This window comes from Lutjanus erythropterus, chromosome 3 (genome assembly GCF_056507025.1).
Source record: "Lutjanus erythropterus isolate fLutEry1 chromosome 3, fLutEry1.hap2, whole genome shotgun sequence".
Lineage (NCBI taxonomy): Eukaryota > Metazoa > Chordata > Actinopteri > Lutjaniformes > Lutjanidae > Lutjanus > Lutjanus erythropterus.
The window spans coordinates 38,011,594-38,144,766 of NC_139319.1; the positions used below are offsets into that span (position 1 = coordinate 38,011,594).

The window sequence follows — 133,173 nt, forward strand, 5'->3', positions numbered from 1 at the left end:
ACATTAGAAAAGTATGTTGTGAATAATGCAGTCACCTCACAACATTTAAATGAACAAATTCATAAATTTACCTCTGTCCAATTACATGGTCAAAATCAAATCATTTATTTTTCTGAATCAAATTACAAAACATATATAAATGCTTCTCTCTATGTTTACCTTATAGTCTGAAGTTCAACAAAATATTTCCACTCGTTCCAAGATTTTTGGTAGATATGACATCTGATGAAGAAGCATATTATCTGCATATAGTGAAATCCCGTGTTCTTTAAGACAGATATTATTCCCTGGACATGCAAATAGCTACAGATTATTGTGACTAGTGGCTCCATCATACTGGAGAATAATAATGAGAAGCGAGCAAAACCCTTTTCTAGTTCCACGCTTAAAATAACTGTCAAGCTTCAGTATATTACGTACATGTACAGCACACAAGAGAGATGCATGTGGAAGATTTTATTTGTAGAGTTTAAAAGAAAGCTAAAAATCTACCTGTTTTTTTTCTTCATTTTTTCATGTATGATTGTGATATGTAGTATGTATCATGAACAGGTGGTGACAGAGGTATCCAGATTCTCACACCATTGTACGCCATTGTGTTCAAGAAAATGCCCAAATACCTTAAATCTATGGTTCAGATGTCTCAGAGATATGGGGCCCTATCTTACGCTGATCTAAAGTGCTAGTGGAAAGCGCGAGGCACAATGGATTTAATTTATTCAAAGTGTTTCCAAATCCACCTTTGCTGTCCTGTGCCAGGGGCAGGAGTGGTATTTTGCCCTGCCCCACCCAGTGTGCTACTAGCACAAAGTGGGATACACCTATCAGATGTGTGAAGTGCCCTCATTAATTCACAGGCGAGTTTAAGCCGAACATGCAATAAACAAATCAGAAAGTCAGCTTTCATCACCCTTAACAGGCAGGTGTGCCACCAGCACAATCAGTGGCAGTAACGGCGGATTTACCAGGAGGAAACAAAGAGAAAAGATTTTCAAACCGAGAAGACAGATCTCCTGGTTTGAGGAGTGAAAGCATGGAAGTGTGCAGCAGGACGTCTCCAAAGCAGCTTCATGTGTAAATATTTTATTTTACATTAACATCTCCAAAAAACAATACAGTAAATGAACTGCAAATGTCATGCAGATATGTAACTGGTTATGTTTTACTGGTTATGCTGGCCGACCTGAGCTGGGTGGAGGAGCAGTTACGTGGTTGTCTGTGCTCCTCCTTCTTCTCCTCTCCCACCTAATCCTCATCTCCTCCTCCCATCCTCATTCCTCTGACCCGCTATGAAACAATCAGAAGGAGTTTCTGAAGTTTGAAGTGCGCAAAATTACACACAGATATATCCAACCAGCTCTGATAGAAGCACACATAACTTTTTCTCTCCAGGTTGGGCCGGACTCATGTGGTCAAATATAGTGTCTTGTATATTTTGTATGTTATAGATCATAATTGATTAATCCTTGTTTTTCTGGATCACAATAAACACAGACACAAACACTCCAGCTGTCATGCTGACTCATCTGATAAACACAACCTGACAGCTGTGATCCTGTCCCTTGCGCACTTTGCAGGTGTGTTTAGATTTATTAAGCTTTATCATTAAAAAATTATTTCTTCTTCCTTAGTGAGTTTATCTTTAAAGACACACACGCACGCATGGCTATTTAACATTAATGAAAAGTGTTCTGTGATTGTGGAGACATGTGTGCGCCTCACGTGTGTGTGCCACACGTCTGTGCGTGAAATGCCACAAAAATTAGTTCTGTGTGAGGTGTGATTATTTCTATAAGTTCCTTCACCTCAAAAAAAACTTTTTTCATGCACATGATGGAATGACATGAAAAAACACATAGATGTTGCCACAAAAGTTTTCATTTATCTAATGAATATTTTTTTTCCTGAGCTTACTATGCCATGAATGTAATAACTGTGTCATGTCAGAGCAACTTACATCTTTGTTATCAGACAATATTCATCATGATGAATATTCCTGTCTCCATCAGAGACAGGCAAGTGTGTCTCAAAACTTGCAGGTGTATTTATATCCTCTTGTTTATTTAAGTGACCCTCCACATAGTGACTCTGTGTGGAGTCACAGAGAGGAAGTGTGTATGGACGGATTGGAATTGTGTCTGTATGTGTGTTTAATCACAGGTGGAGGTCGGGTAACGGGGCCTATATTCATGGTTAATTTGGTTAGAGATAGTTCTAGATGTCTGTGAATATTTGTGACTTGTTGGAGTCACATGATTTCAGGTGGGTATCCAACTGCCTGGGAAGTGATCTTAAGACTGCATTGTAAGTAGCAGATAAATTGTGTCTTAGACCTCCTCCTCTGTTGAGAGACGGCCGTTCCAGGTTAACAAAAATGGCCTCTTTCACTCCTCTCTCAAACCATCTGTCTTCACTGGCCAAAATACAGACATTGTCATCCTCAAAGGAGTGTCCTGTAGCTGTCAGATGTAGATGGACTGCTGAGTCCTGACCTGAGGAACTGGCTCTCCTGTGTTGTGCCATGCGCTTATACAGTGGTTGTTTTGTCTCCCCAATGTACAGGTCCGTGCACTCCTTACTACACTGGACGGCATACACTACATCCTCCAGCTTGTGTTTGGGTGCTTTGTCCTTGGGGTGAACAAGTTTTTGCCTCAGGGTGTTGCTGGGCTTTGAGTTTTTCAGAAACGCCTGCAATGTAAGGAATAACCACAACCTGTGGACACCCAAACTGGGGTTTCCACTGGTTGTGGATATCCAAACTGGGCCTTTATCATGACATATGTGGCTTATATGGATCAAAAAATTCACTTAAAGTAATCAAGTAGCCAGAATACAGCCTTCCAGCTATAACGGCTAACCTCATACTAGACAAACACAGACCCTGCAGCCTCCAGTAAGACCCACGGTGGAGGGCTGTGTGTCTACATCAACAATGACTGGTGTGTGAACGCTATGGTAGTTGCAATGCACTGCTCTTCTCGTGCAGGCCATTTTATTTGCCAGGGGAAATTCACCACCATCATCATGACAGCAGTGTTTATTCCCTCAGTGCCAATGCTAACGACGTGCTGCGTGAGCTCCACGGTGCCATCAGTGCCATCAGTATGTGATGACGCAGGCAGAAGAGACAACAGTTGTGTTGAAGTGACACAAGCAGAGGAGGGAGAAACTGATGGTCGAGTCTTGAAGGGAACCTGAGACTCGCGAATGATCTCATGAGAGCTATCTTTCAATGTCCCAATGAAGGAACAACATGCAACAGTCTCGCAAGAGTCTTGCAAATTAAGGGTTCCCTTACAGGCACGACCAAAGAAAAGTATTTCAGGGTTTCCCAAACTTTAAAACACAACATTAAAAAACAGACTACAATCTCACCAGTAAAAGTAATGTCTGGCAAAATGTGAATAGTCAGATCAGGCTATAAGATTTGTGAATCATATAGTTTATGAACTTAGCTACATCCAGAGCTAAAGGTAGCTCAGCCATTTGTATACCAGGCAGACAGGACATAGCAGTTGTGGCGCTGTGCTTTGCCTTTCTGTGCCCTACCTCGCGGTGATGCCGGGACACATTTCTTATCATGTGAAGGTCCCTTAACTATTTGGGGCACCTGAGAGAGAGAGGGGGGGGTGACTGACAGCCTCCATACATGGGGTGGACGCATCCAGCCGTCCCCTCTTTATTAATACTGCACGTCCTGCAAGACTGTTTTTGCTGACACCAACTGGACTCTGCTCAGGGTGCAGCTATCTGTCTAGAAGAGAAAACAGAATCTGTGACTGGATGTCAGCGATGTGAAGCCCATCACATGCCAACCAGAAGCCATGGCTCACAGCTGAGGTCCATGCCCTGTTGAAAGCATAGGAGCAGGTTCTCTGGCTGACGTGACCCACGTAAGACATACTTTGGTGAATACCGGGGGACTGTGCAAATCAGCTGGCAGATGTCCCAATGGACATCAGGCTGTCATCGCTGCAGACTTCAAAAAGATCAGGGACAGTCCCTGTGTCAAAGGACATGGCTGTGATGTGTCTCACTGACCTCTGCTTCTTGGCATTGACTCCCATCATGATGAAGTGCTTTGAGTGGCTGGTCGTCGACCCTCTCCAACCGCTTCCCTGACGATGCCATTTCCTACACCCTGCACTCAGCCCTGTGTTACCTGGACATCAGAGACACTTCATCAGAATGCTGTTCATGGACTTCAGTTTAGCATTCAACACAGTCATCTTAGAAACTGGTGCACAAACTGTCCCTGCTGGGCCTTGACACCTCTCTCTGCAACTGGATTCTGGACTTTCTGTTGGTGAGAACGCAGACAGTACGCATCAGCAGAGCAGCATTATTCATCAGCTCTGCTACCAGTCACGATATTTACACACTAGTGTACACACTGCACTTTAAAGCAAAGGACTCATAGTTCAGAGATCTGTTTCTGTTTGAAATTGTAATTTTTCTTGTGTGTGAGATGTCTTGTTATCTTTTATATTTTTAAATGTTTTTTATATATATATTCTAGATTTCTATATGTCTGTGTTTGCAACTTGGGCTGTGAAAAACACAATTTTAATCCTATATACTCTATGTGTGGAAATGACAAATGAACTACCTGAGCCTGAACTTGAACTTGAGTTCTGGTAAATAATGGGCTATACCCCATGAGAAGAGAAGAGCTAACACTGCCCACTGGTGGCTAGAGTTTTATTCTCACCAGCTCCAAACAGAATTTGCCAATGTTGATGTCTTTGCATATTGGAAACACAAAACTTTTTAAACAATATACACAGAAGAAGAGTAGAATAGTAATAATAAATATTAATAAGTAGTAATTATAAATTTTGTTTGTATAGCACTTTTCAAAACATGTTTACAAACTGCTTGAGAACAGCAGAATAAAAACAGAATCCAAAAAAATACAAAAATAAGAAAGAACAAGAGATAATAAAGTATACAGAAAGATGAAATTAAGGGAACAACAAAAGTTGATGTTTGCCTGATTTCCTCTGACAGGTCATTCCAGACTGACAGGGCCATGATAGCAAAGGCCCGGTTGCCCTGGGTTTTTAATCCAGATCTTCTGGATCAGAATCTCTAAAAGAACTCAGAGCTCAGAGGGACTGAAGCAGCTGCTGATATACTCAGGGGCCTGTCCCATCTGTGCCTTACAAGTGACATTTTAAAAGTCCAAAACAAACAGGCAGCCAGTGTAATGATGCTAAAAATCAGGGTTATGTGTTCTCTTCGATGGGTATTTGTGAGGAGTCTGGCAGCAAAATTTTGAATGAACTGAGATCTGGAAAGATTGTGTTTACTTAGGCACAAATAGAGTGAGTTACAGTAATCTAAGCAGGACATAAAGAATGGCAGTTTTCAGGTTTTTGGGACACAGACAGGACCGTACCTTGGAGATTTTGTGCAACTACACAGAGCAAAACTGGACAACTGTTTTAATATACTGACTGAAATTCAAGTCACTATCCAAACACCAAGATCAGTTGGAGGAAAGAATTTTATCATCAGTTTTTAACTTATTGTAACAAAAGAACCTGTGGTGGAAAATCTGGAAATGAAAACAGGCACGAAGACCAAGATTGTCTTTGTGGTGTTTTAATAGGGCTTTCAGTACACAGTCACACAGAGTGTAAAAGGAACTGATAAAGAATCACAAGTGTATCTCTGTCTTATGGAATAAGGAAAACAAGGAAGGGTTGAGAGAGGATGATCAAGAAGTGCTTATCAAAAGGGTCAGGATGTGCTTGTGATATCAGATGTTGTTCTTCCGAAGAAGCAGCTGCATGTTCAAGGACAAGTAACCAATTAGTGTCTGACAAATCATGAGAACTGAGAACTGACTATAAGGAATAAAATATAGTTCAGCATATATTTTACCTCTACAAACCATTAACGTACCACAACCCTCTATTAACAGCGCAGGGCCATTTTTACCCCCTGATGGGCAACAGCATCTGCATTCGCAAAAAAAAGGGGTAATTTATAGAAGTTGCTCATTTTGAATAATAGGTATGATTTGGCAAAACAACTTCAGAATGCAGTTTCTGAAGTTTATCATTTACAATTGCGCTTTATTTAGTTGCATAAAGTAGAAGTCAAAACTAAAGGGAACCGGAGCTTCAGCTGGAAAAAATTATGGGGATTTGTGTTTTGTCCCCAAAAGAAAGGCATGTCGCTGCTGTGACCCAGAGGTGACGATGTGTAAACCAGCAGCATTCAAATGAATGCTGAGGTCTGTTCTGTGCGCCCCACCAAACTCATGTACTGAACATCAAGGTGCAATGTACACCGTGATCATTTTGTTCATTTTAGAGCATTTTAATAAAGTTAGGTTTGCTAATTGTTCCCAGTACTAACATGCTTTAGCTAACAGGTACTAAGATGCTGTAGCTTCTATGTATTGCACGTGCTTGTCTAACAATGTAACAACTACAGTTTATTAATTAGAGTTTATTAATTAGAGAACTAATTATAGCTTAAATACAGATGAATTGTTGTCAAACTTTATTTGTGGATTTAAGATGTATTCAGACTGTACAATAAGACTTTGGGCTTAGTTTTAATGCAATGTGTATCTTTAAACAGTGCAGGGAACCTACAGCTTTAAACAATCAACTATTTGTTCTAGTTTTTATCCTTAGTTTTTCTTTTAAATATGACCATCTTCACTCTACAGGCTACCAGAATCCAGTCCATTGCTGCTTGTTTTAGGAGTTTAGTATTTCCAAATACTTGCTAAAATTTTAGTTTTTTTTCCTCCTACAGACCAAGAAGACAACATTCCTACATTGAGAATGTCCACAGCTAGAAAAACTGGACTTGGACATTTCCAGTGTTCATTTTGTCACGAGACAGAGGGGCATGCAGGGCCGTCAGAGATCTGTCGTAAAATATGGAGGTAAGTACATCTATGTGATTGCCATATTTTCGTAAGAATTTTGAACGGTTTCCAAACTTACTGTTACATCTTGAAGTGAGTTTACAACTGAAATGTCTAAACTGACATATTTAAGCAGAATATAAACAACGAAAGAGAAGCAGTTTAGGTTTATGTAGCAACTCTACATTGACATATAGGATCCTGCCAAACTATTTTTGCAGGCAGTCATTACAGGAAAAGTTGTGTCTCCTTGGACAAAGGAGGAGGACAGGGACCAAGTGGATCAAGTGTGGACCTCTTCAGGAGTAGTGGGAAAAACACAGACAGACTGGAAGCTTGCTGATCAGCTGGCATTCGTTATTGATGTGCTTCTGCCAGAGGTGAGATTTCACTAACTTTTATTCATCACATATGTCACACTTTAACTCATAGACTAGTAGAATCATTTAATGCCATTTGCTCATATCAAATCTCGTCTAGCATCACCTGCAATATGACACAATTGTAGCTGTCTACTTTTTTAATATAACTGTTTAAGTCTGGCTTTTATCACATCATGATACAGGCAACAGTCCATGCCCTCGCCTGTTTCCCCTGACATGGCCAAGGAATTGTATAAACATGTAGCAGAGTCTGTCCACCTACAGATCAGCCAGTTCACTCCTGTCGTGTCCCCCTGATGGATTTTTTTTATTTTTTTTTAACAAATCCTGTTGACTTTTCTGTTTTTATTTTAAGATTAATAATACAGTTTGTGTATTGTTGTAGTTGTATTGTTTTTACAACACAAGATTTATTCAATTTCACATTGTATTCTATACCATGTTCAATATGTACTGTTAAAATGGTTAAGTAGCTGTTTATCCATCTAAATAGTTTTGTAGTGAGTTGCAGAGTTTTGGAGATATCTCTTCAGCTGCTATCTCAAAAATGTGTTTTTGATTTTGGAGTCTCAAATGTTATCTTCTCCATGGTGAAGGGTGTTTGGAACAAAAACATAACTACCTCGGCTGGCAAGGAATTTAATTTATTGAGTTGTTTTTAATATTTGAGTTTCATTGCTCAATTACTGTCTAGTAAAATTTCACTTGTTTTATTTGTTTTATTCATAGGGTTGTTTTGTCATTGTGCGATAATTAATTCTGTTTAAAGTTTACTTTATTCTGTGTGTAATATGTGGTTGTAATTCTAATAAATTAGATAATTATCTTTTGAAAGCTTTAAATCTTAAAATGTAAAGGTTGTTTGAAATAAAAAATACAGCTGGCTAAGAGTTTCTTTTGTTTGTTGTTTAACTGCAAAAGCATATTTGTTCTCATGGTTGTTTCTCTATTTACTGAAGATGGTTATGTTTCACTTCCAGATCAGGTTTATGAGATCTATGAAATATGAGATGTACTTGATCCCAGAATGCCCTCAAAACTGGAGAGTGCTGTGCACATTATTCATATGAAATTTATATCCAGTTTCACCAACAACTGCTTGGAATAGTTTAAAGATATTTATTCTGTACAGTGGGTGTAAATAAAATATCTTGGATTTTCCAAGCCTCTCATGCTATTTAATACATTGTAATTAATACATTTAATAAAAGCTTTTGGTAAATTTTCAGTAGAACAATAAAAGCAGTGCACTGGGAGAGCAATTCACAATGTGAAGAGAGAGGTAAGGTCACTGGCAGAGAGCTTTAGGTCTGAAATGCTTTTTTGAACACTTTATAGTTGTTTCGTCTGAGAGACTAAATTTGGATGTTTAATTCACAAGTAAGTCTGAATTATCTTGAGCAAGAGCAGGATCATGAGCCATGATGCCTGTGTGGAATAGCCAAACTACATGTGAGATTCAGGGCGCTATCTTACACTGATCTAAAGCACAAGTGGAAAGCGCGAGGCGCAATGGATTAAATTTATTCAAGGTGTGTCCAAATCCATCTTTGCCGTCCTGTACCAGGGGCGGGAGTGATATTTTGCCCTGCCCCGCCCTTTCTGTTTCTTTGGTGATAGCAGAGTTACATCAGTGAAAAAAGTTATGGTCTGGATTTCACTCAAGGTGATGTGACGGCTTTTAAATCAGTCGCTCTTCACAGAGATGAGCTGCACACAGCAGCATCTGTCCTGTCTGTTCACTGCAACTCTGCATTGAGATGTTGCGTATTATAACTTATAAAAAAGTAACAGTGACAGTAAAACTATGATGCTCACATGTGGTCCACAGATCACATGCATGCCGAACCGTAGAGGGCGATCCGTACAGGACACGGGTCAACTGCAACCCGTTGCACCCCTAATATATGTTCATCAATGCCTGCCTGTACAGATAGATGTATGTATATATATTCAGATATATGTATGTATATATGTTCATCAGTCACTAAATATCAAAATCAGTTAAATGTAAACATCTCTTTATTCAGAAAACACACCTGTCACATCTACGTTTCAGGACAAACACAGATGTTTAATATTAATATTTCAATATTTATTATCACAATAACAGTGTTACGTACATTGATAGCTGTAAAAACTCATGAAAACATTAGAAAAATACATATGTTGGTTTGGTGCTTACCTATGTCCTAAACATATAAGGAATAAACATTTATAATCATCACATTAAAAGTTACATACGTTGTTTTTGATGCCTATTTGTTTCGCAAATATATTAGTGTGTGTGTGAATAGGTGAATAAAGGGCATTAATTTAAATCACTTCATAGAAAGGTGCTTTATGAAGTTCGGTCCATTTCCTTGCATTATTTTATGGGGCAGATCTGCCACATCCAATATGGCGGACACACTGACGTATCGCAGCAATGGGCCAACCCGCTCAATGTGGCGTCTAAGTATATACGTCTATGGGTGGAACATGCAATAAACCAATCAGAAAGTCAGCTCTCATCACCTTTAAGAGGCAGGTGAGCCAGCAGCACAAGCAGTGTCAGTATGACGGCAGATTTTCCAGGAGGAAACAAAGAGAAAAGAGTTTTAAAGTGAGGAGACAGATCTCCTGGTTCGAGGAGTGAAAACGTGACATATGGAGACAGCAGGACGTCTCCAAAACAGCTTCATGTGTAAATAATTTATTTTACATTAACGCCTGCAAAAACCAATACTAAACCAATAATAAATGAACTAAATAAATGTCATGCACATATGTAACTGCTTATATTTTAACCTGAAGCACCTTGAAAGTATGTTGCATTTTATAGTTAATTATTATCATCATTGTATTTTACAGCTGCAGACAAAAGTACTGCAAGCTGAAAGAATTTTCTCAAAGGCAGGACAGTTAGTAAGTCAGAGAAGTGCAATAAAAGGGAAAACTGTAAACATGTTATTATTTCTGAACAAAAACCTATAAATCTGTAGTTCTCAACATGGGGACAGGGCCCAAAAGGGGACCTCAGGGAATAATTCCTTGGACACAGGAGGGCTTTGGGGGTTTGGAGGTCATGAATGAGAACCTATAGTAGTTTTTGCTTTTCTTTAGTTATTTGCACTTTTTTAAATTTGCACTGTTGACTTTATTTTTCACAAACAATTGTGTGCAATGAAAGGGATTTTTTTGTTATATTGTTTATGAACAAAAACTGAACAAAACTCTTAACTGAAAAAGTAAAATTTAAATTTAAAACATTTCTCAGTGCTCAGTTCTCCAGTAATAATTTCGTGCAGATTTCATGTTTGCAAATTGAGTTTTTTGATAAACTTGCAAATATTGAGGTAGTTAATACAAAGTATTTTTTATTTGCCAAAAATCTTTGTCCTGTGTTTTGTTATGATCATAATCATGATCAACTAATTAGAGGAAAAATCACAAATTCATTCAATGATCATGAAAATTAAAATTTTCAATTTTCATTCAAATTTGCACATTGATGATGCATTCACTTCATAAACTATGACTCATTGCTCTCCCCTACACAAAAGTAGATAAGCTGCTAAGTAAAAAGTATCAGTATCGGCAATACTGGCCCTGTATTTACTTGGTATCGGATCAATACCAAATTTTGCAGTATTGCACGCCCCTGGTTTTTACCCCAAATGCGCTGAGCACAAGATAGCAAATGTGCTGACCATGTCTTTGTTTTGCCTTCATGTTTAGACCTCCTGCCCACAGCGGCACAGACCCAGCACAAGTGTATTTGCTATCTTACACACATGGCAAAAATGCCACTTGCACTGGTGTAAGATAGCAAAACCACTTGCGCTGGCGGTGCAATGGCTTTGCGCCAGGTGTAAGATGGGGCCTGTAGTCTCAAGAAAAGATTAAATTGAATGCAACTGGACTTGTTTATATGTCTTTGAAGCGTTTTGCCTCTCATCCAAGAAGCTTCATCAGTTCATGTGTGTCAGACTAGTCTGAGTTAGTCTGACTAAATGGCCAGAAACACGTGGACATCGTAAAACATTTTTAACAGCACATTTTAGTGCAGATTATACATTTTACTCACTAACCACATAATATTGACATTGCTCATTTAAAGAACTATAGTATATACTTTAAAGTAATTAAGTCTTCTTCACTTAAGTTTTAGGATGTGGGGAGAGGTGGGGTGGCGCCTGAGTGCCCTCTATTGACCAAACAACACTGCTCCTACCACTGCCTGCTGCTGCCAGGACAATTAGACCATAAAGAGTGGCCTTTTGTACATACCTCCTTAAAAACTCAAAGTTTATGTTACGACCCCAAGTTAGGCTAGGAGATGAGGGGTGCAACATTAATTAATTTTACCCGGGAGAAAAAGGAAGGAAGGAGAACTGAGACAAAGATGTAAACAAAGGTACTTTTATTAATAAAGTGTGTCAAATTAAGTCAACTAATTAAACTAACAAAAGGGGTAACTCAACCTACTAAATTAAACACACACATGACAACAAGTGTCCATGCTAGCCAGGAAGGCTAACAAGAGCACAGCACAAAACACGAGTGCCTTTGGTAGCTGGCGGGACTAGCAAAGCACATGAGGCGCGCCCAAACCAGTGCCCTTCCCAACCATGAGGTAAACAAGGCACACGAAACACAAAGACAAGTGACTTCACTAGCAGAGCACATTAGCAAAGCACTTGACAACCGCCACAAGTAGTCTAACCTGCTGCTGCAGAATTAGTCTACAGACTAGCAGACTGAAGTCTGCCGAATGGCCAACTGGCCCTGAATGGCTGCCCACTTTTAAGCACCAGGTCCTGATTGCAGAGCAGCTGCACCTGATGTCAATCACTGCAATCTGCAAGGAGGGGGAGGGGCACAATCTGGGCATAAAGGAGCACAACACCACACAGACACTGTGGCACGTAACAGTTTAATAAATTTAAATCCATAGGATAAACTTTATTCATGTTTGTGTGTTTACTGTATAACATTAATAGAGAAAAGAAAATACTTTTAGTACCAAAGTGATCAAATGTAATGTTGCTTTTCACTGATTTTGCAGTGAAAGGATTAAATGTATTGTTAAAGAACAATCAGTCAGTCCACAAATAGTATTTGAGTATTACTGGGACACCCTGTTAATGTACAGATGAAGGCAGGGACTATTAACTGCATCTGGCCCAAGGAAAAAAAAATCTCATCACACAATGGGATCTATCTTTTACTAAATCCAGTCAGCCTCCAGGCAAAACATTAAAATATATAATGTCCATTCAAATCACAAATACTTTCAAAATATCATTCAAGAAATAAAAAGAAGAAGAAAAAGAAGAGTAAGAAGGACACAGTCATTGTAAAAAACAAACAAACAAAAAAAAAACCCTGCTGTTGAAACTCCAGAAAGCCCTGCCAGATATTTTACCAGAAGTTACTCAACACCCACTTGTTGTCTGTGTGTTTTTGCATGTTCAATATGTTTGATTATGTGTAAGTATTCTGATTCATCAGGCTCAGGGTACGGATTATGAAATTTCCCAAACAAGAAAAAGACAGAAAGAAAACAAAGGCATCATATTAGAAAACGTCATCAATGCAGAAGAGTCATTTTGCAGTAAACTGTATGCTTACAAGTTATTCAGACATGTAAGCTCTCATTGATTTTCTACTGTTTATCTTTTTCTGCACAGCAGAGATAACAGTTTCTCAACCGCTGCTGGGAAATCATGTGTTGGTGTTTGTGCTTCCACTGAGTGTACAGAAACACTTTGGGAGGAGGACGGGTGGGTCATGAGGTGAAGGAGGTGCAGGAGGAGGGAGGAGAGTGGATAAAAGGAGGGTGCTGGAGAGCAACAGTCATCATTGACAGCAGATCAGGATCAGGTAGGAGGATGAGTCGGACTCTGCTGTGGCTGGTGGCCTCTCTGGCCTTTGCCTCACTCACTTCTCTGGCTGATGGAGCTCCACTGTGAGTAGACCGGCGATACCTTTATAGATTACGATCGAGCTTGAATGCATTCACAATAGAGCTAAAATATAGTTTGTTTGTTTGATCAGCTACCTGATATTCAACGTGTCATTGGTTAAACTATGATGAGAGCAACTGTAATTTCAGGGGCTCTCTGTATTCACTATAAGATGAAAGAGTGTATGGCTACAAATATCAGTTTGATTCACCCTTTTGACCTGTGTCTTACACAACGAGGAGCTGTGGCCCAGATTTCAGTTTGTGTTACATGAGTCAAGGTAATGTGGTCTTTCTAATGATGCCAGCAAGCAAACAGAATCTAGAACCATGGTGAAATATTGTATTGATCCAGGGCTGGATCTTAATCAAGATAATCAGTTGATCACCCATTGTGTGCAAAGTCCATGGTCGAGCTGGGGCTCGGGACGCCTCAAACGGTCACAAGATAACTGAAGGCACAATTGTGGTGGTAAAACATTTCACTTATTTTTCAGGGGTTTTCTTTTTAGAACCATTGCCCTTTTTTTTTTTTTCAAAATACTGAAAATGTTTCCTCTCATTCAAAATTTGAAAAAGCACACACGTTCAGCAAGGCCAAGACCATCAAGTTTTTTTCATTTTAAGGGGTCACATGCAAAAAAAAAGGAAACACTTCTCTAAATGATCCAGTCCTAAAACTTTTCACTGTAAAAGGTCATACTGGAAGTATGTCTCATTTATTCAAGTTACTTCAACTTGATTTGACTTGACAAGATTTCTAGTATTTATTTTCAGAATAAACGTGATTTCTTGAAGTTGTGAAGTCGAAGCCTTTTAACTTGAAATGATGAGTTGAATGAATGTACTGTTCAGAGTTCAATCAGCTCATTAAATTAAGTTTCTAAAGTAACATGATCAGGATGTTAGCAGACTTGCCAGCAAACATGGTTTTGAGAGCTTAAACTCTCCTACAACCCATCTTACACTTTGATAAAAACTTTCTGTGTGTGTCTGTAAAACACTTAAAGTCATGGTTACTTATTTTCACAAAAATGGAAAAACTGTGAACCATGATGAAGGTTAGTACTGAATTCAGTCCCTACCCCTTTACCCTTAATATTCAATAAATTCACTTATATTATGTTTGTGCCAAAGCTGGAACAAAGTAGCAGCTGCAGCTGTAAGTTGTGTGTGAAATGAAGAGGTGACTCTTCAAGTTTAGAATGTAAATGTAAAAGGATATCAAATTTGTTTGTAATGTCATTGTGACTGAAGAGTTTTTGGTTCTGCTTTATCTTAATTTTAAGGTTACTGAACATGTTTTATTAAGTACAACCTAATTAATATCAAGTTTATTTGGCTAGAAAAGTTAATTTGTTTTGAATGACAAAATTTTTTTAGACAGCCTAGACACTAGAGTGGAAGAACATATTTGTCAATACATCATTTGTCAATACTTTGTCTCTCTCTCAGACATGTGATGTCTGCTCCCAACTTGTTGCGGGTTGGAACAGCAGAAAACGTCTTTGTGGAGTGTCAAGACTGCACAGGAGGAGACATCAGGGTTGAAATCATGGTGATGAACCATCCAACCAAAACAAAAAAGCTGGCATCCACGGTTTTGACCCTCACCAGTGCAAAAAACTTCCAAGAGCTTGGACAAATAACGGTAATGAAATAGTTTTACTGTTTATGCATATTGTTAGTTGTCTTCATTTTCTTTCATGACCATAAATTAGAGATTAGCCTCATCCTGCTCCTCATGCACTGCCTTTTTCTCCACATACTGGTTTTAGATCCCTGCTGGTGACTTCAGTAGGGATCCCAACATGAAGCAGTATGTGTACCTGCAAGCTCAGTTCCCTGACCGACTGCTGGAGAAAGTCGTCTTAGTGTCCTTCCAGTCTGGGTACATCTTCATCCAGACTGACAAGACCATCTACACCCCCAACAGCAAAGGTGAGTTTCAGTACTCCGTCAGTGCTGAAAAACACACCAGCCTCTGTGAGAACATTTCTATATGAACAAGATAAGATAATACCATAGAAAACATACCACACTCTTTAATTCACAGTTTGACTGAACAGTAATATACAGCACACACAAACTTCAAGGCACTCTCTGTTAAAACAATTATAATGCCTTTACTGTCATAGCATGATCATGTTAGACCATAGAACAAGCACACTCGGCCCATGGATCAAATCTGGCCGGTGATAGGGTGCCCTCTGACAATTTCCTAATTCATAAAGTAAATAAATCCCTTCAGTAACAGAGAAGGCTGATCTTTGTTTGATGTCCTTTCCGGCTGTGCAAGGTGCATTAGAATCAGATCTGCAGGGGAAGACAACTAGCTGAAGAGGAGAAAACAGAAAAACAGAAATAAGGATATATAAAGATATTTCTGATCCAATAATAAATATGTATTTCATTACTGAAAAAACTTAAAGGGACAGTTCACCCCAAAATCAAAACTACATATTTCTCTCCAGTATAATGGGGCTAGATGGTGCAAATCCTGGTGTGCTCAAAGGGCCAAAAGAAAGAAAAATGGAAAAACTGAAAAATTCAACCCCAGTGTCTGTTTCCAAAAATCATGACTCAGTTACTCAAGATAATCCACAGACCGTGTTGTGAGCAGTTTCATGCAGGAACTACTTTCTTTCTGTAGTGAAATCTACAGGAACTATTTTAGGATCTACCGAAACTGAGCACCACATGCTGAATACCATTTAGCCCCATTATATTGGAGACAAGGCAGACATCTCTGCAGCTAGTATCTCCAAAACTCTGCATTTGCTGTGTGTCATCCCCTCTCTCTCCCCCCTTTCCTGTCATATCAAAACCCCCAAAATAATCTTTAAAAACAAGAAAACAAAGAATTTCAAAGAAAGACAAGGCCTTGAAATGTTCATTTATTTTATCTGACAAATAATATTGATAGAAAATTAAATAAATTGCAAAATTGCCACCCAGGTAAAGCAAGTTGAGTGTTCTTGCATTAGAACAAATTAGACGTGTTTTGGCATCAAGGCTTCGCCAGAGGCTCAAACAGATCTCATGTAACAAAGGCCATTTCATAGTAATGTTTCACCAGTAGGAATCTTCCATTTGGATTGAAGTTGAGTAAATGTGTATATGTCAGTTCATTACAGGATGTTTGCAGTGACGCCCCGCATGGAGCCAGTAGAAAGGAATGACGAAACCCAGAGTGACGCTTCTATTGCCATTGAGATTGTGGTATTGTATTTTACTGTTGATAAGCACCGCATCAATATTATGCAATCATCTATAACTGGGAGCATGAAGCCTCTCAATGAAGTTATATCACAGATATTAAACTGCAGATTCATTTCTTTAGAAATTATCAAAATAACAAATAAACCTCCCCTTGTTTCATTGCTAGTTTTCTTTTCTATCTCCAGTAGCACCTGTCCTATGCCTTGCTGTAAAAATAAGTGCATGCCTTCCTCCAGTTCAGGGTTTTCAAACAGATGGCCTGCAGGCCAAACACAACCCATCAAAGAGTCCAATACGGCCCAGTGGGTGACTTCACAAAGAAGTCATTAATTCCAATTTTTCAATAAAACGCACTGGTATTCCTGATATGTCCTCTGTGCTGATAACAAGCAGACTCCAAGCTGGATGTAGATCCCACATGCTTACATACAGGGTACATGACACAACACTGTCTATTACAGCCAATTGTTCATGCAGTCGACATTAATGAAAAATGTCTTTGTCAAAAAGACAAAAAAGTGTACATGTTGACCCCATTTACACCTGTCCTTAACATGTGCTCTGTATCTGGATGTGTTAGCTAGATTGTTGTACACAATGCAAGCCAGACTACCTCCATCGCCAAGCACTTACACCTTGCTTCAACATGCATTTTTCCTTATCTGGACGACTTATTGAGATACAGATCAGATTTTAATAACAGGTGTAAATGGGGCGAGAATGGCAGGACTACCAAGAAAAGTGGATGAGTCCCTATTTCTTCATGTGTAATGATAGTAGACTGACTGAAATTATTCATTAACCGCAAACATTTTCAGAATGTACTTGTGCTTATTTACACTAAAAGAAAGGGAAATTTTCAAAGGTTTGTTACATGTAGTTTATGCAGTTTGACTGATACCGCCCTCTTGAAATCAATTTGAGTTGTACGTGGCCCATTAATTAAAATTTGTTTGAGATCCCTGCTCTAGTTGTTGACTTGCACATGAAGCACAGCTGAAGTGAAGATTATAGCACTGATTTACTAAATTAATTTGTAAGCTGGCACAGCTCACTGTTAATATTTGCTCTTTTTTTTTTTTTTTTTTTTTTTTTTTTTTTATTAAGACCCCTGATGGCATCATTTTACCACTTGATCCAGTCTCTCTGAAATCAGGAATCCACTCCGGAGATTACCCACTTGCTGAAATTGTCAGGTGAGTATGAACTGGTTTAAAGTTTTCCTGAAGTCAGAGTCGATATTATTTATTTATTTAATAAAGGGACCTATCTTCCGCTTATCTAAAGCACAAGTTCAAAGTGCAAGGCAGAAAGGTTTTAATTTGTTCCAGGCGTTTCCAAATCCACTTTTCCTCCAGGGGTGCAGAAGTATCCTGCCCTGTCCCACCCTGAACATACCTATCAGTGTGTGTTTTAGGTCTAACATGCAATAAACCAATCAGAGGGTCAGCTCTCACCACCTTTAGGAAGTAGGTGTTTGACTCAGACAGTGTCTCTGAAGTTTGAGGAAAGAATTACAGGCGACGTATTCAACATATGTGTTGGACAAACAGCATCAGGCTCTGAAAGAAGCACAAGTACCTTTTTCTCCCAGGGTTGGGCCAGTCCCGTTCTCAGATATAACATCTTGTTCACTTTGTATGTTATAGATCATGGTTGTTTGATCCTTGTTTTTCTGGATCCCAATAAACAAGCAGACACAAACACTGCAGTTGCTCCAGTGCGTTTTGACCAGGTTTTAGTTGGTCCAAGGCACAAGTGGTTTTGACTGTGCGCCAAGCACAAGATAGCAAACGCACCTGGCCCCGCCTTCATTTTTTAGACCTCCCGTGCTTGGTCACACAGACCAGGCACAAGTGAATTTGTTATCTTGCAGACATGGCAAAAATGAGTGGTGTACGATAACAGAGCCACCTGCGCCATCCATTTTGCTCCAGGTATAAGATAGTGCTCTAAGTGTTTTTATCACACACATATGGATCTATGTCACTTATACACCAGTATCTGGCCCGATCACAAAAAGTCAGTTTCTAAATTCAATGCTTTTGAGTACATTTAAACAGAAATTTAATCCCAATGACTTATATCATATAACAATATTATATCATATATAATTGAAACAATCAGCCTTAAAAGGCACAAAATAAAGGTAGTACAATCATTCTGCAGTAGCCTATTGCACATTTTGCCAGCCAAACTTTAAAGCTTTTTTCCTAAACTTCAGTGTTTCTGCTCTCTTCAGAATATAATAAACATCATGTGTTTTGCAGCAGCTCATTTAATTTGTGTAAGATATAAAAGACGTCACACAGTATGAAGTCTGATTCCTGTGTTACCTCCAGTCTCTAAATGTTATGAATATTTAAAATCTTTGCATGATTGTGTGTGGAGTGAAAAAATATTGTTTAAAAAAAAATCTTTGCGTGATTACTGAAATATGTGTTCTTGTGTTTGTCTGTGTGAAGTCCCGGGCTGTGGAAGGTGGTGGCAAAGTTCCACAGCAACCCACAGCAGAGCTACTCTGCAGAGTTCGAGGTCAAAGAATACGGTGAGTCTCATTACTTGCACTTACTTTACCATTACTTGTTATTTAAAATGTGTACAACTTTCAGAAACTTTTTAGCTGATTTCAACATCTTTAACTGAACATATTAAAATGCTTTCAATCTTTCAGTGCTGCCCAGTTTTGAGGTGAAACTGTTACCTGTGAGCCCCTTCTTCTATGTGGACAGTCCAGAGCTCACCGTCAACATCAGAGCTACGTATGTGAAGGTTTTTGTTTTGAAGATTAAGAGACCAGGTTTGATTGTTAAACTGATTGAAGGACAAAATAAAGGGCGCTGTTGCAGTTTTGAGACATTTGTTGTTGTTACATTTTGACCGTCCTGTTTGTAATTGTCCTGTTTTATGTCATTGTGGGCTTAAACATGTCCTTCTCTTGTGCTTTTAGATATCTGTTTGGTCAGGAGGTGGACGGGGCGGCCTACGTGGTATTTGGGGTTATACAAAATGGTCAGAAAAAGAGCTTTCCAAGGTCTCTTCAGAGAGTGCCGGTGAGCAGTTACTTACTCTTTTGCTGTATTTGTCTGGTCAGTCTGACAGTTGTCATAGTCATTGTGTCTGATACAGTAGGTGTATGTGTTAAGCTTGGCCTTAAGCAGGGCTGGCATAAACACTACGCCGCCGTTCAGTGAGACTTTCTGTGTTGCTCGCTCAGCGGCCACAGTGGGGAAAAAGAAACTCCTGTAAGTTAGATAATAAGTCATAATTTTGAGATGCTAACTCATTATTTTAATATCATATATAAAACAGCATATATAATATTTAAAAATCATCCTTAATTCTTAAAGGAAGAATTGGTAGGATTTGTCCAGGCTGTTAATAAACACACCAGAAAGATACCAGGATGTCAGATACCAACATTTTGTCTTGGTAAGCACAGCAAATAATGAGAAAAATTAAGAAATACAGGCAGAGGACAGGGTCTCTGCAGATATAGCCACCACTACACACTTTTAATTGGTCATAAGTGATGACTGAGAGGGATGTTTCTATGAGTCTATACATTGCTTTTTAGGAAAATGTTGGATATTATACCTTTAAGTTAAATTCATTGTTTCTGTGGATTTAAAATAATTTTTAGTTGATGACCTTCTTGCGCTGGCATTTGATCTTTGTGCCCTCAAAAAACTGACCATACCCCTAAAAAGATGAAATTACAGTCCTGCTCCACACACTCTGTGGGGTGTTAAGTTAACTTGTTTGCTTTTATTAGCTAGCAAGCAAATAGTAAGAAATCAAGCTTGTTGTAATGAAAAAAATGTTTTACCTAAAATGAAAAATTCATTACTTTCTAGTCAACATGCAAAGCTAAAACTATTGTGGCTATGCCCAGTTTGATTCAAAACGTGATGAAGTACCCACAACTGATCACTGTATTTCAAAGTGCATTTATCTGTATCATGTGACATTAGATTCAGGGAGGAAATGGAGTGGTCACACTGAAGAGACAGCAGATCACTGAGACCTTCCAGAACATCCACAGCCTGGTGGGGAAGTCCATATTTGTATCTGTCAGTGTGCTGACGGAGAGCGGTAAGAAAGACACACTGTGTGTTTGTGCCTGTTCAGTATTTTAAATCATGTGATTCATACTAACTCCACAGCTGTGAGGGTGAAAGTAACTGTCAGTGTTATTTGTCCCAAAAATTTGAAAACAAAAAAGAGAGGGAAAAAGAAAATAAAGATATCAGGATATTTTATCTGCATCAGTTAATCACGTGAGACATGTACAAAAGTTTCTCTTGTGTTCAGTGTGTGTGTGTGTGTGTGTGTGTGTGTGTGTGTGTGTGTGTGTGAGTTAATTTGTTTGTGTTTCTGCATCACCTCGCAGGTAGTGAAATAGTGGAGGCGGAGTTGAGAAATATCCAGATTGTCACATCACCGTACACCATCCTCTTCAAGAAAACACCCAAATTTTACAAACCAGGAATGTCCTTCGATGTTGCGGTAAAATACTTCTTTACATTTACATACAGTACAAGTATAGCTTTATTTCTGTTTAAATTACAAGATCTCTTATACATTTCACTCCCAAAATATAGTAACTTTTTCAAAAGCAGTTGACAGTATCAACTCAAAACTTTGAAAGTCTCCATGCCTCTGAAGTAACTATTATTGAGCAATGTTTTGGTGGATTTTCATTATGATGCACGGGCTGTTAGATGTTTTCTGTTTAGCTGATTGTTTAGCTATTTTTGTCTCTGATGGCAGGTTGAAGTTGTGAATCCTGACGAGAGTCCTGCACAAGGCGTTGCAGTGGTGGTTAATCCAGGCCAGGTGATGGGCTTCACTGCAGCCAATGGCTTGGCAAGGCTTACCATCAACACGGAGGCAAGGTCTACCAGACTGGACATCACTGTAAGTCTCTGAAGTATTTCAACATTTTTAATATTTACTTGATGAAATCTGCAGCTCTCTTCCTTAGCCCAGTGTCATAGTTCTCCTGCTCACACATTTATTGTACAGTGTGTGAGCGCTTTCCAGTTAAAGACCAAGATTACTCTCAACAGCTGTTGGATACCAAAACACAGTTAAAAGGAGAGTGACTTAAATCTGTCAGGTGGCCATAACATGATTCTAAATGAGTGTGAATGTTGTTCTGTGTTTGCTGGATATGAAAGTAGATGTTATTTTGCTAACTTATCAGTGATACAGACTTCAGTTACATAATGTTTGGAGGATGTGGATGTTCATGTTTTTAAGTATGAGTAAAACTGAATATTGCAGCTTCAAGCAACATAAACACAATCAGGTGAGGCGGATGAAAATAGTCAAGTCAGTAATATTCCTAGCCCTAGATGAGCCATAGTTTGATGTGTAGTGTTTTATGTTAAAATCCTTGTCAATTCCTCATGCGCTTTGTTATTCTATTAATAAATTTTACTTTGTTAGATTGAAGTATACGAGGAAAAGCCTCAATAGGATACTTGAGGAAACTTGAGACTTTTTTTGTAACTACTTGTTTGTGTATGTGTGTGTGTGTGTCTTTAATTGCAGGCAAAGACCAATGAACGTGCTCTTACAGATGCAAGGCAAGCAAGAGCCACCATGGTAGCTCTCCCATATACCACCAAAAACAACAACTACATTCACATAGGTGAGTGACATCCTGAAATAACAGCAGATGGTGAAACACACACACAAAAAAAAAACAAGGTGGTGAAGGTGGTGGCAGGGGCAAAGAACGCACCATGCACTAGATCTCTTTTTAGTACCAAGAACTCATTGCAACATTTCATTTTCTCAGGTGTGGATACAGCAGAGCTGCAGTTAGGAGACAACCTGAAAATCAACCTCAACCTTAACAGGCAGGGAAATCAAGACAATGACATCACATACCTGGTGAGAAACGCTTTACACCTGTGCTTTTGTGCACGTACCTAACTATTTTCGTTGTGTCCCATGACCTTTGCACTATGTACACTCATGGTGGATAATTTCCTGATGTGTAAATCTGTGTCCCTAGATCCTGAGCAGAGGTCAGCTGGTGAAATATGGCCGTTACAGGACAAGAGGCCAAGTACTGATTTCCCTCATAGTTCCCATTACCAAAGAAATGCTGCCATCATTCCGCATCGTAGCCTACTACCATACAAATGACAACGAAGTGGTATCAGACTCTGTTTGGGTGGATGTCAAGGACTCCTGCATGGGCTCGGTGAGACACACAAAGCAAAGTTTAAGTGGGCAAACAAGACACCCACACACTAAAGTTATTTGTACATTACTTGGACATAATTTTTTATGTATGAAACTGCTTAAACATGTCCCATTCATTGACTTCCCGTTCACATTTAGTTGAAGCTGGAATCAACAAGACCCGCTCCGTCATATGAACCTCGCAGGATGTTTGGTCTGAAGGTCACTGGAGATCCAGAGGCCACAGTGGGACTGGTGGCAGTTGACAAAGGCGTCTACGTCCTGAACAACAAGCACCGCCTCACCCAGAAAAAGGCAATTCTTTATTTCATATTTATCACTGAAAATATTAATATAAGTTTTAATTAATATTAGTATAAGTTACAAGTGTTTAATTTAAAAGGTTATGTATAAATAATGGCACATATTAACCTGTACCTCAAATAATAACAATCCGGTATAAATTTGTCCTGCAGCAAATACATTGCATTAGTAAATGTTTCTAATGACCTCTCAGAACTGCCATGTGAGTTTAGCTTACGCAGCGTAACCCTATGTCTTGTCTGTTTTTCTGTGTGTGAATGACAGGTGTGGGACACCGTAGAGAAGCATGACACAGGCTGCACAGCAGGTGGAGGGGCGAACAGCATGGGTGTGTTCTACGATGCTGGGCTGTTGTTTGAGTCCAACACAGCTTCTGGGACTCCCTACAGACAAGGTGACGCTTCCATAGTCCCCCTTTCCTGGGACATACCCCTCTTTTACTGAGAGAGGCCACACCATATCATGTATGGAGGGATGGTAGGATCCAGGGGTAGAGGTGGGGGGATTTGTACTAATTTTCTAATTAAGTATTTTTATAATATTTTAAAATTTCAGCAAAAGCAAATGAGGATAAGAATTGTAGGTGTGGCAAACCTGATAAAATACCTTACTTTGACACTCTGAAAATGCAAAATCCAAGTCTGGAACCTTTTGGCATTCTGTTAATGATCTTGTACATGTTGCATTTCCAGAATTGAAATGCCCGGCCCCCAGCAGGAGGAGACGAGCCACTACTATAATGAACATCACTACCACCTTAGGTAAGAACCATAGCTCCATACTACCCAGTAACAAGATATTCAGTCATCTTCTGCCACACAGTTCAGACTCGCCACAATGTTTGTAGTTTGACATCTTGTGTTGCTGATTTTCACTCGTCTTTGTATTAGTAGAATGATCAAACTGAGCTGAAACTCTTTTTACATACAGCCTTAATTTATTCAAATCAAGGGTCTAAGGACAGAATGCATGTAAGGCAAAACTGACTTAACTAGAAGAAAAGTTCTGTTTCTATACTTTCTTGTATTTCTCTTTTAATTTTTACAAATTTCCAGTTCACCCTTGTTTTTCTACTCCATACCGCCTCACCTCTGTCTCTCCCCCACAACGCTCTTTTTTTCCAGCAAGTCAATATACAGACCCACTGCTACATGACTGCTGTAGGGATGGCATGACCCAGACCCTGCTCTCATATACCTGTGAGAGGCGCAGCGAGTACATCAATGATGGTCAAGCTTGTGTCGATGCCTTCCTGCACTGCTGCAAAGAAATGGAAGGCCTGCGAGCTGAGAGGCAGGAGGAAAATCTCCAACTGGCTCGCAGTAAGAGACGGGGACAAGGGATGGAGGGAGGCCCTGGGTGGTTATTATTAATGATCATTCTTGTAGTTAGAAAACAATCACTGATTCCCAATGAAAAATAATAACCTTTTTAATGACACTTTAGGTGAAGATGATGACAACAGTTACATAGACGCCAATGAAATTGTTTCTCGCACGAAGTTCCCTGAAAGCTGGCTGTGGTCAGACATCAAACTAGATCCTTGTCCTCGACAAACACCAAACTGGTGAGTCAACTGAAACCTACACACACAAAAAAAAACACTGATAACTTCAGTAATGACACCACTAAGATTTAAGCTACTTTTTACTTCTCAAGGTGCTAACATTTTTTGTTTCAGTGACACTACATCAAAAGTGAAAAATGTTCCTTTGCAAGACTCAATCACAACCTGGCAGTTCACTGGCATAAGTCTGTCAAGAACTCACGGTGAGGATTTAGTAACTAAAATCTGCCCTGAGTTTTAATCATACCTCCTAGTAAGACCTCTCCCATCCCCTATACCTTTTTTTTCTTTCTGTTCCCTCATTTGTTTTTGGTATCTCTCTCTTTCTTAAGGAATCTGTGTTGGAGAGCCGTTAGAGGTCATTGTCCGGAAGGAATTCTTCATCGATCTCCGACTTCCCTACTCTGCTGTCCGTGGAGAACAGATAGAAATTAAAGCAATCCTTCACAACTACAGCCCTGATCCTGCCACTGTAAGTCTGCGCCACTCTGCTCTGGTGTTTCAGACCAGAGCCTTTGAGACTGGATTGACATACAATATATGACAAAAAAAGAGATTGAATTAAATCTTTACTCTGCTCCCTGACAAATGTAATACTGTAAGTGATCAACTGGTGGTCAGTCCCAGAACTGGGACAGCCTCACCACAATATTTACAATGTGCTTTTCCAACCAAATTGATCCTCTAGGAAAAAATGGGTTACATTTCTCCAAATTAGATATGCCTCATTGTTAGGTGACATAAAAAGAAACTGATGATTATCTACTTAATGGCATCTACTTAATGCAGGTCCTTCATTTTTGATCAATTGCACATATCTCAGTCCTTTCCTCTGTGTATTCTCATCTGTTTTTCAAGGTGCGTGTGGATCTAATCGAGGAGGAAAACTTGTGCAGTGCAGCCTCTAAACATGGAAGGTTTCGTCAGGAAGTCAACGTTGGGCCTCAAACTACACGATCTGTACCCTTCATCATTATCCCCATGAGGGAAGGACAACACCGCGTTGAGGTCAAAGCGGCTGTTAAAGACTCATCGCTCAATGATGGAATCTTGAAGATGCTGCGGGTGGTGGTAAGATAAACTGCATGTCGTGAGTTAAGAGTTTTTTATGCCATATCAGAACTTTTCCCTTATTGCAGTGAAATGCTCAATATGAAATATGTTTTTGTTTTTAAGTTTACATTTCTTCCCCGTCCTGAAACATTATGATGGAAATATACAACCTCATTTCCAAAAAAAAAGTTACGACATTGTGTAAAACATAAATTAAACAGAATGCAATGATTTGCAAATCATTTTCAATCAACTTGTATTCAATTAAATCCAGCACAAAGACAAAATATTCAATGTTCAAACTGAAAAACTATAATTTTTTCTAAATATACACTTATCCTGAATTTGATACCTCCAGCATGTTTCAAAAAAGTTGGGACAGGGGCAACATAAAACTGTGACAGTTATAGAATGCTCAAAAACACCTGTTTGGAGCATTGAACAGGTAAACAGGTTAATTGGTAATAGATGACAGCATCATGGTTCGGTGTTAAAAAGCCCCAAAAAGATAATCTTGTTGTGACCTCATGGCTAAAAGGGAAAAGGACCATCCAGATTATTACCAACACTAACTTCAAAAGTCAGAATCAGTGATTGTATAGGGGTGTGTTCGTGCCATGGCATCATGGGTAACTGTCACATCTGTGAAGTCCCCATTGATTCTGAAAGGTACAAACAGGTTTTGGAGAAACATATGCTGCCATCCTGGCAATGTCTTTTCCAGAGATAGCCTACTTATTTCAGCAAGACCATGAAGACGCTTTCTGCATGTGTTACAACAATTTCATAGTAAAAAAGCTTGGACTGTTGAGCACCTGAAGTCATATATCAAGCAAGAGTGAAAAATAATTTCACTTTCAAAACTTCAACAATCAGTGTCCTCAGCTTCCAAACACTTACTGAGTGTTCTTAAAAGAAAAGGTGATGTGTCACAGCGGTCAACATGCCCCGTCCCAACTTTTTTGGACCAGCTTACAGGCACCAAATTCAGAATGAGTGTATTTAAAAAAAAGAAAAACAGAATACATTTTCTTTTTACTATATTCAATTGAATATAGGTAAAACAGTTTTTGCAAATCATTGCTTTCTGTTTTTATTTATGTTTTTCACAATATCCCAACTTCTTGTGGAATTAGGGTTATACGTGTCAGCTGCAGCCAATTTGGACAGATGTTTAGCTGGGAGGTTGTATGTAGCTATAATAACTATATCTATCCATCTATCTATCTATCTATCTATCTATCTATCTATCTATCTATCTATCTATATATATATATATATATATATATATATATATATATATATATATATATATATATATGTATATATATGTATATGTATATATGAGCTTTATATATAACGCTCAGGTAGACTTTCAAAATAAAGGCACAAAAACTACTTGGGTAGGTTTAGGGGGAAAAAAAACATAGTTTGGGTTAAATTACCGTTTGTACATATGTTACATAACACAACCTGTATATCAATATAGGTATTCAGTTGTCTTTTAGGGTTTATCTTTATATTTATGCAATGTGATCTGTAATAAAGAAAAAACTACCAAGAGAGGATATTTTACCAAGCAAGCCATACTGTGTTTTGTTACACATCAGCATATAAAAAATATTCAAATAGTTGTGATATCTAATGTTTTTCCTGTCATTTTTCCAGCCTGAAGGTGTACTGATTAAATCTCCTAAGATTGTAAATCTAAACCCAGTTAAGCTCGGTGTAGGTGAGTTAACCCTTTAAATAGCTGAATTATATAGTAATTTAGTCATATTATGTGATTATCACTTATTAACTCATGCCCACACTTTCTCCCTTTAGGTGGTACACAAGAAGAAATTCTTAACAGTGGAATTCCTAAGAAAGAAGTGGCTCCAAACACACCTACTAGCACACAGATCTCTGTGACAGGTGAGATATAATGTTATATTGATACAGGGCCTGTAGAATCAAACTGATTTGTGTAACTTTGTATTGTTCTTCTTGGGAAACAGCCACCTTACTGGTTGTGGGGGGACCTTTGTGTTTATATTTAGTTGTGTCTCCCCACTGGTCTATAAAGCTTTGGATTTTCTGTTTGTGTGTGTGTGTGTATTCAGGGAGAGAACAAGTTGCTGCACTGGTGGAGAAGGCCATTAGCGGGCAATCAATGGGTAGTCTGATCTACCAGCCCTCAGGATGTGGAGAGCAGAACATGATCCACATGACCCTGCCTGTCATTGCAACCACATATTTGGACACAACCAATCAGTGGGAAGCTGTGGGCTTTCAAAAACGGAAAGAAGCCCTCCAACACATCAACAATGGTAGGCTCACAGAGAGGTATTTATTAGCGCAGATACCTAAAATTATTCTCATTAATATGGGATAATGAATTATTATTATTATAAAGCCAATAAATGTCAATAGACCTGCAAAGTGTGCACAGGAGGGGACCACAACTGTCAGATTGTCTTTAACAGATCAGTTTATGGGGATCAAGTAAAACAAGGATTAAACAATTATGATCTATAACACACAAAATGAACAAGATGTTACATCTGACCACGAGATCAGCCTGATTTGGGGAGAAAAAGGTCTGTGTGCTTCTATAAGAGCCTGATGCTGATTTGATATACCCGTTGGGTAACCTGTGCGGAATCGTGCTCATGGGTTATCAAACTTCAGAAACTCTTTCTGGTTCTGGTTCCTCCATCCACAGCAGTGTTAGTGGAGGAGAGGGAGATGGAGAATGGGCGGCCGTGAAGCTGTAAGGCTCAGGTGGGTTTTCAGCCAGCTTCAGATGCAGCTGGATCAGCTCGCCTCTCCTCTCGACCACACCATCTCTCCCTCACTCCTCAGCCAGTAATGTTGATGATAATAATGAATTATAAAAAAACAATGTAATTTCAAGTTATTTAAGTGTAACATAACCAGCTACATCTCGGCATGACATTTACATTTACAGTTCATTTATTGTATTACTTTTTTCAGGTGTTAATGTTAAATAAAAGCTGCTTCGGAGATATCCTGTTGTCTCCATATATCACACGGTCTCTCACTTTAACTTCTCAGACCAGGAGATCTGTCTCCTCGCTTGAAAATCTTCTTCTTACTATTCTTCTTCTCTTTGTTTTCACCTGGTAAATCCACCGTCATGCTGCCATCACTTGCACGTCTGGTGCGCCTGCTTCTTACAGGTGATGATAGCTGATTTTCTGGTTGGTTTATTGTATGTTTGGCCCCTGTGAATTAATTAAGGCGTAGCTGATAGGTGTATTGTGCTGTGCACTGCTGGCGCAAGGGGCGGGACAGGGCAGGATACCCCTGTGCCCCCCAGTGCAAGACAGCAAAGGTGGATTTGGACACACCTTCAATAAATTATATCCATTGCACCTTCAACTTGAGCTTCTGATCAGCGTAAGATTGGGCCCATAGCCTGCTGAAATTTTTACCAGGATTGTCCTAAAGAAACAAAAACCTATACCAGCAGAATAACTATAGAAACGCTATGATCCCAGAAAAAAAAATCTAACAAACTCCTCAAACTGGCATCTAATGGATAAACCTGCAGTTGGTTAATAAGTTGTGTGTTTTGTTTGTTTCCAGGCTACCAGAGACAGCTTACCTACCGTAAAAAAGATGGGTCTTTTGCTGTGTGGGCAAAACACCAAAGTAGCACCTGGTGAGGCATCCAAACATTCATGTACTCATATGTGATTATTTGCATATCTTCCATCCTCCAGCAATTTAGATTCTACCTACGTGGGGGAATTTAGTGTGCAAAAGAAATTATACGATTATACACTCTCCTCTCCTCTCCTCTCCTCTCCTCTCCTCTCCTCTCCTCTCCTCTCCTCTCTATAAGGCTGACAGCTTATGTTGCCAAGGTGTTTGCCATGGCACAAAAACTGGTGGCAGTGCAAACCAGTGTCATCTGTGACGCCATCAAGTTCCTGATTATCCACGCCCAGCAGCCCGACGGTGTATTTAGAGAAGTTGGAAAGGTTTACCATGGAGAGATGATTGTGCGTGTCCTGATTTCAATAACATCAATTCTTAATCTTAATGCTAAAAAAGTAGACAATCAAAGTGAAAACTGTAACATGTCATTGAAAAACGCCTTATATGAATAAAAACGTGTGTGTGTGCTTGTGTAGGGTGATGTGCGCGGCGGAGACTCAGAAGCCTCAATGACAGCCTTCTGCCTCATTGCTATGCAGGAGTCACGCACATTGTGTACTGCCACCGTTAATGTGAGTACCTCATCTGCATACATTGTTTTCTCTCAAAGCTTTCTGAAGCACTCAACCAATGAAGCATCTGACAATTTCCTCAGTCAATCCCCCCGTCACTTACTGTTGCTACTCCTGTCAAGCTTTCTGTTCTTGTACAGCACATTATGTCGTTTACAATAGAGAAGCAATGTCTCTCCCCTTCTGTGAACCCCCATGTGACCTTATTTTGGCAAGAGACAGCAAGGGACTAATATTTTTTGATCCCTTTTGAATTCAGCCATGATTTATGACACCTGTCAGTTTAAAAAAAAAACAGATTTCTAAATCAAGAATGTCACAGATTGTCATAAAACTGTTGAAAGACTGTGAAGATAGCTAAAAAGACTACACACCCACTCCACTCCACAACCTGAAGCTACGATGCCAGTTTGTTTTCATACCAGGATGTAGTCAAACAAGCAATAGGTCTTGCTCAGTCTTTCACATCTAGGAGTCACTGGATAAAACAGATCAAGTAATGTTACAAGGCACGGCCATGTTGGTGTTGGTCACGTATGTTGTGCAAAGTGAGAGACGTAGCTCAGTGAGTGGTTCTGAGGTGAGAGTTGGGCAAGTTACTCAGGAAAAGCAATACGTTACTTTTTGCTAAATACTTATTTTAAGTCATTACTTCACTTCTTACTTGATGTGAAAAGTAATTAGTTAGATTACCAGTTATATTACTAGATTACTTTCCTACCATGTTGGTGGCTTTGTTGTGCCCCACAGTTGCTGATCCAGTGAACCATTATCACCCAGAAAACCATTGTTATTAGCCATTCAGATGTTGGCTGTGGTAACAAGGTTGAGCCCTCTGAATGTGTCCTGAAAATTAGATTCCATCACCGCAGATTCTCTCTCAATTTAACCAAACAAAGGTCATTGGTCAATTGGTCAATGGTCATTTGTTCTGAAATTACCGTTTTGAATCATTTGACACAGTCAAAATGGCAACATTTGCTGGGATCTCTTGGTATTGCTTATGTAAGCGTTAGATTAAATCCCATGATGACACAGTGAGCTGAACAGAAATGGTCTACAACTGGGGGGCTCAAGAGAGGTGATTGCCTGGTGCCCCCATGTTTGAAAAAACAACACAGAAGTGACCTCTGAGGAGCATTTTAACTGGACAAAACTTGGTTAAGTGCGTTCTAGGGTGCCTTTCCAGTGGCGAAAATACAATGTCGGCTGTCCTACGTACTAGAAAATGATTTGGCTTCTGCATGCCTTTAAATAGATTGAAAAAGACACCCTATTTTCACACTACAGACACCTCTTTGACAGCATGTGTTGTAATATGGCCTGTTTGTTGTGGTCATGTGATAGCTAGCATGTTGCAGTGAGGCAGTGAGGTTGCTGTTATACAATCTAGTCAACTTTTATGACATTCCTAAACATTTATGTGACCCAGCCTCTTATGTTCCCACTGAAATCCCTGCTATATATCTGCTCTCCCTTACTCTCCTTTCTTCCTTCTTTCTTGTGTCCAGAGTCTGCCAGGCAGTATAGACAAAGCTGTGGCCTACCTGGAGAGGCGTCTGCCCAGCCTCACCAACCCATATGCTGTTGCCATGACATCATACGCCCTGGCTAATGAAGCAAAACTGAACCGAGAGATCCTCTTCAAGTTTATTTCCCCAGGTGTCAACACACAGCAACATTCTTCAACTAATATTCAAAAACATAGTTCAGAGGTGTATAGATTCAAAAACATTACATTTTTTCTTAAGCTTGTCCACCTTAACTGACAAGGTTTCAGTCCTAAGGTCCTGTTCAGTATATACTGTTCACAATCTAATCAATCTAATCTCTCAAATATAACTTTATGAGTATTATACTGTATGTATTGGCCTAAAAAAAATCTTTCATCACTCAGGCTCTCGTGTTTGCATGTGAATCTTTGCTCTTAAGGACCAAGAATCTTAAAATCACATTTGACTGGAATAAATATTTTAAGATTAGGGCTTGGGGAATTAGTTTATTATTATCTTTTTCCAGGTACAGAATACTAATAAAAAGGTATTTCTTCCTTTAGCGTTGTCCCACTGGCCAGTACCTAAAGGACGTGTTTACACACTGGAGGCCACAGCTTATGCTCTTCTTGCTCTGGTCAAGGTCGAGGTGAGCATGTTCTACTTATGTTCTACTTGTGTCACGCTGCAAAAGTCATCATCCATGATGACATCAGTAAAAGTGTAGAGGATTAGGAAACAAAAGCCAGTGAAATGTGTCTCTCAGTAATGTCACAGCCTCAAATGTTGGTGAAGTCTTACACTTTTTAAGATAACCATATTTGGTAACAGTCTATTTGAAAGGGTATGCATAAGACTGTCATGACATTTTCATAACCATGTCGTAACACCTTATACAGTCTTTGCAAATGTTTATGACCATTGTCATTAAGAGTCTCTTGGTTAATATGGCATTTTTAATGCAAAGTTGGCATTGTTTGAGATGTCTTCGTTATGACGACATTAATCAAGCTAACAGTGTCTTTGTTGTGACAACTTGACATTAACTAAAACAACATAACCTGTCACTGTTTTAATTATGACAACTTGACATTACCAAACTCAAAGAAACTGTAGGCTCTATCTTTTATCATTGCATTAAACTGTCATATGTGGCCTGTATTGTATATTCATAAAGACTTTTTCCATGTTCATGATACATGTCATGATAGGCTTATGACAGTGTAATGAACTGAATATCCTGCAGCTTATGATCACACAATAATGAAACAAATTTGACAAAAACATCTATATATTTTATTTATTTTACCTTTTTCTTGCCAAAAGTACAACATACACAGGAATTTGCCTGATCCGACGCCTGTGTTTTTTTGTCCTTTTTTGTGTATGTGTGCATGTATTGTTCCATTTTTCACATTTTGTTACAGCCTTTACATCTTATTACATCTTTTACATCTTGTGCGTCTTTTTTGTCTTTTTATATTTTGTTACATTTTTTTGGTATTTTTACATTTTTCACATTTTGTTACATTTTTTTTGGTCTTGTTATGTCTTTTGTATCTTATTACATCTTTTACATTGATTATCATCTTCTTACATCTTTTTTGTTTTGTTACATCTGTTGTGTGTTATATGCACAGATGGATACACCTAGGAATTGTCTTTTATATGTGTTATATTCCCATCCATTTAGGTTAAAAACTGTCTTGATATTGTGAAGGTGGTGTGTAATGATGCAAAACAAAGACAATCAATAATTCCCCTCAAATGCATTAAAACCTAAGTAACAGTTCTGGTTTGAAAATGTAATGAGTACAAAGTACATATATTTGTTAAAATATAGGGAGTAAAAGTAAAACAGTGCCCAGAAAAATAAATATTCAAGTAAAGTACAGATACCTGAAAACTATACTTAGCTACAGTAACTTAGTATTTGTACTTCGTTTCTTCCCCCCTCTGTTAGAGAGTACAGGTTACAGTGAGTGGCAGTATGGTAGATAATTTCATTGAGAAGATACCTGGAGGCATTAAGCATGATGTGATTGTATCAAGGCAACTTTCAAGTCTTGACGTTTGATTGTGCTGAAATGGAAAACTGATTAAGAAGCACCACAGCGGACTTAGTAAACTGACAGGTTGTAAGTATAATAGAAACAACCACTTTCAGCTGTGTATTTGCCTTCTGTTAATAAAGGCCTTTGAAGATGCCAGAGCTGTTGTCAGATGGTTCAACCAACAGCAGAAGGTGGGCGGAGGCTACGGATCAACTCAGGTAACACAGACTCCTCTGTACCTCTAGCAATTTTTAGTGCAGTTGCACATCTTTTTAGTTCATCTCAACTTCTAACTTCTATTTTTTCTCATTTTCGTCCAATCATTCTGCAGGCTACCATTATGGTGTACCAGGCTGTAGCTGAGTACTGGGCCAGGGCTAGAGAACCAGAGTATGATCTGAATGTGGACATCTTGTTGCCAGGGAGGTCAAAACCTGACAAATTCAACTTCAACAAGAACAACCAGTACACCACAAGAACATCTAAAGTGAGAACGCAGAGACACAAACAAACAAATAAATGCACCATGGCTCATTAAAGGGACAGTTCACCACAAAATCAAAAATACAGCATTTGAGAATCTCCCAAACAACTGACGTGAATGATAACCAGTTTTCAAATGTAAAATAACAACAGAAAAAATCGTAAAACACCTCCATACTGCTCGTCTGGCATAATCCAAGTCTCCTAAAGACCTTACACGCCGCTCGCTTGTGTGTGCACAGCATCACACCACACACACCGAGTTCAGACAGCGTGCACACACACGTGAATGTGCCTCCAGGCAAAGGATCTATAGTGAAGATTTAAGCTAAAAACATGGTGTAAATGATGTCTTTCAAGTGGCTCCCAAACAATAGAACATTCAGTGCCATTGTTAGGGAGTTTCTGCACCAATGTTTTCCTGTGAAATTAATAAACCAAATCTGACCTTCATTCAAGCATGAAGCTAAGTAGATAATGACTGAATTTTTAGTTTTTGGTGAACTATCCCTTTAAAGGTATCGAGTACCGGTGCCCTAGTGGCCATGGATGGAACAGACAGCATTTCATGAACTGCTGTAAGACTGTGTCGGCTGATCCCTGCATGTGTGTTTGTGTGCATATTTAAATTCCCACAGATCAATGACATAAACCAGAATGTGAAAGTGACTGCCTCAGGCCCAGGAGAAGCCACAGTGACAGTGAGTAAAATATATTTTTGTTCTGAAAGTTTGTCACCTGTTTATTGATGTGTCCTTTTTGAATCTCAGATGAGGTCAAATCCTTCTTTAAACTTGTGTGGGCTATATTATTAAGCTAAATGCCTATAAGTTTATCATATTTAAGAAAAAAATATGCAATATATTTACTGTACTGCATTATAAAATGATCATGACTGGCTACAACCAGTATGTCATCCTTTGAAATTTCCATTGCAGTGTGAAACGCCTGTTTATATTTTGACCTGTGTGATTCTGCACACTGTCCGTTCACGTTCATTCACTTGCTAACATTAACACCAAAAGTTTGCTGTTATTGTTCATATCTGTTTATGAGTTGTAAGAAATCATTAATTAATATGTGTTCTGTATAAAATACATTTTTAAATTGGTGCATATTGGTAAATATTTATGCAGATAACGATATATCCTTAATAGGCCCATATCAGGCCAATATGTCCAATTTGTCTCTATGCAGTACCCATTTCTGAACACTAGGGTGTTACATATTTCACCTTTAACATGAACTTCTATATGTGTGACAGATGGTGTCGCTGTATTACGCTCTGCCTAAAGAAAAGGAGAGTGACTGTCAGAAGTTTAACTTGTCAGTGCAGCTCATCCCAGGTAATTTGTCTTTCTTTGTTGTCATTTTGTCTGTTTGTCAGCTTTTCCTGCTGTCTATCCATCTTCCTGCCAAGTATTTTTGTCATATGAGAAAAGGGAACTAATTAAATGCTCATCTACTGTTTTGCTCCTCCAGAGAAATTAGATGAGGATGAGAAGATATACAAGCTGAAAATAGACGTTTTGTAAGTACAAATGAGAAGTTTTCTCACCAGCTATGGCCCCCATGTTACCTCTCTTCTTCCCTCTGTTTGTTTTTCTCATAATTTGTAATTATCCTACTCTGGTATCCACCTCAATTTCACACTTTCCTTTCATCAAAAAATATGGGGGTGTAAAATTCTTTTCAAACATTATTTTGAATGAGCTTTCACATCAATTTGAGCTCATTTGAGCTGCCCATTATTTATTTTGATTATCAAGTCTATTTTTTGTACAGGTATATGAACAGGGACCATGATGCAACTATGTCAGTCTTGGATATTGGCTTGTTAACTGGCTACACCGTTAACACAAAGGACTTGGACTTGGTAAGAACTTTTACAGACGCACACATACCCTCATACAGTCAGAAGTTAATGTCTATGGTTAGGAGCAACATGTGTTTTATGGTCGGGTTATTTGATATGTGTGTTCATGTGTGTAGTTGGCCAAAGGACGTGCTCGCACAATTTCAAAATATGAGATGAACACAGCCCTGTCAGAGAGAGGCTCGCTCATCATCTACCTGGACAAGGTAAGAAATCACTCTTTATTCCTATCTATGTATCTCTCTGCCTTGTTATTTATTTCTTTATCTCTTTCTCACCTTTGCTTCACATCTCTTCACAGGTTTCACACACAAAACCGGACGAAATCACATTTAGGATCCATCAAAAGCTGAAAGTGGGCGTCTTACAACCAGCTGCTGTGTCTGTCTATGAGTACTATGAACGTGAGTTTCAGAGACACTTGTGCTGTCTCTGCGAGTATTTGATGTACATTTTCTGATGTACTGCAATTAGCAAATAACTGTCAAATATCCTTCTTTCCCAATGCAGAAACACCGTGTGTGAAATTTTACCATCCACAGAGAAGAGCTGGACAACTACTGCGACTCTGCAGAAATGAAGAATGCACATGTGCTGAAGGTAAACAGAATGAGGTCTTGGATAATATGGGATGTACTGGTTTTGACCTGTCTGTAGGAAGAACAGTACTGGGAGTAACGTGCTATAAAACAATGTGGCTTATTAATATAGCTGCACTAAAATATTCTAACTACACCAAAAAATATGACAACACCAAATATAACTACACTAGAATAACATAGCTGCTCTATAGTAATGTAACTACACAAAATAATGTATCGACACCAATATAATATAACTACACCAAATTAATGTGGCTGCACTAAATTAATATAATTGCACTAAATTGTATAACTGCACTAAATTAATATATAAACAGAGTATTGTTTGAAGTTAACTTTAAGAGATGGCCATATTTTACATGCTGCTTCTTCAGCCTCAGGGGTTTATAAAGTATAGCAATGTCAACATGCAGAAACCTACATCACATCACATGGAAATGGCTTGTAAAAAGAGTATTTCGATCTGAAAAGCCTCTGTATTTCGACCAGAATTTAAATGTTTGGATTTGTATACATGAGGAACACTACTGGGAAGCTACAGAATGATATGAAAATCTCAAAAACTGAATCATGACTGCTGTCACCCTTTAAACAAGAATCTTCAATTAATCCATTAATCTTTATCAAAGAAAAATACAAATTTTGCTCATACCAAACAATACCAGATGTGTTTTTGTCTTCCTCCTATGCTGTTCTCTGGCTGCATTACATACCCTATGAAACATATAAATACACAGAGGTCTACACATCAAAGACATATTTAAATATTGGATAACGTGGAGCGTGCTCATAAAAATAACCTCTGTCATATTTCAGATCTTTATTTGATAATAGATGCATTCAATCATTTTTGTACAAAAATAGAGAAAAAAAACTTGTGCTTGTACGGTTTCAACACAAGCGTTCTTCGATTTAATGTGATATGTGGTTGTTCCACTGCCACAGCAGCTACAACCCATGCAGTCTGTGATGCGGTGAAGTTGAGCACATGCATTTGAGAAAGCTGGCAGTCCAAGACAGCTAAAGAATAAGTCGCTAATACTTAAATTGTGATACAGCTGTTCCCACCCATCAAGTCATCCACAATCATGCTGTACATATATCATTGTGTGCATCATGTCATCAGTTGTATTTACTTTGTGCCCATTGTTTACTTTCAGAGAACTGCAGCATGCAGCAGAAGGGCAAGATCAGCAATGACCTGCGCACAGCTAAGTCTTGTGAGACCACTCCAACCAGCAAAATAGATTTTGGTAAGAGAGCACAACTGGGCCGCATTTATATATTTCTCTTATCTGAAATGGGTGGGTATGTTTGTGTGAGTAAGACATGCAAAGGAACGAGTGAGCTAATCTGCGACTTGTTTGTTTTCAGTGTACAAAGTGAGACTGGATCAATTTACAGAGGAATTGTCCACTGACATTTACTCAATGCGTGTACTGGAAGTCATCAAGGAAGGTGAGTATTTATCTTTGAACTGCCAAATGTGTTTCACCCCCTGATATGTTCTCCCTAAGTGTGTCACAGGGTATTTTCACACCTGCACTGAGATTGGCACGGGCATAGAGTAGGTTACAAGCACAGCAGTTTTAACAGCTCTTGACCTGTTAATGAGGGAGAATACCTGCGCTGAATTAGTGACCTGTCACTGACTGAATTTCATAAATACAGGCTATACATGTCTGATCAATTGTACGATCACCTCCTGAACAGATTTAATGATCAGCAGAATGATTAATTATCAGTTAAGCTTTTGAAGTTGTGCTAAAATCACTTCTATCATAAAATCCTGTGTTTGGTTCATTGACTTTCACACCACAAACAAACCGCACCACATTCTGTTTGGAACCGCACCCACCTTTTCAGGAGGACTCAGTCCAGTTCTTTAGACTAAAACAAACAGAAATTAGAGGTGCTAGTAAGTGTTGGCTACCTTTGGACAGAGCCATGCTAATTGTTTCCAATGTTGATGCTAAGCTATGTTAGCTGGCTGCAGCCTCATATTGACTAAATGTTGAACTATTCCTTTAAGTGTGATTCCTTTGGGAAAATGTGATAATACAATGGCAAAGTTTTGTACTTTGACTTTAGGTATGCATTTAATCCTTACATGCCCTCTCTCTCCTCTGCTTCATTTTATTTACAGGAAGTTATGATGTGGGTCCTCAGGGTAAAGCGCGTGCGTTCCTCAGTTATCAACACTGCAGGGAGTCTTTGGATCTGAGAATAGGTAAAACCTACCTCATCATGGGCGCATCGAAAGATATTCACAGAGATGACCAAAGTGAAACGTAAGTTTGTTCTGTGAGTGAATAAGTGTGTGTGAGGTGTGTGCACCCTGATCATAACACTGTCTGCATCTAAACAGTTTGACAGTTTTACTGCTTTCTAAATCACGTTTGCCTTTCTTGTACTTTAGTTTAAGTGTTACTGTTACTAGTGAGAGAGTAATTAAATGTACAGTTTTTGTCATGTTCCAGCATGTGAAAGACCCAATGCATTTTACACTTTGTTCTCCTCAGGTATCAGTATGTACTTGGTGAGAGAACGTGGATTGAGTACTGGCCCACAGAGGCTGAGTGCCAAACTGATAAACACAGACATACCTGTTTGGGCCTGGATGAGATGGTCCAGCAGTATGCACTCTTTGGATGTCAGCAGTAATGAAACTCAAGGAAACAAAATGTTCTTTTCAAATGAGTTTTATTTTGCATTACTCTTATTATGTAAGACTTTTCCTGCTATGAGATATCACGGCTCTAAAAGTTACAATGTTACACTGCATTGATTAAAATATAATGGTCTTAATCTCATTGTCTTTGTCCTATATACATTACTTTTGGTTTATGTGGGAAGCCAAATAGTGATCACTGTTATGTCGATGACTCTTTAATGATGATTTTCAGTTCAACTAGAAGTTGTAGTTTAATAAAGTTTGATAATATTGAGATCAGTGGAGTGATAGATGGAAGCTCAACGCCTGAAATCTGTTCCAAATTAGAATATATGACGGCTCATATAGATCAATTAATGCAACCGCAGCAGTAATAAAGGGAGCATTTTTAGCTGCTATAAAACTACTGCAGTATAGAAAATTAAGTATGCAGGTGAATTGCTGTGAATTTTCTGACTAAATCTGTTTAGACAGAAAATCATATCAAAAAATTATATTGACAAAATCACATCAAAAAGTCCTTGTCCTTGCTATAAAGACACGTTTTCTATACGTCTACCTTAAAGTCTAAAATGTATCAAAAACTTTTGTCAGTTATTATTTATCTTTAGAAAATATGACATAGGTTTTAATCTATGAAGAAGCATATTGTCTGCATTGACTGAAACCTCATATACTTTTACAAAATAATTCCTTGGATATGCAAATGACTTCATATTGCTGTGGCTTTATTACACCAAAGAAATGAGAGTGAGCACAATAGCATCAGCAAACTCTAGTTTGTTTCTTTCCCTACAGAAATCATATTTATTTAACTTCGTTTCACTCCATATTCCTCCCCTTCTCACCCACACCCCCACTGCAGTGGGTCTGAGTGAAGAAACTAACCTTCAATATGATGCAAATCATACAGCTTCTTAAACTGTTGTTGTTAATATAGTGTTTATACTTTCAAGACAAAAAATGTTGTAATATCTTGGAGTTTGTGTTTCATGTGTGTATAAATTCTATTCACTGCATTTCCATGGTAACGGTGAGCTCCGCCAATCACAGACCTCACTTTTTCGCTTTAGAATTGTGGGTAGTGTAGTGTTTCTCCATAACATCGCAAATGCCTTTTTCAAAGCTGCAGTAGGTAGAAATCCTAAACACGGAAACATCTGAGTTAGATTTTCTCTGTCCTGAGCTCCTCCTTCCAGATGAGCAGCATGTGCTTCATCCACACACGCAACAGTTTACAGAGGCAATAGTGAGCAAACACGGACCAACAGACATCAACTGTGTGTAAAAAACGCTGATACCTGACAGTACAAAACAGCAACAGAGGAGGGAAGCTACATTTCAAAACAACAATTCAGTGTGAAGATACAGAATCACTGAGAGCTGAACATGAAGAGATTTTTAAAAACATCTTTCTCTCTGCTCTCCTGCACACATGAGCTCAGTATCACAGCACACGCTTGTTGGAGGGGGAGAAAGTGAGGCTCGCCACGGTTTGGCCGCGGTCTGTGAGACGTGACCACAGCCTGCTTGGAGGCAAGATGGGCTCGCTTTGTTCCACTCCAGAATCGCTCAATCTTGGGTGCGGCTTGCTACGATTTAAGTAGTAATAGAAATGCAAATCAGCTGTGACACAGTTTAACGCAGCACGGCCAAAAATGCCAGTACAAAAGCACCGTGTGTCTCAGTGATCACCAGAAAAAGTCGATTCATTCCTTTACATCACTTTTACTCTTACTTTGCAACTTTCAAATTAATTTCTTCTTTGGTCAGCAGTCAACATGGACACACAGACTAATTATCTTACTGTAAACAGCCTGATCGCTGCTGCACACAGGTTTACAAGCAAACGTGAAGATAAATCCACTTTTTAATCCCAAAAGTTTAAAAAACAAAATGCTGAGCTCTCGTCTGGCCGGTCCGCGGGTCCATTGTTCTTTAATTGTTGCTGCAGAGAGTTGAAACACAGGAGTGAAAATAAATCTTCTTTTTATTTCCAAAAGTCCAAAACATAGACTCTGAGCTTCCCTCCTGTCAGTAAAGCAGCTGGCATCAGAGTGACTCTAGTGTCATTTTTCCTCCAGAAGCTCCAGTCTGCCACCAACCCTCTCCTGCAGAGCTCCTCGGCTCTGAGCATCTGTCTGTTGGGTCTGTGTCTCAGCTCCGCCTGGTCCTCTCGGCACTTGGTGAAGCCTCGCAATAGACGTGAACTGAGCATGGTGCCCATTAGACTCTTTTTAAGATTCTCTTTATTGTAATTCCACATTATATATATTCAGTTTTACAGCGACTTTACCTGCAGTAGTTTCCGTCATTGATTCAGGGTCTCACCAAAAGAACATGAACATGCAGCTGCACAAGTAGAACAGCCAATAGGATCTCCTGGTCTGAGAAGACCTGTGATTGGTTTTACTGTCACAGGCCAGATTCTCTAAATGCTGAAAACAACAAATAGGAGGTGCAGGAATCTAGTTCTCTCTCAGACCACTTGATTTACAGTACAATATGCTGAAAGGTTATTTATTTCTCAATGATAGCAAATCAACGTTGCTTACCCTAGCTTTAAAATAAGGTTTCAAACGTACGGACTTGTGGCTTCCACAGAAGGCGGAGTTCATTCTTTATATATTCATTGCTTGCCAATCAGTACTCTTCAAAATATAATGCATGGGTTCTCAAAAGAAATTTTTCTGTGCTCAAAATCTAACGTTGCTCGTTCAGGAATGTGGCACAAATATAACGCCACACTGTAAATACACTGTAAAATCTAATAAGTTGGGTGTACTCAAAAAAATTATGCAAACTCACTGCCTCAAAAAATTAAATAAACTTGATATTTTAAAGTAAAAATAACTTGTTTATTTTGAGTCCACAATACTTAGACTAACTTATTTATTGTGAGTCTACAATAGTTGAACTAATTTAATTGTGAGTGCACAAAAGTTAGACTAACTTGTTTACTTCACTGAACGTGACAATCACTATTTTGACTTAAGACTTACACTGGTTACAAGTTATTTCATCACTGGAAAAGGCGAAACCCCAGACTGTCTACAGCGCGCACATGCTAGAGTTATCAACAGTCAACAGGGAGATGAACTTGATCTTCCCAAAAGGCAGCCTTTCCAATTATGTTTTGATTTATTGTCTAAATAATTGTGTTTGTTAACATCTTAATGACTCTGCAAGACTCTTCTCAACACTTCATGTATCTATAAACACACTGGACTCTTGGTGCTAGAAAAACTAGCTACACAAAGTAACACTGTGAACTTTACACCCTTCATCCTCAACCCGCCACCCAGTTTCTCATCAGATCCACACCGATGTAGTCGCTGACCTTTTTTCTATCAGTGTAGCAAACACAAGAATCATGGTAATACACTGACTGACAAGAATGACCACTGCTGTTGAAACGACATCCACCTGCAGTTGGACGTGTCGAGGCGTCTTGAAGAGTAAAAGGCAAAACGCACTGCAGGCTTCATCTGACACGTGTCAATAGACGTGCGTCAGATGAAGTTTCTATAGCACACTGCAGGCTTCAGAATAACGTTGTGAAGTGACAAACGTTTCATGGAGGAAAGAAGCATCTGTTTCTTTCAGACAGATATTTAGTCAGATAACTGTTCAGTAGCATCAGGATTTATCATCAAAAAAGTTTTATATCAGTCAGCACTTCACACACGATCTCCCTCCCTCCTCTCTGCTGTCCCTCTGTAGTTCTTCGTAGTTATGATTAATTGACGGGGAGTAATTAAGTATTTAAAAGTATACAAATGGGACTTGGAGCAAAAAAAATCACACACCACCAAAGTGTACAGTAATATTACGTTTCATGATCATGAAAAGTTTTATATCAAGTCAGTGCATCTGTCCATATTCACATGCTCTCTCTCTGCCTCGCTCTCTGCTGTGGGTAATTTTTTAAAATCTGCTTTCAGGTGGAGCTAAAACTCAATCAGCACTCGCTCCTCACGTCCATGCCTTTTTTATTCCATTTAACTCCCCAAACACAAACTGCAGCTGCAAATAAAAAAGGCCTGGTGCTCAGTTGACGCTCCAAAATCGAAACAAGTTCAGAGTGCGAGCATCAAGTCAGTTTGATTTGTGTCAAGATGCTTTCAGTGTGTGTTCTGCCATTTAGAACAATTAGCCTTTAGTGCGTTTTGGCCTTAAGGTCATGCGCCATGAGGCAGAGTGATCTGCATGTCTGAATGTTGAAAAAAGCAGTGCCACACAGTGGCAGAGGAAGCAGATCCTTCACTGGTCTCTTTGCTTAAAAGATGTCCACTGATAACGTTCAAAAACAAGCCAAAGAAAACTGATAAACAAAACAGAGCATTCATGTGTAAAACATTGGTATTATAATGCCTTAAGAAAAGGCATGATATTCACAATCATTTTTTATATTAGGCTGTAAAATAAAAGGGCAAAAGTAGATGCCAAATCTTTCTGATTAATTAATGAACTGATCATTTTAGATGCATTTAGTTTAGTTTACATGATAATTTATAATTTCTTACAATACTGTGTATACAATTTTTTTCATTTGTTAATAACACTATTGCCTACTTAAAAATGAAATTTTTGCATGAAATGTGGTGGAGTAGACTACAATTAGAAAGTGACAAACAGATAATAGGCTACTCATGTTAAGTCCCTCTAGTTTTGGGGTACTTAAGTACAAGAGTAATGCACTTAGCTACATTTCATGTCCAATGGTAATGTTTTATGGAAGTGATATTTTAAGTTAGATTGAAAATAATTCACTGGACAAAGATGTCACCTCTTTAATCCAACCGTTGATATTTTTTGCAAATTTCCTATACAAAAATGAAATGCTCCAAGAGAAAACCTAATTTGACCTAAATTCTAGTGGATATTAACTTATATTGCAATTGTAAAAAACAACAAAGACTCAAAAAAACAATATTTAAAACTTGTGAAATTATCTACTAATATTACTCATTTATTAATCTGGCACCCTTTATTTATTTATTATTTTTCTTTCTTTTTCCTCCAATTTATTCTACCTAATGTCAATCCCTCTACTGATTTTATTTTTTAATTGTACTATTTCATGTCCTAATTATTCCCTGGCACTTTATTTCATCTTTGTGCTCCTTAAAACTGGTTATATGTTACTGTGAAAACTTTTTAAGGTTGAAAAAAAAAGCATCCCAGTGAATCTGATAAAAGCAAAATGATGGAAAAGTCAGACAAACAAATCATTGCAATAGTACAGACAGAATGTAAGACAGTAAAAGTACTTAAAGCAGACCTACATAAGAATTCAAAAAATAAAATAGTTTGTTGCAGTGGTGAACAAAGTACTCAACCCCAGTACTTGAGTCAAAGTATAGATACTCCTGGTCAAATATTACTCAACTACAAGTGAAAGTTGCTCAGTCAAAATTTTACTTGAGTTAAAGTACTAGAGTTCTTGCTTTTAAAAATACTTAAGTATTCAAAGCTACATGTTTTTAAAAATATTTAAGTATTCAAAAGTACAAATTACAAAGTACATTTTCTAATATCAATACATGCTGTATTGTTTTCATGATGCATTTACAGAAGCTTGTATCTCTGAAACCATCTAATGATGCACTGACCTGCTTGTAGAACCACTCTGCTACACAAAGTCTATAGAAACACCTATAAAAACTTCAGCATAGAAATACAATCAAAAACAAAAAGGACAGCTGTTGTCATTTTCTGATGTAACTGTATTAAAACCACATCATAAAAGCAGATTGAAGATAACTGTAAGGAGTTCAACAAGTCTGTTAAATAACTGAGATTTCTTTCTGTCTTCAGAGGCAGTATATACATAAATTATACTGTATTTTTCACCCCAATAAAACAATCCAACTTTAAAAGCTACCTGGAAAAATGAATAATTATAATAACATCTTGAGGTTTAATTTTGTCTTTCTCCTGCTGTCACCATTACCGCTTTTTGTTTGAATGAAAGAGGCAGAGTTTGCTTGTTCTTGTTACAGAGAGCGCCTGATGTATTTCCACTTTTACATCAATCTCATTTGAGAGGAGCTACTGTGATTGGTTTCCTTTTGTGAGGAACACAGCATGTGACCACTGCATTTTAGAAAAAAAACCACCAACAGCTGACTTCAAAGCTCAGTCAAAAAGTAACAACAACCTTCCTACAAATGTAACAGAGTCAAAAGTACAATATTTGTCTTTGAAATGTAGTGGAGTGAAAGTCAAAAGTTTCCAAAAAAAAACAACAACAAATACTCAAGTAAAGTACAGACACACAAAGAATGTACTTAAGTATAGTACTCAAGTAAATGTACTTCACTACTGTCCACCACTGGTTTGTTGACTGTATGAATAAGAGTATTGTGATCAGCTCACAGCAGAACGCCAGAGAACATAGGTGCTCTCTCTCATTTAGGTGTTTTGGTATTTTGTCAATGTCATTGGTTCTTTCAAACTTGTCATCCAATAGGAAAGGTAGAGGGGCGGGACGTAAAGGCGACCCCGTAGGCTGAAAGCACGGGCTCCTTCACAAAGTAGAGGAGTCCAGTGACTGTTGGAAGACATAGAGGAGTCATGGTCAGACATGTTTCAACCACTTTGCGACAAAGTGCAGCCTGCAAAAGGTAAATACTTGTCTTTGTGTGTTTTTATATTGCGTCATCAAGACATAGTGTGTTACAGTGATATGCTAATTGCTAATTAGCGTATATGCTAATCGCTAATTACAGTATTAGCATACTAGAGAAATTAGCGTTAGTGTACTAGCAAAATTAACATTTATTTAAATATAGTACCTTAATAGCTAATGTTACTATGTGCTGCTAGTATTTATATGTGATAATGTTGTCAGCTGCTGTAAAGTTCAAACAAACCTGGTATGAGAAATAAATGAGCTTTGAGATGAATAAAGTGACTGAAAAAACTGTCCTGTACTCTTTTACGCAGAGAGGAGCAGGACACTTTTCTTGGTCTCTATGAAAGAGGACACGTCTTCAGCTCGGGCGTCACTTCATCTGGACAGCTGCCTCCAGCCTGCTTTTAATCCACTTACCATTACCTTCATCCTGCATCTCACAGTCCTCCATTCTCCATCTGTGTTTTAGATGACAGCTCCAGAGTTATGTAGGTATTAGGTAGGTAGTAGGGTTAATGTTTGCTTAATTAACATTAAGATAACATTAATGTTTACTTGCTTGTGTCATAATTTTCATAACACCATAGATCATAGATGATGGTCTTTGTGTGTGTGTGTGTGTGTGTGTGTGTGTGTGAGAGAGAGAGAGAGAGAGAGAGAGAGAGAGTGGGTGAGAGAGAGAACTGGTATGCTCTTAAGCTAAACTGGAATCTTAGTTTTGGTGTTTGTTCCCTGCTTATTCCACCACTGTTGTTTTGATATGGTCCCATATGACCTAGTCACAATAATTAGGGGTGCATGTAGCGATTATTTCTAAAATAAGTAATCTAATGGTTATTTTTTATGATTAATTATCTGTCAATTAATGTATCGATTGATTCTAACAATTATTTTTTTTATTATTCTATTAATTAATGACCAAAAATAAATATCGGAAACTGAAAAATAGACAGATAAAGCACATTAGAGTAACAATAATAGTGGCATATTTTTAAAATTTGTCTAATTTCCACCCTATTTTATAGACTCCACTCAGACTCCTAATTCAAAAAATACTGGCCCTCAAGTTCAAAAGGAGCTCTGATGCATATTAATTTAATAACTGTCACAGCGCCATGACTGTCAGCCCTTCACTGAACGTTACAATCACTATTTTGACTTAAGACTTACACTGGTTACGAGTTATTTCATCACTGGAAAAGGCGAAACCCCAGACTGTCTACAGCACGCACATGCTAGAGTTATCAGCAGTCAACAGGGAGATGAACTTGATCTTCCCAAAAGGCAGCCTTTCCAATTATGTTTTGATTTATTGTCTAAATCATTTTGTTTGCAAGACAAAGGTGAAGTGAATGTTGTTTACCATCATCCAGAGACATTAAGATGTTAACAGAGTGGAGCGGCGTTCACCTGTATTAAATGAAAATGGCTGAGCAGCACACACTGCAGCAGTAAACAACTTCAGCCAACTCAGTGCTGAAGAAAATCACTCTCTACTAGGGCTGCACGATATTGGAAAAAACTGACATTGTGATTTTTTTTAACCCTGCGATATATATTGCGATATGAAAAAATACAGGAATTTTCACCAGATGACTTGAATAGCACTTTATGTTATGCTGCACTGCTGCCATCTTGTGGACAATTAACCTGCACTGATCTTATGACTCACTCCATATGCAGGGGCGTGGTCTGCTTTGGCAAACTGATTAAGAACGATTGTGATTGGTGGATCGCTGTGCGCAGTGTGTGTCAGGTACCCTTGAAATTAGATGAGAACACGTTTAATTCATTTGCCTCCTACATCGCAGGACCTGCGATGTGACTATTGCGCACACATACATTACGATGACGATGCTCAAACGATATATTGTGCAGCTCTACTCTCTACTCAGTCTGTTTCACCGTAAAAACTCTGCGCCTGCTCTGCATGTTGGATAGTGATGTGTTTCTGGTCTGTCTTTTCCCCACACAGGAGTGTGGATTAGTAAATTGTCCTTTGAACATATTTTTCAATACACAATAAAGTGTAAATACAGCATGTGTGTATGTGTCTCACACTTGGCTGAAAAATCACAAAACACCTTTCATTTATGTTAAACAGTGTGCGTGTCTTCATTCTCACTAATAAGGAATAATTAATTATTCTCTTAATTATAAAGCCTAATAAATGCCAATAGACCTGCGAGGTGTGCACAGGAGGGGATCACAGCTGTCAAATCCTTTTTAACAAATCAGTCACATGACAGCTGGAGCAACGGTAGTGTTTATGTCTATATGTTTAGTGGGATCCAGAATAACAAGGATTAAACAATTATGATCTTTAACATAGAAGGTTTTATAGCTGAACACGAGACCAGCCTGACCTGGGAGAAAAACACGTGTTCTGTCAGAGCCTGATGCTGGTTGTATTTACCCACTGGATAACCTGTGTTTAATTTTGTTCACAGGTTATCAAACATGAGACGCACTTTCTGATTCTGTTTCCTCCATCCACAGTGGTGTTAGCAGGACGGAAGAGCGTGAATGGGAGGAGGAGATGAGGGTGAGGAGAAAGAGGAAGAGGGGATGGAGGACGCCTCATGGCCAGACTGGTTTAACTCTCACCATTTCTCTCCCCTACTTCTCACTGCTCTCCTCCACTCCTGCCCACTGGCTCCTTCTTCAGGAGCTTCAGCCAGCTGAGCTGATGATTAGGTAGCCTGCACAATCTGTATCCCTTTCTTTGAGATGAGAGTGAACCACATGCAACAACTTATTTATGTACAAAAATAATCAGGGCTTTTTTTCCCCACAAAAACAGGTTTTATGTCTTTAATTCGCTGTGTTCCAGCAGGTCAGAGGTGCTGCAGCTGTGCACCCTGTGCCTCCACTGCACCTCGGCTGTGCATGTGAACCCTACAGCAGCGGCCGTGTACTTACAGAAATTATCGACTCCACACATTCAAACCTGGCACACCTGATTCTTTAAGGTAATGAGAGCTGACTTTCTGATTGGTTTAAGGCATGCTCGGTCAAAACTCCCTCATGAATTAATCAAAGCACTTGGCACAGCTGATTAGTTACCAAGTTGTAAAGTTATCAGACATAGAGATGTCTACCTCCTCTTAAATATAGTGGGAGTAAATGGCAGTCGCCTTGCGGTACTCAAAGCACGTAAAAAACACATTTGAAAAACCCAACACCAGTGTTTCTTTCTAGGAATGATGACCCAGTTAATCAAGATAATCCACATTTATTGTTGGGAGCAGTTTTATGTAGGAACTTCATTCTTTGAGCACCAAAGCCGAGTGCCATCTAGTCCTGTAATATTGGAGAGAAGTCATCTCTATGTCTGATATCTACAAAACTCTGCAACTCACACCAAAACAATCTAGATCTGGATAAATAGCACTACAGGGAAGGGATGATGATAGTAGCTCCCATATTAGCCAGTTCATTGTGGTGAGACCATTTTGTGAAACTTTTTTTAGATTACTTTTTGGGCTTTTTGCCTTTAATCATAGGACAGCTGAAGACATGACAGGAAAAGGGGCAGAGAGAGAGAGGGGATGACATGCAGCAAATGGGTCGTAGGCAGGAGTCGAACCAGCAGCTGCTGCAGAGGACCAATAGCCTCACGACATGGGGCACACGCCCTACCAACTGAGCTATAGGGGTGCCCCATTGTGTGAAACTTGGCCTATAAAATTTGTTGACCTGATATTGCCCCTCAGCATCCCAGGGTCAGAATGAGAATCATGAAATTTCAGATTTCCAAATCAAGTACAAAACAGAAAGAAAACACAGGTTTCATTTCAGAAAACCTTGCAAATGCAGGAGAACCTTCATTTTCCAGTAAATTGTATGTTTAGAAGTTAATCAAACATGTAAACCCTCATTGATTTTATGCTGTTTATCTTTTTCCACACAGCAGAGATAACAGTTTCTCAACTGCTGCTGGGAAATTGTGTTTGTTTGTGCAGGAGGATAAAGGGACAGTGCTGCAGAGCGACAGTCATCATTGACAGCAGACCAGGATCAGGTAGGAGGATGAGTCGGACTCTGCTGTGGCTGGTGGCCTCTCTGGCCTTTGCCTCACTCACTTGTCTGGCTGATGGAGCTCCATTGTGAGTAGACCAGCGTTACAGCTGATTCACACCACATGCTTGATGGCACATGTGCATGGCGTGACCAGTTGGTTTTCATTTTAGGGGGAAAATCAGTGATTGCCTTCAGAAAACAACTATTTTCTTCTCCTTCATGCTCTTCTGCAAACTCTATGTAGACTGATAGAACTTTGAGGAGCTGCCTGGCAGCAGAAACACAGCCTGTGTGGACACCAGAGCCTGTGTGGACACCAGAGCCTGTGTGGACACCGCAGCCTGTGTGGACACCAGAGCCTGTGTGGACACCACAGCCTGTGTGGACACCAGAGCCTGTGTGGATACCAGAGCCTGTGTGGACACCACAGCCTGTGTGGACACCAGAGCTTGTGTGGACACCAGAGCCTGTGTGGACACCAGAGCCTGTGTGGACACCACAGCCTGTGTGCTCTCCAGCAGTTCAGCAGTGGTGTCATCACACACTGCTCAGGCGTGTTGTGTGATCAAGCCACTACTGCTACTGAGCTTGAATTCATTCACAACAGAGCTAAAACATAGTTTGTTTGTTTGTTTGAACTGCTTCCTGATACTTAAATTGTCATTGGTTAAACTGTAGAGAGAGACAAAACTAAACCAAGCGTTCTTTGCATTTATAATCAGGTTGCAAATTCCTCTTTACCCTGTCTTACGTAATGTTTGCAGTTCTTGTTACATGTGTCAAGGCAATGTGGTCTTTGTCTTTTTTTTTTCCTTTCTTTTCATTTTTTAATGATTCCACTAAGTTGGTCTAAATTTTGTTCAGTTTGCACAGTGATGCAATACGCCTGAAACAGTAAACAGTATCTAGAACCATGATGAAATGTTTCAAAGGTCTCGAAAATACACACATTCTTTACTCAGTAATAAGTACAGATACTTGTTAAAGTAAAAGTACTGATTTAACTTCTTTCCTTAACTAACAGTGAAAAGGTACAGGCTCTGAAATGTACTCAAAGAATAAATGTAAAAAGTAGCAGTCTTTGTTTGTCACATCTTATGTATTTTACATAGTTTTATGTCTTGTTAATACTTTTTGTCTCTTGCTTTTTTTCCATTGTCACTTGTTTTATGTTGTCTTTTGTCTTGTCACATCTTTAATGTCTTTTTGTCTTGTTGTGTTTTATGTGTCTTTTTAGGTATTTTAAAGGCTCTTTTATGCTCCTTTTACATACAAAAATAGATTTGTTTTTAGGTTCGTTTTAAACGGTATAACTGTCACTGACCACATACTTATATGCATCCTTTACGATGGCATGGATGTCATGCAACATGTCAACTAGAGGGCACTACTCAGAAAAATAAGCGTTAAGAGACAAAAGTTTCTGATTACAACAAACGTTGCAATACAGAAGGCAGTTTTGTGTCAATGTCCCTCTTGAAAAGAGGCAAATGTGGAGGTTGCCTCATAGACGAAGGTGATCTGTGCAACCATTAAACCCATCAGGACGTGAGGAGGAAATTAATTCACTGCCTAATTGATGACAAACTTCAGTCACAATACTTCTGGATTTAGATTGGATTAACAAAACGACACCCGTGGCACCTTACAAATAGAATATAAAGCTTCAATAGTTTATTCTTTAGGTCCTCAAAAAGAAATTGTACCTCCGTTCTATCTGTATCTCCAAATTCTTAAATTAACTCTCAGCATGCCACCATCAGTATTAGTTTTGTTTTTATGATTATCATTTATTTACACATTTGCTCTCTACAGTTTTTTTGTGTGTGTTATTGTTTTTGTGAGTAGAAGAAAGGCAACTACAACAGACATCTCACTATACATCGCAGTGTTTTAAAATGACCCATAAAGTAAATTAATCTCGTTAAAAATTTGAAGGAGGCTAATATAGAAAAGAAAACAATATTCATCAAACAATTGCTTGAAACTAAGGTCCTGCCTCTCACTGGACACTGAACAGACACAGTAAAGGATTTATTTCAACGAATCCAGAGCTGGCGATTGTTGAAACACTGAAAAGACGATCCAAGATGTTTTAATTTGTTACTGTCGAGTTTGAAGGCAGATGACAACAATGTTCAAATTCTTTCTAATTGTTCTTTTAAAAGGAGTCTGAATAGATTGGCGAGAGCAACAATAAATACTTGTGTCTGGTTAATCTTACTTTTTAAAAAAAGGTCTCTCCCTGTAGGGATCTTTTCAGTTACATTGTCAGATACTTAGAATGAAAGTCTGACCTTGTCTGTAGCAAAACAAGCACTTGTAGACGGTGTGCAGTTTCCCGGAAGGATTTCATCGTATCTTACAGTTTCACTTTTTCCAGCTGCAGCAGTCTCTCTTGATGCTGGACCAGTTTCAAAAATTGTTGTCCCCAGTTATCATTTAGACACAGAAATGTGGGAAAATAGGGTCCAGCTTCTTAATCATCAGACAGAGGTTCTCAACCTTTGGTTCGGGACCCTCCAAAAGGTCCCAAGGTAACCTAAAGGGTCGCAAATAATTAAAGGGATAAGGAAAAGATTTTTAATTTTAAATTTTTTTCATTTCAATCCTCGTAATTGTGAAATACTGGAAATGTTACCCACTACAGGCACATAAAAATCTTTCAAATATACAAAATTTAAAAACTCGCACACATGCTCAGTAAGGCCAGTACCTGTGAGAAGCATACTGCTGTTAATTTTATGCTAAAAACAGTTGGGAACCATTTCTCTTAGAGATCACTCCTTAAACCTTTGTCAAATAAATATATAAATACATCTGCCAATCATATGTATAAATAGTCACAACCATCCATTGTATACACCAAGGAGGTTGTGTTTTTGATGCCATTTGTTTGTGTGTCTGTCTACAGAGTTACATTAAAACTACTGTCTTGACTGATAAACTTGGTGAAAGGTTGTGGTTCTTTGTGGCCAAAGAAGGACCGATTAAATTTTGTAGCAGATTTGAATTATGGGATGGACACACATTGTGTTTGACTTTAGTTAACCTTGTGAGATACAGTAGGTGTAATGGCCTTGGCAGAGCTCTGAGCTCTGGGAGTGCCTCTCTAGTTATGGTTGTGGTTTACAGTGCCTACAATGCATATAACAAAAGGAACATGTTTGTCAGTACATCCTAAACAGCATGTAGTTCTTTCTGCACAATTACAACAGAATGATCTCTGTCTTTGTCTCTCACCGCTGCTCTGCAGAAAGGTAATGTCTGCTCCCAACTTGTTGCGGGTTGGAACAGCAGAAAACATCTTTGTGGAGTGTCAAGACTGCACAGGAGGAGACATCAGTGTCGAAATTAGGGTGATGAACCATCCAACCAAAACAACAAGGCTGGCATCCACGTCTGTGACCCTCACCAGTGCAAACAACTTCCAGGAGCTCGGACAAATAACAGTAATGAAGTACCTTTACAATGCTGTTAACCATACTGTTATGTATCTGTATAATCTTTGTTATTTGTCTTCATTTTCTTTCATGACCATAAATTAGAGATTAGCCTCATCCTGCTCCTCATGCACTGCCTGTGTCTCCACATACTGGTTTTAGATCCCTGCTGGTGACTTCAGTAGGGATCCCAACATGAAGCAGTATGTGTACCTGCAAGCTCAGTTCCCTGACCGACTGCTGGAGAAAGTCGTCTTAGTGTCCTTCCAGTCCGGGTACATCTTCATCCAGACTGACAAGACCCTCTACACCCCCAACAGCAGAGGTGAGTTTCAATACTCCGTCAGTGCTGAAAAACACACCAGCCTCTGTGAGAACATTTCTATATGAATAAGGTCAGATAATACCATTGAAAATATAGCGCCGAATGAAAATGCAATATTTTCAATCCTGGGAAAAGAAGCACATTACTTGCAGGAATCCCAGGAAATGAACCTGTTTTTAAAGGGACAGTTCACCCCAAAATCCAAAATAGATATTTTTCCTGTTACTTGTTGTGCTGTTTATCCATCTAAATTCTTTTTTATTTCCAAGGAAATGCGAAGCATTTGGAGGCACATTTTGGGGGAATCCTGTTTGCGCCTCAGTCCAGGGCGCGTTACTGAAGTGCTAATAATGACATTAAAGCTCACCCTTGAGTGTAATATGTTATTTATAGAACAGTTATCAAAAAATAAGAGATAGGAGCAAAATGCATTCATATTCTGGGGCAAATTGCTCTCAAAAAAATTTAAAATAAAAAATTGTTGGCCTCTGACTAATAAGTGGAGAAGGCATGTCAGTAGAACTCTACATTACTATGCATGGCTGCCGACTTGGGTTGAACATTGGGTGGGCAAAAATGCCTGTTGTGATGTTAGACAGTGTGATGTGGTTAAGAGTTGGGATTTATATTTTCCCAAAATTTGCACATTTTCTCTTCTGGGAAGAGAAGCACATAATTCCGATGTATGTGACCTATAACCTGACCTCTTTAGTGTTACCTGGTGGTATTAATAATTGTGTCGTGTCTAGTTCAGATGGTAGAGCCACGAGTTAATATTTTAAGTCCATTAATGATTAGAGTTGTTTGAATTTATGGCGCTTTGTGCTTGTTAACCAATTAATTAAAGCACTCGGTATGCTTGGCCGTAAGAGCATATAAGAACGACAAACCATACACTACCTCACATGAAAACTAAATCTTATATTAACTAATACAGCATATGCCATGATTTCATTTGTGGTCCCTTTCAAATGCCAATTAAATTTATTCGTCTATGGCAGGCATGAGCAAACTACAGCCCGCGGGCCATATATGGTCCAATAGGCTTTTCAGTCTGGCCCGAACTTGTCCAAATTATATTATTAAATTAAATTACATTATTATTATTAAACTTCATTCATTTTGCCTTTTCCCTGCAATGCCCATGTTTTCCCAATATATGTCGCACTCCAGACACATTGACCTTTGTTGGGGTGTGGTGTATTACTCTGCTTCACTTTTTTGCTTTGTCCTTTGAGCCCTTCTGTAAACATGAGTGTACCAAAGAAAAGAAAAGTTGACAGTGAATGCCGAGTGTTTAATAAGGAGTGGACAACAAAATATTTTTTTACTGAAGTCCGATCAACGGCTGTATGTCCGATATGCCAAGAAACTGTTGCGTTTTTCAAAGAATACAATATCAGCCGTCATTTTGCCACGAAGCATGCTAACTATGCTAGCAAGCAGTCAACGCAAGAACGGGCGGCTACTGCTCAGAGGTTGACGGCTAATTTACAGCCTCAGCAAAATTGTCAAATTGTCTTGAAACTGCGATTCAAGAGTCAAGTACCAAGGCAAGTTTTTTGCTGACATTCAAATTATCAAAGACTAGCAAGCCTTTCTCCGAAGGTCAGTTTTTGAAAGAATGCATGGTAGAGACAGCAGGTCTCTTGTGTGCGGAGAGCAAAGGCAGATTTGAAAAAATTAGTTTATCATGTAGGACAGTGACTCACCGTGTGGAACTGATTGACGAAGAAATAGCCAGCGAGTTAAACAAAAAGGCAGAGTCCTTTAAGTTATATTCACTAGCACTGGATGAAAGTAACAACATAAAAGACACTGCTCAGCTCCTAATTTTTATCAGAGGGATTAACGACAGTTTTGAGATAATGGAAGAGTTTTTGACCATGGAGTCCCTGAAGGAAGAACGCGGGGAGAGGACTTATATGACCAGGTGTCTGCTGTCATCGAGAGAATGAAGCTACCTTGGAGTAAACTTGCCAATGTCACCATGGATGAATCGCCAAATTTAACTGGAAAAAACTGCGGGCTGCTGAAAAGGATCCAGGATTAAGTGAAAGAGAAAAAACCCTGACCAGGATGTTATTTTTCTTCACTGCATATTTTCACACATGAATGGACTGAACGTGAAGCTACAGGGGAAAGATCAGTTTAAGCATGACATGTACACAAATGTGAGAGCCTTCAAATCCAAGCCAACTTTATTCTCCAGACAAATTTCAAACAAATCTTTCATTTATTTTCCCACACTTGCCATGCAGAAATCACTGGACGACCTGCCCGGAGAATTCTGCCGTCAGTTCTCTGATTAAGTCACTTCAGCTGGTGTCCTGTCCCCTGTCACAAGACCCTGAAACAGCACCACAGGAGCTGCAACTGATCGATCTTCAGTCTGACTCCATCTTAAAGGAGACGTTCAGCTCTCTTAAACTGAATGACTTTTATGCTTCACTTAACGAAGCCACGTTTCCAAACCTCCGGAGGACGGCACAGAAGATGCTGGCATTGTTTGGCTTGACCTACGTGTGTGAGCAGACATTCAGCAAAGCCCATCACAGATCCAAGCTAACTGACCAACACCTCAGATCTATCCTGAGAATTACCAAACAAAACTAACTCCAAACTTTGAATTGCATACAATACGATATGACTACGATATGACTTGCAGCACATGGGGGAGGCCACACTCGTGTTAACTGGGTGGTGTAGCAGCAATATAAAAGCACCATTGACTCTAAAGCTTTTTCTCTCTCAATGTCAGTTTTTTTCAGGATGTTTGCAGTGACGCCCCACATGGAGCCTGTTGAGAGGGATCAAGAAACTGAACTTGTCATTGAGATTGTGGTATTGTATTTTGTCTATTGTTTGATAAATTCTGAATTTAAATATATAATCAGCTGTGCTCTTGATGAGGTAAAATGTTAAACAGTAATTCCCTAACGTGGCAGAATATGTTTTTTGAAAGTATCTGCCCTTTTCCAAACAGTTTCTAAGGACGACTTCCCAGATGGTTCTGTGTAACAAACCATCTGGCATGTCAGGTTAAAACAGTAGATCATTTTTCCTCACAAATGATTAAAATAACAAAAACATATCAACTTACCCATGCGCCAGCAACACCTGCGGGTCATTCCATCAAGGCTAATAACTGGGCTTGGCCTTCCATTTAAGGCTCCAGCTGTTCCACTAAGACAATTTAGCCTTGTGTAGTTAAGCTAACTGACACCATGCTAAAACAAGCTGCATTGTGAGCATGCATGAAGAACAGAAGCAGAACAGAACAGCCGATTGTGGAAAAGAGGATAAGATGTCACAAAAAGAAGAGTAAACGAGCAATTTTCTTCTCAGCTGTAGCACACATTCTGAAGGTCAAACTATACAGTTGTGTTGATTATGAAAAAAAGGCCAGTATTACCACAGTTAGCAAAACGAAGCAGATATCCTGGCAAGAAACCACAAACTCTGAAATCTGAAAATAATGGGATTCTGGTGCCCAGTGCTGTGTGACTTTAGCTCACTTGGTAGAGTGTCTGTCTGAGCAGGCTAGTTCAGTGATATAAATTACTGAGCAGGGATTGCTATAAGCCACAGTTGTGGAATGGATGTCTCACTTAAATTAGCAAGACTTATCATAATAAGCCAGTGCTTTTCCTTTGTCCACATTGATAGAATACCCCTCTGTCCAACACCACATGTATTCTGTTTGTAAACAGCATGCTAAAGCCATGTAAGTTGAGAGCTGAATTGCAGCTTTTTTACATCTGGCTTGCATTTGCATTTAATATCTAGAAGCACTCTGACTTATTGTGCAGTGATACAGCTGGAGTGAAGAAATGTACTCACCACCTCACTCATGTTCAACAACCAGCTCAACAATAAATCACCACCAAAAATGACACAACATAAGCTACCAAAAACCACCATGTTCTGAACAAACACACTCCGAACAGATTACAGACACATGACAAGTTAAAAACACTAACAAACAGTAACATTTGCATTTTGGAACATAAAATGGCAAATTTAAACTCAACAATGCATCATGGAAAATGATGCAGATGAGGGTTATCTCTTCAGCTGCACGTGTGAATGTCATAAGCCAAAATCCTACAGTGTTTGACAATGATGATGATGAAGGAAAAAAAAATGAGTGCAGGTACTGGTATAGTATCAGTATCTGGAAAAAAAGTGGATTGGTACATTTCTAGTTGTGCTGCACGTTGAACACAGCCTCTCCCTACAGGGGAATAAGGAATTTTAGAAATAGTTAAAAAAGTGTTATTCTATACGATGACCAGGCTCATGAATTACAGACAAAATTTGTGCCTGTATTTTAAATAAATAAACTCACTGTGGTCAATAGTTGTTCAATATTTTTGTTTTAGACCCCTGAAGGCATCATTTTACCACTTGAGATAGTCTCTCTGAGGTCAGGGATCCACTCTGGAGATTACCGACTTGCTGAAACTGCCAGGTGAGTATATAACCAATAATGGACTCTGGACTCCCTGGTAATTCCTGATAATGAACACTTAACCCCACTTAGCCCATCATCACTTCTCAAAGGATTAGGACCATTGTTTAAGTCCACTCAGTTGAAAACTGGGAACATTTCCAGTTCCGTTTTCAAAATCATTAACATGCTGTGTTACTATCTATGACGTTAAAAAGGTGGACACTTCCAGTTTCATGTTTTGAAACTTCTTGTTTTCATTTTGATCACTGTAACTGTTGGACTGTACTAAACTATGATGCAGCCCTGATTACTCTGGGTAGTGAGTAAATTTGAAAACTGAAAGTCAGAAAATCTTAGTTTACAGGATCTTCTCCTTCCTTTCCAATATTTAATAATAAACAGAACACTATTAGATAAAATATTTTGGTTAACAGATTCCCTTTGCTTGCCTTATTTTTGTATTTTATCTTAAAAACAGTGTTGGGGATAATTAATTAGCAGGCTCTAATCATGTCTTGACCCATCCTCCTCTATTTCCTTCACTCTTCTTCTTCTTGCCCAGTCTTCTTAAAAACACACTAAAAATGTGGATATTTCCGAGGACAGCTACACACAGATATGTATATGTATATGTATTTATGTATATTTTTATATGTATTTTGCAATTGCATATATGCATTCTGTTCTTTTAGTAGTGCAACATAAATGATAACAGGTCAATTCAGTTGAAAGAACAAAAACAAGAGAAATTAAATTGCATTTTCCTTGACATGTAAAATTATCATTTAAATTGACAAACATCATATGTGTCATATGAGCTTTCCAACCATTATACCTATGTCTCCAACTGAGCTACCCAAGTGCAATAATTGTTAAAAAATAAATAAATAAATGTAAAAGTAAAAATACATCGCCTGAAAATAAAATTCCCTGATGCTGAGACTTGCAATACACCGGGGGAGACCCTGATCTAAGATAGTCCCAGCTTCTCAAACTATAATAATTTAAAATATGTTTGATCCTCTAATATTTTTGTTTCAATATCAGCTGGTACATAGACAAGTTCATGTGTGTAGTGCACTCACGTGCCATGTATGATTAACTGCGAGCTGAACTGTGTGGCTGTGGCAACGGTCAACAATAAAAAAATTTAGAAATTAGAAATAAATAAGAAATAAATCTGAAATAAATCTGCCTCCTGCATGAACTGTCTGCAGCTGGATAGGGTAGGCCAGTGTTAGTGTATTTTAACGGTAGTCATAATAGTGGTCATTGGAGAGAGTAATATTTTATTTATATTTTCTGAGGTGGTACTTGGTGTGATAAGTTTGAGAAACACTAATCTTAGTCATTAAGTGCATAAAGTGTGAAGACACTGAATGTACACAGAGGCTTTTTGGTTTGACTGATCCAGGCTAACTAACAAATTAATGAATGAACATAATCACAGGCTTTGATAGGGAGACATGAATTAAAAGAGTTGTGAGTTGTGTAAATACATTTGCTGTTGTTATAAGTGAATGTGAATAGTCTGGCTAACTGTGTTATTAATATAAACACATTCAATAGTAATATATCTTCAACTTTGTAATTCCTGGACTCCATGACCACTGAGCTCCACTTACTGCTCTTTATCTCAGTGCTAAAGCATGACAGCTATACCTAGGCTAGACTTGGTGTTATGGTCACCACCACCCCCCCCCCCCCCCCCCCCAGTCTAACCCTTTGGCGTGTAGTTCTTTTTATGTATATTGTAGTGTGAACTCCAGCCTGTGATTTGCTTCCAGCGACGAGGGGTGTTACCTTCGCCACCCAGTCCTGCGTTGTTCGGCTTGCTGATTGGTGTCCTCCTTTTGTCCGTCCACCAATCACAGGAGTGCAGCTGGAAGTCGATGCTATATAAGCTCAGCGAGCATGCCAGTCACGCTCTAGTCGTTGTTAAAGTATTACGCTTTGTTGTATGAGGTACTTGTTAAAGGGGACTGGGCCAGGAAACGGGTTCAAAAACTGATAGAAGTCGTCACACACTTGATAGTTTGGTTATTGTTGTATCAGACCACACAAGGCACAGGGGTGCTGGCTCCCTGTATTTGTGTTTTAAAATCTTGGTAAGGTAGTTAGTTAACGATGGGTTTTTTTGCATCCATATTTTTAGCTTCTGTAGTTCCTCTATGTAGTTGTAAGCTCCCACTTTGTGAGCTCTCTTTGTTGAGCAGCAGCCATCAGGCCTCTCACCTGTTTAGTTTAATTTCTCCCGCTAATTGTCAATTTACTTGCCAGTGTTAATAAATAACTTTACTTTTACCAATTACAACTGGTTTATGTTCCTTCCCTTTTTCCAACACGAGGTAAGGGTTGTAACACTTGGCTAAAGCTAAATCAGTTACTTTTACAGACGCTATCTCCATCGCCCTCCACACCGCTCTCAGCCACATTGAAAGCCCCAACACATATATAAGTATGCTATTTGTTGACTTCAGCTCGGCATTTAACTCCATCATTCAACTCATCAACAAACTGCAGACATTACAACTTGGAATCTCCCTCTGTCTGTGGATCAAGGACTTCCTGACTAACAGACCCCAGCATGTCAGAATGGGAACCTCCACATCCTCCACCATCGTCCTCAATACTGGTGTTCCTCAGGGCTGTGTGCTGAGTCCAGTACTGTACACACTGTACACTCATGACTGCGTCGCTACTCATGGCTCCAACACCCTCTTCAAATTTGCAGATGACACAACCATTGTGGGGCTCATCAACAACGGTGACGAGGCACCATACAGGGAGGAGGTCCAAGCACTGGCGGCATGGTGCAGTGACAACCACCTCAACCTCAACTCCAAGAAGACAAAAGAAGTCATCATTGTCGAGGACCACACTGAACTCAGGCCTGAGCATCAATGGGGAGGAAGTGGAACGGGTCACCAGCTTCAAGTTTCTTGGCCTGCACATCTCGGAGGACCTGGGCTGGACTGTGAACACCACCCACATCATCAAAAAGGCCCAGCAGCTCTTTTTTTTCTGAGAACGCTGAGGAGGAACAAACTCCCTCCACCTCTGCTGAAAAACTTCTACCACTGCACAATAGAGAGAGTCCTCACCTATGGATGTACGGTGTGGTATGCCAGCTGCACTGCATGTGAAAAGAAACAACTGCAGCGGGTCATCAAGATGGCTCAGTGGATTATCGGCTGCCCACTTCCACACATAGAGGAGATCTACTCCAGCAGTCTTCTCCAACAGGCCACAAAGATCCGGGATGACCCCGCCCACCCAGGACACTCTCTATTCACCAGCCTTCCCTCTGGCAGACTCAGAGTCATGAGAGCCCACACCAACAGACTGAGACACAGCTTCTTCCCCATGCCTGTGAAGAGACTGCTGTAGGAACCATGACCCCTCCCACTGACTACTGACTGTGTCTGTCTTGCACTCTTGATACAGACTATTACTGTTGTAAATATTATAATTGCACTTTATTTTACTTACTTATTTTTTAGCAATATCATAAAATATAATATAATGTATTTATATTACATTATATTATATTTTATGACCAGGACATTGTAGTTGCTACAAGAGATGTTGCCAAACAAAATTTCATTGTACCCCTTACAATGACAATAAAGCTTCTTACCTTTTTCCCCGGTTGTATCTGTAGTATATAATTGAGAAATAGCAACTTTGAAAAAACACTATCTTGGTATATCAGTTTATTGTCAAATAACTGTGAGACAGCGGTCAAACAAAAAAAGCAGCTCTAAACTAAAACAATTAAACAATAACAAGTTTAGCAGAAAGTAGCAGCAACTGCTATCTTTACTTGACTCCGGGGGAAATCATGTGACTTGGTAAAGCTACGTTAGCTGCTGGCTGTAACTACTTAACAGAGCTCATCTAACTCTCCACTGAAATTCTCTTAAATTGTGCAAAAATGTATCTATTTATCTAAATATTAACTGTAAATAGACATTCATAACAAAACAGAAATACATTTGAACCCACTGAACTATGAACTAAAATAATAAGCTTAGAAAAAATAAAGGTCCATTTTGCAGTATCAATTGCACTGTTTGCCAGCCAACCTGAAAACTCTGCGTTTTCTTCTAAACATTTGTGTTTCTGTAGTTACTGCTCTCTGTAAACATCGAGTGCTTTGAAACAACTCATTTGTGGATGATAAAAATAATTTCACGCAGTCTGACATGAAATTCCTGTGTTACCCTTTAGTCTTGAAACATTATGAATATTTAAAGTCTTTGCATGATTACTGAAATATGTGTTCTTGTGTTTGTCTGTGTGAAGTCCCGGGCTGTGGAAGGTGGTGGCGAAGTTCCGAAGCAACCCACAGCAGAGCTACTCTGCAGAGTTCGAGGTCAAAGAATACGGTAAGTCTCATTACCTTCACTATTTAAAACATATACAAGATTCACATACTTTTTAATTGCTTTTATGTTTTCAATATTTCAGTGCTGCCCAGCTTTGAGGTGAAACTGATGTCTTCTAGCCCCTTCTTCAATGTGGAAAGTCAAGAGCTCACCGTTAACATCAGAGCTACGTATGTGGGGGTTTTATTTTGAGGATTAAGAGACCAGGTTTGATATGGAGATTGATTGGAGGATAAAAATAGAGGATGTTGTTTAGAGATTATGTTGGAGTTCTTGCTGTTTTGTCCTTTTGTCATTCTGACATCTATTTTTAATTGTTAAAGCGACTAGGGACCTGTGTCCTCATAGCTGTTTTTATCTGAACGCCAGAGTCTTTTTTTTCCCCCATTTTTCATAAAGAGGAGAGTCTGCAACCGCATGCGACGGCCTTGGAAATCTCTGGTGTCGTCACTGGTGCTTTTTCCAGGCAACCAGTAATATAACAGATAGGGACTCATCACCGTGGTAACCAAGAAAATGCAGGAGCCCAGTGAAAAAGACTTTTTAAAAGTAACTCATGTGCCAGAGAAAAACTGCAATGTGGACATGGGCCCTAACTGGAGTTTCTAACTAGTTAACAAGTTTCAATTTAATACTGATGCCTCTATATGACCATGACCAAAACAAGACCTGCAAGAAGACTGGCTGTTTGTTTTTCTCAATATCTGACATATGTATCAGGTTCTCCTTGAAATCAGATCCTCCAAAAAAGGGCCTTGGGCCTCCAAAATAAACAAAATATCAAAGTTCCTTGTTGTAGCTTTAACTTCATTGTGGCCTTAAATCCTTCTGCTGTGGTTATAGGTATCTGTTTGGCGAAGAGCTGGACGGGACGGCCTACGTGGTATTTGGGGTTATCCAAGAGGGTCAAAACAGGAGCTTTCCAAGTTCTATTCAGAGAGTTCAGGTAAGGATGTGACGTAGTCTTTTGATTCTTTTTATGCACTTCTTTTTTATCAGTCTGCCAGGTGATTGATCAGTCTGTATTGTACAGTATGTGTCTGAGTTTTATCTTTGGAACTCTCTTTCTCGTAAACACAAACTAAAACAAACACAAGAACAACCTCAAACTTGTTCATCAGTTTGACCTTATTAATGCTGGAAAATCTACTAAAGTTTGAAAAATTTGTGATTTTACTGTTTTTGAAATGAGAATCGACAGGTTCAGAAAAGGACCCACCAACTGTTTGTTGGCTGTATTTCAAGAAAAGCTTTTATATCATGTCACATTAGATCGAGAATGGCAACGGAGCTGTCAGCCTGAGGAGAGAGCACATCACACAGACCTTCCCAAACATCCACGACCTGGTGGGAAGTTCCATATTTGTAGCTGTCAGTGTGCTGACAGAGAGCGGTAAGAAAGACAGACTATGTGTATGTATGACTTTCAGTACCAAACTGTTACTGTTGGAGGCGGGACTTCAGTTTGGCCAAAACTTATCCAGACACCAAAGAAGCAGGAAAAGGGCAAAAGATTTTGCTGGAATAAGCGTCTTGCAGCCAGGTAGCTTGTGTCCACGTCTGAAGTGTGTTGCTGTCACATGTCAAATCCAGTAGAGGGCAGTAAATACCACACAATAATAGTAAGATAAGCGTTGCTTTTCTGGAGTTTTCTGTGGTAAAAACTTGTTTGTGTTTGATAGTAAGTGCTGTAATAACCCATTTTAATCATTCTGAGTTTCTTTACACCGTGTTTCTCTGTTTCAGTACAACACTTAGTTATTGTTACCGACTCCTGACAAAAAGGGAGGCCACACACAGATAGAGCAATCAAAAGTTGATTTATTTAACTCAGATCAAATAAGCAAAGTAAATAACTTATCGGATGTATATGTAAGAAGGTCATCAGTCATGTTAAGAATGTATGGATGGGTGAAAACATGGTGTAATGTGTGTTGTAAGGTGCAACAAACTTAACAAAGGAAACAGGCTGGAGAGGCTGCAGCAAGTACAGCTGAGAGAGGGCGCTTTTCATTCAGTAAATTGGTCTCCTCATCTCCTCCACTTGCTTCCTTTCTTCGCATCTTAGCTCCAGCCAGCAAAGAAATGAAAGAGGGATGTGAGGAAAAGACGTGAGGATGGAGGAGACGAAACTCCGAAATGAAAAATCCTTGTTCCACTGCGTCAGTCCGAAGGGACGTCAGTTACTGATGATGTGTCGCACAGCTGTATAAGCTGTCAGAGGGACTGTAGCTGAATGTCCATAGAAGCCTTTACTTATGAACAATTTCTAAAAACTCCCAGTAGTCTTTAATTTTGTAATTTGTTTTAAATGTGTGGATCATTTAAACTTTCTTTTAAATCATGTAATATATGCACGGGTTTGTGTTGTCACCTTTATATCCTAAAAGTGCCAGACACATCACACACAGACTGAAGGTGCATGATATCCTTCATCATGGCGGAGGGAAAATGTCTTCCAGGTCGATGTAGGAGAGAGGAGACACGGAGGCAAAATTCAACGTAATGAAAAGCACCCAGAAAGTGTGTGACCAAAAGAGCAGTCCTTTATAACCTCTGCAGGCCCAACCCACAAGGGCAGGTACCAGCTGGCACTCCTTTCCAGCTCCGCCTACCAGCCAACTCCCACTAACTGCAAGAGAGAGCACAGTGAGACACAGGCAGGGAGACTGAACAGGGTCATCACACATGTACCCTGGATCCTCAGTGATATTATTTCTATCTACTGTTCTGCACTGTTGGAAGTAGCTGAAATGAAGGAGATTCAAGCATCTGAAAACTGTTTTTGGACCAACATGTGGACAAATGCAAATGCCGTCTCCAAAACATTACAGTGTCTGTCTGTCTCATCTGCTTCGTCTCTAGACTACATGCCAGATAGAGTCTGGCCCAGGGAAAGGCCAAAGAGGATGATTCTTGGTCGCATACAGTGTGATTCAAAATGTGATTGGTTAATTCACCTGTCACTTTCTAAACAGACACACAGGCTGTGGCCCTCTGCCTGGGCAACAAAGTCCTGACCAGTGAGTGAACCAACTGTAATCTTTTTCTGACAAGAGACAACAACAAAAGATCTGATTGGATAACTCTATTTTACTGTTTTTAGGACAGTAACCCCTTTAATTTTGAAGCAAAGTTGATAGAAAATGAGGTTAAAATTAGATTGAGAATAGTGTAATTATTAAATGAAGGAACTCAACTATGTATTTAAAAATAACATTTGAAATGCTCATGTTTGGCCTTGTCTAAAGCCCTTGAGTCCCTCTAAAAAATGTATTGATGATCATGATTTCAAAGAAGGGATTTTCTTCTAAACACAAAATACATGAGTACAAAAAAATAGTTAAATCAGAAGAGACTAAGAGTAAAAGAAATTGACACGTGCATGAGATATGAAGTCTTTGGCGGTTAGACCCCATTGTGGTGAAAATAATATGCACATATAGAAATGGGGGTGATTAAGCTGTAGTGAAAAGAACCCCTCGGGGTCTAGACACTGGTAGTGGTGGTGATGATGAGGTGCAAAGCAGACTGGTGAGGTGAAGTGGCTGCGGACTCCTGCTGCCTGGGTCAGATGACTGGAGGAGAGAGGGGTGGAGGAGGGTCGTGCAACTGACTGAATGACAACTGATGGAGCAAAGACAGAGACAGCAAATTGACTGGCTACTGCGACTGTGGCAAAATCTGATTGGATAGTAAAGAGGAAGGTGAACGCCCACAATCAGCTGATTAGAGGGAATAAGAGGAGAGAGACGGAGTAAAGGAAAGTTGTGAATGAAGGCAGCGTAACAGAAGGTCTTCCTGATTGAACTTAGGCTGAGCTTCATTTGCTGAAAACATGTCAGAATGACTGAGAACTATGTTGTCCTGAATTGTAGACTAACACTATTTTTGTGTTTAGTATATTTTGGTTGGACCTGAAATATCAGTTTGACAGTTACAGTTCACTTCAGTTCCAACACCCCGATGGGTCGGACACGCTCCCAGTCTTTAGAGCAGAGAAAACTGCTAATTTTTTCATGATTTCGAGACCCAATTTTACATACTTAGTGTGAGGTGTATGTCTTCCCTTGTGTGTTTCTTTGTCTTGACTTCCTGCCTTTGTTCTTTTTTTTCTCACATTATGTTCACCTAGGGCTGCGCGGTATACATGGTATGATGGTAGAAAACGGTATAAATTTGGCCACGGTAGAGATTTCTGCTCTACTGTCATACCGTCGATGACGTCATCGCACCTGCCTCCGTGTGAAAATGGCCGCAAGCACGGTAACGGCGGAGAAGGAGGGGCTGGTTTAAAAAAAAAAAAAAGAAAGAAACGGTGCTACATCCGTGATTTGGACGTGGTTCGGGTTTAAAAAGTCGGATGTTGAGCATAAAAATGTCATCTGCAAGATGTGTGGAGTAACTGTGACCGCTAACAAAGACCCAGACGCCGTCGAACGAACCCGGACCTATAACCAATAAATTATTAATAGATTTTAAATGTTGACGGGACGCTTCTATTTTAACTGGCGCAGCTTTTCTAGTCTTTCCGGCGCTGGTTTATCTGATCAGGAAACACACAGACCAACTGCAGAGAAGCTGCATGTGGAGGAGACTGTTGTTAATGACGGAGTTTATTACAACAGAAACTAACGTGATGGTTAATGACATCGACACCAACCAGATGCTCTTATAAAATTAAACAATTGTCTATAAGTAAGACAGGAGAGTCTGTGTTTCTCTGAGAGAAACTTTCAGATCTTCTCACAGCAGAGTGAACAGGTGAGGGAGGAGAGGAGGGCAGATTGATCACTAATCAATCACTGATACCGTCGTTCTCTCGGACTGATTAAAAAAATAAAAATGCCAGAATTGGTGACAAACCAAACCTGGGTGTCCACACAAATAAAGTGTTTGTGTGAAACACTGCAGAGTGAAACATCGTGCTGTTTACAGACAGTCTGCTGTCTGTAGTCTGACAGAGAGACAGAGAGGGTCGTGTCTAAAAGGGAACCCTAGACCTGCGAAAGATCACGCATTTTTCATTATTTTAATAAAAAATAACCAACACAAATCTCGCGAGAGTCGTGCAAATAAAGAGTTACCTTCTAAAAAATGGTGCGCAGCTCCAAAAATAGAAAATCATGTTGTGGTGCCAATGTTTTTAATGTATCACTGAAACACTGATCACTGACCTGCTGTGATGGAAAAAATACTCACATTCTTTACTTGGGTGTTTTTTACAGGATTACAGAACCTTTTCACTGTTTTTGCCATTTGACTTACAGAAAACCTCTCTTACTTGAAGTACTGTTTACAATATCCACTTTATTTTTGTAAGAATTTTTGTACTTCTGAGGCACTATCCTTACTTCTGTTGTTCTTCTGCACAATAAATACTCAAAAAATTACATTATATCTTTGCTTTTTTGGTGGTTTTTTAAATCAGTTTAGTTTTGCTAAGGGACTACAAAACCCCTTCAGAAACACTTCCATTATAAGTTTTACACCGCAACATTTATACCGCAATAAATATCATTACCGTGAAGGGATTCAATTTATACCGTGATATGAATTTTGGGTCATACCGCCCAGCCCTATGTTCACCTATTCGTTATTACCCTGTCTTGTTACTCTGATTACGTCCCACAGTATTTAGTGCTATGTTTGCTCCCTCTTTAGTTGCTAGTTCATCCTCATCTGTCTGTGCTCCTGTTGTTTCTTTGTGAATTTTTGCATTCTGTTTTTTCTCTACGTGTGTCTTTTAATTATTTCATTTTCTGGGCTTTAATTTTTATTTTCTCGTGTGGTGGAATTTATTTGATTGCGTTGTTTTTCCCTTTTTACCAGCTCTGTTTTTGTGTTTTGTTTTGTTATTAAACTCTTGAGCTTCACCAGTCTTGTTGCAATCCGCATTTGGGTCTGTTGTCCTGCTTCCTGTTTGACAAACCCTGACACAAGGTTATCAGTCATTGTACAACACAGGGTTACGTAATGAAAGGATATTTTTGTCCCTTCATGCTACACATGGAACATACAGATAATTGAATTTGGATTAAACTAGGATATTTTTTAAAATAAACTGTACATTTAATTATATACATACTGTATATAGCTGTATATACACCCAGGAAATAATTCTATAGTGCATTTTTTTTAAATTGAGTCATTACCAAGATTGTGATAATATGGTTGACATCTTCACATTAAAAGTGTGACATCTGGTTCACATTGTACATCAACTCTGACTGAATTTGTGCACCAAGTATCATCAGTGTTTCAAACAAGTCCACCTCCCCTTGCTCTCCTCCCATCCTTGAGCTCTGTTGGCTCAGAACATGGTCCAGTGCTATATCTCAAAACCGGGATGTTGTGGTCTCTTTTTTCCCATTGCTTGGCCAGTCTGAGTCCCATTTCATTTTCCTGACTGGACATTAGTCAGGAGCAGCCTTTAAGTACTAGTGAGGCTAGCATGGCTCTTGTCCTTGTTCTCTTCCCTCTCCTCTTGGACTGGTCACACAACCTGTGGTGGTCCAGCTTGTCTGCTGAAGTGGTCGAAAGATGCCCTGTGCATTATTAATCATCTCTTTAATCCAAACCCTTTTCCAATTCTTGTGATTGTATTTCTGTCATAGGTGATGCATATTTCAGCAATGGAGTCCCCCAAAAAACAGATTAAAACAAAAATGTAGCAAAGTTTAAATGACCAGTCGTCAGCAGTCCCTGCATTTCAGTGGGTTTACTTTATAATGAAATGTTCTCCATCTCTGCTGACTTTTTCTGGTAAAATAAATATAAAAAACTTGAGTTGTGTTTTAGGACAAGAGTCTTTTTGGGACAGATTTTACTTATAAATCTTGGAGGGGGAAAAATCAACTTTTTAAAAAAAAATGCAATATCGTCATATATCACAAACAGGTGGTGAAATGGTGGAGGCAGAGTTGAGAGGCATCAAGATTGTCACATCGCCGTACATCATCCACTTAAAGAGAACACCCAAATACTTCAAACCAGCAATGTCTTTCTCCGTAGTGGTAAAGTACTTATTTGTATTTACATTTGTACAATGAAAGTAAAGTTAGTTTGACTATATCCTGTTTTCAGTCAAAACATTTTTGCTGCACAGCTACTTCACTTTACAGAATATAACAGTATTTAATTTGAGCTGAGCTGTTGGTGTCTCTGTTGGCAGGTTGAAGTTATGAATCCTGATGATACTCCTGCCCAAGGTGTAGCAGTGGTGGTTGGTCCAGACCAACAGATTGGCGTCACCGCAGCCAATGGCTTGGCAATCGTCACCATCAATACAGAGGCAAACACTAACAGACTGACGATCTCTGTAAGTCTGCAAAATCTTTTCTTCTGTACATCGCATTTAGCAAATGGAAGCTTACACTTAAATGTATCAAGAGTTTTGTAGTTCTGCAGCTCTATGCAGGTTTTTAGCTTCCTAAGCTCATTTTTATGGCTCTACTGAACACACATTTACTCGAAGATATCTTGCTCTTTAATTAGCACACACTAAAGGTCCAGTGTGTAAGATCTACAGGAATTTATCACAGAATATGGCAATATGGCATAAATAGAGCAGAATATTCATAAATATGTTTTCATTAGAGTATAATCACCTGAAAATAAGAATCATTGTGTTTTTGTTATCTTAGAATGAGCTTATTATACCCACAGAGGGCAGGGCTCCTATTCCAAGGAGGACACCATGTTGCACTGCCATGTTTCTACATCAGGCCAGACATACAAACCAAACAGACTCTAGATACACCTTTCACTTTTCAGCCTTTTTTTTCTTTTTTTTTTAACTCTAATTTTAATAGAACCTCCTCCTACCTGTCACGTGGGTCTATTTGTCTGTTTCTCATTTTAATCTTTTATCTCTAGTCTTCATCTTTTTCTACAGGTTAGTTCATGCACTTCAGGCTACATGATCAAGTGAATGTTGCTGACATTGATTAACTGCAAACTGATCCATTGAGTTCACCATTTAAAAAAATATGAGCATGTTCAATGTACTCCACTCTTTTAGTGTGTTAATTTGATTTGCAAATTTGTCTTTATATATCAGTTTTGTGTGGAAATTTAAAGCTAGCCTAAACTTGGCTTGGATAGTGCCATTATAATTTAGAGGGCCAGTTCACCCCAAAATCAAAAACATAGAACACATATTTTTCCTCTTACTTGTAATGCAGTTTATCCATGTAGATACTCTTGGTGTGAGTTACAGAGTTTTAAGCCTTCGGTATATTATACTAAAGACAATCCATAGACCTCAGTGTGAGAAGTATCATGCAGAAACTTTTTTATTTTCTACGGTATAATCTACTGGAATTACTTTATCTCCACTAGAGAGGAAAAACTTACTATCCTGAGTCACCGTGTCATGAAAGAGGCACTGGAATTTAATTTTTCAAATGTATATTTGTGGTGTTTTGAGCGCCACAAGCCGAGTGCCATTTAGTCCCATTATATTGGAGAGAAGACAGCATCTCTACAGCCGATATCTCATCAGAACTCTGCAATTCACACCAAAACAATGTAAATGGAGAAATAGCACTACAGGTAAGAATAAAAATATATATTTTGGTTTTGGGGTGAACTGTACCTTTAATATAATGAGTGTATTATGAACTGTGTGCATTTAATTGCAGGCAAAGACCAATGATCCTCTGATTCCACCTGGAAGACAAGCAGCAGCCACCATGATAGCTCTCCCGTATACCACTAAAAGCAACAATTACATCCACATAAGTGAGTAACATCCTGAAATGACATCAGATGGTTAAGTCAGTGGTGATGGTGGTGGCAGTGCTGCCTAACTACCATGCACAGAGCTGCACTAAATGTTGAGCAATGTTGTTGTGGAATGTCATTACAGATGTGGACACAGCTGAAGTAAGATTAGGGAATATCCTGAAAATGCATATCGTCCTCAACAGGCAGAGAAATGAACAAAGTGACATCACATACCTAGTGAGAGATATTTTACACCTGTGTGTGTGTACGTCTGTGAACATGATTGAGTGTTTGTGTTGCTTCCAGCAATCAGTGTAGTATACACTCGTGTTGGACAAGTACTGATGTTCAAATCTGTGTCCCCAGATCCTGAGCAGAGGTCAGCTGGTGAAATATGGCCGATACAAGTCAAGAGGCCAAATACTGATTACCATAGGAGTTCCCATTACCAAAGACATGCTGCCATCGTTCCGTGTTATAGCCTACTTCCATACCAGTGACAATGAAGTGGTATCAGACTCTGTTTGGGTGGATGTCAAGGACTCCTGCATGGGCTCGGTGAGATACACGAACCAGCAGTTTAAGTAGGCAAACAAGACACAGACACACAAAAGGATAAAGTTAATTTATATTTCTTGGGCATATTTGTTATGTATGAAAAGCACGTCCCATTCATTGACTTTCTATTCACATTTAGTTGAAGCTGGAATCAACAAGACCAAGTCCATCATATGAACCTCACAGGATGTTTGGTCTGAAGGTCACAGGAGATCCAGAGGCCACAGTGGGACTGTTTGCAGTTGACAAAGGCGTCTATGTCCTGAACAACAAGCACCGCCTCACCCAGAAAAAGGTAAAGCGTAGTCTGTGGTGCAGTAGGTCTAAGAGGTGCAAGATAGTAAATGGTGCATGTGGCTGAGGCGCACACACAATCACAAAACACCTCATTTATGTTTTTTCCCAGTGTGGATTAGTAAAGTGTCCTTTGATCATATTTTGTTTCAGCAATGAAATGTAAATATTGAAATAAACAAACACATAAATAAATCTCATTAGACCTGCAAAGTGTGCAGGGGACGGGATCACAGCTGTCAGATCATCTTTAACAGATCAGTCAGCATGACAGCTGGAGCAGCTGTTGTGTTTGTGTCTGCATGTTTATTGTGATCCAGAGAAAAGAAGAAGGGTTAAACGATTACGATTTCTAACATACAAAATTAAGGCGTTGTGTCTGACCGCGAGACCTGTCAGATCCAGAGAGAAAAAGGCATGTGTACTCCTGTCTGATGCTGGTTCTATACACATAATCCATGTGTAAACTGCGCATCACTCCCCTCAAACTTAAATTGAGCACTCTCACACTGTCGCTTCTTGAACCAGGAGATCTGTCTCCTCACTTAAAAATCTTTTCTCTTTGTTTCCCCTCAGTAAATCTGCTGTCATGCTGCAAACACTTCTGATTCTCTTATTGCATGTTATGCCCAAAATACACCCATGAAATAATCAAGGCAGTTGTGTTTAGCTGATAGGGTGTATCCCACTGGCAAAGGTGAATTTGGACGTGCCTTGAATCAGTTAAAACCATTGTGCCTTGAACCATGCGCTTTAGATCGGCGTAATATAGGGACCCATATCTTCTCTTAACTTTGGAAAATCTAACTCCTTGACTTTTCAATCAGTACTCATCTCATCATGCATTTGTCTGTGTTGAGGATATGTACTGAAACTGTGTGTATCCATGACAACGATCATCTCCCTTCACTTGTCACGTGCTAGCTAGCTTGCTATAAGAGACAATAAAAAAGAGGCTTTCAATTTTAGCTGCGATGGGTTGGAGGGAGACGAGGAAACCCCACCTTTTTGGGGGGGGGGTTCTTCCCAATTATTGGCCCAGGATATAGGTTTGAATGGATGCAGATTCAAGTGTCTTGGCAGTCATTATATACCCATTAATACATGATCCAGGTCATTTAAAATATCATCATCCAGTTTGAGTAACCTTTCATTGAATGCTCATGTGGTTCTACATCTTCACTGTTATTGCCATACAGACCTATCAACACTTGTGCTGATGTTTTTGGCAGTTATTTTGAATTTTAAACAGGGTCTACACTGTCTTAATTTTAGGACCTTTTGGTAGCTGTAGTTTTTAGTCCCCTGCAAATTATGAGCTGATATAGGTAATTGATACGCAGACTTTTGAAATCACAAATGTTGAATGAATGAAAAAAAGACTCATTTTGCTACTGGTTGATTTTCTGTGAGCGAATAACTTTCACTGCTCAGGTGTGGGACATGGTGGACAAGTCCGACGCAGGCTGCACACCAGGTGGAGGGAGGGACGGCATGAGTGTGTTCTATGATGCTGGGATGTTTTTTGAGTCCAGTGCTGGTGGGACTCCCACCAGACAAGGTGAATCAAGAGTATGTTTCTCTGCAAAGCTAACTGAACCTCACCTTTTCTCTGTGGTCTCGATTTGCCTTTTTTGTCTTGTCTCATTTTTTGTCTCCTTATATCCTTTTTTTGTTTGTTTGTTTACATCTTTTACATTGTTTTTGGTGTACGTGTTTTTTGTGTTGTTACATCATTTTTGTTCTTGTTACATCTCATCTTTTTACATCTTTTTTTCAGCTTGTTACATTTTGTTTACTGCACGGTAGTGCAGTGGTTAACATTACTGCCTCACAGCAAGAAGGTCCTGATTTCGAATCCCCCAGCTAGGGCAGGCTGGAGCAGGGCCTTTCTGTGCCGAGTTTGCATGTTCTCCTCGTGTCTGTGTGGGTTCTCTCTGGGTTCTCCAGCTTCGTCCCACAGTCCAAAGACATGCATGCTAGATTAATTGGTGACTCTGAATTGCCCATAGATGTGAGTGTGAGTGGTTGTCTGTTTCTATATGTCAGCTCTGTGATGTACTGGTGACTTGTCCAGGGTGCACCCCGCCTCTCGCCCAATGTCAGCTGGGATAGGCTCGTGACCCTTTGGGAATAAGTGGTTACAGAAAATGAATAAATAGTTACATCTTTTGTCTTTTTTTCTAGTTTTTAGTGTTTTTCGTCTTGTTATGTCTTAAGTTGTTTTTCTTCTTATTATGTTTCTTCACCTTGCTATGTTTTTTCCATCTTGTTGCATTGCTTGCCCCGCGTCTTTCGTTTTGTGTTATTTTTGTCTTGTTATGTCTGTCTAATTGATACGTGCACTGATGGATACAGGAAGAAATCTTTTCTATGTATTATTTTCCCATCCACTTAAGTTTAAATCTGTTTTGATATTGGGAGGGCAGTGCACAATGATGGAAATTAAAAAATAACAATCTAAATATATAATAATAATTCCACTCAAATGCATCGAAACTAAAGTAACAAGCCTGTTTAGAAAATGTGAGGAGTAAAAGTTAAAACATGTCAGAAAAAGAAATGCTCAAGTAAACAACAGATAACTTAAAAATCTAGTGAAGTATTTGTACTTAGTTACTTCCCACCTCCGTAGCGACACCTGCAAGCTAGTTTAGGCAGACAACTTGAGCTGCACTTCAATACAAGTGTGACATTCCTCTCTCCACAGTAGAGATTCACTGATTTATTTATTTTTTTGGCTGATTCTGATTTTCAGTGTTTCTAAGAAGTGTAATTGACAGCCTTCACAAACATTTCTGCAACTTTTATTGTTAAAATAGGACAGGAATAAGATACTGACTATTAAATATTCATTAAATACAATTTAAATTTTCTCCAAAGTCTTCCAGGTTACAGCCAGGCCTTATTATAGTTTTATATTAAGATTATGAATCGGTGAACGTGATCTCGCGAGATCATGGAATCTCGCAGGATTTCTCGGGACACGATTTCTCAGGACACGATTTCACGTGATCTTTTGTGGAAGCAGATGTAAACAAACCGGAGACAGACGCAGTGCAACAGTTTGCTGCAGTAAAACTTTGCCGTGAGAAAAACAGATGCAGAAGTTAAACGAGTCTGGATGAGAAAAAGTTTGAGGAGACACATCAACACAGGTTGTTTATTCTTCAGCCAGAACAGGAGGTGAGATTTTAACTGTCCCTCTGTGAACAGCAGTCTGCTGCTGGCTAACATTAGCCTGAAGATATCATGGTCGGTTTGTCTGCTGCGCGCATGATGAGACCATCGTGGAGAACACGTGTGTGACAATGACCGGCACAGAATCGGATACATGATGCTGACCGGCCGGTCACTGGTCACAGCCGGTCACGTGAAAACTGGCCAGATTACAAGTATTGTTGTTTAATCAGTGCAAGTCTACTCCATAGTAATATACCAAATGCACTTCCCAATTTAACAGTCTATTTAAAGTTATGTTTTGGGCTTTTGCCTTTATTGGACAGGATAGCTGGCAAGCAGACAGGAAAGGGGGAATGACACGCAGCAAACGGCCGCAGGCAGGAATTGAATCAGCGGCCACTGCAGAGGACTGATGGCCTCCATACATGGGGCGGACAGCCTACCAGCCGATCTATAAGTCTGCCCAATTTAGCGGTCTACTTAAACTGCAAAAACTTCCACCACTAAAATCTGTGCAAACTGCAGAAAAGAGTTTGTTCAACTCCTCAAGAGAATGTTGTGCTGCGTTTGTCGCAAAGTTGAACAGGAGAACAGACCAAAATGCAGCACTGAGACGAGAGCTGCTGCAGGCCAGAACTTTAAATTTGCAGTCGGTAGAAAGCCTAAAATCAGTTAATTGTTAAGTCTGAGTTAGGTTTAGTTTTCGCAGTCCTGAGCCCCTCCTACCAGACGAGCAGCATGCGCTTCATGTGCGCACGCAACAGTTTACAGAGGCAATCGTGGGCGAGCACAGACTGACAGACATTAACTGTGTGTAACAAAACAGACACCTGACAGCATAAAACAGCAAAAGAGGAGAGAAACTACATTTCAAAACAAAATGATTCAATCTGAAGATGCTGAAGAACTGAGAGCTGAACATAAAGAGACTTTTTAAAACATCTTTCTCTCTGCTCTCCTGCATACATGAGCTCAGTACCACAACACACACTAGTTTGAGGGGGAGAAAAGGAGGCTCGCCACAGTTTAGCGGGAGGGTTCAGAAGGGGCCGATGCATTGTGATTTGGGTGGCAGTTGTGGGCGGGGGCCCCGACGACCCAATCCCAGGACATGGAATCTCACAGTGGGGACATGGAATGTCACCTCGCTGGGGGGGAAGGAGCTTGAGCTCCTGGGAGCTTGGGAGGTTGGGGGAGGTTGAGGTTGAGCGGTACCAGCTAGAGATAGTCGGGCTCACCTCCACACACAGTCGGGGCTCTGGAACCCAACTCCTTGAGAGAGGCTGGACTCTTCTCTACTCTGGAGTAGCCCACGTGAGCGGTGACGGGCTGGTGTGGGCTTGCTTATAGCCCCCCAGCTCAGCCGCCATGTGTTGGAGTTTTCCCCGGTGAACGAGAGGGTCACCGCCCTGCGCCTTCGGGTCGAGGATAGGTGCCTCACTGTCGTTTCGGGCCTATGGGCCAAACGGCAGTGCAGAGTACCCGGCCTTCTTGGAGACCTTGGGAGGGGTGCTGGAAAGTGCTCCGACTGGGGACTCCATCGTTCTGCTGGGGGACTTCAACGCTCACGTGGGTGGCGACAGTGTTACCTGGAGGGGCATGATTTGGAGGAACGGCCCCCCCGATCTGAACCCGAGTGGTGTTCTGTTATTGGACTTCTGTGCTAGTCACAGTTTGTCCATAACGAACACCATGTTCAAGCATAAGGGTGTCCATCAGTGCACGTGACACGGGGACGCCCTAGGTCGGAGGTCAATGATCGACTTTGTGGTTGTGTCAACTGACCTCCGGCCGTGTGTCTTGGACACTCGAGTGAAGAGAGGGGCTGAGCTGTCAACTGATCACCACCTGGTGGTGAGTTGGATCCGCTGGCAGGGGAGGAAGCTGGACAGAGTTGGCAGGCCCAAACGTACTGTGAGGGTCTGTTGGGAACGTCTGGTGGAACCCTCTGTCAGAGGGATCTTCAACTCTCACCTCCGGGAGAGCTTTGACCAGATCCCGAGGGAGGCTGGAGACATCGAGTCCGAATGGACCATGTTCTCTGCCTCCGTTGTTGACGCGGCCATTCAGAGCTGTGGCCGTAAGGTCTCCGGTGCCTGTCGCGGTGGCAATCCCCGAACCTGGTGGTGGACACCGGAGGTAAGGGATGCCGTCAGGCTGAAGAAGGAGTCTTATCGAGCTTGGTTGGCTCGTGGGACTCCTGAGGCAGCCGACAGGTACCGGCAGGCCAAGCGCGCTGCGGCCCGGGTGGTTGTGGAAGCAAAACCTCGGGCATGGGAAAAGTTCGGGGAGGCCATGGAGGAGGACTACCGGTCGGCCTTGAGGAGCTTCTGGCAAACCGTCTGGCGCCTCAGGACGGGGAAGCAGTACCCTGCCAACACTGTTTACAGTGGTGGTGGGGAGCTGTTGACTTCGACTGGTTGTTGGACGGTGGAAGGAATACTTCGAGGACCTCCTCAATCCCACTGACACGCCTTCCGTAGAGGAAGCAGAGGCTGGGGACCCAGAGGTTGACTCATTCATCACCCAAGCTGAAGTCACTGAGGTAGTTCGGAAGCTCCTCAGTGGCAAGGCACCGGGGGTGGATGAGATCCGCCCTGAGTACCTCAAGTCTTTGGATGTTGTAGGGCTGTCTTGGTTGACACGCCTCTGCAACATCGCGTGGCAGTTGGGGACAGTGCCTCTGGACTGGCAGACCAGGGTGGTGGTCCCTCTATTTAAGAAGGGGGACTGGAGGGTGTGCTCCAACTACAGGGGGATCACACTCCTCAGCCTATAAAGTCTATTCCAGGGTATTGGAGAGGAGAATTCGGCCGATAGTCGAACCTCGGATCCAGGAGGAACAATGTGGTTTTCGTCCTGGTCGTGGAACACTGGACCAGCTCTATACCCTCCGCAGGGTGCTTGAGGGTTCATGGGAGTTTGCCCAACCAGTCCACGTGTGTTTTGTGGACTTGGAGAAGGCATTCGACCGTGTCCCTCGTGGCATTCTGTGGGAGGTGCTTTGGGAGTATGGACTTCGGGGCCCTCTGCTAAGGGCTGTACGGTCTCTGTATGACCGGAGCAGGAGCTTGGTTCGCTTTGCCGGCAGTAAGTCAGACCTGTTCCCGGTGCATGTTGGACTCAGGCAGGGCTGCCCTTTGTCACCGGTTCTGTTCATTATTTTTATGTACAGAATTTCTAGGCGCAGCCAGGGGACAGAGGGAGTCTGGTTCGGGGACCACAGGATTTCATCTCTGCATTTTGCAGATGATGTTGTCCTGTTGGCTCCTTCGAACCAGGACCTTCAGCTTGTACTGGGGCGGTTTGCAGCCGAGTGCGAAGCGGCTGGGATGAGAATCAGCACCTCCAAGTCCGAGGCCATGGTTCTCGACCAGAAAAAGGTGCCTTGTTCCCGGTCGGAGAAGAGTCCCTGCCTCAAGTGGAGGAGTTTAAGTATCTTGGGGTCTTGTTTACGAGTGAGGAGAGGATGGAACGCGAGATTGACAGATGGATTGGTGCGGCGGCAGCAGTAATGCGGTCGTTGCGCCGGTCTGTTGTGGGAAAGAAGGAGCTGAGCCGAAAGGTGAAGCTCTCGATTTTCCGGTCAATCTACGTTCCTACCCTCACCTATGGTCATGAACTTTGGGTCATGACCGAAAGAACAAGATCTCAGATACAAGCGGCTGAAATGAGTTTCCTCCGCAGGGTGGCGGGGCGCTCCCTTAGAGATAGGGTGAGGAGCTCTGTCACCCGGGAGGAGCTCGGAGTAGAGCCGCTGCTCCTCCACGTCGAGAGGAGTCAGCTGAGGTGGCTTGGGCATCTATATCGGATGCCTCCTGGGCGCCTCCCCGGGGAGGTGTTCCGGGCATGCCCCACTGGGAGGAGGCCCCGGGGAAGACCCAGGACACGCTGGAGTGACTATGTCGCTCAGCTGGCCTGGGAATGCCTTGGGGTCCCTCCGGAACACCTGGAGGAAGTGTCCAGGGAGAGGGAAGTCTGGGTGTCCCTGCTCAGACTGCTGCCCTCGCGACCCGGCCCCAGATAAGCGGAAGATAATGGATGGATGGATGGATGGATGGTCAAACAAACCTTGAAATGTTTGAAATAAAGTTGAATTAAATCAGAAGAGGAAGGTTTTTTTTCCCCTAACTTTTGGATTTCAAGAATAAAGTCAAAATGTTGAGAATAAACTTGTAATTTCAAGATTTAAATTGAACTTTTGAGAATATATCAAATTATAAATGTTGGCATACATGACATGCCTCTACAAAATGCCTTGTGTAGATGAATTGGTGAAGTTATACTTCAAAATGTTTAGTGCATGAACACAGTATAGCAATCAGTATTAGGCTTTTGAAGAGATTGTGCTGAAAACTGTGTTCAGAACAAGAAACCACAAACTTGGAAGTGATAGCCACATTCACAGAAACTGAAATAGCTGCTAATGGATAAATGTAAGAATATCAGTGGTTATACCTGTATGTAATTTAGAAAGGATATGTTTTCTCATGAGACACAATAAGAAAATTGATTAAGTTTTTTGGTCCTGAAGGTGCAGACCTCAGGTGGGCGTGGCATATGAATATGTTCTCAAATGTTTGACTTTAATCTTGAAATTTCAACTTTATTCTCGTCATTTGTACTTTTTATTCTCGAAAATGCAAAGTGAAACACAAATCATCCTCCTCTCATTGTTTTCTTATGCTTATTACTCCTCTGTAAGGTGGAGCCATAGAGAGTTTGAAATCCTATTTAAAATACAATCTGTGGTTGAAGCTAGTTGTTCTCCCCACTCCCTCTTGCCCAGACTTAGGGGAAGCTATGCAGGCTGCAGGAGTAACACAGGAGCGCAGGAACTATCATAAATTTAGAATATCAAGCGATGACCAGTCCTACACTATAAGTTGATCAGCTGTTCATAACTGTCAGTTGTCTGTCAATGTGAAGTTAAGCCTGTTATCCTAAAAAACAAAAGCCCACTGCTCTGAAATACATACTCTGGTGTTTGAGGTAAGTGGCTGCCTGTCTCACTGCCTGCCAGACTCCATCCTGTGGTATAAACATCTACTGCCTCTACAAGATTATGAATTATTTCTTATGAATCATAAACAGACAATAACTCATTCAGTTATTAATTCATTCATTAATTTGAACTCTAATTAATGTGAAACAGACAAACAAAACAGAATAGAAATTTCTAAGGTGGACAACGTGGTTGTAGCATTCAGTTGTCAGAGAAGTGAATATATTAACTTACTAACATGTTTCCTTAATCTCTATTGACATATTGAGGTAATTTTTCCTTAAAATACTTGCTTTTAAAATAGTTGTTAATTTGTCCATGCAGTGAACATCTCTATACACAACACTGCACCATGAAAGAGTGGTCTCGTGGAACACAACAAGCTGACAAGAGGGTTTAAAACGTATTTGCCTTAAATTTTTCTAATAATACATATGTAAGGTATTCTGTTCTAAAACTTCAACAGTATTGCTGTTGTAAATATCTTCTCCCTATTTAAATACAGGGACATTGTTGCATCTACTGTGTCAATTGACCTTATTTTATCAGTGTCTCATAACAGATACTATGCAGACTGATTTCAGGCTTGTTCTGTTTAAGAGTTTGTTTTTTTTTTTTTGTTTTTTTTTTTCATTTCCAGATTTGAGGTGTCCAGCCCCCAGCAGGAGGAAACGAAGTAAGTAAAGGGTGGTTAATTATGATAGCTTTCTTTCCATCAGCTTTTTCATGTAACTTCTTTACCTCCTATCATTTTATTAATATCTGAATCAATCAAAGGGATAGGAGAAAGCCCTGGATGAATCTATGAAAATTGTAACCTTTTCATTGACACTTCAGGTGAAGACGATGACCGTTACATGGACAGCGATGAGATCGTTTCTCGCACCCGCTTCCCTGAAAGTTGGCTGTGGTCAGATATCATACTGCCATCTTGTCCTTCACAACTATTGAACTGGTGAGGCAACAGAAATATACACATTAAAAAAAACATGCCATCAATAAAATTACAAAATTTGTTTGTCACTGAAACTGATAATAACTTTTTTAATTCAGTGACACCACATCATCTGTGAGAAATTTTCCTTTGCCACACTCAATCACAACCTGGCAGTTCATTGGCATTAGTCTGTCAAGAACTCACGGTAAGGATTCTGTTTCTCTGCATGACTTGACTTTTTCTCTTTTTTTATGTACTTGTGGTTAATAGGGGTCTTCTTTGACCAGTGGTGTTGTTTTTCTTAATCTTTCAAAAATGTGGAACACAAGAGCACACATGTGAAAAATGGTTTAGACTTCTTAATCTCAGGCATGAAAATCACTCACCTTTCGGTAGGTCACCTTATTTTGAATCCAAAATAGGTGACCTACGTGAATCGTGTAGATCCGATGAAAAAAATTTTTTTTGGGGGGGGGGGGTATGGATGGGACATGGAGTGGATTAGGATTAGGACTTTGGTTTTATACATGAGAGCAGCGCTGAGCCATAGTGAGCTGCGAACGTGTGCGCGTGCCTGAAGGGAGCCTTGAATTCAACAAGACATTTCCCTACTAGCACTACAACATTGAAATATTAGCGCGAATGCAGGGGAGAATACTGCTACCTGATTGGTTTGTGCTGACCTGAGGGCAGACGACAGTTACGACTCATTTGCTGATTTGGGCGGATGCTGAAGGGACCGGCTTTAGAGGCTAAAGGTAACGTTGACTGACGCAGGGCAAAGCTGAAACGTGGAAAAACAGCGAAAGCGGGCCATGGAGACACTGGTCCAGGCAAAGAAGAAGAAATGACAGACTATTGAGTACTATCTTAATTGATTATCTTGTTTCGCCACTGAACCCTGTATGAAAGCTGTGCTGTTGCACATTTCATTGGAGAAGTTGCTAGTCTCGTTTCTTATACAGCATAGGTGTTGGTCCTATTTCTTATAACGCAAAATGTGAATATTAGGGGTGTAACGATTCACTCATGTGTCCCATGCATCGGACTTTAATGTGTAAGATAGGAGTGCATCGGTTCGGACGTTCCTGCATCGGTAAAAAGCTGAACATGAATCGGAAACAAATCGATGCAGCACTAGCGTATCGATACATCTCATTGGGATGCACATACATTTAATTTTGGGATCTGTGAGCTGCCATTGTTAACTTTCCTCCGTCTCCTCTCTCCTCCTGTCTCTGCCTGCACCGCTCTCGCTGGACGCCCACTGCCGCGCTCACAAAACAAGCGCTCCCTGCTCCCTCTCCTTTGTCTCCTCTTCATTTACTTAAAACAGATGGCGCTGAAAACAGCGACAGAAGTGACATTTTACTGCGTTGCACCACCAAACTTTCATAACATGCATGTAGAATAATTTTGTTTTTTATAAGAAAGATGACAAACGCTGCTGCAGATCATTTATGTAAAATGTGTCTGACAGCAGAGAACAGAGACACGAGTCTGACCCACAGAGACGTCATGTCACTGTGAGAGCAGGTAACACAGAGCATCACTGTTCCTCCACACTAATCAAAATTCTCATTTATCTCATCTCATTTACACATGAGACTCCTAATAAGATATAAACATCACTGTAAGGTCTCCTTCTCTCTGCTACTGTTACTATATTTAGTAAAACTATCAGGATTTTTTGGCAACTAACAGCACTCTACAGATGTAGCATTAGTTGAATCAAAATGTAAATGCATCGTATCGTATTGTGACAGAACTGAATCATATCGAACTGAATCGTTAGCCACTTAAAGATTTATAAAAATATATCGTATCATTGAACATGTATTGAGATACATATCAAATCGTCTCAGTCAGTGAGATACACACGCCTAATGAATATGTATAGATACTTTATTATACATTCACACTGTCCTGTAAGTCTGCTTGATTTTTCTCTCAAAGTGCACCACATTGATGCTTTTAAATATAAAATGTCCAAAATTTTCTTCCAGGGGAGCTTGCCCCTGGACCCCCCAAGAGGGGTTGTATCCTTCTCACCTTTTGCACCCCTGACCCGTTTTCATGCCTGTAATCTGCTCTAACATATCTTGTGAATATTAGCATGTTCAGCTAACTAACACTAGCTTACTAGCTGCAGTAATGTTTCCTCCACATAAACTTGTTTGATACTACTGCATCTGCATTTGTTATGTGAGGACTTTAAGGAGGAGGATGTGGGCTTGTGCAGAATCAAAGTGGGCCGATGATGATGCATCTCTAGCTCACTCTCTCAGTTTAGCTTAGCTCTTATACCAGCGCTCCCATTGAAGCGATCACAGTCCAGCTGGGTGTCTGCACTAATCAAATCCCTGCTCTTCCTTCTCCCATGTTAATGAGTATTAGTCTGCCTTCTATCATATACAGATATGTGTCATATTTCACCATCCCACCAATGTTTGCTAAGAGCTAGCTTTACCCTTAGTCATTTGTATTAACGTTATATCATGTATGCAGCCATTAGTTAATTTTCACAAGTTCCTGTTTTTTAAAATGAGTCAAAAACATTAAAAAGTAAACTGGAGAAGGACTTCTCAGCTGACACAAGGAATTCAAGCATTAGCATGAACTTCCATCAGCCACCTACACTTATGAAATCTGCAAGTGAGCATCTTGGTTTTAGCCGACAAAATCCATGGTCAGCTAGAAGCCTGCTTTTGTTTACTTTTCAGTGGAATGGAAGAATGGAAAGGAAAAGGCGACTTTCCACCATTTTGCCCCTTAATATCTTTTTCTCCTCTTTCTTTTCCTTGTGTTTTAGTTACTGCTTATTGTTCCTCTTGTCTATAGGTGTCTGTGTGGCTGATCCATTAGAGGTTATTGTGAGGAAGGAATTCTTCATCGATCTCAAACTACCATACTCTGCTGTCCGTGGAGAACAGCTGGAAATTAAGGCTATACTCCATAACTACAGCCCAGATCCTATGAGAGTGAGTCAGGCCTATACAGCTCTTGTGTTTAAAGGTCAGATGGCAAGGTGATGGGATGCTGTGTCTAACAGGGTTCAGAATCTCCACAGGTGTTAAACTGGGTTGTGTCCTGGTGACTGCAAAGGCCATAGCGTATGAGTCGCATCATTTTCATGCAAAGCGAACCATTCAGTGACCCATGAACCATGGAAACATCTCCTTAATTCTCCCCACATTTATTCAAACATTTCCTGGAACATTTTTCTTTTCCCATCTACACTAGAGGTGACAAAAGTACCCATATTCTGTACTCAAGTAGAAGTACAGGTACTTGTAAAAAAGACTTTGGTAAAAGTAGTGCAAACTTAACTTCTTAACTCAAGTAAAAGTGAAAAGGTACAAGCTCTGAAATATACTCAAAGTATAAAAGTAGTCCTGTTGTCTTGTACCATCTTTTTTGTCTTGTTGTGTTTTTTGTCTAATGTCTTGTTCCTCTGGTTTGTCTTTTCATCTTTTTATGTCTTTTATGTTATTTTTATTTTGTCTACTTAAATCTTTTTTGTCTCTTTACATCTGTTATTTTTTGTCTTGTAAGTTTTTTTTTTTTTTAATCTTGCTACTTTCCTTTGTCTTGTTATGTCTTTTAAGTTATTTTTTTGTCTTGTTACATCTATTTTGTTTAGTTTAGCTGCTTTTCGTTGTGTTACGTCTTTTGTGTGTGTTATTGTCCCATCCACCTTTGCTTAAATCAGTTTTGATGTTGGGCGGCTTTGCACAATGATGCAGAATAATATAAAGATGAAAAAATAAAAATAATCTAAATAGAAATTATTCTGATCAAATGCATTGAAACTAAAGTAACAAGCCTATTTTGAAAATGTAAGGATTAGAAACTACAGATATTTGTGTTAAAGTGCAGGAAGTACAGATACCTGAGAAATCTAAAGTAGAGTAAGTACATATTACATACGTATAGTAACAAAGTATTTGTGCTTAGTTACATCTGATCTATACTCATTTCAAGGTGCGTGTGGATCTGTTTGAGACGGAGCATGTGTGCAGTGCAGCATCTAACCATGGAAGGTATCGTCAGGAGGTCAATGTTGGACCCCAAACTACTCGATCTGTACCTTTTATCATTAGTCCCATGAGGGAGGGACAATTTCCCATTGAGGTCAAAGTCTCTGTGAAAGACTCATCTCTCAGTGATGGAGTCAGGAAGATGCTGCAGGTGGTGGTAAGAGAAATGCATTCTGTGCTCTCTGAACTGTTATTGCATTAAGATTAAAGCTAAAGCTAAATAATAAAATAGTGCACAATTTAAATCTCAGACCTGTAATTGACTGATTAATATGTGTTGGCACAAGTCAGCTGCAAGAACATCGTACTGAAGTTTAGCTCAGAAGTTTTATCTGGTCACTGACTCAAGGATGAAAGTTGTCATAGTTCTGAACTTGAAATAAGAAATATTGAAAAACACTTTAACATGCAAGTCACATTTTTTTTCTGTCACACAGCTTTGCTTAAATATAAGTGTTAATCCTGATGTGTTTATGAACTCCTGTGTTTCCAGCCTGTAGGCATACTGATAAAGTCACCAGTGGTTATAACACTAGACCCTGCTAAGAAAGGTGCTGGTAAGTTTACTGTTGAACAAAACAAAAAGTACTGACTGTTTTTTGCTGATCTCCTAACTTGCCAATTGTCTCTTCCTTTAGCTGGTATACAAGAGGAAACTATCAACAGTAAAATACCTTTGAGAGATTTGGCTCCAAACACACCTTCAACCACACTAATCTCTGTGACAGGTGAGATAAACTGGAAACTCTAATCATGGAGCTAAATAGAGTGGGTTGCAGTTAAAAATGGAGGAAATTCACAGAAATACGACATGATTCATTATCAAGTTTGGCTCACTAGCATCATAAACATGACTCATCACCCCAGACCATAAAATCAAACCATTGTTGCTTTAAGACGTTTTTTTTTTTTTTTTTTTTTTCAATTGATATGTTTGTTGTTTGTTTGTTTGCCAGTGAAAGTGTCAAAATGTAGCTGTATTTCCTTCAGTGTGATCTCTGCAGTTGTCATGGTTGCACACAGTGTGCGGTGGCGGCAAGTTGAAAAGGTTCAGCAGTGTTAAACTCAGACCTTACTGGCAAATGCACAATCACAATATCAATATGAGAGTATTACACCACATTTGTTGGCAGTGGTGTCTGATCATGTATCAGGAAACTGAACTGAACCTTCATCGATTAGAGGCATTGGGCCCTATCTTACACCCGGAGCAAAGCCATTGCGCTGCCAGCGCAAGTGGGTTTGCTATCTTACACCAGCGCAAGTGCTATTATATATATATATATAGTTATTTTGGCCATAACTCAAGAATTCATGTGGCAATTATGTCAAGGTTTCACACAAATGTTTAAAAGCATAATAAGTGTTGGAGAGTAGCTACTTACATGTAATTAAATAATAAGAGTAATTGTAATCTGTTACAGTTACTGTGAAAAAATGTAATTAAATTACAGTTACTGATGAAAATGTTGGTGGGTTACTTCGTTTCAGTGGAGATCTACACTCTAACGGGTGACCTCTTCTAGTATGATGTGCACTAAAGGGTGAGAAATGTGACCCTGTTGTGTTAGATATTGTATATATACTATGTTTTAAGGGGGTGATGAAGCCACAGTACTTACAATAGGAAACCAGCTATGAGACCGTTGGTGTCTGAGTTGGTTGTGGGAGTGAGAGCAAGTTTAAGACAAGACTTTTAGCTAGGCCTCCAATTAGGGGTGTGCGATATGACGATATTAGATCGTGAAGGATTAGAACATGTAGACGATCTGCCAAAGTGAGGAGATCGTATGGATCGTTCAGGGGTCCCTAACAGGTGGACCCACACGCCGTCCTATACGGACCCGGACCTATAACCAATAAATTATTAAGAGATTTTAAATTTTGACGGGATGCTTCTATTTTAACTGGCGCAACTTTTCTAGTCTTTCCGGCGCTGGTTTATCTGATCAGGAAACACACAGACCAACTGTAGAGAAGCTGCGTGTGGAGGAGACTGTTGTTAATGACGGAGTTTATTACAACAGTCAAAACTAACGTGATGGTTAATGACATCGACATCAACCAGATGCTCTTATAAAATTAAACAATTGTCTATAAGTAAGACAGGAGAGTCTGTGTTTCTCTGTGAGAAACTTTCAGACCTTCTCACAGCAGAGTGAACAGGTGAGGGAGGAGAGGAGGGCAGACTGATCACTAATCAATCGCGGATGCCGTCGTCCTCTCGGACTGATTAAAAAACATAAAAATGTCAAAGTTGGTGACAAACCAAACCTGGGTGTCCACACAAATAAAGTATTTGTGTGAAACACTGCAGAGTGTAACATCGTGCTGTTTACAGACAGTCTGCTGTCTGTAGTCTGACAGAGACAGAGGGTCGTGTCTAGAAGGGAACCCTAGACCTGCGAAAGATCGCGCGAGTTTGATTATTTTAGTAGAAATAACGAACACAAATCTCGCGAGAGTTACGCAAATAAAGAGTTACCTTCTAGACACGAGCGAAAAAGGTGCGCAGCTCCAAAAATAGAAAATCATGTCGTAGTGCCAAAGTTTTTAATGTGGCGGGCTGCCATAAATAAAACACTATTCACTGATCCACAGAGAGTCACTGAAACACTGATCACTGACCTGCTGTGATGGAAAAAATACTCAGATTCTTTACTTAGGTATTTTTATATTGTGGTATTAGTGTTTTTACTTCATTACAATTTAAAAACCTTGCATGTTATTGTTTCCTTTTTTGAAAAATCAACATTTTTATTGCTGTTGTTGTACTTTAATGGTATTCTTGTTGGTATTTTTTTAATACTAAATACAGACCTGCAAACTCATAAGAGGAGAAAAAGGTGTCATGTTGGTAAACCAGTCCTCTGTCCTCTGGTGGTCTGGGAGCGTCTGTCCTGCTCCAGAAGAAAAATGTTGTGATTTTAACATGTGAACAAAATATTCTGGTGACTGTTTCAGTTAAAAGAGTTAGTAACATCTTCTGTTTGTGGCTTTTGCAGACATTACTACCTTTACTTTTACCTTTGTGCTTGAAAAAAAAGTAGAAAGTAAAGTAAAAACAGTAAATGTAAATCTAAATACATAGCATAATACATAATATAAATACATGTAAGATCGTGATAAAATCGAAATCGTGATTTTCTAATAAAAAAATCGTGATATGATATTTTTGCCATATCGCCCACCCCTACCTCCAATAGAAGATTGTGAATGAATGAAGCGTTACCAGTAATTTACACCAGGCGCAGCTGCAACGCGTCACAGCTGTGCCACAGCACTCAGGCCAGTTCACGGCCATTCTAGTCAATGCTCGTGTTTACACCAGATGCACTGAGGTGCGTTTTAGCTGCGTCCCAGAAGCGTCTTGGCTCGGCGATCTGTTCTGCAGAGAATACGCAGCAAGTCCCTTTTTGACGGATGGCGCGTCAGTTAGCACAGAGCAGGTCGAACAGGAATGGAAGTCAGGCGCAGAAAAGGCAGGGAGAATCCGGTTCATTTTCAAAATAAAAGAACCCGTGCAGACTCATGATCATAAAAACAGACAGAAAATAAACAATTTATCTTTTTTATCCATGGTAGAAGCACAAAGTGCAAGGAATGAGGACTTCAGTTGTGCAAGTGAACATAATCAGACGGACAAAACGCTCCGCTGCTGAAACACTTCCAAAACGCTGCTGGTGGAAATTGCAGTCGCTCGTATGACGGAACAAAACCATGCACACACAACGTCACAAAGCCGCATCTGGTGTAAATTATAGGTAAAGGTAGCCTAACTGATTGAACTTAAGCTGGAATTAATTTATTGATGAACCTCATTGATCAGATTCGTTACACACTGTACTCTAATTGCAAACTAAATGTATTTTGAGTAATATTTCAGTCTGTAGTAGATGAATGAATTGTAATACAAAGTTAAAAAGGCAAAAATTAACATGTGTTTTGTGGGTTCTCCTCTGCTGATGATAGCCATGAAAACTGCCTTGTATTTGCAATAGGTGATGTGAGCATTTGGAAACATAAACACAGTTTAATTATGAAATGAGCACCAAAATTCATGAACACAACCTTTACACAACAGGTGCAAATGCAAAAAACTGCATTCGTGCTACCACTGACTTTGCAGTGGCATGATATTGCCATGTTGTGTTTGGACATATAATGTAATAGTGTCTGTAAAATCTTCTTTTGCATAGTTACTTGTTGTTGTTTCCTTTATCTGTGTCCACACAGGAAGAGAGCAGACAAGTGGCCAAGACTTTGATTTGAATGTGAAGATCTTGTTGCCAGGCAGGTCAAAACCTGCACTTTTCCATTTCAACAGGGAGAATCACCACGTCACGAGAACACTTAAAGTGAGAAAACACACACACACACACACACACACACACACACACACACACACACACACACACACACACACAGATATTCAAAATCAACTAACTATGACTCCACAGTACAAAAGGCAGACTGCAGATAATCAAAATATTGAGCAAAGGTGACTGTATTGATTGACTGTATATCACAACATCTCCTACCATACTTATGCAGATGACACACAACTCTATATTACAGTGTCACCAGATGACTACAGTCCCCTACATCTGTTAAATAAGTGCATTGATGAAATCAATACATGGATGTGCCAGAATTTCCTACAGCTAAACACAGACAAAACTGAGATAGTTGCTTTTGGCCCTAAAGAACAAAGATCAAAAGTGAGTGCTCACCTTGAATCCATGACACTAAAACCTAAAAATCAAGCCAGAAATCTTGGTGTCATTCTGGACTCAGACCTAAATTTCACCAGTCACATAAAGACAATTACTAAATCAGCCTACTACCACCTTAAAAACATAGCAAGAATTAAAGGATTTCTGTCTGGGGAAGATACAGAAAAACTTGTTCATGCTTTCATTTTCAGCAGGCTGGACTATTGTAACGGTGTCTTCACAGGTCTGAGTAAAAAATCAATCAGACAACTGCAGCTTGTCCAGAACGCTGCTGCCAGAATCCTCACCAACACCAAGAGAGTGGAGCACATTACACCAGTGCTTAAATCACTGCACTGGCTTCCCGTGTGTCAAAGGATAGACTTTAAAATCTTGTTACTAGTTTACAAAGCACTAAATGGTCTCGGGCCTAAATATATCTCTGATTTGCTTATACGTTATGAAGCACCAAGACCCCTCAGATCATCTGGAACAGGTTTACTCAGTGTTCCCAAGATCAGAACCAAACAAGGTGAAGCAGCCTTTAGTTTCTGTGCTCCCCACCTGTGGAACAAACTTCCAGAACACCTGAGGTCAGCTGAAACTGTCGGTTTATTTAAATCAGGTCTTAAAACATTACTGTTTACTGCAGCTTACCAGTGAAGTGGATACGTTACATATTTTTAGGATAATCTGTAGCTATTGTTTTTATATTTGTCTGCTGTCGCTTTTGTTTTATGTTTGCTTCTTTCTTTATATGCATTTCTGTAATGTTTTAAACTATTTATTGTCCTGCTTTTAGCTTTGTTTTTAATTATCTCAAATGCAATTTTAATGCTCTTTTATTGTTTCTAATTTAATGCATTTTCAAGTTCTGTAAAGCACCTTGAATTGCCTTGTGTATGAATGGTGCTATATAAATAAAATTGCCTTGCCTTGCCTTGCCTTGTAAAGATGGACACTGTGTCTCCACTTCCTCCAACTGAAGAAAAATGAAGCCAAAACATTGCAGTAGTGATCAGGACTGGAACAGAGGCATTGAGGTCTGTCCCATACATCAGGATGACTGCTTTTTGTCACATCAAATAACTAATTAAAACATATTTAAAAATTTAAACAAAATTATTTAAAATTTAAACAAATAATAAAAAAAAAAACATTTGAACATATATCGTGTGAGGAAAACTGCCTAAAATGACAAAAACCACCTTTAAGAAAAATTTATTTGATTTTTTTTTTTTTTTGCTCATGCTTACCTGTACCTACACTGTAGTCAGTTACCAGGGGGGCGATCAAGGTGTTTTGGCTTCACATTTTTACTTAAGTTAATGATGAGTATCATCAGCATAACAATGTAACTGTGCATTGGGAACATTTTGAGGCAGGGTTTGAACATGGGTAGTCAAAGACAAGTTCTATCTATATCTACTATCTATAACAGATCAGCCATTCTCAATCACTGGGCCGCGGCTCATTGATGGGTGTCAGTGAGCACCATCTAGTGGTTCCCAGAGACAGCAGTACTGCCAAATGGTTAGATTAAATTTTTTTGTTGCTTTTATATCCAAATGTGTTCAGGATTTCACATAATACAGTGACATATGGATTAGTTTTTAAAAAGAAAAAGTGATGTGGGAGACAACCCTGTGCCTGTAGAAGCTACAAAGCATGCTGTGAGGAAATATGACCCTGAATACATTAAAGCTGGATTCATAATGACAGGCAGTGATGCTGCTGAAAGCACAGTGTGCTGAATTTGTTGTTGGGAGGATGATACTCAGAAATGTTTTAACAACTAGAAGTGGGCCTTCAGCTACAAAAGGTTGAGAACCACTGACTATGGTGACCAGATGAGATTGGGTGAAATTTGAGACAGGGGAGTTTGGAGTGTCAGGAAGATTAAAATCTTTGGAGTAAGTTAGAGTAGCATTCATTATTAATAATGAGGACAATTCTGAGGATGATGTGAAGCACAGTGTCATGTCTATGCCACCACGCAAAGGTTAAAGGTGTGTTAAAGTCATTTTATATCTTTTCAGGATTAAGCTTTAGGGGCCAACAAACAATTTTTCCCACAGCGGCAGCTGCACTCTTCATCATCTGGTTTAAAACACATCAAATGACATCAGCAAGTCATTATTTATGATAGTCTCATCAGTACAATAGATGCTCCCATAACTCAGTTGGCAGAGCATTTGATCCATGTACTGAGGCTGTTGGTCCTCTGCAGCGGTTGCTGGTTCGAGTCCCGCCTGTGGCCCATTTGCTGCATATCATTCCCCCTCTCTCTACCCCCTTTCCTGTCATATCTTCACCTACACCAATTACACATATTTTACAGAAACAGGACCTTTTTATGAGCTAAAAAGCAGGAATTATAGCGTACATAAGTAGTTCAGTGTAACGGTTAATTTTCAGGACAAAAACAACAGGATTTGGGATTCCTCCTCCTGACATCGTGTTTTTTTTTGTGTTCTTTGCATATTTGAAATCTCAACAGGTCAACAATATAAATGAGGATGTAAAAGTGACCGCCAGCGGAAATGGAGAAGCAACGTTGACAGTAAGTGGAACTTTAACACATTTATTGTTCTGTTGAGTTTTGTTGTGTCTTTGTTGACTCCTACATGAAGACAAACTTCATTATACTGTGTATTGTATTGTGTTTTGATGGAAATGACTTTCAGATGTCTTCACATTGCACCAAATTATGCAGTGCTGATGTTGGTCTTCCAGTTTTTTTGTTTGTTTGTTTTTTATTTTAGCTTTTACACAGTAAGACAAATACACAGACAAAAGATGTAAAACACCCAAAATCATTATATAAAATGACAGAAAACATACAGGGGAATCGCAAAGCTCCCAAGGTTGGTCCAAAGATACTAGTGCACAACAGTATTGGCATAATGGGAGACTGTCCGTTCCACCAGAAAGGATGAGGGTGTGACAGACGAAGAAAAAAAACCACCACACACACAGATGGGTGGAGGATTGTCAAAGTATCAGTAAGTCAGGAGGAGGCAAGATTGACAAATAGCACAAGGAACAACGTAGCAGCAAGGCTCATAGGCTGTACAGTTAGGTCTCATCAAGTAGTGCCAGAAACAGCTTCCACACTTTTTAAGAAAAGTTCCGATTGCCAAAACGAATTTGTTCCATCGTAGGAATAGAAATCATTTCATTAAGCCATCTTTTAAATAGGACTGTCAAAGTTAACACATTAACGCATGAGATTAATCTGGAAACAATAACATGTTAAAAAAAAAAATGCACGATTAATCGCATCACATGACTCAGGAAGAGTCTGTCTATGTATACAGGCTGTGGTCTCTGTCGCCACTTGTCACCCGTCCACTGAAATACAGAATCGTCCCGTTTTGAATCAGTGCAGGATGGAGTTAGTCTCGTATTTCCAATACCTGATGAAGAGCCGTCCAGCTCTGCCCGTGATCAGGTAAAACTTGCTGCAATCGGTGAAAACGAGAATGGAAAACACTGTTAAACTCTTGGTTTGACAGTGACAGTCAGACTAGTTGTAACTTGGCAAGTGTTTCCTATGACGGACAGTGGCCTGTCAGATGTACAGCAGCTTCAGGGGGACAAGATTCTCCATTCACATCGAAGTGACCATAGACTGTATGGACGTGACTTGTTTATGAAAGTTGAGGTGTGCAGATGGATACATAGGCATTTATTTAATACACTAATAAAAATTTAGTGCTGATGTGAAAAAATAAATAACTATGATGTGTTATTATTTTTTACCAATCTGTAAAATTACATCCTTAAATTGTAATGGATTAACTGTATTGCATCCTTCAATACTATATAAAAAATACAAGTAATAGTATATATAATATGAAGTATTTTAACTGCGATTAATCGCGATTAATCACAGAGTAGTATTGCGATTAATCAAATTTTTTTAATTGTTTGACTGCCCTACTTTTAAAACATGGGGGTGATGAAGACTTCCAGTTTAGCATTATTAATTTTTTAGCTGCAACCATTCCTGTCCTGAGAGCCTGCTTTTGATGAGAGGGAAGGGCTGCTGTCCTGTCAGAGGAGCCAAATATTGCCAAGTTGCAGACTGGCTGAATGTTTATTTTGTATTGTTTAGAAAACCAATTAAATATGTCACACCAGAAATTACCCAGGACTGGACAGTGCCAAAGTAAGTGTGAAAGTGAGCCCTCAGCACCACTACATCTGTCACATATGGGAGACACAGATTCAAACAGTTTGCTAAGTTTAGTTTTGGAGTAATGCAGTCTATGAATAACTTTAAATTGAATTAGCCTATATCTGGAATTGACAGAACAACTCTGTATACTGGACAGACCCTCCTCCCACAGTTCATCTGATAAGGAGGTACCCAGTTCTTCAGCATAGATGTCTCTGAGATGACTGGTACTTGCTGGAGACATAAATGCAGTGACAAAGCGGGAGATCGAATCTGGGTGTGAGAGAAGTATGTCATAGAAAATTTGGCTCTGTGGTTTGATTGGGAATTCTGTGGTATTTTCCTGTACAAAATGTCTGACTTGTAGGCAGGGGTGGACTGAGGCACAAAATCAGCCTTGGCATTTTTGGCCCAGACTGGCCCACAACATTTTTGGTTGACTGAATCAAGCACTGATTTTTGAACGCAAGGACAAAAACTGACAGAAAGGTCAGATTTTAGGAACAAAAATTCAAAGACATCTTCAGAGACCTATACAAACTTGTTGAAAAGTTGACAAAGGAACTTAACAGCTCAAGACAACCTGATGAGACAGAAGACAGGATGGAATAGAAAGATGCAGGGACGTTGATAAATAATTGAGTCTCATATGATCACACACGTTGTATAAATCTTCATAAAGACATTTGAAGATACTATCTGTATGTATATGCTCTGCTGGGTTGTCTGCTGTATAGCACCACCGTCCACTATGAACTCAATAATACACATTACGTAGAATGATCACACTCCTAACAATGTCAACAAAAACTGAAATGTATAAGCTTTGTAAAAGTAGAAATTATGGCATAGCAGTTGTATTTGACTTCATTAGATTGCACAGGTGTACCTAATGCAGGACAACAACATCCGCAAAAAGCAGAGATGAGATCCTGTGGCCCCCAAACCGGACTCCCTCCGGCCCCTGGCTGTGCCTAGAAATTCTGTACATAAAAATAATGAACAGAACCGGTGACAAAGGGCAGCCCTGCCGGAATCCAACATGCACCGGGAACAGGTCTGACTTATTGCCGGCTGTGTGAACCAAGCTCCTGTTCTGGTCATACAGAGATCGTATAGCCCTTAGCAAAGAGTACCGAACTCCATACTCCCGAAGCGCCTGCCACAGAATACCATGAGGGACACGGTCAAATGCTTTCTCCAAGTCCACAAAACACATGTGGACTGGTTGGGCAAACTCCCATGAACCCTCAAGCACCCTGCGGAGGGTATAGAGCTGGTCCAGTGTTCCACGACCAGGACGAAAACCGCATTGTTCCTCCTGGATCCGAGGTTCGACTGTCGGCCAAATTCTCCTCTCCAATACCCTGGAATAGACTTTACCAGGGAGGCTGAGGAGTGTGATCCCCCTGTAGTTGGTGCACACCCTCCGGTCCCCCTTTTTGAAAAGAGGGACCACCACCCCGGTCTGCCAGTCCAGAAGCACTGTCCCCAACTGCCACGCGATGTTGCAGAGGCGTGTCAAGCAAGACAGCCCTACAACATCCAGACACTTGAGGTACTCAGGTGTCCACCACTGGGTTCAGGGATTGCCACTGTGGCAGGCACCGGAGACCTTACGGCCCCAGCTCCGAATGGCCACATCAACAATGGAGGTGGAGAACATGGTCCATTTGGACTCAATGTCTCTGGCCTCCCTCGTGATCTGGTCAAAGCTCTCCCGGAGGTGAGAGTTGAAGATCCCTCTGACAGAGGGTTCCACCAGATGTTCCCATGAGACTCTCACAATACGTTTGGGCCTGCCAACTCTGTCCAGCTTCCTCCTCCGCCAGCGGATCCAACTCACCACCAGGTGTTGATCAGTTGACAGCTCAGCCCCTAACTTTACCCGAGTGTCCAAGACACACAGCCGAAGGTCAGTTGACACGACTACAAAGTTGATCATTGACTTCCGACCTAGGGCGTCCCTGTGCCACGTGCACTGATGGACACCCTTATGCTTGAACATGGTGGTTGTTATGGACAAACTGTGACTAGCACAGAAGTCCAATAACGGAACACCACTCGGGTTCAGATCGGGGGAGCTGTTCCTCCCAATCATGCCCCTCCAGGTAACACTGTCGCCACCCACGTGGGCGTTGAAGTCTCCAGTCGGAGCACTTTCCAGCCGGGTACTCTACACTGCCATTTGGCCCATAGGCCGAAACAACAGTGAGGCACCTATCCCCGACCCGAAGGCGCAGGGCGACGACCCTCTCCTTCACCGGGGAAAACTCCAACACATGGCGGCTGAGCTGGGGGGCTATAAGCAATCCCACACCAGCCCGCCACCTCTCACCGTGGGCAACTCCAGAGTAGAAAAGACTCCAGCCTCTCTCAAGGAGTTGGGTTCCAGAGCCCCATCTGTGCGTGGAGGTGAGCCCGACTATCTCTAGCTGGTACCGCTCAACCTCCCGCACTAGCTCAGGCTCCTTCCCCCCCAGCGAGGGGACATTCCATGTCACCACAGTGAGATTCCATGTCATGGGATTGGGTCGTTGGGGCCCCTGCCCGCAACCGCCACCAAAACCACATGGTATCGGCCCCTTCTGAACCCTCCTGCGGGTGATGGGCCTATGGGAAGGCGGGCCCACGTCGCTCGTTCAGGCTGAGCCCAGCCGGGTCCTGCAGATATTTTATTATAGCTATATTAAGTAATTCATTATTTTATATGCAGATATACACTCATTACAATATTTGAGACTGACAGCATCAGCATGCAAAAGAGATATGATTGGTAATGGATGTGGTTAGCATAACTCAGTGACTGCCAAACTGCACATAACATGGCACAGCAATAGAAATGTTTGCTCTATTACATTTATAGGCCTATGTAAAGTGACACGTGTAATGTGTTTGCATGCAAAAACAGTGTTTTTGTTTTTGACCTGAGTGTGTATTTAGCTTTCTCTAAGCTAACTTCGCTAGTAGTGCTGCTAACTGCAATACACTCAATTGGTTGTTGTTACAGATTTTTCTTAGAGTTTTTTAAGATTATTTTTTGGGCTTTTACCTTTATTTGGATAGGGACAGCTGAAGATATGACAGGAAAGGGGGAAGAGAGGGGGAATGACATGCAGCAAAATGGGACAGGCAGGAATCAAACTAGTGACCACTGCAGAGGACCAACAGCCTCCGTACATGGGGCAAACGCTCTACCAACTGAGCTATGGGAGCACCTCAGGTGCACCTGGTTCTTAAAGGTGATGAGAGCTGACTTTCTTATTGGTTTAATGCATGCTCGGCCTAAACTACTCCATGAATTAATCAAGGCTCTTGGGCACAGCTGATAGATGTGTCCCACTGTGCGCAGCTGATACAAGGGGCTGGACAGGACAGGATACCCCTGTGCTCCTGGTGCAAGACAGTGTTACATGCCACAGTGTCTGTGTGGTGTTGTACTCTCCTGTGCCCAGGTTCTGCCCCACCCCCCACCCCCTTGCAGGTTGCAGTGATTGGCATCAGGTGCAGTTGCTCTGCAATCAGGACCTGGTGCTTAAAAGCCTGGAGAGTGCAGCCAGTCTGGGCCAGTGGACCATTAGGCTGATGGAGGTCTACATTAAGGCAGACTAGTCCTGCAGGGTCAGGCTAAACTGCTAGTAGTTTGTGTTATGTGATTTGCTAGCTCTCCCAGCTAGTGAAGTCACTCGTTTGTGTATATGTGATCATATACATGTTCAGACACTATTCTTAAAGCTACCAGCAGATGGTGACAGGATGTTTTTTTTTTTCTGTCAGGTTGTTTGTGTGAATACAGTGAATACTGCAGACAGATCAACTGTATCTTTGTTGGAGTCAAAAATATAAAATGTAATTGTTTATTTTTTTCAATTTACAAAATGCAAAGTGAGCGAACAAAAGAAAAATTCAAATAAATCTTTTTTTTTAACTAATGTTACAGACTACAAATTCAAATTTGTCTGGGTGATTGATCCCACATATTTCTGTGGTGTGACAAACTCAGAACACTTGTTGCTTTACCCTATCTGTATATCAATCTGCTGGATAATGGATCCTGACAAATCCTCACTAGTTTCAGATGCACTTTTATTTGTGTGACAGATGGTGTCGCTGTATTACGCTCTGCCTAAAGAAAAGGACAGTGACTGTCAGAAGTTTAACTTGTCAGTGGAGCTCCTCCCAGGTAATTTGATGTCTGTTTCTGTGTGCTGTTGTTTTTTGTTTTAGCAGTCTTTGTATTGCTTGTATTTGTCTGTTTGGTTTGTGTTTTTCTATGTATTTTTCTTTTAATAGAAACATGATTAAACTAAATGCTCATCAAATGTTTTCCTCCTGCAGTGAACATGGATGAAGATGAGAGGATATACAAACTAAAAATAGAGGTTTTGTAAGTATAATGAAGAGCCTTAAAGTAACGTGGTTTTACACAGTCATCGCTACATCCATCTTTTCATTTCTCCCCACTCCATTTTTGATTCATACCCTCTGTGACCCAAATTCAACAAAAGTTAAGAATTTTTGTATATTACTCCTCTCTCCCCTGTAAGCAGTTCTTTTCCATCCTGTCATTCTCCATAATTTAATATTTGAAAACATTTAAAAGCTGTAAGATTGCTTGATTTTAAATTCAGTAGAGAGCTTTGCCGTCCTCTCACCCATACTTTATTTCTAAATGTCCATTTCCTGTACAGGTATAAGGACAGCGACCGTGATGCGACCATGACAGTCTTGGATATTGGCATGTTAACTGGTTTCACTGTTAACACACATGACCTGGACCTAGTAAGAACTTATATGCACAAAAACATACAAACACAGACAGTCTCTAAATCCTAAAACATATGTTGCTTATCCTCACCAGTGACACTGACTTAAATTAAAATTGAATGTGTCTGTGTGTGTAGTTGTCAAAAGGACGAGCCCGCACAATTGCAAGATATGAGATGAACACAGTCCTGTCAGAAAGAGGCTCGCTCATCATCTACCTGGACAAGGCAAGACTTTCTTCCCTTATTTCTTCCCATTATTTTAACAAATTCAATTAAGTTTTATTGACCAGAAAATTTATTGGGGACCTTTAATGCATTTTTCCTTCATATCTGTAATGTTACAGTGTTGGATGCTCTTATTAAATGTGGCCAAAGATGTGTGAGCAAAACGTTCAGGTTTTGGACTGCTCTGAATGCAATGTTTCCAAAGTTTTTTCTACTTTTGAGGACAGGCTGCAAGATGCACATGGAGATGTACAGTCCCTGTGCCAGACCTAGCTCCTTGCCCTTGACAGTTATTACAGTTATTAGTTGAAATACTGAGCATGCAGAAATATTAAACTGAGGGTGCAAATGTGTGTTGGAGATGAGATAACTGCAGTTAGCAGCTGAAGTAACTGACTGCTATTCAGTTTTAAAATTGTGTGCAATAATCGGTCCTTAGAAATGCCCTTTTCATTTTTCCAACCTAAGTCCTGTCTCATTTGTTGTGATAAATGGAAAATTAACCACATTCATTACCCCATAAACTTTTCTCAGAAGCTTTACATAGCCGGCCTCAACTCTGAGCTAACTAGCAGCTAAAAACAAGTAAAACTGTCTGTCCATCAGAAGACTCTCTAATTTAAATAGCTGAATGCTGAGGCAGAACAGCTGGAGGACATCATAGAGAAGACTGGGAAATATTTTTTTAAAATTTAAAATCCTGCTCTCAAACAGTGGCCTTAAAGATGTAAAGAAAAACTGGATAGAGCATTGAACGCTGGTCTCCATTCATTCCTTTGAGAGCTGCTCAGTGGTGCATGAAGCTTCCACATACTGTATCCTCCTATGTGGCCCATACAGCAAGTACAGTAGAGACTTACTTTGGCTGAGCAGCTTATTTCCAGTTTATCTGATTTTAATTGTGCAGCTCTTACAGACTTTCCAAATTTTCGGAATGGCTCAAATCTTGATAATGAAATAAGTCATTTCGCGAGGCCTGTAACACTGAGCCAAAGAGCATCATGTGACATTGTCATTCCTGGGCCGTGCTGGTGGGCAGGTCGTGTCTAGAGGGGAACCCCAGAGCCACAAAAAATCTCACAAGAATGATCATTCTACCCCCAAACCATAATCTCCTGAGATTTTTGCCAATCAAGGGTTCCCTTCTAGACATGACCCAGGAGGATGTCGTTCACTGCAGGAGATGCAGCTCAGTTGTTGTGAGTTTCTATGGTTACGTTGATGGTCTCGCTCTGAAACTTTCTATGGGTTGGAACTTCTGAAGTACAAGTGAGCTTCTCTCATTCTTTCTCTCTTGATCTCTACATTGGGATGTTCCTATAGCTTGTAAACATTTAGTTTGTTCGAGCTCGTCTCTCACTCTTTGTCTCCGGAACTCTGTCTTAATGTGTTGCTATACAGAAGTGTACTTGGTAATCACCATTACTGAAAACTAATTTAGTGATGTAATCGGCAAGGTTCGAGTTACTATCTAATGTAATTGGTGTAGCAATTTCCCCACTGTTCCAACTAGCTGTCACATGTGTCTCAAATTTCTTTCAAATGTGGCAAGTTATAAAATAACATAAGATTTTACTTTGAGTTAATAAGCTTATTGTCACTAATGTTGTGACCATGCTCCTGATATGGTTGATAAGACGAGGCTAAACAGGTTCAATAACCAAAACCACAAAAACCAGGTAGTTTGAGCAAAGTTAATTGTACATGCTAGCTCATTTTAGCTAACATTTATTTGAATAGTAAACTTCGTGGGGTGGTTTTATTCAAATACCTGACTATAATCTGTTGACCAGCCACCAAAGCCGCTTTGTCTCCTGAACGCACGTGTCCTGTAATGTTTGTAAGCAAGACACCTGTCTACTTTGTACATGCATTTCATGACCAAAAACAGCTTTAATTAACCTGTCATTTGTCTCTCTCACACACACACACACACACACTCTGAACCCTTGTTGGACATCTCTCAACAGGTTTCTCACACAGAACCAGAGGAGATCGCTTTTAGGATCCATCAGAGGATGAAAGTGGGCGTCTTGCAACCAGCTGCTGTGTCTGTCTATGAATACTATGACCGTGAGTCTCAGAGACACTTGGAAACACAAATCACATCAGACAGACAATCATACATACAGTCATTCTGATTTGAATGCCTGCAACTTGCTCTGAGCAGTTTGGAATATTCCACAGGTAAACAGGTTAATGGGTAATAGGTGACAGTGTCATGATTGGGTGAGAAATCCTCAAAAGACTCAGTCATTCACAAGCATGTGTGGGGTGAGATTCACCACTGTGTGAAAAACTGTGGCAAATATTCGCACACAGTTTAACAGTATAATGGTTAGGTTGTTACGTTTCTCAACACAAAACTGTTTTAGAGATTTCACCATCAATAATCCGTAATATCATTAAAAGATTTTGAGAATCCAGAGAAATCTCTGCACACAAGGTGCAAGTCCTAAAACATTAAATACCTGTGACTTTTGACCCCTCAGGTGGCACTGCATTAAAAACACACACAAAGGATTCTACATAGGCTCAAACAGTTTGTCACTGCATCTACAAATCTGCAAAATGAAAGTCATATCAACAACATCCAGAAATGCATCAGGGGCTCGAGCTCACCTGAGATGGACGGACACAAAATGGAAAAGTGTACTGTATGCTTGGGTGGTATGAAGGTATTATAACATGGTATTAAGAAATCCCAATGCTATGATTTTCAATACCATCATAAATACAGACGCTCCTCTTTTAATTAAACTGAAGGGGAGATCCTGTACTGTAGTTTCCAGCTTACGCCACCAGGGGTCAGGCTCTGTGCGGCAGCACAGCTGAGCAGACAAACATAGCTTTCATAAGAAGAAGAAACATGACATCTTGGGGATAAAGTTATCTAGCTGATAAGTTAAAAAGAAGAAAAATGCCCCTGCCCCATTTTGGATTCTTTTGGATTTTGTCCAGATGATAAAGGTGAGCTAACAAACACTTCAGACTACTGACTGGTCAGAGTTGTATTTTGTTGTGAGTGTAACTTTAGTGAGTATCACAGAGGGCGAGGGACGGACTAATTACCGTATTTTTTGGACTATAAGTCGCTCCGGAGTATAAGTCGCACCAGTCAAAAAATGCATCATGAAGAAGAAAAAAACATATATAAGTCGCATTTTTTTGGGAAATTTATTTTAACCGTTGTCCATGCTCTGATAGAGAAGCGGTTGCGTTGCATGAAGCGGTAACACCAAGAAGGTAATTCATATTCGTTGCCTTGGCAACTACCAGGGCGTGGAGACGTAGTTGCACCGTTGACAAGCTTCTCCCAGCAGCACGTTATTCACGCACCCATCTGTGAACTTGTTCCTCCAGCTGTGGCCATCTTGCTTTTAGCCTGCGATTAGCTTTCTTTGTTTTCTTCATTGCAGTAAGAGTAACCTCCGCTTTTCGCCAGTCCCTCACAAGTTTCTCGCTCAGTCCAAACTTTCTTTCTGCTGCTCGATTACCGTTTTCGGCTGCATATTTCACTACTTGCAGCTTGTAATCTGCAGAATCTGATTTTCTTTTGGGGGGCATTCGTGTTAATTCTTTCTCAGTTGCCTTTAAATTAATGTTTAAATTAATTTTCAGTGGTACAGGAGTAGCAGATACCAGTAGCTGTCACAAGCCTAGAGTGCCCTCTCGCTGCTGTATGTAATGTTTACTCCTTGGTCATGTCGGTCAGTGTGAAATAACATTTAAGAAGAACATGTGAAATTATATATTTTAATTTATACAAGTCGCACCTGAGTATAAGTTGCAGGACCAGCCAAACTATGAAAAAAAGTGTGACTTATAGTCCGGAAAATACGGTACTGTCTGTGGTGACAGAGTAACAGTGAATGCATGCTGAGTAGAAGGGAAGGTGAGCAGCGAAGCTGTCATTCTGGCAGAATTTGTCCAGAGATGGCGCTGTAAATTTATAGATTAGGTTTGAGTTTGTCAGTGAATAAAGGCTGCATCTTCTCAAAACCAAAGTTGAGATCCTGCGTATACCTGTGTTGTTTCCCATCTCTTCTGCCTACATTGTGGGAGTATTAAGTACAGTGTGGTTGAGCTGTTTTACACAAGTTTAACACAAATAAGTTAAAATATCAGGAGGGTATGAAGAAATGAAAAAATAGATACCACCCAAGCCTAGTGTTCTGTGGTCTGATGAGTCCACATTTCAGATTTCAAAAATATTGGATGTTGTGACCTCTGGGCTAAAGAGTAAATGGACCATTCAGATTGTTACCAGCACCAACTTAAAAAGCTAACAAGCTAGCAAGCTAACATCTGTGATGGTATAGTGGTGTGTTAGTGCCAGTGACATCATGGGTAATTGTCACATCTGCAAAGGACCCATTAACACTGAAAGTGTTAGATTTGTAAGGTGGTGTGTGCTTCACTACTAGGTTGCTGGTGAATTAATGCAATCACCGTGGGGCATTGATAAGAATGTTATCTTTATTGGAAACTTCACGCACTGTGCAGCATTTATATTGTGGATAGCAAGTTTGTTGTGTGGTTCTATAATCATAGAAAATAAAATACATAAAATGAGTATTAATTATATGCGAAGAATTACATACAACACTGCAGCCTTACTCAAGAGGATATACTAATATTGCAAAGAGTATTAGTACTGTGTTCCTTAATACTCTCACCCAATATTGCCAAATCACATGTTAAGCGACATCATAACTGACCAACAATAGCATACAACTAATAAACTGTAACATGCAATGTCTCTTATGTATTGCATTTATGTACTGAACACATAGCAGTTGCCTACAACAATCAGCATTTCACTGCATGATACAGCATTGCTTCACACGGCATTAATTGCTGCGTGCTAACATAGCCACATGATACATATATATGAGCTTAGACCCACGGCTAACCCTGCTAACAACAACATAAGCATGAACCACACAGCACACGTGTAACAACTTTGATTAATATTTACAAAAGGAAAGGACACTTACTTCTTAAAGGACGCACACCGGCTCTCACTGTCAGAATAATGTCGGTCTAACTAAGGCTGTCACTCAACTAAGGTAATTGCTCGCTTGTCATCCTGCGTCTCTCTCTGGAGCAACCGAAAAGGATACAATTAGTGCTGCGACTTCTTGGCTGATTGACAGGTCAAAACCCAATAGGCCTACGCTGTAGGCGGGACTAAGCACATGATAGGCCAGAATATGAGTCTAAGGAATAAACATGCAAACAATACAAAACTTAGACAGAACACATTAGGGGACATGAAAGCTTCACCACAGAAAGATAGAGTTACAGACTCCCACTGAAAATGTGTGGTGCATTATGAAGCGCAAAATACGACTACAGAGACCCCAGACTGTTGAGCGCCTGAAGTCGTATATCAAGCAAGAATAGGGAAGAATTTCTCTTTCAAAACTTTAACAATTTATTTAAAAAAAGTGATGTCTGCTAATGGACAAATAGTCATTAACACACATCAGAGCATGTTAACGGAGCGAGCAGGGAGGGTTGAATGAAGCACAGAACGCTCACACCATGAGTCTGACAAATGCCCAAGTGCCCATTGCACAGACACCCACACTACTTTCTGTCAAAACTCGGCTGATGCAAGCTCGAAAAACGGAGTTCATGAAGTACTTTAAAAAAGTAACAGAGAAGTCACACAGGTGTATTAGCCCTGTAAAACTAACATGGCAATAATGTGATACAAGAAAAACAATGTCAAGACATCATTTCACTTAGTAAAGATTCATTCTGGAATCTAAAAAGATACCTTAAAAAGGTAGAGAGAGCAGCAGAGAGAGAGGTGAGAGAGAGAGAGAGAAAATGGAGAGAATATGGACAGATGTGCTGACTTGATTTGAACAGTTTATGATCATGAATCATGTTCCTCTACAGTTCTGTGGTGTTTTGTTTTGTTTTTTTTTACTTCAAATCCAATTTGTGCACTTTTAAACATTAAATTGCTCCACGCTGATTAATCATAACTACGAAGGAGGAGAGAGAGGCAGCAGAGAGGAGGGAGGGAGTGAGGGGAGCATGTGGGTGAATTGCTGATCGATATAAAGCTTTTTGATGATAAATCCTGATGTTACTGTACAGTTCTGTGATTTATACACTGCAGACTAAAATATCTGTCAGACAGATGTGTGTCTCCTCCATGAAACATCTGTCACTGCGCTATATTATTGTAAATGATGATGAACTGTCCAGATGCTGTCTCTCCCTCCGCATGTCCTCAGCATGTGTAGGTATTCAGTTTGCTGTCTGCTGTTGTCTAAAACATCCTCACTGATGTAAATTGTCAGAGTGACACTGATGTAAATGATCCTGTTGCCTTAATACAAAAACATCCCCCTCAGGGGACAATATTGTATCACCAAAATAAACTATTATTAACAGTAATAGTAGTGAAGAAATAAATAGATACATGTGAATAGCAACCTTTTCCTAAAATACTGCTGGTTCTGTTGTGTTGGAAATTTAAATCTGAAGCCTGAAGTGCACCATAGAAGCTTCAGTTGACACGTGTATACTGAAGGTTTTAGCCTAAAATGGTTGTGGTTTAAAGTAAAGCTGAATTACAATGCAGATTTTTCTTTTCTGGAGAGAGGAATTTGAGCAGAGCAGGATGAAATCTGAGTTGAGTATGGAGTGATAATGAGAGGAGCAGCCTGATGTGGCTTTGAGCAGGGGAGTCAGGGGGTCAAACAGCTCCATGAGTGAGGAGCAGAAATTTCCATTTCACTCACATGCTCTGGTACACATCAGTGTATCATTTGTTTAAGTTTAATTTACACCACATCACCTATAAAATAAGAATAAAATTAAAGGAACATTTTTAAGATATTTGATGTATGTTTGTTGATGTTATTTAAATATCTGTCTTTCCTGTTGCAGAGACACCGTGTGTGAAATTCTACCACCCAGAGAGGAGAAATGGAACCTTAATGAAGATCTGTACAAATAATGAATGCAGATGTGCTGAAGGTAAACAAAATGATGAAAACTCATCAGCAACGTTTGGTTCAAAGATGTAAATCATACCTTGATTTTGCTTCGGGTGTAGTCAGTAGAAGCAGGGGTGGAAGTAACAAATTACATTTAGTCTTGTTAAAGTTACAGAATCATGTTTTTTTGTTTGTTTGTTTTAGATCATTTTATTTTTCATGTTATATTTTGTGTTTATGGAGGAGGAGACACTCTAACTTTTGTCTACAGAAAACCTTTGGGGTTTTGGTCCCAAAATAGGCTGCAATTTTTTGGTCCATACACTCTAAAGAGTGTTGCCATATTCTAATAACATACTGTGAACATCTTATAGAAATATTAGGATACAGTCCACATCTGTCAATCCAGTGAGTACCAACTGGACTACACTTACAACCGAGCTTCATAGACTCATACTGTATATCTTAAAGTTGATATTGTTGTAGTTCTGTGAACACACAAATGTTACCTGTGTGTGCACAGTTCACAGTTGGTGCCCTGATAAGTAAAATGAGAAGCACTACAGTAAGAAAATGTTTAGACTGTCTTTCTGGGGATGTGATGATGAAATTAAAGCACAAATATGAGTGCATGGTCACCCAGAGTTGATCATTTAGATTTCATGCTCCCACTTCACTTCTATTATACCAGAACAGGACAGGTGATTGAAATGCTTTGTCAATGCATCAAATTCAGGCAGATAACCAGACCTTTGTTTTCTAGACGTTTCTAATAATTATTCTGTGACCTTGGCTGGAGCATTCAGAATATCTTAATAAATTAATGTTCATCAGTCAGCTGTCACGCTGCTTCAGTCATGGATCAGTAACCAACACAGTGGCAAGACACTGCTAATAGTGAAGTACCAGGTATCTTTAGGCCTAATATTGTCCGTAAATAACACAACCTGTTGATCTAAGCTAGGTTGAGATTTAGTCAGAGACGACAGTCTGATGCTGCTGGACTGTAAGATTATGACTGAACTCCAGCAGCCTCACACTCAAGCTGACATTAGCGTTCTCTGGAGGCTCAGACATTCTTTCCTCTCCAGGAAGGATGGGGAACCAGAGATTGTGATGGATTTTTGTGTTTGATTTGTTTTACAACCTGCTACACAGCAGCTTTTCAGCACTTTCTTCTCTCCCATTATATGATGTAAGTTTTCTCCCAGGAGCTCAAGCTGGATAGCACATTGCCAGTCTGATGTATTGACCCTTAGCTAAGCCCCAATCATAGAATAGCAACTGTAACTAGGGAGTTGTAGGCCTGCTGTGATCATCCAGCTAACCAACGCTACCTGCAGTAACCTCCAGCCAAATCTGTGGTAGATACCTCTGCATTCATTATGTGGGGGGATTAAGGATGAGGATGTGAGCTGGAGCAGAATTAAAGGTCTAAGACAAGTTAGCTTAGCTCTAACCCCGGCTCTCTTCCTGGAGCGATTGTGGCCCAGCTGATCCAGCTGGGTGACCATATCAAGGCCTGCTTGACCAGCTGTCTGTCCTCGTATCATATACATATGTGTCGTATTTCACCATCTGAGCAATGTTACCAGAGAGCTAGCTTTAGCCTCAGTCTTTTATTAGGAATGTTATATCATGTACAAACTTTACATACATATAACTTTACATGTTTAATATACTTTCTAAAGGTTGTTCTTTTTAAAGTGTGTCAGATGGAAACATTAAAAAGTATGCTGGATTTTTCAGCTGACTCAAGGAGTTCAAACATTAGAATTAGCTTACATTAGCCAGTTACACTGAAATCTGCTTGTTATCATTTAAGCCAATAGAATCCACTGTTGTTTACATCCCTGTAGAATTGAAGACCTCGTTTTCCAAAAGTTACTCCAAGTTTCGATTTTGAATCTGCCACCGTTGACGCTGTAAGCAGCATATGTGCAGTACGAGAATGGAAAGCTTGACCGGCACAATAACAGCAACTATGGAGGGTGGCGCTTGGCGAAACTGTTGAGCTTGAACAGGTGAAATGTGAGTCAGACCCATTAGTAATTAGGATATGGTATTCTGAAGGCCAGTGTTGTCCAGGAAAAATGATGGGATTTGTGCTGTTTGCAAAATGTGATTTGAAATTTCTACTTTTTTCTATGTGAAAAAAAGGGATTGTGCTTAAAGTTTATCAGTCTGAAGTCTTTGGTTTAATACATGAGCATTGATACATTTAGTTTTCAAAATGGGGTATATTTCCACTTTTTGTGTGTACACAAAGGTATGTAACCCAGGGGCCGGTTCCACAAAGGAAGATGTTGGCTGTGGCTTACATATAACAGGTAGTCAGACTTTAGATGCATCTAAATTTATCCATTGCACAAAGCAGTTTAGTTCATGACCATGTTCAGTAAGACTGGTACAATGAATTCAGGGTTAATTAAAACCTTTTTCAACAACAAAAAAAGACAGACTGAGTGACCACAGCCAACCACTCAGCTTCCTTTACACCAGCAGAAAATATGTGTCTTGGAGGAACTCAACAGTTACAAGGAGATTTTACTTAAAAATTACCGGTAAAATAAAAAATCAGATATGGAAAAAAAATGTCAGTGACGGTAAACAGTGTTAATCCCACCGCTTAAAGGTGCATCAAAGATGTTCAAAACAGAAATAAAAATATGGCACAAGATGCCCTCTCCATAACAATGTTAGCAAACCACAAATTATGAGCCATGTTTTTTTTACGTCTTTTTTTGATGTTTCTGATAAGCTGGTGGCATTGATAGTTACCATGGAAATATGGGTCTTAAGCCTGAGTCAGACAAAATTAAGACTAGTCTAACACTACAGACTAATCTAAAATAATGTGAAACTGGCCCCAGGTGTGCCACAGGGATGATTTGCTGTTTTGTGCGTGTTGCGGCAGAGATGGCATGAAGAATGAACAACAGCTACACAAACATGTGAACAGATAAACTTGTGTGCTCGTTCATTTGAGTCATCAGTTGTGTATTTACTTTGTGCCCACTGTGTATTTCCAGACAGCTGTAGCATGCAGAAAAAGGGCAACATCATGAATGATGAGCGCATTGCGGCATCTTGTGAGAGCACACCAACCAACCGAATAGATTTTGGTAAGAGTACTTGTCAGACAGTGAGTGTGTGAGTAAGTATGTGTGTGTGTGTTTGTGAAAGCATGAGAAGAAAAAGCAAGTGAGCTCACGATCTGCGACTTGTTTCCTCCCCACAGTTTACAAAGTCAGACTGGAAAGTTTTGCAGATGCTTTGTCCAGTGACATTTACACAGTGCAGATAGTGGAAGTCATCAAGCAAGGTAGGTTTTAATCTCTCTTCTCTCTTTTGGTGTTTGGTGATCACATATATAAATCATTTGTCATTTGTAAGTGTGATGTCGAGGAATATGTCAGAAACCACTTGAAGCTGCATGTGTGGTTATATTCCTCTTACAGGAAGTTACAACACACACCAGTAGGGGATAAAGGACGTCGGTCAGGATGGTTGGCATTTATCACCTAAATCTTCTAAACAATTTGAACTGTCAGACATTCAGTTTCCCCACAGTATTGTTTCTTAAAGAGGCCTAAAAGCTGAAATGAAAGTAACCAGTTACAACTATTCAAATTACTGTGTTTTGGGGGGTACTGTTATTGACCTTGAGTATTACTGTGAGTCTTTAATTTTAGTGTACTTAAGTATGCCTTGCACTATGTAATCTTCTTAGTCGCTTTTAAAATTATATTTGAGCACAGGGTACAATTTGAATTAATATCTAAACCTTTCATCTCCATTTATGTTGCCAATAAGGCTATCCCAGACAGGCCAATGAAAACCATAACATACGGACAAAAAGACAAAAACAACATAAAAGGCTGCAGCAGGCACAGGTTTAGAGAGGTGACAGGAGTAGGGAGTAATTCAGACTGAACATTTGGAGAAACAGAAACCCCTTTTTACTGAATGTCTGCTACAGATAATGCATCAACGGTTAAAAAGTAACTAATACTCTAAGTAGGTTTTCAGAAGAATGCTTTTTACTTTTACTTGAGTAATGCCAGTGGTGTTAATTGTAATGGACAGGTGTGGGAATCTCTGGGTACTTCACAATTCAATTTGGATTCAGAGGGCTATGATTCAATGATAGAAAGATTTTTCATGTGTCAAAATTTGAAGCTTTTAATTCAGGAGGTGCCGATAGATTGTATTTATTTGCAGCTGCTCACATTCAGTCATCGTCACCAAAACTCAAAAAGTAGCTGTGTTTAAAAGTAAACATGACGCATATGTTACATGTAGGGTTGGGAATCTTTTTGTCCAATTTGATCATCTGCCCATCATCCATCTTTTTCATGTTTGACTTCCAGTTGCATTAATGTGGGATCACAATTACACACTTTATCATCAGCACGGCAGTTTTAACAACTCTTCACCTGTTAATGAGGGAAAGTATCTGTGCACTTGTATTTACTTGTCACTAAATGAATTTCATAAATATAGGATATACATGTCTGATCAACTATACAGTTGCCTCCTGAGCAGATTTAATGATCAGCAGAATGATTAATTAGCAGTTCAGCTTTTGAAATTGTGCTACAATTGCATCTTCTATCATAAAATCCTGTGTTTGGTTGCTTTCACACCGCACCAAAGTCCGTTTGGAACTGTACTGGGACCCACCTTTTCAGGAGGACTCAGTCCAGTTCTTTGGTCCATACCAGGGTTTGATTGACAGCTAAATGGGCAAATGAACCACGGTCTGTTTGAACCGGACTAAACAAGACACATATGAAAACACCCTAAATGATACAATATGATATGATACAATATACTTTATTGCCCCCATAGGGAAATTTGTTTTGGATTCAAATACTGCACACAACATGCCTCCACAGTGGGATAAACAAACGACATAATAAATAAATTGCACATAATCCACATTGCACATTGCAAGATATTGCACATACCCTGTGGTAAAACAACCACCATGAAACTATTGCACAATCCCTGCAGCCTCAAACAGCACTATTTAAAAGTTTAATGGAGGTAGGAACAAATTAATTTTTAAATCGGTTAAGTTTACAGCGGGGAACTCTGTATTGTCTGCCAGAGGGCAAGAGCTCATATTCTACATGCAGGATATGTGATGGGTTGGTCAATATCCTCTGAGCCTGCCAAAGAACAGACTGCTTATAAATTGAGTGGAGGGGCTCGTACTCGTTTCTACCTCATGGCTGTGTGTACCAGACGGGCCAGCTTAGATTTTAGTTGTACAGTTAGGTTTCCAAACCATGCTCACATGCCATATCTGACCACACTTTCCAATACAGCCTGAGAGAATAAAAACATAATCTTCTGGTCCACACCTTACACTCTGAGTCTACATAAAAAGTAAAGTCTCTGCTGTAGACGACATAACACATTTTCCACATGAGCTTTAAAACTGAGGATAGCGTGTCGTCTGAAAATTTAAAAACAAAGTTCCCAGGGTGGCTGTTTGTGCATTTATTTGTGTACAGTGTAAAAAGGACTGGAGAGCTGACACAACCCTGCAGGGCTCCTGTACTGATGGATCTGGGCTCAGAAAGGATGTTGTTGATTCTGACCTGCTGACTTCAATTGTTTAAAAAGGAGAAATACAATTTAATTAAAATCAATAATATCAGTTTTTGAATGAGAAGATGAGGCTGTAGTGTATTAAAAGCTGAACTAAAATCAACAAATAAAATCTGTGCATAGGCTTTGGGGTCTTCCAAGTGCTTAACAGTGAGGTGGGTGATGCTGTTAATGGCATCATCTGTACCCCTGCCCTGCCTGTAAGCAAATTGGAGTGGGTCAAGTGACGAGTTGACCTCTGCCTTGAGCGGAGACGCCATGTATTTTTCAAAGCAGTTTCTTAGCAACTGGAATTATGACTGATTTTTTCCAGTTAGCAGGTACAGTGTGTAAATCCACAGACTGCTGGAAAATGAGACACCACGCTGGGGTGAGTTCTTCTGCACATGCCTTTAAGAGCAGTGCAGAGATACTGTCTGGGCCTGTGGATTTTTTTAGTACACACGTTTAAAAATTGACTGAATCCTGTGTGGGTCAACAACAGTCCCACAGCATGAATCAGTTGAAATTGTATCTAATGCACTATTGCATTCCTCAGAAAAATAAAATTTTTCAAACCTGAGTATCACTCCCTCCAGGAAATAGACAACACCGTAGTTCTTCTGTTACTGATGGATTTATTCATCTGAACTCCACTTCAGTCAACATCATGGTCATCAATCCACCGTCGAACTGTTTAAATACATGACAGTGTGCAAAATAAACACATTCAAGTTGCACACAAATTGACAACAAATATGCACAACAAACATAACACAGAAATAAAAATACCTCGCTGGCTGCACACAACCAAAGAGGGAATGAGTCCGCTTGAACAAAATATCTCCAAAAAAAAGGTGGGCGATGTAATGTCTCTTTTAAACTTTTAGGCAGAGCTTAATGCCTTTCTTCTGCTGCACATGTTTTTTGGAGGAGAGGTGCAATAACTTAAAGTGTCCCCCGTGCAATGTGGCACTGTCCATGGTTCCTATGTGGTGTAACTTACCAAACGAATCAATATTCATAAAATTAAATCATGTAAAAATATACATATAAACAAAACACATAAAATAATGACAAATAATATTTATGGCAGTCAAGCTGAGAAAAAAATCATTTAGTTCATTTCCTTTCCTCAGATCATCATCAGTAATGAGGCACGTCTTGGTTGTGTTCATGTTAGTTATTGCCTTTGTAGAGTCCCACAGCTTTTTAGAGTCCATTGTCCTAAAAGTCTGTTCTAACATATCCTTATGATGCTTCTTGGCATCCCTTAGCATCTGGTTGAGTTCCTTTTGCACTTCCTTCACCCCTGCTCTGTCATTATTCTTAAAAGCTATCTTTTTCCTGTTAATACAGTCCTTCACATGTTTAGTTATATAAGGCTTATTGTTGGGATAAACTATGATGTCCTTTTTGGTGCCCACACTGTCCACACAAAACTGTATGTAGTCTGTTATTGTTTCAGTGGCCACATCAATTTCCAGATTGCGAAATGTATCCCAATTTGTGCAGAGAAATGCTCATTTGAGTGTCTCTATACTGTCTCTGTCCCACACAGTCACCGTCTTGGTTTGTGTTTTACTTCATTTAAGGACAGTCTTCTAGACTGGGATTAACTGGACTGTATTATGGTCAGAATTTGACAGAGGAGGCTTTGGTTTTGCTGTGTACGCATTTTTGATGTTACCGTTTATCTAAAAATCTATTGTCCTGCGTGACGCAAGTTATATCTTGTTCAAATCCGGGGAGTGAGAGTTCCAGTCTACAGTGGTTGAAGTCCTCCAAAATAAAGACTGGGGCTCCAGGTGTACGTTGCAGTTGCTGGTGAACACAGTCTGCTATTTGGGTCACGGTTCTAGCTGCATTTCCACTGGGGGGAACATACACTGCACAGATTATAATATTCCCGCGCTCCCTCAGAAGATAGAAGGGTCTGAGTGAAACACACAGCAGCTCCACGTCAGCTGTGCATACTGTCTCCCTCACGGTGCAGTTCCTACACCAGCTGTCATTCACAAACAGACAGATTGCGCCTGCTTCTTGCCGGTTGTACTTTCACAACCTTGGGGAGATCAACAGGTGGAGTCGTTCCCGTGGACCGGAGACAAAACGGTGTGTCTCTAGTGTAACACAGCGGCAGCTTCGCTTATGTGCGAGGAATTGTTTGACATGTTGGGGAGTAGTTCACAAATAAACAGTGCTAGATGGAGTCCTCGTGCAAAGGTCGCCATGGTGTTTTAATCCACGTCCAATTGTTGCAGTCACACAACACAGACCCATAAAAGTACGACAATAAAAACCATTAAAACATTAAAAGACAAGAGGCAGCAGCACGAGTCCGGGTCACCAGCAGAGCAGCGCCACCAGAATGTTTTTCTCTTTTCTAAATTTTAAGGGCACTTTGTATCTGAGTGGCATTTCCATTCATACAGAACAATTCTTGGCCCTTTAAAGGAAAAAATCAGCATTTTGGAAGATTAATACCCCTCACATATCAATACGCTTAATATGAATATGAAGCTAGCAACTTCTAGTCAGGAAACTTAGCTTGCATTGTCAGACAGCCAGTGAATACTACAGGAGGTTACTGTTCCTGCCCAAAATCTACTCCAGTACTCAACCCCCACATGAAATAGCAAAGTGTCCTTTCCACTTAATTTTTCAAACGGAAATTAGAGGTGCCAGTAAGTGTGATTTGGCTACCTTTGGACAGAGCCATGTTAATTGTTACCACTTGATACTAAGCTATGTTAGCTGCCTGCAGCCTCATATTGATTAAATGTTGAACTATTCCTTTAAGTGTGATTCCATTGGGAAAATGTGATAATACAACGGCAAAGTTTTGTACTTTGACTTTAGGTATGCATTTAATCCTTACATGCCCTCTCTCTCCTCTGCTTCATTTTATTTACAGTAAGTTATGATGTGGGTCCTCAGGGTAAAGCGCGTGCGTTCCTCAGTTATCAACACTGCAGGGAGTCTTTGGATCTGAGAATAGGTAAAACCTACCTCATCATGGGCGCATCGAAAGATATTCACAGAGATGACCAAAGTGGAACGTAAGTTTGTTCTGTGAGTGAATAAGTGTGTGTGAGGTGTGTGCACCCTGATCATAACACTGTCTGCATCTAAACAGTTTGACGGTTTTACTGCTTTTTAAATCACGTTTGCCTTTCTTGTACTTTAGTTTAAGTGTTACTGTTACTAGTGAGAGAGTAATTAAATGTACAGTTTTTGTCATGTTCCAGCATGTGAAAGACCCAATGCATTTTACACTTTGTTCTCCTCAGGTATCAGTATGTGCTTGGTGAGAGAACGTGGATTGAGTACTGGCCCACAGACGCTGAGTGCCAAACTGATAAACACAGACATACCTGTTTGGGCCTTGAAGACATGGTCCAGACACTAGAAATCTATGGATGTCCGCAGTAATGAAACTCAAGAAAACAAAATATTCTTTTCAAATGAGTTTTATTTTGCATTACTCTTATTATGTAAGACTTTTCCTGCTATGAGATATCACGGCTCTAAAAGTTACAATGTTACACTGCATTGATTAAAATATAATGGTCTTAATCTCATTGTCTTTGTCCTATATACATTACTTTTGGTTTATGTGGGAAGACAAATAGTGATCACTGTTATGTCAATGACTCTTTAATGATGATTTTCAGTTCAACTAGAAGTTGTAGTTTAATAAAGTTTGATAATATTGAGATCAGTGGAGTGATAGACGGAAGCTCAACGCCTGAAATCTGTTCCAAATTAGAATATATGACGGCTTATATAGATCAATTAATGCAACCGCAGCAGTAATAAAGGGAGCATTTTTAGCTGCTATAAAACTACTGCAGAATAGAAAATTAAAGTATGCAGGTGAATTGCTGTGAATTTTATGACTAAATCTGTTTAGACAGAAAATTGTATCAAAAAATTATATTTAAAAAATCACAAATCCAAACTTTTTTTTTTCTTTTATGATGCAAACAAAACATGATATAAAGACACGTTTTCTATACGTCTACCTTAAAGTCTAAAATGTATCGAAATCTTTTGTCAGTTATTATTTATCTTTAGAAAATATGACATAGGTTTTAATCTATGAAGAAGCATATTGTCTGCATTGACTGAAACCTCATACACTTTTACAAAATGATTCCTTGGATATGCAAATGACTTCATATTGCTGTGGCTTTATTACACCAGAGAAATGAGAGTGAGCACAATAGCATCAGCAAACTCTAGTTTGTTTATCTTTCCCTACAGAAATCATATTTATTTAACTTCGTTTCACTCCATATTCCTCCCCTTCTCACCCACACCCCCACTGCAGTGGGTCTGAGTGAATAAACTAACCTTCAATATGATGCAAATCATACAGCTTCTTAAACTGTTGTTGTTAATATAGTGTTTATACTTTCAAGACAAAAAATGTTGTAATATCTTGGAGTTTGTGTTTCATGTGTGTATAAATTCTATTCACTGCATTTCCATGGTAACGGAGACCTCCGCCAATCACAGACCTCACTTTTTCGCTTTAGAATTGTGGGTAGTGTAGTGTTTCTCCATAACATCGCAAATGCCTTTTTCAAAGCTGCAGTAGGTAGAAATCCTAAACACGGAAACATCTGAGTTAGATTTTCTCTGTCCTGAGCTCCTCCTTCCAGACGAGCAGCATGTGCTTCATGCACACATGCAACAGTTTACAGAGGCAAAAGTGAGCAAACACGGACCAACAGACATCAACTGTGTGTAAAAATGCTGATACCTGACAGTACAAAACAGCAACAGAGGAGAGAAGCTACATTTCAAAACAACAATTCAGTGTGAAGATACAGAAGCACTGAGAGCAGAATATGAAGAGATTTTTAAAAACATCTTTCTCTCTGCTCTCCTGCACACATGAGCTCAGTATCACAGCACACGCTTGTTGGAGGGGGAGAAAGTGAGGCTCGCCACAGTTTGGCCGCGGTCTGTGAGACGTGACCGCAGTCTGCTTGGAGGCAAGATGGGCTCGCTTTGTCCCACTCCAGAATCACTCAATCTTGGGTGCAGCTTGCTACGATTTAAGTAGTAATGGAAATGCAAATCAGCTGTGACACAGTTTAACGCAGCATGGCCAAACATGCCAGTACAAAAGCACCGTGTGTCTCGGTGATCACCAGAAAAAGTCGATTCATTCCTTTACATCACTTCTCTCTTTACTCTTACTTTGTAACTTTCAAATTCATTTCTCCTTTGGTCAGCAGTCAACATGGACAGACAAACTAATTATCTTACTGTAAACAGCGTGATCACTGCTGCACACAGGTTTACAAGCCAACGTGAAGATAAATCCACTTTTTAATCCCAAAAGTTTAAAAAACAAACGCTGAGCTCTCGTCTGGCCGGTCCGCAGGTCCATTGTTCTTTAATTGTTGCTGCAGAGAGTTGAAACACAGGAGTGAAAATAAATCTTCTTTTTATTTCCAAAAGTTCAAAACATACACTCTGAGCTTCCCTCGTGTCAGTAAAGGAGCTGGCATCAGAGTGACTCTAGTGTCATTTTTCCTCCAGAAGCTCCAGTCTGCCACCAACCCTCTCCTGCAGAGCTCCTCGGCTCTGAGCATCTGTCTGTTGGGTCTGTGTCTCAGCTCCGCCTGGTCCTCTCGGCACTTGGTGAAGCCTCGCAATAGACGTGAACTGAGCATGGTGCCCATTAGACTCTTTTTAAGATTCTCTTTATTGTAATTCCACATTATATATATTCAGTTTTACAGCGACTTTACCTGCAGTAGTTTCCGTCATTGATTCAGGGTCTCACCAAAAGAACATGAACATGCAGCTGCACAAGTAGAACAGCCAATAGGATCTCCTGGTCTGAGAAGACCTGTGATTGGTTTTACTGTCACAGGCCAGATTCTCTAAATGCTGAAAACAGCCAATAGGAGGTGCAGAAATCTAGTTCTCTCTCAGACCACTTGATTTACAGTACAATGTGCTGAAAGGTTATTTATTTCTCAATGATAGCAAATCAATGTTGCTTACCCTAGCTTTAAAATAAGGTTTCAAACGTACGGACTTGTGGCTTCTACAGAAGGCGGAGTTCATTCTTTATATATTCATTGCTTGCCAATCAGTACTCTTCAAAATATAATGCATGTGTTCTCAAAAGAAATTTTTCTGTGCTCAAAATCTAACGTTGCTCGTTCAGGAATGTGGCACAAATATAATGCCACAGTGTAAATACACTGTAAAATCTAATAAATTGGGTGTACTCAAAAAAATTATGCAAACTCACTGCCTCAAAGAATTAAATAAACTTGATATTTTAAAGTAAAAATAACTTGTTTATTTTGAGTCCACAATACTTAGACTAACTTATTTATTGTGAGTCTACAATAGTTGAACTAATTTAATTGTGAGTGCACAAAAGTTAGACTAACTTGTTTACTTCACTGAACGTTACAATCACTATTTTGACTTAAGACTTACACTGGTTACGAGTTATTTCATCACTGGAAAAGGCGAAACCCCAGACTGTCTACAGCACGCACATGCTAGAGTTATCAGCAGTCAACAGGGAGATGAACTTGATCTTCCCAAAAGGCAGCCTTTCCAATTATGTTTTGATTTATTGTCTAAATAATTGTGTTTGTTAACATCTTAATGACTCTGCAAGACTCTTCTCAACACTTCATGTATCTATAAACACACTGGACTCTTGGTGCTAGAAAAACTAGCTACACAAAGTAACACTGTGAACTTTACACCCTTCATCCTCAACCCGCCACCCAGTTTCTCATCAGATCCACACCGATGTAGTCGCTGACCTTTTTTCTATCAGTGTAGCAAACACAAGAATCATGGTAATACACTGACTGACAAGAATGACCACTGCTGTTGAAACGACATCCACCTGCAGTTGGACGTGTCGAGGCGTCTTGAAGAGTAAAAGGCAAAACGCACTGCAGGCTTCATCTGACACGTGTCAATAGACGTGCGTCAGATGAAGTTTCTATAGCACACTGCAGGCTTCAGAATAATGTAGTGAAGTGACAAACGTTTCACGGAGGAGACGAGCATCTGTTTCTTTCAGACAGATATTTAGTCAGATAACTGTTCAGTAGCATCAGGATTTATCATCAAAAAAGTTTTATATCAGTCAGCACTTCACACACGATCTCCCTCCCTCCTCTCTGCTGTCCCTCTCTAGTTCTTCGTAGTTATGATTAATCGACAGGGAGTAATTAAGTATTTAAAAGTACACAAATGGGACTTGGAGCAAAAAAATCACACACCACCGAAGTGTACAGTAATATTACGTTTCATGATCATGAAAAGTTTTATATCAAGTCAGTGCATCTGTCCATATTCACACGCTCTCTCTCTGCCTCGCTCTCTGCTGTGGGTAATTTTTTTTTAATCTGCTGTCAGGTGGAGCTAAAGCTCAATCAGCACTTGCTCCTCACGTCCATGCCTTTTTTTATTCCATTTAACTCCCCAAACACGAACTGCAGCTGCAGATAAAAAAGGCCTGGTGCTCAGTTGACGCTCCAAAATCGAAACAAGTTCAGAGTGCGAGCATCAAGTCAGTTTGATTTGTGTCAAGATGCTTTCAGTGTGTGTTCTGCCATTTAGAACAATTAGCCTTTAGTGCGTTTTGGCCTTAAGGTCATGCGCCACAAGGCAGAGTGATCTGCATGTCTGAATGTTGAAAAAAGCAGTGCCACACAGTGGCAGAGGAAGCAGATCCTTCACTGGTCTCTTTGCTTAAAAGATGTCCACTGATAACGTTCAAAAACAAGCCAAAGAAAACTGATAAACAAAACAGAGCATTCATGTGTAAAACGTTGGTATTATAATGCCTTAAGAAAAGGCATGATATTCACAATCATTTTTTATATTAGGCTGTAAAATAAAAGGGCAAAAGAAGATGCCAAATTTTTCTGATTAATTAATGAACTGATCATTTTAGATGCATTTAGTTTAGTTTATGATGAAACATGATAATTTATAATTTCTTACAATACTGTGTATACAAATTTTTTCATTTGTTAATAACACTATTGCCTACTTAAAAATGAAATTTTTGCATGAAATGTGGTGGAGTAGACTACAATTAGAAAGTGACAAACAGATAATAGGCTACTCATGTTAAGTCCCTCTAGTTTGTGGGTACTTAAGTACAAGAGTAATGCACTTAGCTACATTTCATGTCTAATGGTAATGTTTTATGGAAGTGATATTTTAAGTTAGATTGAAAATAATTCACTGGACAAAGATGTCACCTCTTTAATCCAACTGTTGATATTTTTTGCAGATTTCCTATACAAAAATGAAATGCTCCAAGAGAAAACCTAATTTGACCTAAATTCTAGTGGATATTAACTTATATTGCAATTGTAAAAAACAACAAAGACTCAAAAAACAATATTTAAAGCTTGTGAAATTATCTACTAATATTACTCATTTATTAATCTGGCACCCTTTATTTATTTATTTAATATTTTATTTTTCTTTCTTTTTCCTCCAATTTATTCTACCTAATGTCAATCCCTCTACTGATTTTATTTCTTAATTGTACTTTTTCATGTCCTAATTATTCCCTGGCACTTTATTTCATCTTTGTGCTCCTTAAAACTGGTTATATGTTACTGTGAAAACTTTTTAAGGTTGAAAAAAAAAGCATCCCAATGAATCTGATAAAAGCAAAATGATGGAAAAGTCAGACAAACAAATCATTGCAATAGTACAGACAGAATGTAAGACAGTAAAAGTACTTAAAGCAGACCTACATAAGAATTCAAAAAAGCAAATAGTGTGTTGCAGCGGTGAACAAAGTACTCAACCCCATTACTTGAGTCAGAGTACAGATACTCCTGGTCAAATATTACTCAACTACAAGTGAAACTTGCTCAGTCAAAATTTTACTTGAGTTAAAATACTAGAGTTCTTGCTTTTAAAAATACTTAAGAATTCAAAACTACATGTTTTTAAAAATACTTAAGTATTCAAAACTACAAATTACAAAGTACATTTTCTAATATCAATACACACTATTGTTTTCATGATGCATTTACAGAAGCTTGTATCTCTGAAACCATCTAATGATGCACTGACTTGCTTGTAGAACCACTCTGCTACACAAAGCCTATAGAAACACCTGTAAAAACTTCAGCATAGAAATACAATCAAAAACAAAAGGGACAGCTGTTGTCATTTTCTGACGTAACTGTATTAAAATCACATCATAAAATTAGATTGAAGATAACTGTAAGGAGTTCAACAAGTCTGTTAAATAACAGATTTCTTTCTGTCTTCAGAGGCAGTATATACATAAATTATGCTGTATTTTTCACCCCAATAAAACAATCCAACTTTAAAAGCTACCTGGAAAAATAAATAATTATAATAAAATCTTGAGGTTTAATTTTATTTTTCTCCTGCCGTCACCATTACCGCTTTTTGTTTGAATGAAAGAGGCAGAGTTTGCTTGTTCTTGTTACAGAGAGCGCCTGGATGATGTATTTCCACTTTTACATCAATCCCATTTAAGAGGAGCTACTGTGATTGGTTTCCTTTTGTGAGGAACACAGTGTGTGACCAACTGCATTTTAGAAAAGAAAAAAACACCAACAACTGACTTCAAAGGTCAGTCAAAAAGTAACAACAACCTTCCTACAAATGTAGTGGAGTCAAAAGTACAATATTTGTCTTTGAAATGTAGTGGAGTGAAAGTCAGAAGTTTCCAAAAAAAACAAATACTCAAGTAAAGTACAGATACTCAAAAAATGTATTTAAGTATAGTACTCAAGTAAATGTACTTCACTACTGTCCACCACTGGTTTGTTGACTGTATGAATAAGAGTATTGTGATCAGCTCACAGCAGAACGCCAGAGAACATAGGTGCTCTCTCTCATTTAGGTGTTTTAGTATTTTGTCAATGTCATTGGTTCTTTCAAACTTGTCATCCAATAGGAAAGGTAGAGGGGCGGGACGTAAAGGCGACCCCGTAGGCTGAAATCACGGGCTACTTCACAAAGTAGAGGAGTCCAGTGACTGTTGGGAGACATAGAGGAATCATGGTCAGACATGTTTCAACCACTTTGCGACAAAGTGCAGCCTGCAAAAGGTAAATACTTGTCTTTGTGTATTTTTGTACTGCTTCATCAAGACATAGGGCCCTATCTTACGCCCGGCGCAAAGCCATTGCGCCGCCAGCGCAAGTGATTTAGCTATCTTACGCCAGCGCAAGTGCCATTTTTGCCATGTGGGTAAGATAGCAAACGCACTTGCGCTGGGTCTGTGCCGCTGTGGGCGGGAGGTCTAAACATGAAGGGAAAACCAAGGCGTGGCCGGGCGCGTTTGCTATCTTGTGCTCAGCGCATTGGGGTAAAACTCGCTTGTGCCTTAGGGCCGTGTCTTCTGCTGATCGAAAGCAAGCGGGAGGCGCAATGGATTTAATTTATTCAAGGCGTGTCCAAATCCACCTTTGCCGTCTTGTGCCAGGGGCAGGAGTGATATGTTGCCCTGCCCCGCCCTTTGCGCCACCAGCGCAAAGCAGGATACACCTATCAGATGTGCCCAAGTGCCCTCATTAATTCACAGGCGAGTTTAGGCCGAATTTGCAATAAACCAATCAGAAAATCAGCTCTCATCACCTTTTAAGAGGCAGGTGCGCCAGCAGCGCAAGCGGAGGCAGCATGACGGCGGATTTACCAGGAAGAAACAAAGAGAAAAGATTTTCAAAGCAAGAAGACAGATCTCCTGGTTCGAGAACACAATGTGCAAGAGCATGCAATATATGGAGACAGCAGGACGTCTCCAAAACAGCTTCACGCTGAAATAGTTTACAGTAACGCCTGCAAAAACCAATACAATAAATATGAACTGCAAATGTCATGCAGATATGTAACTGGTAATGTTTTACACCGAAGCACCTTGAAATTGTGTTGTATTTTATAATTAATTATTAGCATCATCATCATCATTAATTTTACTGGCTGAGGAGCGGGGGAGAGAGATGGTGCAGTAGAGAGAGGAGGCGAACAAATCCAGTCCAGCCGCAAAGCTTCCCAGTTCCGCTGGCACACCTGAGCCGGGTGGAGGAGCAGTTAAGCGGAGGTCTGTGCTCCTCCTTCTTCTTCTCTTCCACCTAATCCTCATCTCCTCCTCTCATCCTCCCTCCTCTGTCCCGCTGCGAAACAAGTTGTTCTGTTCTGAAGTTTGGAGTGTGCAAAATTACGCACAGATCTATCCAACCAGCTCTGATAGAAGCACACATAACTTTTTTCTCTGTTGGGCTGGAGTCCTGTGGTCAAATATAGTGTCTTGTATATTTTGTATGTTATAGATCATAACTGTTCAATCCTTGTTTTTCTGGATCATAACAAACAGGCAGACACAAACACTACAGCTGTTCCAGTTGTCATGCTGACTCATCCAATAAAGACGATCAGACAGGTGTGATCGCGGCCGTGCTCCCTTCGCAGGTCTATTTAGATTTATTAGGCTTTAAAATTATAATTATTTTCCTCTTTAGTGAGTTTATCTTTAAAGATGCATGCGCACACGGCTGTTTAACATTGATGAAAAGTGTTCTGTGATTGTGGAGACGTGTGTGCGCCTCAGCCAAGCGCGAGACACGCGAACGCTTTTAATTTCAATATTTACATTTTATTGCTGATAAAAAAAATATGTTCAAATAACACTTAACTAATCCACACTCACGTGGGAGGAAGAGAATGACCATAAATGACTGTGTTTTGTGATTGTAAAGACGTGTGTGTGTTTCGGCCAAGCCTGGCGGGTGCTATCTTGTGCTGAAAGACCACAGACTTTGCGCTTCGACCAGGTTTTGGCTGGTCTAAAGCGCAAGCGCGTTTTACTCCAATGCGCTGAGCACAAGATAGCAAACGCGCCCGGCCACGCCTTGGTTTTGCCTTCATGTTTAGACCTCCCGCCCACAGCGGCACAGACCCAGCGCAAACGCGTTTGCTATCTTACCCACATGGCAAAAATGGTACTTGCGCTGGCGTAAGATAGCAAAATCACTTGCGCTGGCGGCGCAATGGCTCCACAATCACCAAACACCTTAATTTACATGAGTCTTTATTCTACACAGGAGTGTCGATTAGTGAAGTGTCCTTTGAACATATCTACCGGCAAAAAAGTGTAAATATTGAAGTTAATAGTGCAGGTATGTGTGTGTCTTGCCCTTGGCTGAGGTGCGCACCCTCATCTCTACAATCACCAAACACCTTTCATTTATGTTTAAAAGTCGTGCACGCGCGAGTCTTTGAAGTTAATCTCACTAATAAGTACAACAGTACTATTATTATAATTATAAAGCCCAATAAATCTCAGCAGACCTGCAAACGGGATCACAGCTGATTGTCTTTATCAGATGAGTCAGCATGACAGGTGGAGCAGCTGTAGTGTTTATGTCTGCGTGTTTGTTATGATCCAGAAAAACAATGTTTAAACAATTATGATCTATAACATATAAAATATACAAGACACTATATTTGACCACATGAGTCCGGCCCAACCTGAGAGCAAAAGCTCTGTGTGCATCTATCAGAGCTGGTTGGATATATCTGTGCGTAATTTTTAACTTAAGAAACTCTCTCTGATTATTTCGCAGCGGGTCAGAGGAGCGAGGATGGGAGGAGAGAGATGAGGATTAGGTGGGAGAGGAGAAGAAGGAGGAGCACGGACCACCACATATCTGCTCTACCTGGCTCAGGAGGGCCAGCGAAAACCGGGAAGCTTTGCGGCTGGACTGGATCTGTTCGCCTCCCCTCTCCACTGCACCATCTCTCTCCCCGCTCCTCAGCCAGCAGAGTTAATAATGATGATGATGAAAATAATTAATTATAAAATACAACATACTTTCAACGTGCATCAAGGTTAAAATATAAGCAGTTACATATCTGCATGACATTTGCAGTTCATTTATTGTATTGTTTTTTGCAGGCGTTAATATAAAATAAATTATTTACACGTGAAGCTGTTTTGGAGACGTCCTGCTGACTCCATATATCGCGTTTTCACTCCTCGAACCAGGAGATCTGTCTCCTGGCTTTGAAAATCTTTTCTCTTTGTTTCTTCCTGGTAAATCCGCCGTCATGCTGCCTCCGCTTGCGCTGCTGGCGCACCTCTCTCTCAAAGGTGATGAGAGCTGACTTTCTGATTGGTTTATTACATGTTCGGCCTAAACTCGCCTCTGAATTAATGAGGGCACTTGGGCACATCTGATAGGTGTATTCCGCTTTGCGCTGCTGGCGCAAAGGACGGGGCAGGACAACATATCACTCCCGTCCCTGGCAAAGGTGGATTTGGACACGCCTTGAATAAATTAAATCCCTTGCGCCTTGCGCTTTCCACTTGCGCTTTCGATCAGCGTAAGATAGGGCCCATAGTGTGTTACAGTGAGATGCTAATTGATAATTAGCGTATATGCTAATCGCTAATTACAGTATTAGCATACTAGAGAAATTAGCGTTAGTGTACTAGCAAAATTAACATTTATTTAAATATAGTACCTTAATAGCTAATGTTACTATGTGCTGCTAGTATTTATATGTGATAATGTTGTCAGCTGCTGTAAAGTTCAAACAAACCTGGTATGAGAAATAAATGAGCTTTGAGATGAATAAAGTGACTGAAAAAACTGTCCTGTACTCTTTTACGCAGAGAGGAGCAGGACACTTTTCTTGGTCTCTATGAAAGAGGACACGTCTTTGTCGTGACAAAAAAGCTCAGAAAAATAGGCCAGTAAGGTCTGGGCTTAGAGCCACAACACCCTAAAAACCTTAATAAAAACACTGTTAACACTTGTATATTTTCAGAGTTCAAAACCATCAAAAAGAAGAATCAAGCAAAGTCTGGAAAAATCACTGGAGGAGCAACAAAGTTCTGCCACACAAAGTTTATTGATCTCTCTAGGTAGGGGTGGGAATCTTTGGGCACCTGCCGATTCGATTACGATTACGATTCAGGGGCTACGATTCGATTATAAAACGATTATTGATGCATCTTTATGTATATTGATGCACTTTTTCACAAACACATTTCTTTTTGTCTCACGGAATAAGCATTCGTCACTTGCAATTTTTAAAAACAGCGCATTTGTAATAAGAATTCATTTCGATTATATTTTATTAAACTATTGGAAATATGTGCAAACTGGAAAGTACCAACAGTAGCCACTAGTAGCCGCAGCAACAGCAGCCTGCCGTCTCCCCGACTCCTCCGTCGGGTGGAATCGAGTTACGGCTTCTCATGTTTGTTGTGTTGCCAAAGTATTTTATTTTAGCTCGACACAGCTTACATATAACGTGGCTCTTGTCCAGTTCGCTTCCGCCGTCGACGTTGTAGAAGCCGAAGTGTTTCCACATGGCTGCTTTTAAATTAGAAGGAGCTGTTCGGACCTCATGGCGAGGTGGCTGCCGGTCGGGCATGTTTGTTTTCCGCTGTGTGCGTGTCGCTCCAGGTGCGCGTCCCAAAGTGTCCCGGCGATGACGCGTACCGCGCTTCTTAGTTCCACATTATTTAGAAGCTTCTGTATCACTTTAATTAACAGATTTAAATAATCGAAATTTGGACGTTTGTGAATCGATTCAGATTCGTCCACGTCCGAATCGCGATGCATCTAAGAATCGGAAATTTCCCCCACCCCTATCTCTAGGTAGAAAAATCAACAAGCTTGAGTCAAACCCAGGTTTAGACTGAAGAAAGAGGTGCAAAACACCTTGTTATATACTGTTTAGGAGGCTCTAGGAGCCTCCTCCCACTTTGAACATTTTGGCTCACAATCAAACATAATTGTGTAGTAAATTTTACCTTATGGGATCATAATGTCATTCGTTTTCTAACAAATTGCTGTTTCCCTTAGGTTCGCATGCATCAATCTTATATTTTTTAAAAATGGTAAAAGAACAGCTGGTCTGGCTCTTACTGACTTACTGACTTTTAATCCGTGTGGTAAACACTAGGCGTGGGAAAGTACCTACAAGGTCCTTTGCCTCATTATCCTTCTGGATGGGCATCATGATCTATCTTAGAGTGAAATGTTGCCTTTGGATGGAGTGAATCTGGCGCTTGAAAATTATACTACAGTGGATGGAGTGAACTTGGCATAAGTGGATGGAGGGAACTTGATAATAAAAAATTATACCACTGCATCTTCAGCTCGGGCGTCACTTCATCTGGACAGCTGCCTCCAGCCTGCGTTTAATCCACTTCCCATTACCTTCATCCTGCATCACACAGTCCTCCATTCTCCATCTGTGTTTTAGATGACAGCTCCAGAGTTATGTAGGTATTAGGTAGGTAGTAGGGTTAATGTTTGCTTAATTAACATTAAGATAACATTAATGTTTACTTGCTTGTGTCATAATTTTCACAATTATGGTAAATTGTGATATTGATTTTGCTTCCATCTGCTTAAACAAGCATTCAAGTAAATCTGAAAATAGTCACTGAAAAGTTAGCTATATTGTTGCCTAACTTCCATAGACTGTGTGTGTGTGTGTGTGTGTGTGTGTGTGTGTGTGTGTGTGTGTGTGTGTGTGTGTGTGAGCTGGTATGCTCTTAAGCTAAACTGGAATCTTAGTTTTGGTGTTTGTTCCCTGCTTATTCCACCACTGTTGTCTTGATATGGTCCCATATGACCTAGTCACAATAATTAGGGGTGCATGTAGCGATTATTTCTAAAATAAGTAATCTAATGATTATTTTTTATGATTAATCGATTATCTGTCAATTAATTTATCGATTGATTCTAACAATTATTTTTTTTATTATTCTATTAATTAATGACCAAAAGTAAATATCGGAAACTGAAAAATAGACAGATAAAGCACATTAGAGTAACAATAATAGTGGCATATTTTTAAAATTTGTCTAATTTCCACCCTATTTTATAGACTCCACTCAGACTCCTAATTAAAAAAATACTGGCCCTCAAGTTCAAAAGGAGCTCTGATGCATATTAATTTAATAACTGTCACAGCGCCATGACTGTCAGCCCTTCACTGAACGTGATAATCACTATTTTGACTTAAGACTTACACTGGTTACGAGTTATTTCATCACTGGAAAAGGCGAAACCCCAGACTGTCTACAGCACGCACATGCTAGAGTTATCAGCAGTCAACAGGGAGATGAACTTGATCTTCCCAAAAAGCAGCCTTTCCAATTATGTTTTGATTTATTGTCTAAATCATTTTGTTTGCAAGACAAAGGTGAAGTGAATGTTGTTTACCATCATCCAGAGACATTAAGATGTTAACAGAGTGGAGCGGCGTTTACCTGTATCAAATGAAAATGGCTGAGCAGCACACACTGCAGCAGTAAACAACTTCAGCCAACTCAGTGCTGAAGAAAATCACTCTCTACTAGGGCTGCACGATATTGGAAAAAACTGACATTGCGATTTTTTTAACCCTGCGATATATATTGCAATATGAAAAAATACAGGAATTTTCACCAGATGACTTGAATAGCACTTTATGTTATGCTGCACTGCTGCCATCTTGTGGACAATTAACCTGCACTGATCTTATGACTCACTCCATATGCAGGGGCGTGGTCTGCTTTGGCAAACTGATTAAGAACGATTGTGATTGGTGGATCGCTGTGCGCAGTGTGTGTCAGGTACCCTTGAAATTAGATGAGAACACGTTTAATTCATTTGCCTCCTACATCGCAGGACCTGCGATGTGACTATTGCGCACACATACATTGCGATGACGATGCTCAAACGATATATTGTGCAGCTCTACTCTCTACTCAGTCTGTTTCACCGTAAAAACTCTGCGCCTGCTCTGCATGTTGGATAGTGATGTGTTTCTGGTCTGTCTTTTCCCCACACAGGAGTGTGGATTAGTAAATTGTCCTTTGAACATATTTTTCAATACACAATAAAGTGTAAATACAGCATGTGTGTATGTGTCTCACACTTGGCTGAAAAATCACAAAACACCTTTCATTTATGTTAAACAGCGTGCGTGTGTCTTCATTCTCACTAATAAGGAATAATTAATTATTCTCTTAATTATAAAGCCTAATAAATGCCAATAGACCTGCGAGGTGTGCACAGGAGGGGATCACAGCTGTCAAATCCTTTTTAACAAATCAGTCACATGACAGCTGGAGCAACGGTAGTGTTTATGTCTATATGTTTAGTGGGATCCAGAAAAACAAGGATTAAACAATTATGATCTTTAACATAGAAGGTTTTGTAGCAGAACACGAGACCAGCCTGACCTGGGAGAAAAACACGTGTTCTGTCAGAGCCTGATGCTGGTTGTATTTACCCACTGGATAACCTGTGTTTAATTTTGTTCACAGGTTATCAAACATGAGACGCACTTTCTGATTCTGTTTCCTCCATCCACAGTGGTGTTAGCAGGACGGAAGAGCGTGAATGGGAGGAGGAGATGAGGGTGAGGAGAAAGAGGAAGAGGGGATGGAGGACGCCTCATGGCCAGACTGGTTTAACTCTCACCATTTCTCTCCCCTACTTCTCACTGCTCTCCTCCACTCCTGCCCACTGGCTCCTTCTTCAGGAGCTTCAGCCAGCTGAGCTGATGATTAGGTAGCCGGCACAATCTGTATCCCTTTCTTTGAGATGAGAGTGAACCAAATGCAACAACTTATTTATGTACAAAAATAATCAGGGCTTTTTTTTCCCCACAAAAACAGGTTTTATGTCTTTAATTCGCTGTGTTCCAGCAGGTCAGAGGTGCTGCAGCTGTGCACCCTGCGCCTCCACTGCGCCTCGGCTGTGCATGTGAACCCTCCAGCAGCGGCCGTGTACTTACAGAAATAATCGACTCCACACATTCAAACCTGGCACACCTGATTCTTTAAGGTAATGAGAGCTGACTTTCTGATTGGTTTAAGGCATGCTCGGTCAAAACTCCCCCATGAATTAATCAAAGCACTTGGCACAGCTGATGAGTTACCAAGTTGTAAAGTTATCAGACATAGAGATGTCTACCTCCTCTTAAATATAGTGGGAGTAAATGGCAGTCGCCTTGCGGTACTCAAAGCACGTAAAAAACACATTTGAAAAACCCAACACAAGTGTTTCTTTCTAGGAATGATGACCCAGTTAATCAAGATAATCCACATTTATTGTTGGGAGCAGTTTTATGTAGGAACTTCATTCTTTGAGCACCAAAGCCGAGTGCCATCTAGTCCTGTAATATTGGAGAGAAGTCATCTCTATGTCTGATATCTACAAAACTCTGCAACTCACACCAAAACAATCTAGATCTGGATAAATAGCACTACAGGGAAGGGATGATGATAGTAGCTCCCATATTAGCCAGTTCATTGTGGTGAGACCATTTTGTGAAACTTTTTTTAGATTATTTTTTGGGCTTTTTGCCTTTAATCATAGGACAGCTGAAGACATGACAGGAAAAGGGGCAGAGAGAGAGAGGGGATGACATGCAGCAAATGGGTCGTAGGCAGGAGTCGAACCAGCGGCTGCTGCAGAGGACCAATAGCCTCACGACATGGGGCACACGCCCTACCAACTGAGCTATAGGGGTGCCCCATTGTGTGAAACTTGGCCTATAAAATTTGTTGACCTGATATTGCCCCTCAGCATCCCAGGGTCAGAATGAGAATCATGAAATTTCAGATTTCCAAATCAAGTACAAAACAGAAAGAAAACACAGGTTTCATTTCAGAAAACCTTGCAAATGCAGGAGAACCTTCATTTTCCAGTAAATTGTATGTTTAGAAGTTAATCAAACATGTAAACCCTCATTGATTTTATGCTGTTTATCTTTTTCCACACAGCAGAGATAACAGTTTCTCAACTGCTGCTGGGAAATTGTGTTTGTTTGTGCAGGAGGATAAAGGGACAGTGCTGCAGAGCGACAGTCATCATTGACAGCAGATCAGGATCAGATCGGAGGATGAGTCGGACTCTGCTGTGGCTGGTGGCCTCTCTGGCCTTTGCCTCACTCACTTGTCTGGCTGATGGAGCTCCATTGTGAGTAGACCAGCGTTACAGCTGATTCACACCACATGCTTGATGGCACATGTGCATGGCGTCACCAGTTGGTTTTCATTTTAGGGGGAAAATCAGTGATTGCCTTCAGAAAACAACTGTTTTCTTCTCTCCCAAGCTCTTCTGCAAACTCTATGTAGACTGATAGAACTTTGAGGAGCTGCCTGGCAGCAGAAACACAGCCTGTGTGGACACCAGAGCCTGTGTGGACACCAGAGCCTGTGTGGACACCAGAGCCTGTGTGGACACCAGAGCCTGTGTGGACACCGCAGCCTGTGTGGACACCAGAGCCTGTGTGGACACCGCAGCCTGTGTGGACACCAGAGCCTGTGTGGACACCGCAGCCTGTGTGGACACCACAGCCTGTGTGGACACCAGAGCCTGTGTGGACACCACAGCCTGTGTGGACACCAGAGCCTGTGTGGACACCACAGCCTGTGTGGACACCACAGCCTGTGTGGACACCACAGCCTGTGTGGACACCACAGCCTGTGTGCTCTCCAGCAGTTCAGCAGTGGTGTCATCACACACTGCTCAGGCGTGTTGTGTGATCAAGCCACTACTGCTACTGAGCTTGAATTCATTCACAACAGAGCTAAAACATAGTTTGTTTGTTTGAACTGCTTCCTGATACTTAAATTGTCATTGGTTAAACTGTAGAGAGAGACAAAACTAAACCAGGTGTTCTTTGCATTTATAATCAGGTTGCAAAGTCCTCTTTCCCCTGTGTCTTACATAATGTTTGCAGTTCTTGTTACATGTGTCAAGGCAATGTGGTCTTTGTCTTTTTTTCCCTTTCTTTTCATTTTTTAATGATTCCACTAAGTTGGTCTAAATTTTGTTCAGTTTGCACAGTGATGCAATACGCCTGAAACAGTAAACAGAATCTAGAACCATGATGAAATGTTTCAAAGGTCTCAAAAATACACACATTCTTTACTCAGGTGTAAGTACAGATACTTATTAAAGTAAAAGTACTGATTTAACTTCTTTCCTTAACTAACAGTGAAAAGGTACAGGCTCTGAAATGTACTCAAAGAATAAATGTAAAAAGTAGCAGTCTTTGTTTGTCACATCTTATGTATTTTACATAGTTTTATGTCTTGTTAATACTTTTTGTCTCTTGCTTTTTTTCCATTGTCACTTGTTTTATGTTGTCTTTTCTCTTGTCACATCTTTAATGTCTTTTTGTCTTTTTATGTTTTATGTGTCTTTTTAGGTATTTTAAAGGCTCTTTTATGCTCCTTTTACATACAAAAATAGATTTGTTTTTAGGTTCATTTTAAACAATGTAACTGTCACTGACCACATACTTCTATACATCCTTTACAATGGCATAGATGTCATGCAACACGTCCACTAGAGGGCACTACTCAGAATCAAACCCGGAAAAAGAAGCGTTAAGAGACAAAAGTTTCTGATTACAACAAACATTGCAATACAGAAGGAGGTTTTGTGTCAATGTACCTCTTGAAAAGAGGCAAATGTGGAGGTTGCCTCATAGACGAAGGTGATCTGTGCAGCCATTAAACCCATCAGGACGTGAGGAGGAAATTAATTCACTGCCTAATTGATGACAAACTTCAGTCACAATACTTCTGGATTTAGATTGGATTAACAAAACGACAGAGTGGCACCTTACAAATAGAATATAAAGCTTCAATAGTTTATTCTTTAGGTCCTCAAAAAGAAATTGTACCTCCGTTCTATCTGTATCTCCAGATTCTTAAATTAACTCTCAGCATGCCACCATCAGTATTAGTTTTGTTTTTATGATTATCATTTATTTACACATTTGCTCTCTACAGTTTTTTTTGTGTGTGTTATTTTTTTTGTGAGTAGAAGAAAGGCAACTACAACAGACATCTCACTATACATCGCAGTGTTTTAAAATGACCCATAAAGTAAATTAATCTTGTTAAAAATTTGAAGGAGGCTAATATAGAAAAGAAAACAATGCACATTTAAAAATAGTCATCAAACAATTGCTTGAAACTAAGGTCCTGCCTCTCACTGGACACTGAACAGACACGGTAAAGGATTTATTTCAACCAAACCAGAGCTGGTGATTGTTGAAACACTGAAAAGACAATCCAAGATGTTTTAATTTGTTACTGTCGAGTTTGAAGGCAGATGACAACAATGTTCAAATTCTTTCTAATTGTTCTTTTAAAAGGAGTCTGAATAGATTGGCGAGAGCAACAATAAATACTTGTGTCTGGTTAATCTTACTTTTTAAAAAAAGGTCTCTCCCTGTAGGGATCTTTTCAGTTACATTGTCAGATACTTAGAATGAAAGTCTGACCTTGTCTGTAGCAAAACAAGCACAAGACCAGTTTCAAAAATTGTTGTCCCCAGTTATCATTTAGACACAGAAATGTGGGAAAATAGGGTCCAGCTTCTTAATCATCAGACAGAAGTTCTCAACCTTTGGTTTGGGACCCTCCAAAAGGTCCCAAGGTAAACCTAAAGGGTTGCAAATAATTAAAGGGATAAGGAAAAGATTTTTAATTTTTTTCATTTCAATCCTCGTAATTGTGAAATACTGGAAATGTTACCCACTACAGGCACATAAAAATCTTTCAAATATACAAAATTTAAAAACTCGCACACGTGCTCAGTAAGGCCAGTACCTGTGAGAAGCATACTG

The 133,173-nt window shown here is 39.9% G+C and overlaps 2 protein-coding genes across 3 annotated transcripts; both read left to right on the forward strand.

Annotated features, from left to right (window-relative positions):
* Nucleotides 1-13,082: 13,082 nt before the first annotated feature.
* c3a.1 (complement C3a, tandem duplicate 1) lies at nt 13,083-39,152 on the forward strand. 2 transcript variants are annotated; one of them, XM_084716082.1, is made up of 43 exons: nt 13,086-13,231; nt 14,684-14,879; nt 15,007-15,169; nt 16,356-16,450; nt 17,558-17,646; nt 18,916-18,998; nt 19,125-19,212; nt 19,401-19,503; nt 20,425-20,545; nt 20,844-20,959; nt 21,224-21,370; nt 22,010-22,109; nt 22,260-22,354; nt 22,479-22,670; nt 22,811-22,966; nt 23,240-23,369; nt 23,668-23,736; nt 24,100-24,297; nt 24,422-24,542; nt 24,657-24,745; nt 24,875-25,014; nt 25,401-25,613; nt 27,264-27,327; nt 27,423-27,512; nt 27,701-27,907; nt 29,190-29,265; nt 29,449-29,608; nt 29,741-29,836; nt 31,348-31,498; nt 31,893-31,978; nt 33,524-33,601; nt 33,715-33,870; nt 34,505-34,567; nt 35,131-35,212; nt 35,349-35,397; nt 35,652-35,742; nt 35,859-35,948; nt 36,044-36,146; nt 36,253-36,342; nt 37,505-37,597; nt 37,719-37,802; nt 38,491-38,635; nt 38,867-39,152. In XM_084716082.1, the coding sequence occupies exons 1-43, from the start codon at nt 13,155-13,157 to the stop codon at nt 39,006-39,008; spliced, it is 4,977 nt and encodes a 1,658-aa protein (XP_084572208.1). In that variant the 5' UTR covers nt 13,086-13,154; the 3' UTR covers nt 39,009-39,152. The 2 variants fall into 2 exon arrangements, with proteins under 2 accessions (XP_084572207.1, XP_084572208.1); XM_084716081.1 differs by lacking the exons at nt 34,505-34,567; nt 35,131-35,212; nt 35,349-35,397; ... (6 more) ...; nt 38,491-38,635; nt 38,867-39,152 and adding an exon at nt 34,030-34,463 and having other exon boundaries at nt 13,083-13,231; nt 33,715-33,897.
* Nucleotides 39,153-49,652: 10,500 nt separating this feature from the next.
* On the forward strand, nt 49,653-115,080 carry LOC146330522 (complement C3-like). Its single transcript, XM_084711518.1, has 36 exons — nt 49,653-49,767; nt 52,938-53,133; nt 53,287-53,449; nt 56,211-56,362; nt 57,835-57,923; nt 60,386-61,291; nt 62,214-62,296; nt 62,379-62,466; nt 63,107-63,242; nt 63,569-63,689; nt 69,197-69,312; nt 69,471-69,617; nt 70,942-71,041; nt 71,169-71,263; nt 71,393-71,584; nt 71,724-71,879; nt 73,313-73,439; nt 80,707-80,742; nt 80,904-81,021; nt 81,120-81,208; nt 83,845-83,984; nt 84,988-85,200; nt 85,537-85,600; nt 85,682-85,771; nt 89,280-89,401; nt 92,259-92,321; nt 98,043-98,124; nt 98,280-98,328; nt 98,633-98,723; nt 98,846-98,935; nt 100,906-101,008; nt 105,851-105,940; nt 108,933-109,025; nt 109,142-109,225; nt 114,419-114,563; nt 114,795-115,080. The coding sequence occupies exons 1-36, from the start codon at nt 49,691-49,693 to the stop codon at nt 114,934-114,936; spliced, it is 4,848 nt and encodes a 1,615-aa protein (XP_084567644.1). The 5' UTR covers nt 49,653-49,690; the 3' UTR covers nt 114,937-115,080.
* Nucleotides 115,081-133,173: the final 18,093 nt, after the last annotated feature.

Coding starts and splice junctions, on each gene's coding strand:
- c3a.1 (XM_084716082.1), top strand. CDS start 13,155: ATGAGTCGGACTCTGCTGTGGCTGGTGGCCTCTCTGGCCTTTGCCTCA. Junction 18,999..19,124: donor GTTCGAGGTCAAAGAATACG/GTGAGTCTCATT, acceptor TCAATCTTTCAG/TGCTGCCCAGTTTTGAGGTG. Junction 35,949..36,043: donor TCATCATCTACCTGGACAAG/GTAAGAAATCAC, acceptor ATCTCTTCACAG/GTTTCACACACAAAACCGGA.
- LOC146330522 (XM_084711518.1), top strand. CDS start 49,691: ATGAGTCGGACTCTGCTGTGGCTGGTGGCCTCTCTGGCCTTTGCCTCA. Junction 61,292..62,213: donor ATGCCTGTGAAGAGACTGCT/GTAGGAACCATG, acceptor GTCTGTGTGAAG/TCCCGGGCTGTGGAAGGTGG. Junction 89,402..92,258: donor ACGTCACGAGAACACTTAAA/GTGAGAAAACAC, acceptor AAATCTCAACAG/GTCAACAATATAAATGAGGA.